Source organism: Megachile rotundata, chromosome 9 (assembly GCF_050947335.1).
Source record: "Megachile rotundata isolate GNS110a chromosome 9, iyMegRotu1, whole genome shotgun sequence".
In the NCBI taxonomy this organism is placed as follows: Eukaryota; Metazoa; Arthropoda; class Insecta; order Hymenoptera; family Megachilidae; genus Megachile; species Megachile rotundata.
Window position 1 is genome coordinate 4,462,967 of NC_134991.1, and position 134,462 is coordinate 4,597,428.

The 134,462-nt window shown below is 34.6% G+C and overlaps 2 protein-coding genes across 6 annotated transcripts; one reads left to right on the top strand and one right to left on the bottom strand.

The window, feature by feature from the left end:
- Positions 1–3,119: 3,119 nt before the first annotated feature.
- On the bottom strand, positions 3,120–72,720 carry LOC100882597 (glutamyl aminopeptidase). 5 transcript variants are annotated; one of them, XM_012290853.2, is made up of 15 exons: positions 72,321–72,720; positions 61,117–61,857; positions 32,665–32,811; positions 28,472–28,557; positions 21,932–22,028; positions 20,742–20,824; positions 20,013–20,233; positions 19,732–19,912; positions 18,408–18,633; positions 16,339–16,901; positions 14,738–14,969; positions 13,969–14,374; positions 12,689–12,831; positions 12,018–12,370; positions 3,120–10,394 (listed from the first exon to the last, which is right to left on the bottom strand). In XM_012290853.2, the coding sequence occupies exons 2-15, from the start codon at positions 61,244–61,246 to the stop codon at positions 10,239–10,241; spliced, it is 3,024 nt and encodes a 1,007-aa protein (XP_012146243.1). In that variant the 5' UTR covers positions 61,247–61,857; positions 72,321–72,720; the 3' UTR covers positions 3,120–10,238. The 5 variants fall into 5 exon arrangements, with proteins under 5 accessions (XP_012146243.1, XP_076391756.1, XP_076391755.1 ...); XM_076535641.1 differs by having other exon boundaries at positions 20,013–20,218; positions 32,665–32,814; XM_076535640.1 differs by having other exon boundaries at positions 32,665–32,814.
- A 6,023-nt stretch (positions 72,721–78,743) lies between these two features.
- LOC105663227 (high affinity copper uptake protein 1) lies at positions 78,744–85,865 on the top strand. Its single transcript, XM_076535639.1, has 4 exons — positions 78,744–78,938; positions 79,015–79,148; positions 84,492–84,551; positions 85,110–85,865. The coding sequence occupies exons 1-4, from the start codon at positions 78,918–78,920 to the stop codon at positions 85,306–85,308; spliced, it is 414 nt and encodes a 137-aa protein (XP_076391754.1). The 5' UTR covers positions 78,744–78,917; the 3' UTR covers positions 85,309–85,865.
- Positions 85,866–134,462: the final 48,597 nt, after the last annotated feature.

Genomic DNA, 134,462 nt, shown 5'->3' on the forward strand with positions numbered 1-134,462 from the left:
ATCGATTTGTTTTGTTCCTAAATAATTACTAAAATATTTTAGATAATTCAATAGCTACTTTTCTCTTACACAATTTGACTCAAACCTTGCAAAGAACTTTCTTTTACTTATTCATTAAAGCCGTTTTAACAAGTAGAGCGGAGAAAATTCAGAAGGAGAAAATAAATAACGCAGGGATATGCTCATGCACCAATTTTCATACATTTCAAAGTCCAAATTTGGACATTGTCCAAAAATTTGCAAAAAGTTTCTCATAAAATTTGAAAAGAATGCAACGTAGTAGGATCGTGTTTTTGTAAACTGATTGGGCGATTTTGATTTTTGATTTAACCTATAAACGTGTTCCCCTCTTTCCAGTGTCAATTCTGAAATACTTTTTGTTGAAAATAGCAAAAATAAATATACAAGTATGTCGGTAATTTGTCAATATGTCGGTAATAAAGTTTGTATATTTATCTACTAGCTATACGATACCGCTTGTTTAAACGAGACCCTCAAATGTTAAAATAAAATAATATCTAAAATATTAATTCTTCTCTGTTCTTATATCGATTACAAGATTGCATTCGCATATTAAGAGTTCTTGCATAAAGCTTCCTTCCTAGTTACAGTTTCATATTTATAAAATAAATTTGTTCAAAGTTTCAATGGTGTTAGTTGTGTTATATTTATATTAAATAGTTTTTCAATATCATATTTTAAAAACTATACTCCCATTTCCATTACTTTTTATGTATACACATAAAAATAATAGTGAATTAAAGAAAATATATTTACAATTATTTATTTTTAATAACTTATTATTTGATTTGAAAAGCATCAGAAAATTTATCGTTTCCGAACAACTCCTGTTTTTAAATGAAGATTTCATTAAAAGGTGCAACATTTTTCTAATTAATTGCTCCGTTATCGATTTACGTTTTCTGTGAACATTCTTGCTATTTCTGATAAGAAATAACAGCCATAAATCATTATTCTTCACTATGTATTTTGTGTGCTACGTTTTTATCTACCATCGCATTGCCCTTGAAAAATAACGTAATAGTAATGATGGTGTTAATACGATTTACTGTTTCTTTTTATATAGATATATGAAAAGAAGTATTACAATATGCCTATAGCTATATTTTTGTAGTAGTTTTCGTAATAACTATGTATTAATTACATGTGTAATAATCTTTTTTGCGCTGGGAAGCATAAAATTACTTGATAGTCTTGAAACTTTTGTGACATGGATTGACACTGATGTACTTTTCATTGTCATACTTAATAAAGTTAGACGCATTAGTGCTAACTATGATAGGCCTAAGTGCATCAATTTTACATATGATGAAATAACTTGCGTGTACTATAGTCGGATGTAACAACACGTGGATACCATTTGAAACGCAATAAGCTTTTTAAAATTGCATTAACTAATTTAAGCCTTGTTGGGGAAACTAAAAAATGGACAAAAAATTAAAATTGAAAAATAATATAATTATAGCAAAATTAAAATATAAAAATTTCAAACGTACTTTTTATAGATTTGAGTACATGATTCGGTTAAGAAGTGACTTACGGATGTTGGAATTTTTGAACTTCTGGACGTTGGTATTTTCGAACTTTGGAACCTTGAGCTTTTACAATTTCTTATTTTTGGCGCTTTGAAATTCTTTAACTTTTTGACTTGAGTTGACTTCAACTTTTAACTTGAGACTTTTGGACTTGTTAAACTGTAGAATTTTAGAAGTTTAGAATTTTAGAATTTTAGAATTTTAGAATTTTAGAATTTTAGAATTTTAGGAGTTTAGAAGTTTAGAATTTTAGAATTTTAGAATTTTAGAATTTTAGAATTTTAGAATTTTAGAATTTTAGAATTTTAGAATTTTAGAATTTTAGAATTTTAGAATTTTAGAATTTTAGAATTTTAGAATTTTAGAATTTTAGAAGTTTAGAATTTTAGAATTTTAGAATTTTAGAATTTTAGAATTTTAGAATTTTAGAATTTTAGAAGTTTAGAATTTTAGAATTTTAGAATTTTAGAATTTTAGAATTTTAGAATTTTAGAATTTTAGAATTTTAGAATTTTAGAATTTTAGAATTTTAGAATTTTAGAATTTTAGAATTTTAGAATTTTAGAATTTTAGAATTTTAGAATTTTAGAATTTTAGAATTTTAGAATTTTAGAATTTTAGAAGTTTAGAATTTTAGAATTTTAGAATGTAGAGACTTGCGTCGCGCTTTATATTATTCGTGCCATTTATATTCTATTGTTTTATGTACGAAATAATATTGAAATTGGCAGCGGTGGAAGACAAAAGAAAAACGGGGAGTCTTGATCGTGGTGTGGTGCGTGTTGCAATGCACACGTGCATTTATAATACGTTAATATTAAAATTATATTAAAAGTAAAAGATACACATATTATTAATTAAAACCCAACATAGAATTTTAGAATTTTGAGACTTTGGGATTTCAGAGTTTTTAGAAAAGTATAGAAGTTTTAAATTGAAATACTTTGAAATCATATAATTTTGAAATTTTCAGAGTATCTTGAAATTGAAAATTTTGAATATAGGGAATGTGGAATATGAGCATGTTTATTTCTTAAACTTTGAAACTTTAGAATCATGAAAAATGATCATTTTCGAAAATGTCTCAACAAAGCTTTCACTTCTCAATGTTCAAGTTTTTCAAAAATTTTAGAAGCCTCAATCTAAATCATGAAACTGACAATTTAAAAACTATAAATTACAATTTACAGTTACAGAACAGTACAAAGTTAAAAGAAATATTAGTTTATAAAATCGTAATTAAAATAACTTCTTTTCAATCCATATTTTGATATTTGACTTTTGATAATGACATTCCTCGGAATATGGGATAACACGAGTGCCACGTCAGTCATCTGCGATTGATACTAACTTTTCGTTCAGACCGTGACAGTCGTCGGTGACGAACAGAGTAAAATAAAATTAAACAATTTACATTTACATAATCACATCATCGATGCATTTAAATATTTCTTTTCAACAAAATTTTAAAGCAACACGTGTCACGGGGATTTCCTTACGAATTCGTGTGGCACTCAATGTGTTAAAAATCACTGAATTTTAAAAAAAAAGGGATGTACAAAATTATTTTAAACATATAATATATTCATTTGTATGCTTGTACATATCTCGCATTCTTTTATACAACAAAATATCTATGACAACAGTATAATAGAGAACGGTATACAATATATAGTTATATCGGTAATTCATTCATAAATATGAGATGCAAAACAGCCTCGTTCTCTTAAGACATAACGGTATCGGGTCGTGATTGCATAAAATACATAAATAATTATGTACTTTTCGTGATTACTCTGATGTACAGTCTTTTGGTAAGAACTTTTGCATCGGTTTTATTCCGCGTCTACAGCTTTATTTATACTAAAGTTACATTAGATTCGAAATCAAACAATTTGTTACTGTTCGATAGAAATGTTTTCTTTCTTTGTTAATACCTCAATAAAGAATGGGCTCCCCTTTTAATACTGTTAGACTTTGGTGTATAGTAATCAAAGAAAATAATTACCGATCGATTCTGGTGAAACAATTATTATCGGTGCGTGATTTTTTCGTAATAATTACGCTTACGGTTAGACATATACATAAATCCGTTGATAGAAGGAACATGACAATCTGTGCGATCTTTTTTTCCATTTTTACAAACGAAAGCGACAAGAGAATTGCATACATACTTCTTAAACAAGTACTTTCGGGTATAATATGAACGTTTGTAAAGTAGGCCAAATCGGTTCGTGCTCCATTAACACTGAAATCTACGAACCGTGTATCTTCGCAAATATCATGGAGCGATTTTGTTCGTTTAAATCTTTAACAAGAGAGAATATCCGTTAGTGAAAAAATATGCTATTTACAAGTAAGGTATCTAGTTGTGCGTCGATTCGTTAATTCGCCGTTAGGGGTGTATCAAAATCTACTTAAAGGGATGAACGATTTATGCAGCCGTTACTCTTACGCAGCCTAATTCATGCAACTAAAATAAATTTCCTGACTGCGGCAGAACTATAGTAAAATAAATTCTTCATCTTTTGATGAGTCTTTTGATCAATAAACTTTTTTGATCACCGATGACAAGATTTTTATTTTGATTAAGAATAACCAAATTAATGATGAATAACTGACTTCATTTATTAATAATTAATATAAATAACTGGAACTTTTCTTAGTTGCAAATAATTGTTAATAATGACTCGATATTTATTTTGATTATCGATGGTGAACAATATTTTTGATTAGTAAAATAATAAAAAATATTATTCACCATTATTAGTTCTGTCTACTTTTATATTGTGCTCTGTTTCATGAAATATAAAAGTTTCATAATTGTTACATTATTAATGAATATTAATTAATATTGATAATGGTTTATCGTAATCAAAGAAAATTTGTGTCCCCAGTATTTGCTGGAGTTAATCAAAAAGTTTTTTCGATGTCGATAACGGTTATCGGTAATCAAACTAAAATTCTGGTCATCGATAGTGATTATTGGTAATGAAACAAAATTCTGGCCATCGATAATAATTGATAACCAAGCAAAATTCTAGTTATTGATAATAATCGCTAATAACTAATTCCATATATTTATACTGACTGCTGACAATCAAAATTAAATTTTAATCAGTCATAATACTGATTCATAATCAGAATAATTAAAAATCCGAGTTTCTTAATTATTTCATTTTTTTTTAATTTCGTTGAGATTTAATAACTTTTGAGATTTTTATTCCTTCTTTACGAATAAGTTATCTTTACGAATTTTTACACAACCACATTTCCAAGATAAATGTTTATATGTTCATTCAATATGTACATTCTTTGGAGTATAATTAGAAAAAATATGGTCTGTAAGTGTACTCACTTTATGTAATCAACAAATATCTTCGGTATCCAATATTTGACATAAAAGTAATTTCCGAGGTGAACGTAATTTGACAAGTTCTGTATATGCTTTCATAATAAAAAATTAATCTTACAATTGTAAAACACACATATGTAGCACTTATAAAGAAAGTGACCCCGAAGAAATATCAACTATTTTTTCTTTTTCAACTGTTTTTCCTTCAAACTGTCCATTTAAAGAGAAATAATTTACTTTAGTCGCATGAACCACACTGTAGATCCTTTTTGCTTTTTAGATACAAATATGCGTACATAATTCCGACCGAAGAAATCTAATTTTTTAAAAATCGACGAACTTACGAAGAAACATTATCCCTTGGGGTTAGAAGTAATTGTACTTTGATTGAAAATATATAAAACATGTCGAAAGAAAGGATGCATTTTCTCTCAGGGATTTTCGAATTGCAAGCATTGTCGGCAGTTTTCTTGATAGATTAAAGATTAAGATCGATCGTGTTCTAAGTATCCTAGCGTGAGAACTAATTACAATATAAATGTTTCTCTGTTAGATAACGAGTGCAATAACCAGAATGATGAGAACACATCAAATCCAATATTTGTAATTTTCGATCGACTATTGGATTCGACCAAGTGGAAGGTAAGAGAGGCATAGAAAATAGTTTTCGAGGAATGAAGTACGAACGTATACAGTGTGTCACAACACTTTCTGATAGTGATAGAAATTCGTTTCGTGTATGGCCTTATTTTTTTCTTTTTTTCATAATTATGTACGATAGAGTACATGTCATCAATTTCAATAATCTTGATGTAAACTCGACAGTCACTAAATTCTCTTTTTTTAATCTCTTGTAATTTCTTAGCTATGGATCAATTTAAAGGTGTAGTTTATGTTTTACACGATTAAACAGAATTTTCTGGAATATTTTTTTAGATGAGCACTTTCAGCTCTAACTGAAACACGTTACAGAAACGTGGAGATTTTTGGGAGGTTATAAAATCGTTCAAAAGAAAATATACATAAAATTTGTATCGATACGAGAATTATTAATAGATCGACTTAAGTCTAGACCAAACATGCAATGACTTCATCTGAAAGCCAACTTGAATAGAAATAAATATTTAAGCATTCTGAACACAAATAACGATTGATGGTGGTTCTTAAAAATAGTGGTTTTTACTTCCCCAATTCTGCTAGAGCCAAACACTGTTCTGAATACATATGTACTATTCAAAATACATATATACTATCGTTTCACATGATAATGCTACCTCTTAACCTTGCAATGTTTCAATTTAATATCTTTTTCACCAGTTGCTTGGCTATTGATTGACATTTTGAACACTGTACATTTACCGAATTAACACTTTTGTTGTAGCATACACCTACTGGTCAATTTTAGATTCAAGAATATACTCAAACATATTAATAATATTTTAAATATATTGCTTCAGAATGCTTGTGGTCACATATGTGTTAGACATTGTAACGTTTCTGAAAAGTGCTTAATTGAAGAAAAACCAGGGCATAATGCTGACCATAGTTAAATTTTTGTTTCATTATATCTTTAATACTCAGGTAATTGACTTTTTTGTATAGTGTTAGAAATATGTTACATTTTGAAAGATAATAATGTATTATAAAATGTAATGCGAATTGCAATAGCGATTTTCAAAAGATACTGTATATGATAAACCTACTTTCGTGTAGATATGTCTTTTAACTGTAATTCAATAAAAATCATATGGACACATAAAATTGTTCAAGATTAGAACGTATGTCGAGATCATTGAAATTGATGAAGTGTATCCTATTTCGCATAATAGACTTTTTTCCTACTATACATACTGTACATAGGGTACCATCGTATTCAAGCATTCTCGGTAATTCATTTTGTTTTTGTTTTCCTCTCATATTTGTAGGGTCGGTTCCGTTTAGTTATTTCTCCGTTTTAACCTTCAAATGCTAAATCCCATTGTCACTTAGTATAAACAGTTGTTAAAATGTGATGAGTATCGATTTCTCAAAATAACGTAATACGTTATAACATTACCTTAAATCGCTATTACACTCTCTGATTTTGAACAGGTATATACCATTTTGTTTTTTTGTATATTATGTATATCTATATTTATGTGTTGTATAAATTATCGCAATTATGTAGAATTTTTTCAAAATTTATGTATCTTTCATTTTTGTTAATATTTTAATAACATAAATTAATATTAATGTTAATTAACATAATATTAATTTCATTATAATAATATTCTTCAAATTTGTCACTCACATTTCAGTGATACTTTACATCGATAATTGACTATTGATCAAATTATTGCGTTAAAAAAATATTCATTTGTTCAAGCACATACGTTCAGTATGACTGTTACGCACGATAATATTAAAAAAATATTCTAACTATACAGAATTAAATATTTCTAAAAGTATCAAGTGTGGAAGCGGCTTAATGCATTACAACGTATTACGTTGTTTCAAGGGTCCGTCCCGATGGCCATTGCTATAATAAACGAATAAAACATTTCTCTACTATATTACTACATGCTTATTGTCAATGAGTAACCAAAATAACGAAGTAAATAAACACTGTAATCCTAAAGCCGGCTACACGACTACAGTTTAAACTCTGCCTCTCTAGTTGACTTAATCCAACATTAACTGATGCGAATTTAACTTTGTTAGTTAGCATTTCAAGGTTATGAACAACACCAGAATGACAGAAATATTCTGTTAGAAAGGCCAGCACAAATTTGGCATAACATATACTGTATACATCTAGATACCTTTTTTAACACCTCCGATCACACAGGGCACGCAACACTCTTACGTTTAATATATACACACCATACAAAGCATCACAAGATTACATACATTAATTTTATACATTTTCTCAATAATAAAATATCCGATTCTCTATTATGCTACTTCACACGGAGAATGATCAGCTCCACGCGAGACGTACATCCCGCGCATCCAGCAATCAGCAACGACATTGATACATAACACACACGGTACATCAACTTGTTCGCAATTACTTCGGAGAACATAGAGAATCCTCGCGAATCGTTCATTTTGTTCGAGGCCAAACTTTCTTTGTCCGATTAACCTTCTCGTGAAACTAAAATTCTGACGAACAAAGACTCGGCCCAATTTAACCCGTCCAATTTCTCTAATGATGATATGCTACTTATACTTAATCGATCGTTTGCACAATCATTTCGGGCATTTCTTGTAATAACTTGATTAATACTAACGCAATTTATCCACGTCCTTTCGTTTTATTTACAGCAAATCACACCATACGTGTCACAGGAGCAGCCAGCTTTCTTCACTTTTACAGATTCGTGTATCGAAAATTTGTAATAGTTTATGAAAATTGTTATACCACGGCTAAATAATTAAGAAATAAATGTTATGATCATATAATCGTATCAACGTTTTGTTTTTGCATGCGTTTATGCGTGATGAATGTTAAATGAACGGAAACCTTGAGTGTTCTACTGCAGGTGGAAATATTAGGTATGTAAATTACTTGGAGACGCCATTTACGATCACAAAGCATCATGTGATTTAGAAAAGGACATTATAGCTCTATAGAGTGATTCAAAACAAGAGTAACGGTATACCTCATTAGTACTTAATTACTCTATCAATATCTAACTTTAAACTTAAATTCATATAATGTTAATATAAATGTAAGTCCAACTCAAATGCAAAATTCATCATGTAATTCCTAAAGTACGACAGACTCTTCTCTATTATACTTTAACAGTTATGTACAAACAATGGAAGTATCCATTTTGGTTTGAGATTAAATTACATATTTTTGAATACTAATTGATAATGAATAAGGCACATCGTTATTCTTGCCTCGGATCACATACGCACAATCAACCTTGAAGATAAAGATGTTGCAATACGGTAATATACACTAGACAATATAGTAATACAATTACAGTCATAATCAAATTATTACTATTAATTCACAGATACCCCACTATGTAGATATTGCCCCAAAGTAATATCTATGTCTAATTATTATCAGTGATTATCAACGCAAAAAAGGATATTTTATTATTATATCAGAAGAGTGAAGTAAAATAATGAAGTTTAGTTTCAAGTTAATATAAACCTCAAAATTGTGTCACTCACGTTGGTAAATAAAAGTTTGCAGTGTTCCTTTGTTAGCTGTACGTTTATCACCTCCACAATCAGTTGTGCCTACAACAATTACTAATAAAATGCATACTAGTCATTACTGCTCTTTAAAATTCAGTTAAAGAGAGAAAACAGTATTGTAGCCAAAGAATTCTTCATTTCTGAAGTGATTCTAAAATCCTCTGAAAGTATATTTTAATACGACTGATCTGGATCTTTGAGAAGATTGCTTTTACAAGATTTATCTAATGATCTGAAGATTTATAAAACGGAAAACCAATTTACTTACAGGAAAAACTCAAGAAGTTGTAAACCTATATTTAAAATAAACAAAGAAGATTAAAACATGGTTAAGTATTAATTTGCTAAATTATAATACTTAATGAAGTTGAAATTTCATGAAAGTAACGAATTAATTTGCTGTGTAATATGAAGGTAGCTGCTCCTTTTATACAGCATACGGCTGTGAAATGTAAAGTGTATAAGTGTATAGTAATTTTCGACAAATTTATAGCAAGCTCACTGCACTCTGTTGAATTACTGTACTGGATGGATCAGGAATGGGGTTTGGGTATCACGTGGAGGTGACTACACTGTCACTTCTTGTAATAAATTACAGCGCATCTGGGAGACTAAAGTATCAACGTTAATAGGCGTAGGTCGTTAGCCCTATTTTTCGGAAAATACCGGGTTACCGACTACCCTAGGAACAACGTTGCCTCTTTCGTCGCTATAGTTTCTTTTTTTTTCTCTTTTTTTATACATAGTAAAATCCAATCTATACGCGCCGCGTGTATAATAAATAAATACTTTCGAAAGTGCGTATAAATCGGTGTATAATGTGTTACATACAAACAATTCGGCTCTGTTACAATTTCGTCAAAAGATTCTTTTCAACAGGCATTGTGAGACATTTTTTCTTTGTTGTTCGCTCAGGTGAAAATAATCTTTTGACTCGTGTGATGGACATGGGTCTTTTTTGATCTGCGAATTATATCTCGAATGGTGAACAAATTCGGTTGCTTGGTGAATTAGTAACGAAGATATCGATGACAAATATCGATGACGACCATAAAAATAATCAGCACTGTCACAGAATGAATGAATGAGAACTTCGCATCGTTCTTGTCCCATTCCTGACGAGCAAAAGGTTAACTCGTGTTATCGTTTAAATAATCTGCAAGCCATCGATCGACGACATCTGCATTCTCTTTCACCCAATGTATATTAAACTTGATTGTTTCTAGGCTCTGTTCTAATGCTTGTCGGCCACTTCCGACATCCACCTTCTTAAAGAATTCTGATACCTAAAACAAAACATTCAATATATCATATTATTATATCATACACAATGTTCTATATGTTGTCATGAAGGCTTTAGTTTTTTTTTTAAATATAGCTTCAATGGAAGTATGTAAAAATGTATTTTCTATGAAGTTTTCAAAAGCAAATTGCAAAATCGGTTTTTGTAGCAGCGACTATCATTATATGAAGATTAATTTAAAAAAGAAAGCATGCGAAAAACATTGCTTCTTTATCTGAAATTCTTCTAAATGCTAACATGTTTAGTGTCTTTGTTTTATCTATACAGAACTACATGATAAATAGGATTGTTGGAGTTTCTCATTCTTGCCGCAAGAGGTCCGCAAAACCAAGTTAGTTTGTCAGTAAAATATTTTTTATTACGGTTAAGTATAGTAAATTAAATAATTGCATGGAATATTCATTATCTGACTGAGCCTTTAATATATGTATATGGAAATTTATTTTTAGAAATTTCAAAATATTTCATTATTTTTTATTTTAAAGTTCCCAGATTTTCAGATTTCTAAATCTTCCGATTTTTACATTATAAAAGTTTCAAATTTTTTAAATTGTATATTAAAGATATCCAGATGTGTTAACTTTCAAACTTCTAAATTACTAACCTACAAATTTTCAGACTTTAGGTGATCCAAATTTTCTAAATTCTAAATTATTACATTTTTATATTACCAATTTCCAAATTTAGAAATTCAGAAATTCAGAAATTCAGAAATTTAGAAGTAGGGAAATTTCATATTTTATAAACTTCATATTTTTTGAAGTATTTTTGAATTATCGGTAATCATACCAATTACTGGTGATGTGCAAGCATTCGTATGTAAGATATTTCGGAAAACGTAGTACATACTGTAGAAAACGACGGTAATATTATTTTCCGTAAAAATTATTATATATACCTATCTGACTGTCCATATATGTGGAACAGCAACCAGAAATTGGTAAAAAACGAAGTTTACAAAATAAACGCAAGACAGGAAATAATTGTTGGGAATATAAATAGGTTTGCTTTTACAAAAGGACGCAAAAACGACTCCAGAGGAGTATATGCCTTTTGCAACGCGGAAAGTGCATTAAAAATTGAAAAATGTATTGAAGTTGAAAACTGCATTGAAGTTAATGGTGCAATGTTAGAACAGTTATTTTGAACTCTTGTTAATTAGCCTTGTGTTTTACATTATTTCAGTTTTTTACACTATTATTGTTTTCCATTTTGTAGGATTTTTTAACCAGTTAACTGCGTTAAACTATTTTTTAAAACTTTATCTCTGTGCGATCAACGTGCTCATGTAAAATAAAAAATTATTTTACTATAAAAATTTTTTTCTTAAAATTTGTAATAGGGTCATTTACCTTACGACCAATGCGTATAGTCACTGCTTGATTTTAATTACTCATTCCGTATAGGATTTTTAAAATTAAATTTTACAGATAATTCGAACGTTTATATTTCCACGTATGTTGATTATCAGATATACACATGTTTGCATGTGAACTTTCATTTGAAATTATCATTTCTTACATATTGACTATTCCTGCTACAGACTGAGATATCAGTCCGTTATTTCATACTAAACGAAACAATATAAGTGCTTTCGATTACTGACCTCGTAATAATCATATTCCGTAAAGAAATTAGACACTACGACAGATATCAGTCCTCCCACTGTGAGCGATCCATTTCCAAATAAAGCATGTATCTGTGGCCAGTATGCTTTAAGATGACGCCACGCAAGGAATTGACCCTCAGAATTGGAAGCGACAGAGGCTATAACAGTCTCAACGTCTTGTGACCTCACCATGTCTCGATCCAATGAACGTAAAAGGTAACGTTGTAGTAACCAATGATCTGTCGTCGTTCCTAGGGCTTGCAACATTATTCCTTTTTCACTGGGTACTTGAGTTTTTTGATAATTTTGCCAACAATGATTCCATTCCTTTTCACCGCCAAATTTTATCCCTGCACATGTACACACATTGATCATGATACATTTCGATTTCGACTATAAAACAGATTTATTTTAGATCACAGATTTAAAACAGATTTAGTTAACTTCTGTCGGATATGGGTGTAGTCAAGTTGTCAGTTACAGGGGGAAAAATTAATTTTAAAGAAATGTTTATTATATTTTTTTAAGGATAAGTATTAATTTCAATATTTTTATTCGTGGAGGTAACATGTAATTTGCTCCAATTAGGGCAAGGACAGTGGAGGAATAAGCGGCCCTCCCTAGAGATACACCTGCTTGTACCTATATGTATTGAAAGATTATATTACCTGCAACGTATACGACATCTCGTATATTTGGTGCAATTCGCTTGCCTCTTAACATCCAATCTTCGAAAAGAGTTTTTGCTGGTTTTACTACGTCATCCAATTTTATGGACACAGCTGATTGAAGTACTGCAATTCTTAATAATCTGTAAGAGCAAGGGTGCAATACAAAATTTAATGCTATTATATAGTACAATGTTTATAAATTTATTAGAAATTTGATATATCGTATTATTTTCAATTTCTGTTAGAAAGTGAAAAATTAGCAAAAAATTTGAAAACTGATTTAGAGGGACTAATATTTAATAGTTGATATTTGATATAAATATCTTTATACGTTAATGAAAACATAATTATTATTTATTTATCAAATATACGTTATTATTAATTAATCGTTCGAATCGTTTAATAGTTTAAAGTAATTTATTAAAAATAGTCATCTTGTACTAACATACGCAAAATTTTTCATAAAATAACGATAATTCAAAGTTAATCCCTTTAAATATTTAAGTACGTCAGCTTTTAAGCGTAACATTGAATATTTCCCAAAAATTATTAATAAAAATCAATAATGGGTCTAATGTCTCCATTGACAAGAACGATACTTTATAATTATATAAATAAAAATTAATGAGTTTCTGTCACCATGTTATTAATTACATGTTCTTCGTTAATTTTAACAAATTACTATACAGATCCAAACATTTCTCTTTTAGCATCATTAAAATTAATGGCGCTACAAATACATGTGTATTATCAAGAAATTATTAATAAAAATTACATTTGGCTCGATCTCTCCTTTATGTATAATGACATAAATGGAAATAAATGAGTTACTGCTACTACATTATTAATTACATGTTCTTTGCTCATTTTAAGAAATAATTTTATAAAATCATATATTTCTTTTTACAAAATTGATATCTTACTAATTAACTTATAAAAACTTATGAAAACCTATGAATGAAAACTTAAAAATTAGGTGATTTTTTAAAATTTTTAACTATACTTGCTAATAAATATTTTAACAGCAGAATAGTCTTTAAAATAACAAATAAAATAGTTACAACTATAATGTTATAAAGTTTGTACTAATATATCATTTTAAACCGTAGTTGCTAATATGGACGTGATCGCTAATATTTATATTAATACTACAAAAAACAAAATATTGTAACTACGGAAGGGCCAGATTATTTTGTTCGAAGTTTTAAAATAATTTGTTGAGTATATATCCTAAAGTTAAATATATTATCACATTATTTGAGCATGTTTATACTCACTTTTTTAAGTGAGGTCCTTCGTCTGCCCAACCAACATATTTCGTCACGGGTGTTAACAGTTTTTTCAAAAATGTAATGTATTTTTTATATCCAGGGCTTTCATTTAATCTTCCCTTCCAAGAGTGTAAGTATCCAAGCGCTGTTGCCCATGGTACATAGTCTCTTTCGACTAAAAGATACAAAGATAATTTGAGTGGTATCGTGGCGTTTAATTCACCAGCTTCGCAAAGAGTAAACGCATCGTCAATAAGATTAGCACGATCAGCTGGGCTAAATTTGGTATGGTCGTTTAATAAAGTAGAAATGATCGACATCCACATTTCCTCCGGATAAGTCACACGATAAAATCCACTCTGATTCACGTTACATTTTATGTATTCGACGTCGCTGGGTATTTCAAAGGTTACTGAAAAATAGATAATATTTGGTTCATATATAACGTAAATAAAATTTCCGTATTGATTAGGCAATAAACTCATTCGTCTTATAAAATATTTTTATATGAACTTTATCATAACTTTGTGTTAACAATTGTTTGAACAATTTCCTATCAAACATTAATCTAGTTTATTTTTAAATATAAATTACAGGAGAATTCAATCATTCCTTTATATTATATTACGCGAATTGGTGTAAGGGAGCAACATTAATGAAACGAATGAGATTATTGCATAGTAGTAATCATGCTAAATTATATCAACGATTAATCGCTTAACGTTAACAAAGAATACTACAAGAAAATTTTCGTTATAACTGTCCTATGTGTTACCATCAGTTAAATTCATCCATACGTTGTGAAGCTTGCGCGGTTCTTTGTCTGTGAAGTAGCTCAACGGGACGTACCACTTGTAGTCATACGGTGATTTTGGTTGTGATAATTCAGTATCATTTTCTTTTGGAGAAATCAGAAATCTCTTCTGGGTTGCCGTGATAGTGTTCTTATCACGAGTAATTGTGATCAATGGGAAACCCATCTGTTGGGTCCATGTGTCCATAATAGCCTATCAACATATTTCATTTGAAAAATTATTAGATTTTGTATATTACTTATATATTAATACAAAAAACTATCAATTTTCTGTTCCGTCAGTTTTTCTCACTTTTTCTCCTTCCGCACACGGTCTTTTTTTGTTTTGGTATATAGTTTTAAAACAAAAATTGGACGTTCATTTCAATAGCTTACACCGTGTATTTTGCTGAACATAATTTTTGTCCGACTTTTGTATTGTTGCAAAACCGTTTCTGGATAATAGTTTCCTTAATTTGGTAGAAACAATGTTTTATTTATTCACATTTATCATTTATTTACTTATTACTGTCATTACCATGTACTTCAATTTTTTTAACAAAATTATGTAAAAATAATCATGTTTGAACATTTATTAGCTTGTAGAAAAAAAACGCATTTTATTGTTGATGATTGTTTTTAAACATTTTTAATTTTATTATATATGTGTCATAATACCATTGTGATGAAAATATGAGGAACCACTATGTATGATTCAAATCTACGTGAAACGTGATTATAAAATCAGAATTGCTATAATTCTAATAATATTTTAGTAAAATGGGTATAACTTCATTATAGTTAAAAACTATATTTGGTAATCAATAAAATTGAATGAAAAGTGGAAAAATATAATTTTTAAAAAGTTATGGGAAATCAGTAGCTCACTCAATTCGATTACGATGTTCCATTTATTTCTGTTCCGCATTTAATTTATTAAACTCAAATTGAAAAATAACATTTTTGCATTCAATTTTTACTGTATTTTATATTTTTTAATATTTATATTTTTACTCATTAAAATATAAAAAATGTAATTAATCATTTAAAAAAAAGGATTCAAGCTAATTGTGATCCAGATCTTTGGAATTTGTAATACCACTACGATTTCATTGTTACATGCTCAAATTTTTAAACAAATATCCTATATTACACAAAGAACCAATATAAAATATAAAAAGTGATTGCGACGTTAAAATTAAATTTAAATTCTGAAATATATGGTGAAATAAATAAAAGTATTTCCATTATAATTATATTAAAGGAGTGACATATTATTGCAAATGATAATATAATATAATGTAATATATAACAAATTAAATCAAATGTGATTACAAAATAACAGAGTATTATTTGAATGGTCTGTGTATTAGGTTATCAAACACTAAGTTGCACCATTGAAGGTTTAACTGCTTTTTAATATGTCTTTATCGCTTGTGTATTAATACTAATCCACTGATAAAAATTATTCTTTAATGTTATTTATCTGATATTTTGATAGTAGCAGTTCGATATCATTCACAAGATATGAATATCTAAAATCATATCTTATGATAAATTATATTTATCTTATTGATACGTACTTTCACGTCAAATGTGTTATTAGCATGTTTCGTGAAGACTGCCCAAAGGTCGTTCGTGTCTGCATTTCCGTACGAGTGGGAATTCAAGTAATCATTTAATCCGCTTTTAAGAACATCCTCACACAGAAAGCCCTCGAGCATGTTGAGAATGGAAGCACCCTTATTGTAACTGATATCATCGAATATAGCTTGTATCTCGTTGGGGTCTTTAACTGGCACGCTTACAGGATGACTGCTAGCTAAGGCATCGAGATCGAGTGCCGGTTGTGTTTTGTCTAAAATAAACTGATCCATCATACTCCATTCAGGCGAAATGTGATTCACTCCTTTATATTCGAAAAAACTGGCTGCCCCTTCATTTAACCATAAATCGTTCCACCATTTCATGGTGACAAGATTGCCGAACCATTGGTGGGCTAATTCGTGGGCCACAACCACAGCTACCCATTCATGAGCCTTAGTCGATGTTTCTTGCGGGTCGTAAAGTATAGACGTTTCCCGGTATGTTATTAGGCCCCAGTTCTCCATTGCTCCGGCAGCAAAATCAGGTATAGCTATCAAATCTGACAAAAAAATTAATACATGATTATTAATATTAACTCAATGATTAATTTAATAGTATAGTTATGCTTAGAGTCGAATTATATGGAATGTGTGGATTATCTACACTTGAGATTGTGTATCAAATATTTAAGGATTTCAATTTGCAAGTATTTTAATTTACAAATTTTCAAGACAATGAATTCATAAATTTGTAAGTTTGATAACATTACTGTGCTACATTTTTAAATTTCTAAATTTTAAATTAATAAATTCACAAACTGCTATATTTGAAATTGAAAGATATTTCAATTATTAAATTCTTGTATTTGCGCGATTTAAAATTTGTAATTTTCTATATTTCCTGATTATTTAATCTTCAAATTCTCAAATCCTTTATTTACCTAATCCTCAAATTTTCAAACTTATAATTTTTCTAATTGCCTAATAGTTAAACTATCAAATTTCCAAGCACTGAAATTTAACAATCTCTAAATGTCTACATCCCCAAAATCTAGAACATCAAAATCCCTTAATTCTCAACTCTTAAAATTCTAAAACTCCCGATCCTCAATTTCTAAAATTTTGTCGATGTTAGTTAACCAAAGTGAATGAGTTAATAATTAATATCAGTTTATACATGTACTTTCTGTAATATTAATATATCGTAATTAACGTTACACATAAGTTTATATTTTTTATTTGTTTATAACACGTACTAAGATGAAATATTTTACGCGTTATTAAGTAATATTATGGTATATAATATTAATTTATATCGGGAAAGGCTAGTCCAAAAATAAGTATCTCTAACTATAATAGCTACGTGTCCATATATTTCCCAGAAATGAATGACTATGTTCAAAACTTGTATATGTATTAAATTGGTTCAAAAGTTTTATCGTTTTTTGAAGAAACTTTCTAATTACAGATCTAACAAATGTAACTACAATCTTATTTTATAACATGTTAATTATTATTTTAATGTATGAAGAAAGTTATTACTAATCAAGATTCTTCATTTAATCATTACTGACTATTTATAATTATGTTCTTTTAGAACTTGAATTATTATTCATAAAAATATTCTCAACACAAAATTTCTCAAACGGATATTGGCACATGCAATCAGATTACAATCTTATTGTTTCCAAGTCTAAACAACATTCATACTTTTATGAAAATGCGATATAACATTCCAAATTTATGTGTTTCATTTTTAATCATTAGTAACAGATAAAAACTCCATACATTTATTGAAGAAAAAGAAAGTTGACACATATTTACTTTGCCATTTATTAAAATACCATAAAACGTAAATTTCAAGGCTATATATTTGTTGAAACAGAAAGTACAGATACATGAGTTAAATAAATAGTGTCTACTGATATAACTTTTTGTGCAACTTAATACATTGTACAGAAATATTCGTAACAACGTAATCTGCCAATTTGTATAAATTCACTAAAATGGGACTTATAAACAACATTTTTGTGGGTACGAGTAAACGAAATTCTTCGTTTATTTACCTTGTTTGGGCAATGGATAGTGTACTCCAAAAAAAGATTCGAAATAGTCCATTGTACGAGCGGCTGTAGTTACGGCATACTTTGCTTGTGGCAGCATCGCTTCTGCCGCATAAACGCTCACTGATATATTTCTTTTGGTTAACTCGGAAACTCGTTTAAAGTCACATACCACGAATGCCACTAAATATGTTGACATTTCTACAGATTCTTGGAAATCATCGCGGAGCTGCAACAGACACAAAAAAATTATATCACAAAGGGTGTTCGCCATTAGCGTAAACAAGATTTTTATTTAGGTGACCTAGATTGCCGAGTTTTAATGCTAATATGAAGTATAATAGTGCCGTTTAATTTTAACATACGTTTAACTCATAATTTTATGAAATACCAAAATTTATTAAAAATTTATGTATTATAGTGCGTTACATAAATATACCACCCCCTTTGATTTTATTAACTTGAGGTTTTAGGTAAAAATCATAACCAATATTCTATAAATGAAAATTCGTAGTGTGAATACAATATATATAAGCTCAATTTAGTGTATTAATCAATAACATAAAGAGCAACAGTAATATTAAAAGTAGTTTAATGAATCTACATAATTATGTCCTATTAGGGCTAACCTAAACAGAATATATCAGATTAGTATATTTATGAAACGCGCAAAAATCAGGTTTTGTGAAACTCAACTTAATATTTACGTTATTATGCAAATTTTCCTTTATACAATTTATTGTTTAAACATTATAAATTTGTATTTAAGGAATATTATCCATACTTTTGTACCAGAAGCTCAAATCATTGAAAATATGAGGGACTGATATATTTATGCCACGCATTATATTATAAATATAGTACATTGTGCTGCAAATTATTTATATCAGTATATTTATGCTCATATACTATTATAAATATACATTCTGTTATACATTTATTTGGTACATATTTACAGTAAAGTATACACTCAGTTATAAAATTTATATATTAAATATAAACATATACAAATAACAATTCAGCGCAAATATTCATTTCTCGTAAAATAAAGTTTTTATGAATTTCTACTTATTTAACTTTCTTAGACAAGTGAGATATTTTTCCTCCGAAAGATTTTTGAGTTATACGACCTTTAAAATTGTGTGAAACGTTCATTTAACTAATCGAAGAAAAAAAATTGAAAAATTTGTCTAAAGTTTACTATACTTCACAAAAATACAATTGCGAAAATTTTGTTGGTAAAATATTTCATTTGTGTCTTTTGTCCATCATTATCTTCTCCATCCATGTATTATTAGTGATTCTAATGTATAATTATTATACCTACCAGTCCTGTTCCCATATAAAATCCCGCATCTTCCGTATTCATTACAGGCATATTGCACAATGCGATATGAAACCTGTCCCTGAATATCGAAACTTTGAATTTTGCTTTGAATTGTGGCTCGTCGAAACATGGAAACGCTGAGCGTGCATACGTCGGTTCAAAGTGAGTCGTAGCAAGATACCTAAGTTGAAATAATAAAAATTCAGTTACGATCTTATTCGAAAACAAAGTACGCCTTGATCATTCTTGCAAACAGAAAATTATTACAGTTTCAGAGTGACCTCTTTTCTCCTTCTGGCGTAACATAGCTGCTAAGATAGAATCCCTCGAGTTCACTTGTGAGTTTCGAAATGAATCTCAAGTGTACCGTATAGTTCCCTCTTTTTCGAAATTTGCTCTCCTCCAATTCTAGATATAGCTGCTGATGTTTCGGATACTCCAGCAATTTTGCGATTTTTAACCTGTGACCTTTACGATCTTGAACCATCTGTAAAACAATAACCTATTGGAAGTTGATTATTTTCATAACATGATCCCTGGAAGCTGGAATGTTTTCTATGTTTATTGGTAAATAATGATTTTACATGTTCAAGTTCTATAGAATTAAAACTGTATTCATTTTCCGGAAAATTATTAATTACTTTAACATGCAATTGTGAAACATAATAGAAGAATTATAAAACGTACAGTACGAAAGAACTCAATTTTGATACAAAATATTATGAATGAAGTTCAGTGAAAATTACATGTATAATTATGTATAAAATTATACTAAAATTATGTATAAAATTAAAGATATAAGTATGTTTGTAATATTGTTTTATTAATACTTTATATTGATACTATTTATTTACAAATTATTTACTGCACTAACTAAGTTATTTAATTAAGTCATGTGTTTTGAATGTGTATTGAACGACGCACCAGGTGTGTCATCTCGATTAATTGAAACAAATGTGTAACTAATAAACTGTTCGTTTCTTGCATGCATAACTTTCAAAAGAACTTACTTTTTCATTTATTGTCAAATTTTTGCTATGGAAGACGATATAGTTGGTCTCTTTATCGACGTAGAATTCGATTGTGACCTGTCCTGAAAATGCAAATTATTTTTATTTTTATGCGGCTTCACTAATGTATGCAAATACATTTGAAACGCTCGGTAAGCGATGGTAGTTACTATAACCTCGTCAAGTGCAGAGTAATCTTGATTCTCTTTACTAAATATAACATGCAAAATGGAAAAAAACTATTAGTGTAGTTCGTGCAAAATAAAAAATTGTTCCTTGGATGCAATGTCATATACTAGGTGTCCATTAGGTGATTGCCAATCTGTGGATGACACGGAAAAAATAACACCGTTTTTTCATTTCTTTATGGAGAATATGGAGAGTGCCTTAATAAAAAGAATGTACACTTTATCATTATATAATTTAATAAATAAAAAGTATATCTTAGTTTGGGTAGATCTTAATTTGATATTCTATTGATTATTTTAAAGTTAGAAATTTTATAGATACACATGTCATTTAATATTTTGCTATCATTTGTTATTGTTGATATTAATATACAAACATGTACAAAATGTATAATAATATTAAATATTACATTTTCTATTTATTTGTTATTTTTGATATTAATATTTTATTGAAACACCGTATACGTTGACATTAATAGCTGGATATTCTTTTTATGAAGCATAATGAGCTGAATTGATTAATGCGTTAAAAAATATGATTCCGTATAAACAAGCGAGTTTGATCTTCACACGTGTGTATAAAAAATGTTTAATTACGTTAATGATCAACATAATTAATTATATCAGATTATCTGGAAAATTATTCAATATTGATTTAAAATATTTTTCATTATCATTAACAATTTCGCTATTTGTTATTTAAAATAGTATATCCTGTTATATGAATCATAAAAATGCTTGTAGAAAATAATTTTTAATTATACATAACGCTGAAATGTACATGGAAGCTATAAACTTATTACCAGTTAATTTATAATAATCTATTACTAATATATTAAATTATTATTAATTAATTAATTCTTAATTATTATCTTAATTATTATCTTTGAACTCTATAACCATTTAAATGAGAATCAAAATGACTCTGCATCTATTAACATCAGTTGTTCGAAAATATTCGTTTGTTGAGGAATAATATTAAACCAATACTAAGTTATTTACCTTTTACATCTAAAGTGGTAAGATTTGGATGGATGGTAATGTTGTACCTAGTAGGATGCGCAAATGTGGGTAGTCTTACGTTGTTCCAAGGAAATATCTGTAACAATTACATTTAATAATTATATGTACTGTCAATTAAATAAATATCAATCAGTGCATTGGTAATATATGTACTATCCCGTAGTCCTTTCCATTCATATGTATAGTAAAAATCATTTAGTATGTCTGTGATAACTATTGTAAGTCGATAACTCAAATTTTCTAAATAAGTTACTTACTTATTATTTTTCTGTTTATGTTATTATAAATAATTAATATTTTTGATATAATGGTAATTCAGATTTACGTTTTTATATTAAAGTACGTGAAATATTTTGCACTTGCAAGTTGACTGCGTGTCGAATTTCGTAGTTCGAAAATTGAAGGACACTTTAATTACCAAATTTCTAGTATATCAAATTTCTACATTTCTGAATCTACAAATTTTTAGATATATGATATTTCCAAATTTCCAAATGTCCAAGCTTCCAAATTTTCAAGTTTCCAAGTTTCCAAGTTTCCAAGTTTCCAAGTTTCCAAGTTTCCAAGTTTCCAAGTTTCCAAGTTTCTAAATTTCCAAGTTTTCAAATTTCTTAATTCTCAAATTTAAAAAATCCCCAATTTCCAAATTTCCGAATATCTGCGTTACTAAATTTCCAAATTTCCAAATTTCTAAATTTTCAGATTCTCAAATTTCTGTAATTTCAAATTCATTTACGCCTACATATAAAATTACAAAATCCTTGAATTCTAAAGTTCTCAAATTTCTATATCCTCAAATTTTGAAGTTCAAAATTCCTAAATTCTGAAATTTCCAGATTTTCAAGTTCAAAATACCCAAATTATTAAATTATCAAATTGTCAAATTCATATATTTATAAATCTCCAAACATCCAAATACCAAAATTCTCAAATTTTTAAATGACCAAATATGTAAATTCCAAAAGTCTCATATACGTATAGGCTGCCATATTTAAAATGACAAGTCTGAATTCACAGGAGCTATCGATCCTCTTTCTTCTTGTAATTAAACGCGCCAGTGAGGCTGATCATGTGTGAACTCAGATTACTTAGAATAAGTGCTAGTAGGTCGAATTTGACATACGTCATTTTTTCTGAAAATAATACGAAATAATATGAAAAAATCAATACTTCAGCCACTCCGCCCCATTTAATTACTGAAAAAATGAAATCGATAGCTGTCACGGTTTCGGAGAAAACGGCTCATAAGACTTTATGTAGGCCACCCTATACACACAGGGTAAACTTGACCAACATATTCTACATGCAAAAATAAAAAAGAAAATTGACATTAACATAGGATTTGAAACATTTTATTGGAAAGTTATAACCGAAGCACAAAATGACTTCGGACTGCTTTGTGTTTCGATGCCATATACAATGTGTCCTACTTTCGAATATAAAACTTTGTCAGCATGTTCTATAAATAAAAATTATAAAAAAATATTATATATACGGAGGCTCTTAACCAGTTAAATGTGTTTGACAACTATATCCGTCATGGAGATGTGGCAGAATTTTATGTCATGACGACTACATCCGTCATGCGTAAAATTTTATTACAATTTGATATTTAAATTGTAATTTTGACGAAAACTAAATTATATTCGTAAATTGTAATATGTTTAAAATGTTTAGAGGTCAACACGAAATGAAATAAACAAATAAAAAGTGTAAATGATTTGAGATGGATTCATAAATTCTTGAGAGCTAACTCGTCATCGCTTGATTATCGCGACACACACTGGTGCGCGCTTTGCAAAAAGATCGCCACAGTAAACTGGTTAACTGTTTTGTTGAAAGACTATGAGAAACGTACGCAATAATAATGAACGATTTTCTTCCTCGGTACTACGCACGGATAATTGTCAAATTTTATATTTTGTTTTAGTAACCTTTAATAAAACATTCAATACAAGATGAATAGTTTTACGTATTTTTATTTATAAAATTGGACAGTAAACTGGAGCACCTGGTACATCGAATGTTTTCGACATAGTGTATGATCGAAAAAGGGTGAATTTACATGAAAGTATTAGGCAAAAATATAGAATACAATTTTTGCATATGTCACTTCATTTTTGAAAAAGAAATCGAATTTGGACAGATTTGAAGTATTTATATAAAAAATTTGTTCACAGCACATAAAATGATAAATGCAACTTTTCATTACTTTAAGATTTAATGAATGTTAATAAACAAATAAATCTGATCATTAATACTACTATTGTTTGTTATCAGTCATACTTCATGGAATTTAGTCGATGATAAGGACACACATAAGTAAGAAACCTAATAAAGTAATAAATCTATTTTAGCGATATTAATAATTATATTTGAGGATTAATATTTATTTACTGTGAAATTGAAGAACAATTTGTTGATTTTATCATTCTTGCTCTATGAACAAGCTTTTTCACAAGCATGTAGAAAATACTAAAATTCACTTTTTGTTTTAAATAAAGTCATATACGAAAAAAATTTATTGCATAGCTTTTCCTGTTTTTCCATGTTGATTCGTCGATTTTTCGATTGTACCACCATTTCAAAAACACCCTGTATAACAAAGCAATCCGTTGTCATTTCATATATTTGTTACAACTCCTTAATAAAATGTTTAGTAACCTACGTTGATTTCATTTTTTTTTTTATTTTTATGAATAGAATATGTTAATAAAGTTTAGCAGTAAAAAACTGGGTCACTCTGTATGTATAGGATGTTCAGTGAAACAATGTGCATGACTTTTCAAGGATTTCCAATAATTCAACGAAAAAATATTTTAAGTAAAAATTAGTCAATTTTAAAATAACTATAAGTTGCGATATTTGAAGTTGTACAGAAGCTGAACTACAATATTTTGTGATCTTGACTTTTTAAATGGTAATATATTTTCATTGAATTGATCTCATGAATTGTCCTTATATTGATTTTATTGAATTGATCTCATAAATTGTTCTTATATTGATTTTATTGAATTGATCTCATGAAATGTTCTTATACTGATTTTTTTTAATTGCACCTAAAGTGGGAACTGCAAGTGATGGACACATCGAATGCTCAACAAAGAGTTCTTGGCACTAATGTCCGTGATGATCTTCAAATTATAAAAGTTTACAAGTTTAAAAGATGGACAATTTCAAACTTTGTGAATTTGTGAATTTGTGAATTTGACAATTTGAGAATTTGGGAATTTGGAAATTTGGGAATTTGGAAGTTTGGGAATTTAGGAATTTGGGAATTTGGGAATTTAGGAATTTGGAAATTTGGGAATTTAGGAATTTGGGCACTTTGGGAATTTGGGAATTTGGGAATTTGGGAATTTGGGAGTTTGGGCACTTTGGGAATTTGGGAATTTGGCAATTTGGTAAATTGTTCAATTTGGGTAATTTGGGAATTTGGAAATTTGGAAATTTGAAAATTTGCAAAATCGAAAATTTGAAATTTTAGAAGTTTAGAAAAGCAGAAATTTGGAAATGTAGCAATTTAAAAAGGTAAAAAGTTTAGGAATTTCGAATATTACAAAGTTGAAAAAATAGGAAATTGAAAATGCAGAAATGTAGAAATATTGAAATCCAAAGTTTCCAAATTTAAGAAATTATCTACTCATCAATGTGAGTGCATATCATTTGCCCATTCGTGCACCGCACCCTCGTGGGTGCAGTTACCGATCACTAGCACATACTATGCCCTATACGTTTCTTTCTGAAAATAGTTTCCTATACAGCACTAGTACATACGTTACAATCCTCAAGTCCTTGAATGAAATAACTAGAGTTCAACAGATTGCTAATTCTACTTTCAGTTATACAATTGTTATTTAAGTCTGCATTTTGTACGATTTTTTCATGATTATATGTATATTACTATTTCAGATATAATTATGCAAAACAATAAAGATAAAATTGGTCTTTGAAAAATTTTTTTGAAAAGAATCAGGAATGTTAATTAACAAATTCGTTTTTCTTCCTTACAATTTGTTTTATATTGTAAAACTTTGTACAATTTTTGTAGTTCTTTCAAAAATACATATTGTTCCTTTTCTATTTTATTTTACTTTCCCATTTCCATTCATTTTTAATTGATTTTCCTTTGTTTTTAGAGTTAATAATACAAATTATGCCTTATTAAAAATAATGTATAACACTTCAATTTGAGCATCAAATTTGGCTGTTTAAATATTTCGAGTACACTAGCGACCAAAAATTTAGATGTACACGAAAAATAGATATATATCTATGTCTAAGATACAAAGAAATATATAACTTTATAATAGAACGATCATACGAAAAGTGTGAGAGAATTAAAGATACGATAAAATACTAGGCCCTAAATACTGAATTCAATACGTTTAGTTAGACATACCAATTTTTGTAAGTAATTATAGCAAGTCTAATTTTATTTAATAACACTGCTATTCTATTTAAATATTTCATTATTATATTTAGTAATATTATAATTCTAAGTACTACAAAACTTATAAGTAATTTAACTAAATATATATTTCAAACCTTATTCAGTTCATAAAACTAACAAGTATCAGAAGATATATACATATATTAAATTTATTAGGAATAAAATTGTCAATTGAATAAATTGTTTATCACTCATATTTTGTAAAACTAATTAACTACTTTGGATTTGAAAACTTGGGAATTTAGGTATTAAAGAGTTTTTGGAGTTTGAGATTTAAATATTTAAAAATTTGGGAATTTGATTATTGAGAAGTTTGGGAACTTGGGGATTTGGAGATTTGGAAATTTAGAAATTTAGGAATTCGAAGATTTGGAAGTTTGAGGTTTTCAGAATTTAGTAATTAGAGAATTTCAGAATTTGGCGTTTAAGAATTGATGAGTTTAACAATGTGGAAAGTTAGGAATTTGCAAATTTTGTTGGTAATGTAGTATTTCCAGTGGTGAAATAACGTTGCAAAAGTTGGCAATCCAGGCCGATCTTATTTTGATTTTCTACGGGACGACGCACCGCCAATTTCCGAGCTCGTCCATTCCATTACGACTCGTGCATGCGATCAGTATGTAGTCAATATATATTATGCGTTAATGAGAGTACAAGTGTGTCTAGAATTATTTGTCTATCCTACCAATAAATTTAAGATGTTAAAACATCGAAAATTTATAAATCGTGATATTAGAAAATTCTAATAAAGTTGTAGCCAAAGTTCTAAGTGTCAAAGTACATTTAGAATCTATTTTTAAAACATTCATAGAGATCTATAGTCATCCTACATCCGTCTGTATGCAAATTTGCAGAGCTTCAAGACCTAAGGGATAAAGTATAAACGGTTAACAGTCAAGTCTTGTCTATGGATTATAGTGACGCCTTGGGATTGATTTCCCGCCAAGACGTTTTGTGTCTACATTTATCTTCAAAGGAAGACTTTCAGGCGCAAACTTGAAATAAAATGTGACAGATACGCATCTATAGGGTGTCCCAACCACCCCTTCACTCTGAATTATTTTTATTACCCTTAATATACCCGTCAAAACACAACCAATTGCTCTAGGAGAAAGTTATACTTTATTGATACCGAAAAATTAGGTTAGGGACGTGAAGGCCAGTGCAAGGTTACATCTTCCAAGATTTTACAATAATCCTTGCTCCTTTGAATGACATTTCATATTTAGTCTTTAGATAGATGGATCTTTTGTAGCGATACAAAAGACAATAAAAATTATATAACGAAAACAGCACTATATTAACGAAATTGATAGTTTATGATACTTCCCATTTTTGCATAAAACAGTCTTAAATTTAGAATAGACGAATTATTTTCTTCTATAGTACACCGTTACTTTTTTCTACACAAAATGTCCCAAAAACTGACTCGTGTTAAAACATATGCAATTTCATTAAAAGAGACAAAAGAGTCTCTACAAAGTTTTTGAAAATCTTAAGATATCCTGTGTGTTCACCTCCTTTTTATTAAAATACTGACTTTTCTCTCAAACATTTTTTGTATTTTTACCAATAACAAATTGATGTCATTCCTGACCTGAACAATTGCCTTTGATTATTAACAATTCTGATTACAAATATAACAATTTCGATTATATTCGCAAATTATAACTTGAGTTTAATGTTTAAATAAGTAAAGTTACTAATTACATAAGTAATCTTAATTTTATTTTCAAATTCTTATTAATTTGAACCCAGCAAGTTTTCGTCTTATGTATATTCATACACAAAACACTTTCAGACGTGAAATATTGTTCAATTTTCAAGAAGTTGGTACACTTTCGAAATATGCTATAGGTACTTGGTTATTGTTTGATGTCACAGATTATATTTCGAGGATATAAGCCGGCGTGCATTATTCATTGCGCTATTTGAGATTTTCTACGAGTATACACGTTCTCAATTACTCGCGTATTATGTCTGGAATATAAGTCATGGAATACATGTTTTGCTCTACTTCGACATTACGATCATATAGACAGTAAGGCAAACATAAGCGACCATACCTCTCCGTTAGTTGCTAGAGGTTCGCTGCTTTTTTCATCGTCCTCGATTTCCAGGTTCGCTGGCTTCTCTCCAGCACAAGGGCAGTCTACAAAAATTAGACAGGAAATGTTATAACCAGATGAAATGAAAAACGAATAACAAACAATCGAATAGTATTAGATTGTTGCATGTTTGATGACCGATTAGGCTGATAACACAAAAGTGTCGCAATTTATCCTATATTGTTTCAAATATGCTTTGATATTGCTGCATGAATTTTTCATTGTATAGTATGAACTTTTTATGTTTCTCATACGAAATCATTGATTATTACTTATAGTAAATAGAGGTTCGAAGTGCAATTCATACACTATATTTAATTTGTTTAAAATTCGCACAATTAATTCAAACTTTAATTTAGACATTTCTTTATAAATGTAACACGAAAATGTAGTATTTAGAAATCAGCTATTTTGTCAATCGACGATGTTTGTAATAGATATAAATTTTATTTAATTCTATTATTTTCTAATGATAGAAAATACTATTGTATTTTAATCTTATTTATTGTGTAAACACTGCCAAATTATTCTTCTTTATGATATAATTAGGATCAAATGTAATAAACAAAAGAAAGTTAATAAAATCTTGAGAAAAAATATAGCTAACACTAAATACGACGTTAATGTAAAAATTTTGAATAGAAGAAGTTTTAAAATGAACCCCAAACTTAAATAAATATTTGCAATAAAAGTTTAAATTTTAAGTAATTCTGAAAGGTTCTAATTTTAAGCAGTACATTAATAAGATTTTCTAGTGTTATTAATGCAATTATTGTTAAAAATTTTATAACTAAATCGGTCATTTTGCTTGCAACAATCTAACAGGAAAATAAAAGACACTGTGAAAAATAGAGGAATTCTAGTGCTCATCAAAGACGGGAAATTATTTCACAGGGTTTCATACGTTCTAAAGCAGTGCTCGGATTTAGATGCCCTTTTCGAGCCGATTTCGGAGTCGACGCCTACCGTGCTCCTACTACCGCGCTCGACTGCCCACGTGACGCCGTGCGCCAGGGACGTCGCACGATAGATTTGTCGGGCCATGGGGCCCGTGATTAGAAATTTTCCTTACACTGTTAATAATTATTATTTTTACAGATTATTAAAATTGTTAATACTATGTTAAAAGACTATTAAAATATTTTCGATTTCGATTTTCCTGCCAAGTTCTTATTTAATGGAATAAGCCTACAGGGGAAACCACTTAAAAAAAACGCATCAACAATAGTACCTCCTGGGTGATGTGGAAAGCTATTGACAAAATTGTAATTATTATAACTTGTGTTATTGTTATTATATGTATATATGGAAGATGTTTATAAATGCAAACATAGTATTAACAATTTTAATAATCTGTAAAAATAATAATTATTAACAGTGTAAGGAAAATTTCTAATCACGGGCCCCATGGCCCGACAAATCTATCGTGCGACGTCCCTGGCGCACGGCGTCACGTGGGCAGTCGAGCGCGGTAGTAGGAGCACGGTAGGCGTCGACTCCGAAATCGGCTCGAAAAGGGCATCTAAATCCGAGCACTGTTCTAAAGAACCGAAAATATTGTGGTGCTTTTTGTTGAAAATAATGACAGTTATAAAAAGTATGGTAAAATGCGACAGTATAATTACGGTTATAACTTTTACGCATACTAAAGGGTGTGCTACCGCCATTGTAGAGTAGCAAATTTTATGGCTAACATAATAGCAACAGCAGTACCATAAGAATAATATTATTGTAAATTTTTTGTTTCACTACGTTCATGTAACGGCATGTTCACGAATAATTATTTAAGAAATCATACAAACGGTTGCAACATCTTGGTTTACAATAACAATTGAAAATAGTGACAATTATAAAATATCGTAAATATAATAGAAAAAACGTAATTACAAAATTGTTGCTTTGATATTCAGATGCAGTTTTTGTAATTAAAAATGTAGCCACGTATGATTACAAAGAAAATGGAGGCGTTTCAACTTTATATAAAAAATAATAACACATTAAAATTTATTGAAGAAAAAATAATAATAAAAAATTATTTAAAAGAAATAATAACAAAAAATAACAGATATTAATAGTGATTTGTTTATAATAGATTGTTTATAATGTATAATACAAGGTTGAGTTTGATCTCAGTTTTAAGTTTTTGTTCTCATATTCTAATTTTTCTACTTTTTTTCAGATATCATTTTTATGAAAGATGAGAGTCTTTTGATTAGAAATTTTAGTGCCTAATTTTAAGTTACGTACCGTTGTATGCTTTTCGTAAAAGTGGGTCACGCCTGACTCAGCTATCATGGTTCGAGAGTTAAAAACCAATAGTTGTTTACTTTATAAGCAATGCAATTTATAATAAAGTATTATAAATATAATTGACTAATCGTCATTACAACTTCATTTGTGCTTACGTAAAGTAATATTATTAAGTAAGGAATGATTCTACGTGCAAAAACGAAATCGAAAATCATGGATCGAAAGAAAATTCATAATTTGCGGCTTTATTAATAAAAATTGAGTTTTAAAATTGACGAATATTATTATTCTTAACGCTGAAATGTACATTTCATAATAATTATTTAGAATATATGTATTGAATATAAACAAATTTTTTATTTTGATTCAAACTTAATAATCATTAAGTATCCTTTGTTTTCATTAAATGTTAATATACAGTAATATTGCATATAATTTTTTAAATGTCTTTTAGAATATGATATAAAGAAAGTTACACTGAAAATTTATTATCATATTTGTAATTACGAATACTTGTGGGAAAAATGATTGTTTAAACTTTTTATATCTTAGATCGCATAGAAATATGCTGTGAAAAATTTTTCGTTCTCCACATGTACTGATATTTGCATATTTTTAACATTGTTTCTTTAAAAATACATGTTTCAATACCAGTACACCATTCAATTTATATTAATCCATAATGGAAATCCAATCTTTAATGATTTGTTGATGAAACATTATATTTATGGGACACTTATTAATTTTGTCTAAATTCACATTACTATATGAACATTGTAATAAGATTGTATTCGTGTTCAAAGTTATAAAATTGTGCATATCAGGCACTGAAACAATATTTTCAAATTTTATAATACTTAGGGCGGAAAATTGTCCTTATTTTTTTTTTTTTCAGTTATATTCCGGGGTATAGTACGAAGTATGTACAGTTCAAGAACATAACTATGTGCAATAAATATGTACAGTTCAAGTATATAAGTTTTCTCTTGTACATACAAGTAATCCACTAATTTAATATCAAATTAAATCAATAATATTTTGATTATGGCGTGATAGTGTAAACGTAATGGATTTACCAATATCTATAAGTTTATCTGATAATATTTATTTTTCAGTAATAAAATGTTAGTGACAAAAGTAATTAGTGTAACGCATAACAAAAGAAACCTGGTTTGTCCTTATTTTTCACTTAAAAATAATGAAACAATATTATTAGTTCATAAAGTGTCACTCAGAATTAGTGATAGCTTGCATTCTGTCAGATATACATTTCAAAAATTCCATATTTTCATAAATGTAATACATTGTCACTTTTTGGGAAGCATTTGAAGCTATTACAGGTTCAGAATTCCTCTATTTTTCATTCTCATATTTTCATACTTTCATTCCTATATTTGCATTCTTTACGTTCTTTCAGATACAGTTTTTATAATAAGCAATTATATGACGAATTTCACACACACGAAATAAAACAAAATATTCTAAATTGATTTGCTCTGTACGACATATACGAGTAAAATAATACAACCAATAAAGATTTGAATGATGTATAAGTTTTAAGGTTTGTTTAATCCTTCGCACTCGAAAGTCACACCATTCGGTTCAATACAATTTGAAGTAAGCACTTTTTAACCAAATCTGTAGTGCTATACATGTATTGTATACATATGTATACACAGCAAAGCAGACAATAATAGTAATTAATGACACAGAAATAATGCAAAAGACTTCACAAAATATTTTATTTAAAGATTTCAAAATTACCATTTACCAACTGCAGAATTATCTTCGAGTGTGAAGAATTCACTTAAAAAGTGAATTAAACTTTTAATTTCAACTTCACTTAAAAAGTGAAGTCAAGTTTATTTTAATTTTAGGTTTATTGAAATTATTCAACTCACCATTCTGTGGTCCCGCGAAGGCAATGATGAGTGATATGGCGAAAAGGATCGCAAAAATGACGGTGGCTACGCAGAGAGCCCTTTTTTGAGAACACACAATTCCATTGTGCTCGTAAACACTACGTTTGTGCAATCCAGTGTTGCTGTCTCCTGGAACAAAGGATCGTCTAAAGAATGATTTCACAATACGTGTGCATTGATGAATAAAGTTATACAATATCCATCCAATATTCGTTAACGTATATATAGGGCGAGTCAATCAGAACTAACATATAACATGTATTACTTATTGATTATATATCAGAACGCTTCAAATGAAATATCATCCTAAACTATAGGAATAGATATACTTTTTTATCGTAAAGTTTAATAAACAATTTAATTTCGTATCTCATTTTTCTTTGAAATATCAATGTCACTATAAGTTTTTCAAGGTTCATGTTTGTTTAAAGTTATAATTGATGACAAAGCAAAAGTAATCTGTAATTAGTTAATTTTTAGAGGAGTTTGAACCTCACACTGAGTCACAATACTTAGTTTCGTCATGTTTGAGAAAAATGAAGTACAAAGAAATTAAATTGCATTTCGCTGATAAGTCCTTTAACCAGTTAAGTGTGGCGATCTTTTTGAAAAGCGCGCACCAGTGTGTGTCGCGATAATCAAGCGATGACGAGTTAGCTCTCAAGAATTTATGAATCCATCTCAAATCATTTACAATTTTTATTTGTTTATTTTATTTCGTGTTGACCTCTATTTTAAACATATTACAATTTACGAATATAATTTAGTTTTCGCCAAAATTACAATTTAAACATCAAATTGTAACAAAACTTCACGCATGACGGATATAGTCGTCAAACACACTTAACTGGTTAAAATGCTACATATTTAATTTCAAACATTTTTTGTTGTACGATGGTTTCAGAGAAACGGAACGTTTTTATATTCTTGTTGTTTGTAGAAATATGATAATAATTTGCTTATAAAAACTATATGACATCGATCGGAGCCATAAAATAATGACATTGTTCTTTCATAGGTGTTATACGGATCGATTCGTTTAATCATTTTGCGCAATAAAGAATTACAGTTATAATATTTGAGGAATTTGAAAATAAATTGTATTAGATATCTTAGGATGAATTGTATGAGATACTTTAAATAGAATATATATATAATGTTTTAAGATAAATTGAAGATATTGTAGTTTCGAAATCTGCACATTTGATACAAAAATTTGAAATATCTCAGAAATTGTTAATTTACTGATATTGGGCCACTTTTATATATAGGTACTTTTTTATATGTATAGCATATTTAGGAAAAAAGATACGTGCAGAAACGAATACATATACAGTTTTATGTATTAACAGAAATCTATAGTGTTGAAAATTCATGGAGATATTAAATTTTTATCTTCTGAATTTTAGAACGTTAGTAATTTCATAAACGAACTTCTGGGTTTGTAAATTTTAGCATTGAAAATATTAAGGATTTAAAAGTTTGAAAATTTTCGAATTTAGAAAAGAATTTTGGAGATTTGGAAAGTTGGCAATTTGAGAGATTGAAGATTTGAAAATTTAAGGATTTGTGTATTTGGAGATTTAGGGATTTAAGAATTTAAGGATTTCGCAATTTAGGGATTTAGATGTTAAGCGATTTTGCGACTTGGGAATTAAATGGTTTAGGGATTTGAAGATTTGGGGAATTCTGGATTTGAAAACCTTGAAATTTAGGTATTAAAGTATTTGTGGAGTTTGAAATTTAAAAATTTGAAGATTTGAAGAATTTGGGGAATCGGAGATTTGGGAATTTGGGAATTTGGGGACTTGGCGATTTGAGGATTTAGAAATTTAGAAATTTAGACATTTGAGAATTGGTAGTTAGAGGATTTCAAAATTTAGTAACTAGAAAATTTTAGAATTTGGTATTTAAGAATTTATGAGTTTAAAAATTTGAAAAGTTAGGAATTCGCAAATATGAGAAGTTGGAACATCGAAAATTTAGAAATCGTGATATTAGAAAATTCAAAGATTTAAAAATTTTGCAAATTGAGGATTCAAGGATGGGAAAATTTAGAAATGTATATTAGCTATAATGTTTTAATATTTTAATACTTTTAAATATTTTAACAAAAATCATAAAAATATACGAATTTCAGTATTTATTGAGAAAGAAAAATATTTTCTTAGCATAATTTAGCATTTTCTAAGGAATAAAACGTGTAACGGTCGTTCTTTCCGAAAATAATAACGAAATCATACAAAAATTTTATTATAATTATATCTCACTTAACTGCAAATTTTTAATATCATTTCTATTAAATAATCTTAGTGCTTACATAAACATTTAGAGAATCATACGAAAATTGATTGTTAAACAAGTACGTAAAATAAGGATGTATTTAAATAAGGACATAAAAATATGATTCCGAAAATTATAAAATATTTAGAAAGTAAACATTTAAGAAATTTTTAGAAAATCATACAAAAAATGACAGGAATAATGTGTTCAAATGCGAACACAAAAATATAAAAAATATATAAAATATAGCTGATTTAAATCGACGAGTTATTATTGAAATTAAATTGCTAGAAATTCTTGTATAATGCAATGTTCATTTTCTAAACAATTAGAGATTAAAGGACGAAGGCCTTTTTTACCCCAATATAGTAACACAGAGATTGAACTTGTTTTCATTCCTATTTTCTAAATTTTATGTAATTAATACCATATTATATTTTGTTTAGTAGTTGTGCAATCAATTCACGACGCAACTCAGTTAAAAACTTATAAATCAATTATTATGTATATAAGCAACAAAAATTATATATTCCAAAATAATTGTCGATATAATAGAATTACAAGTTCATTGTTTACGTATGTAAGTAATTTTAAAATTTAGGCAAATAATGAAACTGTTATCTGATATGCATTTTTTAATATTTATCACAATTATATATGTTAATTATGAAATACAATGAAAAGGACCGAAACTCTGTGTTTTATGCTTAAGCAGGAAGGCAAAATGTAATTATTATAATTGTCAAAAAATGCAAATTTTGGAATAATTTTTCTGTCTAAATGAATTCTGAAATTACTTTCAACTATCATACACAATATCCCACATAATATATTAATTGTAATTTTACGTGCAAAAGTAGATAAAAATTGTAAAATGAAACTTTTTATGTACACTTTTTCGCTTTGGAGAAAAATGGGTCCGAGAATCTCGTAATATTTACGAAAAAATTTGTTTCCAGCAAAGTAGATCATTTTTACGACTTTTTCGTTAATTCAACAACGAATAAATGTAATTTATTATATTACTATTACAATGTATTATTATATATCTCTAGGATATTCATATAATTTCTATCTGACTTTTTTTTACGTTTTCCTTTACTCATAAAATTGAATCTTTTCACTAAATTATATAATATCAATTTCCTACATAAAATTAATTAATATTAATTCGTTGCACAGAATTAATATTTTAAGAATCTTGCGAAAGGTATTTAATGATTCATTTCAGCGGTAAACATAATTATATTTATTAATTTACAACATTCTTCAATTAAGTTGTTTGTAATGAGTGTAAAGTAATTACATTTTTCGAAAAAGTAGAATTTGCTATATTTTTTGAACTGTTAGATGAAACAAATTAACAAATACGATAAAAATACCATTTTTATTATAAATGTCACAATTCTGAAAGTTGGGTACAAATAATTTTTCTTATAAGAATTGTTACAATTTCTATTCTTTCAAAAACGTAACTAAAGATAATATAATTTTCTATGATATTTTTGGACCATTTTTTCATATGTAATCATCCCTTAATTAATAGAACATTATGCGAAATACAGATCTCACTAAAATAAATTCATAATTGGTTTCATAATGATAATTATTTTGCAACATTTATGAAACATTATTGTAACTTTCATCGCACGTAAAATAAAGTAAAATAAAAGGTTATTGGTTTTTTAACCTTCGAACGACGGTGGCCGGGTTAATCGTGACCTAGTTCTACGAAAAGTCTTCATATTTCAAAGTAAATAGTGCAAATCTTAGGAAATAAGGACGAATAAACAAATTTAAATCATATTTCAACAAAGACTTGGTATAATTATTTAAACTTTAATTGCTTAAAATAGAACATAAATTTTGCGTTAGCAAAAAATTACTTGTTTTGATGATTTGACATACAATTTGTCTGCTGTTTTCTATTCTCCATAATTTTTTATTGTTATTAAACTCGAATGTATCATCTTTTAATTCTTTCCCATTATGATTCTATAACTATGTATTTTTAAATTTGAAATAAAATATCAGTATCATGTATTTTTCCATATCAGCGAACATGTGTATAACTTTTAATTTGCAATGAGTGAAATAAATATAATTTTTATTGCATATGTGTAAAAACTTATTTAAAAATAGGATATTATTGTTTCTGTTTCCATTTCGTGCAGCAACAAGAAAAATAGTTTTATATGGAAGGAGTGTGAGAATGATCCTTTGTGAATACAAAATATAATATCGATTTTATAAATATATTGGCGGGTATTATACGTTAAAACAAAAATGGGTCAAATACATTAAATACAGATGTATTGTTTGTTAATAATAATGTACAAGTCATTATACGCTTTCAAAGTGTTACAAATATTTTTATAAATTATTTACATATTATATATCAAGTATGAAAGTAGAAAACAATTTCTGTTACAACACTAAACAGTAACGAACGTTAACAGATAAGTAACAAGAGAATTAAAAGGTTATTTTACCAACACACTATCATTCGAAAAGAAGGAATAAGAAATTTAGAAGTTCAAATCTCTACAAAAATTCATGAATTTAATCTCTCTTTTTATCATTTCCAAGAAATTGAATATCACATTTCTGATTCGTTAGAAGGCCATGAAATATAATCACGTCACAAAACAATTTGTTGTTCTCCGATAAGTATCTGAAATACGCCTATTTTTAACATTGCCCCTGCATCAATCTCACGAAATATACAGCCGATAATAAAATTTTCAGACACGAAAGTCTTGTGTGTCTAACGGCATGAGAAACACGTCCAGTTTCGTGTCCTCGGGTACACACTTGACCCAGATTTTTCACTGTTGAGCGACAGTCCAGAGCGACGTTAATGCAGTTACTTGAAAACACGTGGAACACTCATTGCTGAATCATCATAATTTTATAACATTCAAACGAATATCAATTGCTTGATGATAAATTGTTAAACCGCCGGAAATATAAGGTGTTACGTCGTACATACTCATAGCCCCAACAGATGTACGCAAGGTATCATTGAGCATAAGTGAAACAATGGAGTTCGACGTAAACATTGCTTTAGAATGGAGTATTTTAAGAACGATAGAACACTGTTCTACAGCAGACGTCCATTTGCATAAAAACGTTATCAACGCGGTGTAACATACTTATGTATAGCCGTACATTATTCTTACAATACAGTTAAAATAGATACTAACCTTCGTATGAATCTTCTTTATTATCATATCGACATTTTTTGAAATATACGTTCCATATATTTTATATTTAAATTAAATTATACTGAATGTTTGTCATAATGAAATAATGCTATACTATACTTCATGATGTTTAAAATGTTTACAAATGTTTTGGTTCTAACTTAATTGATTCAATTACTTCTTGTTTATTTTATTATCGATTATCGTTTTACTACTGATTATTGCTTTATTCTTGACTACTGTTTTATTACTGATTACTTCATTTTTATTCGATTTAATACAGGATTTTTGGAAGGATAAAATACAATTGTTTACATTCCATTTATCCTGAACCAAATCATAAATGTCGAACAATTAATTTTTATTGTAGATATTGTTTTATCGTAGCTATGTAATAACGTTTCATCGGTCGGAAAAAGAAAAAGGACACATTTGGATAATTGCTGACCATAGTCGTTCGTACGATTGTAAGCAAATGTCTACTTATTTCGGAAATAGAAAAATTCTGAAGATTCGAGTAGAATGAGATAACCCGCGATCAGAGAACAGGCGGGTTTTGTGTTTCAATTTGAAAGATCAGAAGCTTCCCTTTTATTGATCGCACGCACGTGCTTCTCGTATAGTCTATTCGCAGGCCGCAGGGTCGTAAGTGGGCCATCTGGTCGAACGATTTCAAAGAGAAACGAGTGGAATCGCGCGCGTACGACAAGAAAGAAACGTAATCGAAGGATGTCCGCGTAGGTGTTTTCGGGTACACCTTACCTGTCAGGAAGGCAACGTCATCCACATCCTGCTCGCTCATCGTGAACCGATTCGGCGGCGGTCTCCGACGAACGATTTCTTTTACCTGACCGTCGTTCGTAGCATATAAGATTTTGATCAAGGGCTCTCTCTGTTCAGCCAGAATTTGGGCGGTCGTACTCGTGGCTATCTGGTGCGCCTACCAGTTACTTGGTGGTTGGCTCGTGTGCCAAGGTCAAGGGATCTTTTCAGGAAGACTGACAGATTTCGACTCCTCGTGGATTTTTAGGTTTAGGCCTCCGTCAGCGTAGTTCAAAATTTCTGGTTCGTCGAGCTCGTTCGAAGCACGATCCCTTCGGTAGCCACGAGCACGAGCACCAACACGAACACGAACACCAGCACAGGCACTAGCACAAGAAGCAGAAGGCCGAGTACGAGTACGAGCGAGTACGAGAAGGTCCCGAGGATGACCCGCGACAACGTGACGATCCACGAGCTTACGAAGTCACCGAACGGCACGACAACGTCGGCGAGTCTATGACGTGCGACGTGCCTTGACATTTCATTGGCATTAAAGCTTGAATATAGCGACTGCGGTGTTGGGCAGAAATGGCGACTTTCCAAACCCCTTTGGTGGTGGTCCGCTTCACGGGGGTGGATTTGCAGCCCTCGACGCACACCGCGCTTCCTCTTGCCTTACTACACGGCGGGGGTGGTTGCATTCACAGTGGCGCCATCCGTGACCCACCCTTTAGAATAATTTCGACGCGACTTGCCGCTCCGTCTACACATTATGTTGATAACATGATTCTCTACCATCTACACTCGGATGCTACGCGATTTTCTTTTCAATAGCGACAAATACTTTTTCAATCTTTCATTTTTACACTTTCAAGATTTTCAGATTAGAAGTCTTGAATTTTCGAATTTTTCAAATTTGAGATTCTTAGATTCTCAAATTTGTGAAAGTTCTAAGTTTTCGAGTTTTCAAATTTCTTCTGACGATTTTTAAATTTTAGAATTGGTGAACCTTAAAATTCTACATTTTCAAATCTCGAATTCCTGGATTATCCAAACTCACGAATTTTTAAACTCATAAATATTTATAGTTTTAAATTTCTAGACCCAACAATTTTTAGATTTTCAAATATATACAATTTCAGATTCTTGAAACCTTCAACTTTCCAAAATTTTAATACCAAGTTTCTATATTTTCAAATTTTCAATTACGACATTTCCTTCATAACTCAAATTTATAAGTTTTTAATTTCTGAATTTTCAGAATTCCCAAACTTGTTAATTTTCCAATTTACACATTTTTATATTTTCAAATTCCCAATTTCTACATTTATAAATTTTTAAGTTCTTAAATTTGCAATCTTTATAAATTTCCTTACATTTAAAAAATTTTAAAACGTAAGTACTAGGGAATTTTTATTTTTTAACAATTTTTCATTTCTAAACTTCTAAACTTCAGCTTTCTTAAGCTCCTAAATTTTTGAATTCTTAAATTAAAAAGTGTTCATATCATCGAATTTATTAAGGTACAAAATTTTTGAATTTGCAAATCTCTGTAGGAATTTTAGTATTCTCAAATTTTCAATTTCTTCATTTGCAAATCTGGAATCATCTAAAATTATTAAATTTTCAAATCCTTACATTTTTTACTATCTCAGATTATCAAATTCTCTAATTTCCAAATCCTCACATTTCTACATATTTAAATTTTTAACTTTTATACTTTGAGCTCCTAAATTCGGAAATTCTTAACTTACAAAATTTCTAAGAATTCAAATTTATAAATTCACTCCAAATGAAAGTTAAATAGTAGGAAGCGTCTACTTTGGTTGGCACATTTTCCCTAAGAAAGTCAGTTGTACTGTTCCTGTATTTTACCTCTCGTTTCCTTTCTATTTATAATAAATTACATTAGCATTAAACTTGCTATTTATAATCCAATTTAATGTGAGATTTCAAATCAACATCTCGATCAGTACATTCAAAATTTCATAAAGAAAAATTTTCTGTATTAGATCACGTAAGAATCTCCATAAATCGAAAACGTGTTCATAATCTTTAACAGAGAAATTTGAAAACAATATACAAAGATAATAAGACAAGATGAAATGTGATGACTGATTACAAAAAAACAGTCTAAAAATAATGTCATTATTAAAGTAGTGGTACTAATAGATGGCCAGTTATCTTTAAATCGTCCACATGAACAATGGTCGCCGTTTGTTCTCTCATTAAATAACAAGATTCGATGCTTGGATACATTTTTTAAACCTTTTAAATTATGTCAACACCGCTTTTTAAAAAAGATTAAGCTATACAAATTTTAGAAGAATATTTAAAAATTCAGTAAATTCTTCAGAAGGTGATCTACTTAAAAGTTAAAGAACTAGTAATGAACTCCCTGTTCGTTAGTAGCTGAACTTTTTTACCTGGATTGTACAACTATTCTTAACAGAAACATTAAAGAAATAAAAATATAATGGCATATCATTTACATGCATGAATTTAGATATTCGTTATTAGTGAGCATACTTCGCTTCACTTGTGATTGTTTTAAAATTTGGCTGGCAGATGTCGTGACATCTTAAATTCACTTTTATGGAAAGTATCAGTAAGAACCTTCAACAACAACCAGTAACAACCTTCTTTTTTTATGTTTTCTAAAAACTGATCAATTACTGATAGCTTTACTTTAATAGTCACGTACTGGATTGGACGATGTCTACTTTTTGTAAAATTTTTTCTATAAAAATATAAAAATACAACATACGAGGACCATGAAGGGTGGTGAAAAATATAGAACATAACTCTGAAAAATATTTCAAAATATACCGAGAAGAAATAAATATGCATTTGACAAAATAATTAATCCTTGATTAAGGTTAACGATTTATTGAGTAAGAATATTAAGAAGTTATAACATCGATAATTTATTCAATCGCAACAATATTTATTATTGCTCAAATGAATTCATTTCTAACAACATAGATATTTTAAAAATGTACCCAACTCCATGAATGTATTTGTTTTCTATAAATATATATGCTGGGTATCCTAAAAATCGTGGCACAAACAATTGAAAGCTGATTCTAAATGCAGGAATGAATAAAAAAAGATTAATATGTTTCCATATTTGATTTGATTTTCATCAAAATCGAATTAAAAAATTTTTGTAAATATTTACAGTTATAACCATTTCAATTACTTCAATTACCATTTTTCCTTTATCACTTTGATTAATTTAACAATTAGTGAATGTCACACATTAACAAATGCAGTTACTAATATGATTATGAGTCATTATCCAACTAAATCAGCATTACACATGGCACAACAACAAAGGATAATAATTGATCATTTTAACAGCATCAATATTTCCATTTGTTCAAAAACGATTTCTTATTCAAAATCTTGAAACATCAAAGTTACAAATATTTTATTTGCTATTTTAAATAACGTATTTTTACTATAGTGTTTAATTAATGATTTCTATAAATGTGCTACTAAATACATATTTCTAAATTATTCGATTTCATGAATAAAAAAGTATGACCGTATACAATAATTTGTTCACGTAAACCAGAAATGTGTAAATGACTGTCAAATAATTACAAAACATTAATTTTCATTCATATAATCATTTTTTCATAAGTATTCAATTTTACACTACAGAATTGCTTTAGTTAGAAATGTAAAAAGGCCGAAATTCCGTTATAAGCATCTTATAAAAAAATTTTTAATTATTAACTAAAAATAACGGTTTTTATTTGTCTCATTATTTTTGCTGTTTCATGCATAAAACGGATTATTTAGTATTGCGCAATTTGTGCTCTGAACATATAAACCGTTAATTGTAATTTGCAAGTAAATGAGATCGATGCGAAAGTAATTGTGGTTTTTATCCGTCAGCTTTAAAATAATTGGGGAGAGTCGCGCAGTTCAAAACATTTTAAGCTTTTTTGCTGCAACTTATATTGACCCGAGTGAAAATTAAATTTCAGCGGAGTAATTTGTGGTATAAAGAAAACTTCATAAAACGAGCAAAATTATTTTTGCAATTTAATTTGGAATTTGGGACCGATAATTGGGAAAAATAGAAAATTTTTTGATATTATTGATTATTAAATTTTTGGAATTGAATTATACACTTATACACTTCTCTAGCACACAATTATATTTTAAATATAAATATATTTAAATTCAATTTAATATTACTCTAACATATAATTGATGAAAATAAAATTATTTAATATAATTATAATTATTAACTCGATATCATTAATAATATATTGTACTTTAGAAGAATCTGCCACGCATGTTAATATTCGAGTTAAACAATTTTAATTATAAATTTATATTAATAAATATATAATAACCTCTGATCCCCCCCTAAATATTTAAATAAGTATATACAACATTAAAAATTAAGTACTTTCACAAAAATGGAATTACGTTTCTAGTTATTAAGAATGATATATATTTATTTATATTTCATTTTTACTACTTGTATTTGTATTCTTAAGCCAATAGATTAGTGTTGTAAATAGTATTGAAATTATTTTGCTTAACTAGTATTGCAATTAGTTTGTTTAAATAGTATTTAAATTATTTTGTATAAATACTATTAGAATTTAAAAGTATAAAGTTACTTCTGTTACGGTACAATGTAATTTTACTTCACACTTCATTTTAACCTACCCTTGAGACAATTAGTTTACGAAGCCATCGAGCGATATGAAGTATGGGCACTTTAATACCCGATATAAGAGGGAAACGTGTACGCGATAAAGTCAAGAACCCTCTTTTTACATACGATGAAAAGTACAACAATACAGGGTAGTTCAAAAACAGCTCCACACAAACTACCTTGTATTCTATAGAACTTATCGAACGAATGCTTATTAATTTTTTTATTCATCTTCTATTATTTTGGAGCTGCAACTGGTATTATAGAATAACTTGTATATAATTATCAATTTTTTTTTTTACAACAAAAACAAAAAAATCCCAAAATTTATTATACACATCATTAATCAAATTATTGCTTTTTTGTTTAATCATATTTTGATCGTGTTCGGATATTAATTACTAGACAAAAACCCGCTTTGTTGTACTTTATAATAAATTCTATATTTGTACAAAATGTCTTTAATGTCTCCCGTCCAAATCAATAAAACAACAACAAACGTAAATCACGAAAAACAGTTCGCACGCTACAAAATATTGAACATGCCGTTCCGACCGATTCGTACACATTATATGATGGAGACATGCAAGGTTCCTTTTTAACAAATCGTTTTGTAATTTATTCCACCACGACGAAAATGAAAAAAATGGTTAGTTAGTTATCAGTTCGTATTCGAAAATCAATGTCTGTCAATTTCATGTTGTGAAATATTTATTAACATATATTAATTGTGAACGAAAAATTAGGTTATGTAGGTTACAAAGATAAACTTAGATCTCATTTGAAATTCATCTCTATTAAATCTCGTTTATACATATAGATTTATAAATAAATAAATAAATAAATTTATAAATAAATCTATATAAATAGATCATATTAACAGTGTATTTTTTAAATCATGTAATATTTATTAATTTTGAGTAATGAATTAAATTATGTAGATTATAGATATGTTATATTTATCTTTTAGGATATGTAAGTTATAAAGGTAAATCATTTTAATAATATATTTTTTTTTCCAGTATGGCTCTTTCATTTCCAGTTTTTTCACGTATTTGCGCTTTTCCGCTTTTTCCTTTGAAAATATAATGAAAGTAAAATTGTTGCATTCGTATGTTTACTTTTACCTGGTGACATTTTTAGTTCAAAGCGTTTGCTTTATGACGCGGTCGTCGGAGATGAGAGGCTCATTTATTTTTCATTTGTAAAAGGCAAAATCATTGGAAACATAGCGCACATGCGAGAAAAAAGCTCTTGATACAGGAAATGAAAAAATAGATACGGACCACGGTAATATGCCATTATTGTTATGGCATATGCTTGTATATTCTCGTTCCAACTTTGAACAATTCGGTTGCAAATAATTTTTAACAGTTGCTATTACAATTTATAAAAGTTATCTAGTAAAAACATTTAAAATTCTTTATTCCTTTATTTTCCGTAAAAATACAATAGATTTTTTAAATTTTTTAGTTTGAATTTATTTATTTCAATTTTTCATTCTTAATTTCGATACTCGAGTTTATGTGTATTCTGCATATATATTCTTTTTTTTTAAATATATGTATATAAAGTTCGTGTATATAAATTAATTAAAATTTGAATAATTACTAGATTAATTACAAATGCATGATATAAAACATAATTTGGACACAAAAGATCAAGTACAGCACTTTGAATATGTCGCAAATAAATTTTTAATAATTAGTATCTTGAAAATAGCAACCTAAATTACAAAGTGGTGAACAATTCTTCGATTTCGTTTCCCTTTCAGACGGAAATCTATAGTTTCTAGTTCCTTTGCCTAGTTTTATAGTTTCTTTGCCTATAGAAGAAAGATGTGATGCACATTTTTGTCATCATAATGGTATTTTTTCTAACTGAATTTTTTAAACATTTTTGTTTTGCAACTTTGCTGCACGAATATGTTAATAGTAATATTAATTCAAATATTTGCGTTAGAGAATATTAATATTAATATTCTGATTCATATTCTAATTAATATTAGAATATTAGAATATTAATAAATATAAATATTAACTAGAATATTAGTACTGTAGATGTTAACTTCAATTAGAATGTTAATATTAATTTCTTTTTTTGCATTTAAAGAATTATAGATATAGATAAGACAAGATAAGGAATTATTTTTATTAAAATTTAAAAAGGAAACAAATTTAATTGTTTCAATACTATTTCGATATTTCGATATTTGTTATAAATACATGTATCGAAGTATTGGCTTAAACATATATAAAATTAATAAGTCTAAAAATAAATTTAACTAGAATGCTCCAAGTATTAACCTGGTGAATTTATGTGCAGCCATCTTATTTATTGTACGTGTTACAAGATGGCAGTTTAGGTTAAGATTTAGCGAAAGCGATTTTTTTTATTTCCAACTATAAAGCAGTGACTTTCATCTGACGTATTGAATTAGGTCTACCGATGTGTCCAAGTTTCCTTTAATACAGAGGGTTGCATTTTAAACATTTCATCTGCTGTGCAATTCCATTGTAGTTCTCTTTGTTTAATAAATAGATATTACTTAAAATTAATATTCAATTATTAGAAGAAAGCACTCTCTTCCTTGCTCTAGCTTTTATTCGAATAATTCAGCTTTTCGGGAATGAATAATATAAAGAATAAAAATAGGTTACTGCATGGAATCTTAAAAGGAAATTTGGAAATTAGTCTTTCTACAATCCGACATATCATAAAAGATGCAGTAAAATAATACCGGGCACAGATACCTCGTGAAATGTACTTATATGGTACATCAAAAGAAATAATAATAAGTTAAAATAATACAAGTGATAAATAAATTGTAAGTTTAGATAAAACTATTTTTCTAGAGTTTCAAAAAATTCTTTTCTCATATAACACTGTTCAACACGAATTTTGTTTTCTAATACCCATTGGGTGATCGTTGTAGAGTTTCTCGTCCTGAACAAGAATCCGAAAACCGAATTGCTCTGTTACCCTCAGTTTTTGAAAAACACGAGCTTTTGCAAAAACACGTGTTTTGGGTAGAAAATGCGATATTGCGAGAAAACTAAAAAAGCTAGGACATTCAAATTAGTTTTAAAAGATAGAGGAGAGTGTCCCGATTAAATTGGTATATATCATTGTTATATCGCATAATTCTAAGTGGGTGTAAATATTGATGAAAGTTTAAAAAACGGCCGTGGTACGCATTTCCTACGTATTATTTTCTATTGTATACATTGTGTTTTTTCTATATTATAAACAGATTTGAAAACTGTCCTTAATCATTTGATTTTTAAATTTTGAATTATAATATTTTATAATTGTATCGTTGGTAGCTAAAAATAATAACGAATAATAACAAAATATGAATAATAATAATTATGAAATAATAATATTAAAAAAAATTAAACATTGTAATTGTAAAAAGTGGATGTATATTAAGCCCCATCATTGATGTTGATTGCGCGTAGCTACGGCACTGACTTGGCGAGGAGAGCGAGCTATGGCCGCCTGGCGGCAAAACGCCGCGTCCGTGCTCCCGGCAGATATTTTTTCGATTTACTGGAATTGCATACAGCTACAACACTTACCCCGCATAGTTTCTTCATCAGAAATGTCTATAGAATTCGATACTGTATAGCAAATTCGCGCTAGACAAATAACTTTTTCTAAAAATGCAAAAATAATACGTAGGAAATGCGTACCGCGGCCGTTTTTTAAACTTCATCAATATTTACACCCACTTAGAATTATGCAATATAACAATGATATATACCAATTTAATCGGGATGCTCTCCTCTATCTTTTAAAACTCATTTGAATGTCCTAGCTTTTTTAGTTTTCTCGCAATATCGCATTTTCTACCCAAAACACGTGTTTTTGCAAAAGTTCGTGTTTTTCAAAAACCGAGGGTAACAGAGAAATTCGGTTTTCGGATTCTTGTTCAGGACGAGAAACTCTACAACGATCACCCAATGGGTATTGCAAAACATAAAAAAAGTTTAAATTTGTTGGACAGTGTAATTAATCGCATAATGGGAAAAAAATTCTTTTATTATTATTTTGAAGCAGGATTTGCAATAAAATACTTTATTCTGTAAATTAATAAAAAAATGTGTAGAATTTGATCAGATCGCCGAAATATAACATATTTTTTAACATGCAGCAGAATTTTCATTATCTATCTACTTTGAAATAAAATAGAGCTATAAATCATTACTATAAACCTTACCTTATGGTTTTAATTTTGGATTTCAATATTTTTGCAGATAGCTATGTGCACATAAAAGAGTGATTTAAAACTTTTTGGTAATGTAGAAATCATTTCAAAACTGTATGGTGCTAATATTTTTTAAGTTATTTCAGTTTTGTAAGTGAACCTTCATTTTATAAAATTGGAATATTTATATTTAAATTCATAATAATACACAGTATCTTATTTTATCAATTTACCATAATTTCATACAAATCTTCTGTCTTTTGAATTTGCTAATTTCATGTGTTTGTCTTTATTGATACTTCATTTTACTTCGGGAATAAATATTAAATTTTATTATAGTATTACTTTTACCAGACAGATGTTCTTTGTATGCTCAGTTTTACAACCATTTAGAACAAATAAAACATTTAACTTAAATTAACTTAAAGTTAAAGAAGACACATTTATAGTTTAAATAAAAACAAAATAAAGAGGAAAACATAACATAAAATATAATTATAATTCTTTCAGCAAATGTTTAAATAACTTCTTCGTATCAAAGAATATGATGAAAAATGAAATTTTTTAATTTAATGTATGCATATTCACTATGATCATTATAAACTAGTGTTATTACTTAACGGTTACACTGAGCTATGAAACGACCCCAACCAATTTAGCTTCAATTTTAGCCACTTCATATCCTGAAAATTTGAATAAATACTTTTTTCGAAACCCCAGTATTTTTACTATGTTTTTCCTCAATTTGTTATATTTCAAGAGCGTTCACTAAAATTTTAGCTTTTTATATTAAAACCGACAAAAATTTTTAATTTTTCTGTGAAAGTTGTCATTTTTTCAATATTTTCATATTTTAACTTTTTTCATGTCCAACGTTTAAATTTACTGAAATTAACCGTAAAATATGCTAAAACAACTTTCAAAGATTATTTATAATTTTTTTCAAGTTATAATAATGAGTAGCTTCTTTGAAACATTTTTAGTGACTGGGGTTTTTTGAACATCTCACTGTGCCAGGTATATTATTCTGATGAAATGTGACCGAATTAACATTATCATTCCACTTTTATACAAAATCAAATGTGTTGTTATTATAGAAACATGAGCTTTCAAATTTTTCATGTTTTTTGCACAGTACACATTAGTTCAATAACCAAGTACTTTCAATTTATGTTATCATTTCTTTCTATCCCAATATTAATACAAATTGATTCTTTCATCGTGGCTGTACAATACATATCTTTTTTAACAAAGAGTTTGAATAGAAAGGAATGAATGAAAATTTTGTGCCAGTCCATGTTCACTGCGAGTGTACCATATCGACTTTTCTTTTTTTTCGCACGACTTCACAACGACCAGATTAATTCGCTTAATTAACTCGTTGACTGCCACTGGGGTCACCAGTGGTTCCGCTAACGCTACTCAGTTAATTTAGTCGAATAATTCGAAAATGAAGATAAAAGGACACTTCTGTGTATTATTAAAATTGCATTAATAATTGGGAAATGACATGCGCGAGGTACGGAATTAAGTTACTTGTTGCAATAAGCTTTGGGGATATAAACATTTAACACAATAACGAACTGCGGATTAAAAGAGTGATTCGTTTTCTTTTTTAATCCGTAAATATTTAATATTACTTATTATAAACTCTGTAGCACATATTTTTGGAAGTAATATACAGGGTGTTACTCTCAACACTATGCATTTCTCAGCCACTTTCAGCTGTTTAACAAACACAAATTTAGACCAAAAGTTGCAGGATATACATTAGGGTGGCCCTTAACAACAGTGCTCGATTTTTTTTTTCAACTTTTTTTATAATCGCACCGTCCAAAACTTTGAAACTTCGTTAAAAAATGATAATGTCAAAATTTCAGCAAAATATTTATTTAATAACGAATACAAAATGAACAATTCGATAACGTGAAGGAAAGGCAAAAAACAAAATTCAATGGAAACATGCGAACGCGAGAAGAAATGTTTCTGGTGATGTAATAAACAATAAATTCCGTTAGATGGAGGTAAATGTTAATTCGTGTATCGTTTCGTTTTATCACCAATAAATAAATAAACACTGCATGCAATTTGTTCAAAACTTGATAAATTTTCTAATAATCTTTAATGTATTAGAAATTAGACATTAATTTTTTTAGGTAGTTGTAAATAAAATATTATTCATTGAAATTTAAATAATATCTTATATACTGAATAAATAAGCATATTATTTAGTGGTACCATAGTTTTTAAGTATAAATTTACTATAAAATGAAACTAGTATTTCATTGTTTTACTTTTTCTGCATTGTAAATGATTTAAGGTTCCTAATTATGGAGTTTCAAAATAGCACAGTTAAAAAATTCCAAAATCCTAACATGTTGAAGTCTCTAGCGTTAAAAAAAATAAAATTTTAAAGTCCAAATATTTCAGAAGTCCTAAAACTAAAAAATTCTAAAATCCAAAAAATCTAAATTAAAAAATTCGAAATTTCAAAAAACCCGTAACTTCGAAATTCTAAAATCTCAAGATCCGAATTCAATGAGTCTCACTATTCGAAAATTTCAAAAGTTTACGCATTCAAAATTCAAAAGATACGAAATCTCAACTTCCTATAGTCTCAAAATTCCTAAATTTCAAAGTTTCATCGTTTGAAAATTAAAAATGTTTAATATCGCAAAGTCTTAAAGTAAAATTAAAAAGTTTCAAAGTTCACGCAATTTATTTACAAATCATTTCAAAAAATTCGTTTCAGTAAAGTATGGAATAAAAACAGAAATGTTCAGAATAAGATTGAAATCGTTCCAAACTGAAGTAAAATAATAAATTAAAGTATGATACTAAAAATGTTTTGTTTAAACACTTCAACAAACTATTACCTCATGTTTTACTAAATATGCCTATCTCTACTGTGATGGCAAGTGTGCTAATGCGTTAAGGAAACATGCGCAAAGCAACTGAAAAGTATTTGATGTTTCCATTTATGCATATTCTTCATATGTAATTTTAAAAATGCGTTTCCAAATTTTCAAGTCGATTTAAAGAATATTAACAGTGGTATTACATATGCTAATTTGTTTTTTTTAATCGTCATTTTAAAACACGTATCAGGAATATGTAAAACCTCTTAAAATAAACATGTACATTTATGTTTTACCTGTTTGCTATGTTTAGATCTCCAAGTATTACAGGTAATTCGCGATTTAAGTAGTAAGCTACCTGTTTCCGTCTAACATGCCATCAATAATTCTTAACCAGTTAAGTGTGTTTGACGACTATATCCGTCATGGAGATGTGGCAGAATTTTGTGTCACGACGACTATATTCGTCATGCGTAAAATTTTATTACAATTTGATATTTAAATTGTAATTTTGACGAAAACTAAATTATATTCGTAAATTGCAATATGTTTAAAATGCTTAGAGATCAATACGAAATGAAATAAACAAATGAAAAGTATAAATGATTTGAGATGGATTCATAGATTCTTGAGAGCTAACTCGTCATCGCTTGATTATCGCGACACACAATGGTGCGCGCTTTGCAAAAAGATCGCCATAGTTAACTGGTTAAGGTTAAGGTATTAATAATGCTCGAAAATGTAGGGCTATCAGATATAATATTGAACTTACAACAAAATATATCAAACAGAAGTAGTGCATCTTTTCACGTAGAATATGATTCCGAAATAAAAAATATGGGTTTATGATAAAAAAAGACAAGTTGACCTTAAAATAACCTTGAAGACGCTCATGCATTAAAAAATTAGTAATGCAATTTGATTCCCCACTTGAAATACTAAAGGACACGTGTCAGTTTATTTTTCTTAAAACACGCGTCTTCGACATTTTTACAATGTCAACTTAAATGGGACACTCTGTATACATTCCTACTTTTCCTATTTAAGAAGGAGCTACTCAGAACTCATCACGAAGAGGTGGATGCACTTTGAGTTCCTACTCACGTACTTCCAACCACTCTGCCTCCATTGAGACACGAGACAAACAAGATCTAGTATCTAAGAATTATATTTTCAGTAACCTTATTCTTTGTCTGTTATGTACGAAATTTGTTTAAATAATCGAAATATTACGGTTACAAAGATGTGCAATTGAATTTTTTAAGTGTACTAATGTACTTGTTAAAAGAAGCATACTCTTTGATAATAGATTGCTTAAAATAAAATTTTTCTCTACCATTTTTTTCTACCAACATTTGGACCTGAGCTGTAATTTGACTCGATTACTATAATTATTGTATACAAGCTTAACTCTGCTGCTCTCCTTGGGATTATACATATAATAGCTCGAATGAAGATTATGTATGATATGATCATATAAGATAATACTATTCTTACATATTTCTTTTTAGCACTTAATATATCCAAATTTTTTGTCTAACCCTTAAGACACTTCGTCAGAAAGGTATACCTAGCACACTCCGACATATAAGATCCCAGTCACTGAAAATATTCCTTACAATTCCATTACTTTAACTTAAAAAATTATAAATTATCTTTGAAAGTTGATTTAACATATCTCATAGCTGATCTCAGTAAATATAAACGGTAAATATGAACAAAAATTCAGTAACGTGAAAAAATTGAAGAAATTACGGTTTTCACAGAAAAAATTCATAATTCTATTCGGTTTTAAAGAACTAGAATTTTAGCTGAACACTCTTGAGATATAGCAATTTGAGGAAAAAGACAACAAAAATATCGGGGTTTCAAAAAAGTTATTTATTCAGATTTTTCTGATATGAAATAGTTAAAATTGAAGTTAAATTGGCTGGGGTCGTTTCGTATCCCAGTGTTCGTAAAGAGTTAATTCTGTAATACCTTATAGTTTTTGAAAACGTTTTGAAATGATTTCGATATTTCGAAGTATGTAGCATGTTAAGTGTTGATTGCTGATGACCATGATACACATGTATAAGTATACCGAAAGCAATTTGTGCAAGCATAGTCGATATACTCGTCATTTGGCTATTTTCTTAATCTACCTCAGTGGTTCTTAATCCTCGTAAAGTTGCAGACCGTTTAGAATTGTGAAATAGATTTGCAATGTAAGTTATTTTATTATTATTCTATTATTTTCCAAATATTAATTATTGTGTTATTTTGCAAATAGTAGTAGTTTAAAAAATGAGGAATTATAAAGTATTATACATTTGAAAAAAAAGAAATCATAAATATACAAACCATAATCGCAATATTTGTAAATGAAACCATATTTTAACGAAAATGCACCTTTTTTAAAATGAACTTTAATATTATATTTGAGTACTAATTTTATAATAACAGGGAACGCTAATTGATTTGGCCATTGGTATTTTGAAATGAATAATTTTAATAAAAAATATGATACTTCAAATCAAAGATGCTAAAAACACAGACGAAAGAATTTTTCGTTGGAAATTGTAAAAATTAAATTATGATCTTATCTGAATTATAGGTTTAGTAAATAATGAAATGCTATACATATAATAAATAAGCATTTAAATATATAGAAAGCAAATCTTAAAGAAAAGCAAACCCAAAGATTTAAACCTTTAAATTTAAAATAACATAGCAATTTTCTTCGAATTATGACCTGATATCAAAACTCTTTCGTACAATCCGTGTTTTACTCAACATTTTTTTAATCTATTTTTAAAATGGACTAAAGTCACAGTTTAATATTTGGCTAATCTATTAATAAATGATCTTTCATTAAGAAAAATAAAAATAGAAATTTTGTTAAAATATCAACATCGTTTCTTGCAAAACACAAATACATGTTTCTGTAATATTATCACATATGGTCATTGTTTTTGTAATGTTATCTATTGTGACGTATATATACTCAGTAAATGAACAATGACATGATGCATCTATCTCTATTTCTGGAACAAAACATCTTATTATTAATCATTTATTCAATCTTCGAGTGACAGTGTTCAGAAATATTTCAAAGTACTCTTTCGATACTTTTAACATATTTTTATAAACTTTTTCCATATATTATTCTCACATACATACACAACTTTCAATATTCAAATAAACATAGTATAATTTATATTTGACATTTTTTAAAAAACTTCGTACATCTGTAAGGATGCAATCAAAGTATTATCACTGACAGATAGCTAATGCATTCAGATTGTATAGATAGAAAATACTTTAAAAATGTTAGAATACGCACAAGAAAACTATACAAAGATATTTGTGCATTGTTGGACAAACTTGACAAAATCTGAAAAGTAAAAACATAATTGAAAAATATACATAGGAATTGACGTCATCAAAAAAGGAAATTGAAATCGTTATACATGGTGTTTCAGTTCTTTACTAGCAAACTTTAACATGCATACGCAAAATGGAGAAAAGGATGTTATATTAATATACAGTTTCTTTATTAAAAAATCATAAAGTTATAAGTAACTTTAATAAAAGTGTAAAGTAACTTTCGATACTTTGTTTTTCGATGCCGGAGTGTGTCCCAGTTTTGTACGTAAAACTTTACCAGCATCTCCATGCATAAACATGATAAGAATATATAATCATAGGTTCTTAAATGTTTTATTGAAAAATTGCGAGGAATATAAGAAATAGAAACGATTTTCTCTGTTGAACTACATAGGTACGAATAATTGTTGATTTTCATATTTTTTTAGACAGCTTTAATAATGCATTCAACCTAAGTTCGTATTTCTTTATTTATATAATATACTAGTAAAGTTTTACGAACTAAACTGGAACACCCTGTATGTAATATGGAACAACAAAGCAGTCCATTGTCGTTTCGTATTTCTTTCATAAAATTTTAATAGAGTGCTTGAAACCCTATGTTGATATATTCCGTCCTTATTCTTACGAATAGAATATGTTAATAACGTTTAGCGGTAAAAAACTGGGGCACTCTACCTGAATCTAGAACATGAAATTGGAACGGATTAGTTCGATGCAAATAGAGATTAAAATTTTGTTCTCGAATTAACGATTACAGTTCAATCGAGAACCCCTTGAAAGCTTTCAGTGCACAGTATGAAGAAGTGTATTGGAAGTCTTGGGATTGTCTGAAGTTCAATATCCTCGCCGAACAAAGTCTCTATTGAACTCTGATAATGGCATTCAAACGGGAAAAGTAAGGAACATTTCCGTTTCTTGTCTCGTTTCTGACCTGTGAACGCAGCCTCGAGGGATACAGTGAATATCTTTTAGAAATATCTCGAACTATCGTTTATGTTTTAATAGAACGCTAATGGGCGGATTAAATGCCCGCCGAAAGGATTATGGACTCGACTGTGCGCGACACATGCGCGGACAAGGTATTGGGGAGGAACAGAAAATTGTTAATTTGCATTTAGGAATCTAAGGATTTGGAGATTTGGAGATTTGGAAATTTGAAGATTTGGAGATTTGGAGAATTGGAGATTTGGAGAATTGGAGATTTGGAGATTTGGAGATTTGGAGATTTAGAGACTTGGAAATTTGGAGATTTGGAAATTTGGAGATTTGGGATTTGGAAATTTGAAGACTTAGAAATTTGGAGATTTGGAAATTTGGAGATTTGGAGATTTGGAGATTTGGAGATTTGGGGATTTGGGGATTTGGGGATTTGCAAAATTTGGAAATTTGGAGATTTGGAAATTTGAAGATTTGGGATTTGGAAATTTGGAGATTTGGGGATTTGCAAAATTTAGAAATTTGGAGACTTGGAGATTTAGAAATTTGAAGATTTGGAGATTTGGAAATTTGAAAATTTGGAGGTTTGGAAAATTGAGAAATGTGTAATATAGGGATTTATTAATGTACAGATTCAGAAATTTGAAAATTTAGTAATTTAACAATTTTTGAATTTGGCCATTTGGGGATTTTGAAATTTGGGAATGTGGGAATTCATTAATTTGTGTAATTTTGGAAAATTGAGAAATTAAGTACTTCACATATTTAACTTGGAACTTTAATAATTTGGTAATTTGAAAATCTGGAAATGTGTTGATTTAGAAACTGAAAAATTGAAGAATTAAGAAATTAAAACTGTGCTCATCTCAAAACTAGAATTTTATGTATAATATCCAACTGTTCATAAGCTTGAATAAAATTTCATAAATAATTTTATGAAACAGAATAAATCATAAATCAAAATTATGTTTTAAATAAATACTAGATCATTCCTCAAAATATGGTTACATTCGAGTAGTATAAGATATTTCCATGAGTATATCACAAAATTTAAGGAGTTTACTTTGATTACCATTGTCTCTGAAAGTAGGGTAAGCTACTGCTTAATTCTTTTTATTCTTAATAAAGGAAGATAAGACCCACTTCATTCTTTCTATTTAGAAGAGTGGTTCATTCTCTCATACGTTATCATTTATACCCATTGCAACAGTTTACAACCTTTCCTTAGAAAGGTTGTACGAACACTTTAGTTAACGAACACTTTTAATCAAACAAATAAACATTACTAAAGATTCAAATAAAAATTTCTCTTGTATTTTGAAAAAATGCATTATATAAATTTGCAGAGTTATCTTTAGTGTCATTTGCGTGTGCGCAAAATTTGCACAAAATTGGTGTTTCAAAGATCGTGTTATTGTATCTATACTTTTGCTTTATCTAATAAGTAAAATACAAGCATATATATTTGACTTTTATTTTATGTTCTATGTCATTTCATTATAAACTGTATAAAATGTTATTTTATAACATCCAGTATCATATAAATGTTTATTTAACATTTATATTTGTATTATCAACAATCCGAAAATATTCGAAATAGAAGTAAGCTTCAGTTTCATGCAAAGCGTTAATTAGGAATAATCAATAGTAGCTCATAGTCAGTAAATGACTTTTCACACGCAATCGTACAACCATACATTAGCAAAAATTTTTGAAATTAAATAGAGTAACCATGAAAGTATTTTTAGATGGGTCGAATTTATATAATATGTGCTCTAATAGATTTGACTAATTTCAAATCTGATCAATATCAATAGTATGAAGACATTTATAGACGCCTGAACTTTTGAACTTGTGACCTTCTTCGTTTCAGTATAAGCTTTGCTTCCGTTTTAGAAAACTATCCAGTTTCCGATACAAATTATTTCAATATTGATGAGCTTCCTGTTGTGTGCCAAGAAGGGGAAGCATTCTTTCTCTCAGACATGTGACAAGACTGTCATGCGGTAGTCTTATTTAAAGTTATTTTTAGCAAATATTGTTTCGATGTTGTTATGTAAACTATGGATGTACTGTTTAAACTTTTTACTAAAATATGCAAAGTATAGATTGCAGATATGTGTGAAATATATAAAAAATGTGTGAAAATGATGTTTTAATCTTTTAAAAAACGAAAACATATTTTGTGAAGATGTACTGATAAATTTTTAAATATACAACAGAAATACTTTCTGAGTCATATTTGTTAATTAAATAACGAATTTTGTTCAAACAGTTTATTCATTATATTTATTATATATTATTGTAACAATTGGAAAATAATTCTATCTTGTAATTTGAAGAGTTTAAAAAATTGTTACAGGTCATTCAATTGTATTTTGATTGAATTTTACTGATTAATTTTACTGATCCTATTTACTATTAATTTTATTGATTCCATTTCATAACAATTTCAGTGATTTAAAAATTCATAACTTCTAGGACATTACTTACGTGTAGTCAATTTATTTAAATATTGGTCTACGTGAAATTATTTGCATAAAAATATTAAAGTTTGCCAGCATAATCCATGACAAATGTGTCGTAAAAGCAACGTGACATTTTTTGTCATGATAGTAAGAGTTGCGAATTACTGCCACGTGAAAACTTATCTTTAATGTCATACAAAAAACGTAGTATTAAACGCAATTTCTGAATAGCTAAACGCAAAATGAAACTTTTGTTATAACAGTAAAATTTATTTTTACGTGAGAACATACTTTATGTTAGTTGATAGCATAACATTAAACTGCATATTCAAAGAATATCACAATAGGAACAAAAACCATAACTTTTAATATCACGTGAGAATAATATAGTTATAGTTTCATAATAATGGAAGTTACAATTTATTGTAACGTGCAAATGTATTCTTTATAGCACCTAAAGTATTCCAAGAAATTGTCTGAAATAATCCAGGTGAAATTGAGATGTTTGATATAACCTGAAGTTGATATTTAGTGGAGTAATACTGCACAGGTGTATTGGTGAAATTATGTACGCAAGAGGACATTAGATGCAGGTAAATTTTGTAATGTAAGTAACTGTTTTTGCGATAACAATAAAATAGTAGTTTATTGTCATATGAAAATGTGTATTTAATACTATAACATTAAATATATCAATTTCTCGTGATATTCGGCGCTGTAATAATCGTCGTGATATTTTTACAAAAATATTTTCGCAGGTTTTATGGTACAGTTAAGATTTAATGATAGATTATCTGTACTGTCATGACACTTTCCACACTTAAAAAATGCGGGTTTTAATTGTTCCATTCACAATAAGACGAATTTATACAAAAAATATGAAATAAATTCGTAGTAATAGTATTAACTGTATGTATTCGCTCAAAAAATGTAGAATACAGAATTTTCATTGTAGAAGACTGACAAAAATTTTATGTTTTATATGCTTAATTATGTATCATCAATTTGCGACAGACTTTCTATTCTGAAATTGGGCATTGTTTTCTATAATTGGCAATTAGTTATTTTGTACGAAAAATGTTATCGAAACGTCTATATAGTTCTTTTTACTATACTTTAAGTTTCAAACTGATATGACATACGTCCTATTTTACGATATTTCTGTGTCATCAAATCTGCTGGCTTGCCATTCTCGAAACCGGTCATTTTATATAGAATAACCTAATAAAATAGTTCGTTTAAAGGGACTTTGGCTCAATCTTAATAATTTCACTTTGATCAAATTACGATGACTATATTTTGATTCAATTATAACTATATTCCTATTAAAATTTAATGACTATATTTTGATTATATCATAATAATTATATACAAGAATAATTACATGTTAAATCAATTATTCTTTAACGTTAACGTCTGCGATTTTATTCCAAGTAAAATATGCCCCAATGTATGTAAAATTGAAGGAACTTTTATTATTATATTTTTGACTTCGAATTTATTCAAAATCTAAATACACAACATTGTTTGCAATACCTAATAATAAAACTATTCTGTAAGTAAAATTTCAAGGCATATATTATATACTTTTTTAACTTAAAAAGAACCTGACCTTCATTAAAATATTTGAAGAATAAAAATAAAAATTCCATTTATTAAACAAGAAAAATTCAATTTTTCAAACAAAGAAGACATTCCTGCAGCAGTTTATTACCCAATGAAACTGTAACACATTTGCAGTAAAAAATCCTTTTCGACAATTTTCGTATATTACAAATAATTATGGTTTATTTTAAAAAAATATGAAAAATATGATTAAATAGCACGGAAAAACAATCCAATGCCAATGTAGCTCACAGTACACAGGTCCTCAACTCTCAAAAGTCAACGTAATTTTCTCCCGCATTCCCAAAAAGCACCCTTATTAATGCTTTAGTCCCACCACCATACACTCATCATCTACGCATTGCACGAAAAAAATCCAGCCTTTTGGGCCTGGTTTTCGTCAGTGCTTTTCATTTTTATGGCCTTTTTCTGCCTTTGAAAACAGACTTTACCCTCCGTCCTAAACTATAGTCCTACAATTTTTACTCAAAAATAGGAATTTCTTATCTTAAGTACAGTACTTACAAAATTTTCCTCGATATAACAATTACACGAATATAAATTGTGCTGTGATCTCGATTTCCTCAAAAATGTACGGTTTTCAATGTTCGAGGCTGAGATTGATTTCAGGTTAAGAGGTTGATAGGTATGTTATCTCGGTTCATTGTTGGGTCAAGTTGCCGACTTACAAGGGACATCACTCAACTGATACACGCCGATTTTGATGAAATTTTTATACGTTATAGAACTCGAAAAAATATTTGACACGTACTTTTTTTATTGGCAAACATCCATTCTGAAGTGGTGAAAATAACCCTTAAAGTTGGGGTTGAAAAAATTATTTTCGCAAATATCTCGGGAACTATTAGGCCTAGACAAAAAATTCAAACTGCAAATTTTTCTGTTTTTAAAGGCCAATAATATGGCGTAAGTGGAGTTTTGAAAAATTTATTTATTTAAAAAATATGTTAAAAATTAACATTATTTTGCAAATTTTTTTAATAAAACGTTGTACCATTTTGATCAAATTTCACATACATAAACTATGGGTCCAAAGAAAAAATACGGATAAATTGGAATTTTTAATTTCGCTTGCGGAAAAAATATTAGTGTCCTTGAAGTTATACGTACATTTTATACCTTCCGTTCGGTTCACGACTGACTTCTATACATAGTATTCTGGCAATTGTCTTATATTATATTTTTTATTCTAATTCATTTAAAAAAAAAAATTTAAGGGTCCATAAGTGCCTCTATAAAAATATAGGGGCCGAGTCAGGTATCCTATATGTTCCGCGTTACGGGCGCGTACTGGTGGCAGTGTTCGACGCACGGAAGATCTAAACGCGTAAAGTGTATTTCTGTGAAGCGATAATTTAGAGCACATGCAATTAAGGGAATTGCATCTGCTGATTAAGAAAGTTAGTTGATTCAACGTTATACTTGATCGGAAATGTTATTAATCTCTCGAATCCTTTCTAATTAATTTTACATAGATATATTTTACAGATTCGGTGATTATGTTTGTCGGTTATTATATATAATCATCATTAACTTTGCTGGTTATTACATATAATCTTAGTGGTGATTGTAGTCATGATTATACTATAACAACCGCCAAACTTAATGATGGCTATTTATAGTAACCGGCAATTATACACAATTATTAATCACATATACCGTGTATACATATTTTACGTTTTCAAAGTTGTGGAGTAATAAATGTCGCCAATCCACAGTTAGTTTTCGAGTTGAAGGGCTGTGCTAACATTTCGCTCAAGTCCGAGAATTTCGTTTCAAAGACAACTTCACGAGAGCGTAATATTAATCATGTCTGAATCACGTTGAAGCACTAAATAGACATAGTCTTTTCCGTCACAGGACGTTACATAAGTTTCAACGATGTTTAATACAGAAAAAAATGTGACAGCGTGATGACAGCAGACGCCACGACTTTCAGCGTGACGTGAAAAGTTATCCTACAAAGACGTGTCTGTGTCGAGAAGTGGTAGGCGTGTTATCGTGTTACAAGTGGATTTTTACTCACCTGAGTTTATCGGCACCTCGGTGGTGTTGGCAGTCCCGTTTTGTCCAGGGCTCCGAGAACTCGAGGTTCTACCTAAAGGCTCCATCCGGATCGCCTCGCTGCTTTCTCGCGTCGAAGTACCCCCTGGCATTTTGCTTTTTCCCTCTGGCCAGCTTTTTATCCGGTAAGCTCGTACTGCGTAGAGCTTCGAGCGGAAGATGCACGCTTCCTTGACTCTCTATTCCTCGCGACTCGATGCGAATTACATTCTTCAACGTTGATGCTTGCGAAGAACGATGTACTCCCGCGTTTTTCTTTCTCATTCGATCCAACAGCGCGGCAAATTCTCCCTAACCGTGGAATTTTACTACGAACTTCCACCACCTGTTTATCGCGATACTTTCCGTTATTTAATTTTAATCTAGACGGACATTACTCGAAATTGCAGTCTGTGCAGCATTGGTCCCCGTCACGTTGCGTCGATAAAAAATTTCGTCAAAAAATGTTCGTTGCTGGTATAAAACGACATTTCTATATATAGAGTACGTATTTTATATTTATGGGGTTAACGTTTAATCGAGCATCCTGTATAATAACTTTATGTACTTAGCTAAATTTTCATCTTAATGAGATATCGTGGTGGTGAATTGCATATAGTAGAAAGTGTACAATAGAGACAAAATACTTGGTGCGTTGTGTGTATATTCTACTGTAATAAACAATCAGCTGCTTCGTCTTATCTTGTTCCAACAGGTGTGGTATCTGAAACAAAATATCAATTAATACGTATGCAATGAATTACTTCCGTTTTCACGTCTGGTAAGTTTGCAGCTGAAACACGAATCCTATTGGTTCGCGTGTCAACTTACCAGACATGCATTTATTCTACATAAAAATACCTATAAGTTTATAACAAGAAAGCAATAATATTTGCTATTATTTCCACTCCAAAATGTATTCATTTCATATTCAAATTTTGCAAATGAAAATTGTAATTACAATTTAAATAATGCAATTAAATTAGTTATAATCATATTTTCGTCCTTTAATTGAAACTATATAAATATACAGTTTGTTCCATTAAAATGTTTACATATTTTTGCAAATACTTGCTTGTACACTAGTTTTCTCTTGCATAGTTTAATTTGCATTTTGCATTTTTATATATTATTTATTTTACAGTTTGACAATATTTTGACAAGAATTCTAATGTTTTTAGCATGTGTTATAAGTAATCGTCCAAATGTGATGGGTTAATGTTTCCAGCTTCATAATGCGTTTTCCCCCGAGCTTTTGCTTCATTATAGACCACTCGTTTTCAATAGGATTCGCGTTTAGAGGTTGTGAGAGCTAATTCAACGTAATGATGTTGTTTTTAGCGAACTCAAGCGGGACGATTTTCAATGTACCGCTTGGAGAGAAGCGGTTTTACTTTTGTGCCACGACAAACAATGACATGTTGTTTTAAACAAAGTTTTATTATCATTATGCCCGCGTTTGTACTCTTTTGAGCGAGGTGAGTTCGTGTTTTACGCAAGAACGATGATGACTTTTGGGATAATTGACTGACACGATTAACAGCAAATCTGACTTCCACAGGGAAAATGTGAAAAAGGAGAGGGAAGAGATTTTTAATTCACTGATATTTAGGAAGTTTGGAAAATTTGAAGATTTGAGGATAGGTCAGAAATTTAGGAACAGAAGCATGTGGTAATAGATCAAAACTAAACAACATAGATATGTGAAGATAATAAGAATAATAGATGCAAGTATATTCGGACAGTTAATAATAAAGGACATAAGCATTTGGGAACACAAGAATTAGAAGATTTTGAGATTTGAGAACAAGGAGGTTTAGGGATCAACGGAAATGGGAATCTAGGGATTTAACTCCATCGAAATTTGGAGATTTAGGAGTTTGGCAGCTTAGGAATTTCTGAACATAGGAAACTAAGGACCTTAGAACTTAAGGATTTATGGATATGGTAATTTAATGATTTAAGCCTTGAATTTTAAGGATTCAGAAATTTGTGTATCTGGAAATTTGAGGATTTAAAGAATTTGAGAGACTGAAATTTAGGAATTTAAGAATTCGAGGATTTTAAAATGTGATTTTTAATGTTTCGTTTAAAGTAAGTTTGGAAATCTATGAATTTGGGGATTCACGGATTTATGAAAAAATTTGGCAATTTGAATATTCGAAACTTTAGAAATGCAGGAATTTTAATACTTAGGAATTTAAGAAACTGGGAACCTTGAAATTTGGGAATTTGAATATTTAGAAATCTAAGAATTCGGATGTTTTGAAACTTGGGAAAAGACTAAGAATCTTGAAAACTGAGAATTAGAATATTCAGAAATCCAGAAATTCAGGGGGTTTGAAATATAGAAATATCAAAAACTAGGGATTTTGAAATTGGGGAATTTGAGAAGTTGAAAAATTTTGAACTTATTAATTTGAATATATAAAAATCTAGAAATTCGGGAATTTTTAAATTTGGGAATTAGAGAAACTGGCAATTTGAAAGCAGATTCATTAGTTAGTCGGAAATAAATGTGGATAACTATAAATGTAAATCTAAATATATGTTATCTTATTTATTTTAATTCAAAATAATAATTGCAATACAACGTTTAATTTCAAGCTGGTAATTTAATAACGCCTATAAACTTTAATTAAATTTATCAGGTTCATTATTTATAAACATCATGTTCGAGTAGGTCAGCATAATAGCACGTTGCTTACCCTGGACATGTTCTAGAAAGTTATTTTTATAACAACAGTGAAGATGTTAATTATACGCATCTATATTTTGCTGCTTTTTATATCATCCTCTACAGATATTCCCTGAAGCATGTGTACTAAACTACGTAAAATTGTTTATGCTATAAATATTCCTTCATTTTATACTGATATTTTTTTTTGCAATAAAATTATAATAAAAATCATCGTATAGTAATTATAATACGTAATAAAGTATCTGATAATATTTATTTGATATCTAATACGTGTTGATTTAAAATTGCAGGATAATCATTTTTTAACCCTTAATTCCATTTTATCCGTATTTTATACTTACTAGTATACTTTTCACATAAAAAATTACGAGAAGATACAACAACTTTTGAATAGAAAAATTAATTTTTTAATATATTATTTAAACAAATACGATTTTTTAAAATCCATTTTCACAGTTGGATTCCGCGTTAAAAAATACACAACTTTGCAATTTAAACCATCCCTCTAGCTCTACTGGTTCCCGAGATATTCCACAAAACGTGATTCTCACTTTGAGGGCTATTTTCACCCCGTTAACATGAATGGTGGCAGCTAAAAAAAAATACGTGTCGAATATTTTTTCGAGAACTACATTATATCCAAGTTTCATCAAAATCGGAAATTATCACTTCGGGATGGTCCCTTGTCAGTGAACTTGGAAGAGCTTTCCATATAAGTAATTAAATAACTAATACATTCTACATCTGTGAAGTGAAAAACGAAAGTCAACGAAAGAAATACAAAGTATTAGTATCACTGGTTATTATTTATGTATAATTACGATATACTTCTTCCAATTCCATTTGTAAATAACGTTATATTCCCTTATAATTCCTTTATTAATAAATATTCTACTATTTCCAAAAATAAATATTCTAAATCTGTTATGTTTTACAAAACATTGTAAAGAAAATGTTAAAACGTCGCCATTGTAAGAACAGTCACTAGTAGTTTTACTTTTTATTACAGATCCAGACACTTTTATAATTAGTCAACTCTCCATATAATAGGAACATTAAGATTTTACCTGTTGGACATTAGTTTAATTTTTAATCAGTGATCATTTTTACTATCACTAATTGTTTGTTTGTTTATTTATTTTACTATTACTAATTGTGATGTGACGTCATTTGAACATATTACGAAATAGATACCTGCTTATATAATTATTTTAACATATTTATTTACGTTTCACTTTGTAGCAATCGACAGAATATTGAATTCTGGGCAGGTATCGTGTAGCATGAAGAATTCGACTGGAAATGGAAGGAGTGTTGATCGTTACCATGGATACACATGGAGTCATTTTGACGTCACCTCACCGGTTGAAGGTTGAATAAAATTGCCAAAGACTGCTGCTACTTCTTATTGCAACTATTTCACGCAAATTTTAACATTGATGACTACAATGTTCACAAGTAATACTACAAATTTAATTAAACTAATAATCCAATTCAAGATATAAATGAAATTTTTTTTAATGATGTCCCCTCTGAGGGCATATTTTAAATGGCAAAATAAACTTTCAAAGTGCAAAAGGTTATAAAAGTGAGTGTTAATGTTATTAATAATTAAAATTAAAAATTAAAATGTTAAACTTAACCTGCTGAATTTTGAATAATAACAACCTGCATTTTAACTATTACTTAACTACCTACATTTTTAACAATAAAAAAGTCAACAATCTGTACTCTTAATAGTCAGATAGTTCGATCACATATATCAATTTTAACTGTGACAATTTGGTAATAAAGTTGTATAACATAAAATGTGTACAATTTTTCTGTATCATTCTGTTGCATTATTGATACAAATTAACAACTTGTATTTTCAATAATTAGTATAATAGACACATACCTTAATTTTCACTGTAAAATTCAACTTGATAATAAAGTTATAAAACATTGAAATTGTATAATTGTTTCGAAGTATTCTATCGGTGATACAACAAATTAACTACCTGTATTTTCAATAATTAGTACAATATTATGTTTAGCCATATACGTTAATTTTTACCATAAAATTTAACTCATAAATAAAATTATAAGTCTTTGAATTCGCTCAATTTTCCAATAGTAATTCCAAATTTTGTGTCTAAAATTTTTCCATGTGTCCACACATGAAAGTAATTGATCTTTTATCTTCTCGAATCCAAGGAACGTTGAAATAGCTGCCAATTATCGGAGTTGAATTACGACGTTAGGATACGTAGCAATTTCAGTCATAATAAGAATAAACACAAACTAGTGTTTCTTATCAGTTAGGTTTGTGTATGAGCACTTAATATCGCTTTATATGCAATATTACGCAATGAGTTGTATGCATCTGGTAGATGAGTGAAGGTTACGAGAAAATTATCTTTAACTATCATATGTTTCCCACATCTACAGTGACAATATGAGTAATGTTATGATGATGTGACATACCTAACGATAGGTAGTCACTAACTTGGAAATCTGCAGGCTATAATTGAATTCATGTTATAACTTCTATTCGATCTTGAAGATTATAACTTCCTGATTACTGTTCGTTATGTAATTATTACTAATTATAAAATTGTGGAAATAACGAATAAATATTACTAATGTTATATAAATAAAGGAGCTAACAAAATTAAAGATTTTCAAGTTTATAATCACGTAATAGATATTCATTAACTTGAAAGGTATACTGGAATTATAATTGCTATGGATGAGAATAACTATTCAATTTAAAAATTGATTCAAAATAGAATATTTAGAAATTTAGAAATATTTTAACATGTAGCGTGATCTTTGAATTTTTTCAGTTTGAGTAATTAGAAATTAATTTATGGGATTTGAGGGAATCTTAAATCAAAATTAGAAACAAATTTTTAAATTCCTGTACTTTCATATTTTCAAACGTCCGAACTTCAGAACTTAAAAGTTTCGGTCACCAAATTTACAAACTTTCAAGCTCCCAAGGTAATTTTCCGCAGTTCTGCGTTTTTAAATTTCGAAGCACCCAAATTTATATACTTTCATATATCCAAATTCCTAAATTCCTAAATTTCTACATTCCTAAATTCTCAAATTCGCAATTTCCCAAATTTCCAAATTTCCAAATTTCCAAATTTCCAAATTTCCAAATTCCCAAATTCCCAAATTCCCAAATTCCCAAATTCCCAAATATCCAAATTCCCAAATATCCAAATTCCCAAATTCCCAAATTCCCAAATTCCCAAATTCCCAAATTCCCAAATTCCCAAATTCCCAAATTCCCAAATTCCTAAATTCCCAAATTCCCACACTCATAAATTCCTAAATTCCTAGATTTATAAATTCGTACATTCAAAAATTTATAAATTTCTATGTTTTGAACTTTATATCCTCTTCTTATACATTACGCTCACAAAAAGGAACAAATCTCATCACATATTTATAATATTGTCTAAATTAATATATTCTTATATACAAATAATAAACAATATAAAATTAAAAGTGATACTGAATATAACATTATACTGTCGGAACTTTTATAATTGAAAAGCGAGATTTTCACAGCCATTTTTATATTTATCTTACTTAATATAAATTTCAAGTTATAACAATTTATAAATATTACAACATTTAATTAACTACTAGTTTTCAAATAAACGGCTTAAACGAAATGATCTGTGCTATTAGTATGCCGTACTAGTAATGGCTGTATCTACTGTGGCGGTCAACGTGTTAAGATTCAACATGAATGATGGCACATGTCTGAACTGATTTTGAGGACCTCATGCGGGGAAACTCAGAAATTCCGGGCAAGAATTGGCGATCTTGTACAAGGAGAGCACTCATTTTCGCACAGAAGCATGCTACTTCCGAAATTTTTACATATTCAACACATGCTTCTGTTCAACAACTTTGATGAACATTTTCTGATGCTTCCATTTTAAGCCTGATTTTGTAACTGATCTTTAGAAACTTTATGAACAAAATAGATTTTTGTGTACTTCCATTTTTGACTGTAAGAAAATTTTTATTCATACGTGTATTACAAAATCCTCCTCGTGTATTATATGTACTATAACATCCTTATTTGTATTGCATGTATTGTAAGGTTCTTATGTGTATTGCATTTATTATGAGGTCCTTAAGGTAATGTATGCATAAAATCTTTCATTTTTAATGATCTATAATATTCTACATATTCTAGGTAGATCTATACACATAATATTTGATATTATAATATTGATAGTATAATATTTGATCTTAAATCAAAATAATTGATTACTACTTGTAACTTACTGTATAAAATTAAAAAAAAGACTTAATAAAATATAGAAAAACAATCTTTCGTCTGCGCAACTTACTCTTTAATTAAAATGTGCAGCAACGAATATTGTATTTTAATTAGCAGAACAATATCGACATATTCGTGAAGTTTTGTATTTTAGTTATTCTTTAATTCTGTTTGCATAAAGATCAGTTTTATACTCTGTCATTTTTTGAAGCATATAATGATGGATTGAAAATTGTGAAAATTAAAATTGTACTTTTACTATTACAATAAAAATTATATCGTAAATTAATCAGTAAAATTAATTTTAATTATAGTCTTTTTAATTTATTGAACAGAATGAAGAAATATTGAAAAGAATGTTACTTATTTGATTAATATTTATAGAATATTATTTATTTCTTCATTTTATTTTGTTGGTTCGAAATAAATTTATATTTGTGTTACCAAACCGGCTAAAATTACTGGATTCAAATTTTTTATTTTAACTTACAGAAATATCTAGGTATCAGAATATTTGTTAATTTGCATCTTGATTTATTTATTTTTGTATTATATATTGTTCTCGATTTAAAAATAACACCAAGCTGGTAATTCCTGTTAATTGTGTAATTGTGTTAATCAGTCATGTGTACGCATTAAAATGAACTTGCGGAAATATATATAAAGTCAATATCGTGTTTTCAAAGAAGGAAAACAATTATTACACGTGCTAATTTATTTCTTTTTACCAGCAATTCTAATTTACAGATTTATACGTAATATACTTAAATGTTTGAAAGATCGTCAGAATAATGGAATCCCTAAGAATTATATTACTTCATAATGTTACATAACATCAAATAATATAAAATAATAATTTATACTTCGTTGTAACGTGTTTATAAAAAATATACGTATTTATGTTGTGTTTAGTTTAAAAATTCAGTCTCCTGTTCTAAAAGAAAATAAATTTTGATTTGTCACGTTTCGTGTTTTTCATACTAACGACGGCACGCTATCATTTTTCCGAGTAAGCTAAATCGATATTGTATCACGTTATGACAGTTAATTAGATTTCTACAAGAAATTAAATAAACATTAAACATTATAAATTTTTGTAATTGAAAATCATTTTCTAAATTACATTCAACTATTCAATCAATGTAATAATTAAATGCACTATTTTACTATTTTATTATTTTCTTATTTCACTATTTCATGATTTTCCTATTTTACTATTTTACTATTTTACAATGTTACTATTTCACTATTTTACTGTTTAACTATTTTACCACTTTGTCATTTCTCTATTTTACCATTTTACTATTCTACAACTTTACCATTTTTCACAATTATTAATATACTATTGCAGTGTTTCTATTTTATATTCTAACACTGTACTACCATTCTGTTATCTTATTATTCCACTCTCTTACTAATCCACAATGATAATATTCTACTATTCCAATACGTGACTATCCTACTTAAGCAAATAGCTTTTTGCACTTTTAAATTATAGAAATTGTTAACATCGTCTGTTAATCGATTAACATCGTTAACATTGTCTAGTTGCACAAATGTATTATGATTCACCTTTTATTTCGAAGTACGTAATGATTTTATTGTATTTTCTATGTTTCAAGATCTTACATAATCGATTTCCCGAGTAGGATGTGCAACAGGGCGAATGAGTGTTATTGCCAGACTGATTCTATTATACCTGAAGAATTAAAAAATAGTTTGCAGACTTTCCATGACATACTGTGAATATTATACTGTTATATTTTCTATGAATTATACAGGTATACAATTTCAAACACGAATTTTTTATTTATATTATACTTACGATATACAATGACATCGTTGTATATTGCACGATATGTGGAGTACAGATACACATTACTTCATGTTGTTATACATGGCCTCGTATAGTCTCTTTTTATTTTATAACACAAAATAAATAAGCCCATAAATAAATAAATACGTCCTATTAATAATAGCTTAACTGCGTAACGTTAAAGTCTTTACAAATTTTTCGAAAGATATGGTAGCTCCTTTTACACCCAACAGTACAATTACTTATAGTATAAGTCATTCTAAATAGATAAAACCACGAAATAAAATATTTTTTGTATTCAAGCTAAGAAAGAATTACGAAGCAAACTGAAATTTTCAGGTGCGTCTGACAAATTTTTCACCTTTCTACTTTCTCCTACAGTCCGCAGACACTGCTACCAACTGTATAATTTAGTTTTAGTTCAAATGATATTAAAAACTTTTAAAATCACCGAAGCCACTCTCACAGATGGATTATCATGCTTTTCTTGAACAAAAGAAACAAAAAAATAACTCAGGAACACAAAAAAAAATTACGAAAATTGATAATTCGTTAGGTATAGAATATTTGATCTAAAACTTCTTTTCAGATCTAAATTTTTACTCTAACATACAATTATTCTTAATGTTATATACTAAAAAAGCTGTCTTACTGACATAAACATGAAACGTATGCTGTTAAACTAATTTATTCAAATAATGGATTAGAATACAAATTATTAACAAATAATTAATAATCTTTCAGGTAACAACCCTAAATTCACATTTACATTCCTAAGAAGTTGTGCAAAAATAATTGTCCCTTTATTGCAACAATTACGACCTGATATAATTATCATAATTGCAATAAAAGTGATTCGTTATTAATGAAATTAATGAACAGTATTTATGACAGCTTGGATTATTCAACATGCATTCAAAAATATATACATGACACAGCTTTTTGATATTTCATAATTTTCGTATAATTGCATTTCTCATTTCGCTAATTGACGGATCCCGTTAATTAAAACGAGCAGATTTTGTTAAATATCCATAAATACTTTAGGTAGATAACTGAACAATTCCAGAATAATTCTACTAATGAATTATATAAATACTTGCAATATACTTGGTGTCCCATATAACAGAATCAAGCTACAGCTTTAAAATGGTCAGATAAACAAATATTTTATCAGAGAAGATTAAACGGTGCAGGATACAATATCATATGATGCATGTATTACCTCCAAGAGTGAAGGTGTTTCAAGGATTTCAAGGTCATTTCTATATTTTAAATAAAATTACATTAATCGATTTTTCGAAGTATTCCCTACAACGAATTATTAAAACATTTGTGTTTATCCACACTTATTACTAAATCAACAAAAATATAATTCATATAAGATAGTAAATAATTTATACAAGAAAAAACAAATTATTTCTAACTTAGAAATTTATACAAGATTTATATATAATTTGTACAAGACTTTTTAAACACAAATATCTTAGTGTCTCAACGAACAGAAAAATATTTATATTTAATTTTGAGCAGCAAAAACTGTTCTGGCTTATGAAAGTCTGAACGTTTTAAAGTTCGTATTTTAAAGCCTGTACCAGTTGCGTGAGACAGCCTGTACAACATAAAAGAAAATTGCTCAGCACAATAAAATACACTTTATCATCAAAAATATCGAGGTTTCTGGTTTCATTCGCGTTTTAAATTTCATTTTAATCAGTGCTGTATGCATATATCCAACGTTTATGTAATATTAGAATTTTTTAATTTCTTCAAAGATGAGTTATGTATACTATTTTAAATAGAAATATTTCACAGTCGTATTAACGCGTGATTATCCCGGCGTAATTAAGGGTAACAACCAAAATATTTATTAAAAAAGTGGTATCTTGTTTTTTTGCCACATTTTTTAGATATTTCAACGCGAATAAATTTCCAGTAGAATCGTGCAGAAAGGGAAACAGTATACTTCCATTCCATTTTCGCAAGCTATACAGATATCAGTATATTTGTATGCGCGTGTGATACCCCCGGTACAGTGCCTCGTGATAGAACATTGACCCTGCCCAGTCTCGCGGCCGAGAAATCCCTCTAAACAAACGAAACTAGTGAAATTACAAGGTCTCCCTCGTAAACGAACACAAATTCATCGAAACGCAATTCGTTCTTAACCATCGCTTCAATTAATTGAAACCTAATTGATATCCGAGATGAAATGAAAGTTATACAAAGTTCCATATCAACTCGTAACCGGCATGCTGGTAATTTTGCTATGTAGAAAATATGGTGGTCCCACAGAATCACTCAGAAACTTGCAAGGATTATGCTTGTTATTAAAAAATCAGCGAATAGTACAAAGTATGGGGATTATTCGGTACTAACCTTCTCCGAAACACAGAAAGTGTTCACACTGAATGAAACGAATTAAAATGATTTCTTCAATCAAGACAGAAATCCAACTTGTCGATTCCCATGGAGGTCGATCATTTTTCCATATCCGTGAGTTGGTGCACAGCATGAACTGGATGAACCGGCACCTCACCACAGGCTATTTAAACATCCTACCGAAAGGAAATATTTACACACGCGGATGATTTATCGAATCGAGCGGGAACCGTTCGAGATGGTAGTTGGAAAATGAATCGCGCTCGCATCGTCGACGGTGATTAAAGCGTACACGGGCGCGATTCGGAAGGAGATATGGGGCTTCCCCTTTGTGAAAAGTGAAATACACCGTCGTCCATGCAAACAGTCGAACGGTGAGAATGGCACTGAAGGGAGTTTGAGAATCGAGCGTGGCTAAATTTCCGGACGCAGGGAGGCGCGGCAGTCAGGATAGCCACAGGTTGCGCCCGCCTCGTTCACGCAGGCCGGGCATCTTGGTTGATCGGGAAGCGGGGAGGATACCCTCTTTGCCGAAGCGACAGAAGGAGAAATCGATTAACATCCAGTACTACACGTTCTTTCTCGACGTTCACGGATGGAGCCTCACGATTTCGATCGCTTTGCAACAAGCTTGCTCTTCTAACGCTTGCTAATCGATATTGCACTCGCATCTTCCCTTTCCTGAATGTAGGTCCCTGAATCTTGGGCTGGTTATTCTAATAACTTAGACAAGTTTGAACTTTCATTTCCATAGCTTCATATACAATTATAAATAGTCTAGCTAATATTATTGTGGACTAATCGATGTTGTGGTTATATCTTCCCTTTTCTGAATGTAGGCCTGCGAGTCTTGGGATAGTACTATTCCAATTATTTAGACAAGATTACTGACAAACTTTTGTTTCGATAACTCATATTTCATTTCGACATCTGAATGTTACAGTCGCATTCTCCGTTTGTGTGTATATAATTCCATGAATCTCGAGTTGATTGAGCCATTCAAATGATTTTGAACAAGTTTAAAAACAAGTTTTATTTCGATAAGTTTTCGAAACAGTAATTAACGATTTCATAAGAATGATAGATGTTACAGTTACGATCCCTATTTTTTTGAATGCATACCTGTGAATGTTGAGGAAAGTAAGCGGCTGGAATGATTTGTGTAAGTTTTAAAATGAATTTCTTAATTGGGTAACCCGGATATGTGATTTCAAAAAGGTTAGCTACATCATTCAGTGCAGTGCGTTTGAGATGTGTTCAGATATGGTAGATATTCTAAGCTGTAACAGTGTTAGTGTTGGACAAATGGGGTACTTGCCCCAGTGCCCGCATTTAGGGGTTTCCAGTAATTAGACGTTCACATTTGGAAGTATAACAATTTTTAGACATGAAAACTTCGGGATTTGGACATATAGGATTTGAGAATCTGAAATGTGAAAGACTTGGGAATTTCAGAATTTTTAAAGTTAGAAGTAATGACATTTGAGACGATAGAATTTAGAAAATTAGAAAATCTTAGAATTTTTAAAAATAAAAACGAAAAAATTGGAGAATCGGGAATTTATAAAATTTAGTAATTTGTGGATTTGAAAAGTTGGAAACGTAATAATTTGACGATTTCAGAAATTGAGTATTCGATCATTTGGACATTTGTATTTTAAGAAATTTGAAAACATAAATTTAGAGATATTAACTTGATCTTGATTTGAAATTTTTCATAACACCAAAACAAATTTAAGAAATGACAAATTCTTAAAAAACGTATAGAAATTCTGAATATCCTAATTTCTTTTTACACATACCTTAAGTTTTGACATTATAATATTTTCTGATGGATTCAAATTTCAATTTACATGTTTTCTTTTGAAATGTTGAGAAACACAAGCGTTAAAAATCAACCCTCTTATGTACAATGGAGGACAAAAGTATTCGTACTCTTGAAATATAGAAATAAAAAGAACAATATTTTCTATATTGTTAAGTATATTTAATCATATGTAGCTGTATATTAAACATTACACTTACAGTAACAAGTGACCCAAAATTGAAGGCAATAACATCATGTAGTAACTTAAAATGACTTGAAATTCAGAAGACTGTAAGAAATCGCTGAGACTAAAGTATTCGTACAATTAATTATTGTTACAATTATTTTAGCAGGAATTTTGTAAATTAATATTTTGTATGATGATTCTTCCGGCAATCACTTCATGTAATATATTGGGCGTTGACGACACCAAATTTTTAACGAAATCAGGTTCTATATTACACCATTATCGTTTCAATATTTCTTTCAAGTATTATATCATGTTTTCGCACATTTTTTTCTAGTTTCGCCCATACATGTTCGATAGGATTAAACTTAAGAAATTGTGGAGGAGTTTCTAACCTGTGGGGAGTATTGGTATTAACAATTACTGACGTACTATACACATGGGCTGTATGTTTTGCGTCACAGTCTTTCTGAAAATAAAATTCATCTAATGCATAAATCTAATTAATCCTAATTCATCTGCACTGTTTTGTAAAATTTTTTTAAAAATATTTAAATATAAATGTTTATCCATTATTTTATCTGTTATTACTAAATTACCACCTCCAGAATCAGCAATACATTGCATTTCCTCTGTGTTTCGTCGTCGGTTACATATTTCTGAAATCCAATTCAGTATTAGCTTTCCACCACACTTTTTTACTACTGTCCGACTCAAAAATATCAAATTTTAACTCTTCGGAAAATGCTATGTTTTTCTAGAAGTCGTCGCTAGCATTTAAGTATTGTTCTGCAAATTCTAATCTCTTTTTTGTCTACGTTGCTTATGAGTGGTTTCCTCCTCGCAACTTTACCGTTATATCCGGCTCGATATCGATCACTTTTTAACCGACTTCGAAAAAGGAGGAGGTTACTTAATTCTATCAGTATATATATTTTTTTTTTTTTTTTTTATGTATGTTCACCGATTACACCTAGCTGGGTGGACCGATCGGAACGAAATCTTTTGCATCTAGTAGGTTCTGACTCCCCATTGGTACCATTATCAAAAAATTTTTCATTTTTTAATTGCAAAGTATTGTTATTGCAAGACAACCGGCAACTTTTGAAATAAACTTTTCTCGATTTTAGTGCGCTTTTAATATCTTATCACGGACATGACTCTGAACAATTTTGTTCCTATACAAATTTCGCGGAAAGCTTTAGTTTTCGAGATACATATTAGCGAAGAATTGTTGAAAAGTTTTGAAATCAACTTTGGACAATTTTAATATCCTTTTAATATGTTGTCAGGGGCATGGTTCTGGACAACCTTTTCCTTATGCATAATTGACAGAAAGCTTTGGTTTTCTAGATATTAGCGAAAAAAAAAATTGAAAAACGAATATCCATGTTGTCTTTTACTTAATTATGTTCATGGCATTTACGCAGACAAAAAAAAAAGCCCGGAAGAACCGTCTCACAGTATCCTATACAATTCTCCCCATTCCACTAAAAAGCGTGAAATAAAATAATTAAAAAAAAAAAAATACGCCGACTTCGAAATGCACTAAAAAGTATAAAATAATTTCTATTTCCTAATGAAGTAATTTCTATTTCATTCAATCATACAATTACGTAACAGATATGAATGAAACCTATTTACTCGTTAGGTAGTATATTAAATACATGTCAACCTTTTCGGAGGCGGCGCAAAATTAAAAGATTTTCTTGAACATGTCAACCTTTGGACAGCCGAACATAGGGAAAGCTTGTATAGCTATTTTTTTTTCTATACATATAACTCGACAGCACGCCGCGAAGTAGGTGTTAGTGCGTATAGAATGTAACTATGGTCTATCTAGATTCATAGAGTATGCGACGGAAAGACTCGATCGCCGCATATTCTATAAAGATAGAGCCCATCTGCCGCAAATTTGGTAATTCCCGCGTCGTGGACTCCGTTTATAGGTTCTTAGATCCATGGCTTCCACACGCGAACGAAGTCGATTCAATTTCATTTATATCAGAAACGTTGCGAAATGAACATGCAGTCGTTACATTTACGTATATTATCAGATATATCTGTAATGGTTAGTATTCTTTCTCAGGATTTATTAATTTCCAATACGCCATACCACAATCAACTGGTTATTGGCAGCAACGTTTACTGAGGTATTTTTAATTTTGCGGCGCCTCTGAAAAAGTTGAAATATATTTAATAAACTACCTAACGAGTAAATAGGTTTCATTCATATCTGTTACGTAGTTGTATGATTGAATGAAATAGAAATTACTTCATTAGGAAATTGAAATTATTTTATACCTTTTAGTGCATTTCGAAGTCGGCGTATTTTTTTTCTTAAAATTATTTTATGGTATTTAGGGTGAATTTCCTTCAGAATACATTCTTCAAGGCGCGATGCAATTTCAGATGCACTGGTACTTGTTTTTGTTTAATAATTCAATTTTACGCTTTTCTCTCGTAGTTAATTTTCCGGGTCCACCGGTTTTTATTATTCCGCAATATTCCTTCTTTTTTATACTTGTTTATAATACTTTGTACAGTCGATCGATTTCTTTTTAGTACTTCTCATATATTTCTACATGATTTACCTTCTTAATGTAATCATATAACAATTTTTTCTGCTAATGTTGTTTGTCATTGCAAATACAAGTGTTAAAGTGTACTTGCCATGATTACTAGAGAACATCATCTAATGTAATGATGTATGTGATGACATACTTTCTTCGATGAAAATTTACATTTGTTTATAGTAAATAACTACAGTTAACAATGTAGTAAATATAAGTTTATCATCTTAAATTACTTGGTAATCATTTTTTCTCGTTATAAAATTTTTCTCGCAGTTCTTTTAAAATAAGGAAATGTATATAAGATATTACTAGGACAATATTTATATTTCATTTTTTTGTTAATAATTATATGTTAATTTAATAAAGAGGCATATATGCAAGCGCAAACTTAGAACCACTGCTGTATACAGGGTGGCACACCACATTTTGCCATCTAGATTTGCGTCATTATTATTACTCATAGCAAACACTGTTTCAGATGAAGTTGAATGGTTTTAAGAAGGGCATATGCTGGTGGTATATTTTTTTTGTAAATGGACGTGTAAAGGACATATGAAGGTCATTAATGTTTTTTAAATGGAATCATATATTTTTTATTGCATCAGCTGATACTCCTTCATATTCTTTACAAAAAAGTATTAATCTATTTATGTGACAAAATCATTAATTTAGGAAATATTTTAATTCTAACTTGTTAGGAAATCATTACTTTCTGATTAATATTGTGAATTGCCCTAATTGAACAGCAAATGTTTTTTTACATGCTTTGAGAAATCACATGTCACCAAACGAATTGTGAGTTTTTGTTTTTTTTTGTTATGCAGTAACAGTGAAATTTAGTCTCCGTTACGTCTCTAATGCGGCGAATGCGATGATACTTCATAATGAAGCATTCTAAAGAAGAAAAGATAGACACGTTATCAGTTTATTTTGAAGCTGGGAAAAGTGCTACACATGCAGAAATGTTATACACTACGGAATGCTAGTAAGTCATTAATTTTTTGATTCAGGAAGTGTTCTGATGCAAATGGTCGCCACATTGAACCTTTTCTGTAAATAGACATTAAAACTAAAATATCTCCTAAACTAATGATTTTTTTACATAAATAGATTAATACTTTTTTGTAAAGGATATGAAGAAGTACCAGCTGATGCAATAAAAAATATATTATTTCATTTAAAAAACATTAATGCCCTTCATATGTCCTTTACACGTCCACCTACAAAAATTATACTACCAGCATATGCCCCTCTCAAAACCATTCAACTTCATCTGAAACAGTGTTGCTATGAGTAACAGTAATGACGCAAATCTAGATGGCGAAATGTGGTGATGTATATTATTATACGTAAAGCAGGAAATGCTGATATAGTAAAACAATGAATGTTATTTCTTGTTTATTTTACTTATACATACGGATTTTATTATTACATCATTCCCGTATATGAATCCATAAATTAAATTTTATTATAATAAAATAGACATTAACAAAAACCATAGAAAATTAAAATGTAATTTGTAACATTTTCATATCAAATGCTGATAAACTGAAACTTCAATAAAAACAGTATCCATAAGAAGTAAAATTTGTTTAGAAGAGAGTAAAATTATAATTCATACAGTAATTAAAAAAGATTTTGATATTTAATCATCAGTTTGATATCATCTATTTACAGAACCAGAGGAAGTAAAATAGCAAGATGGCGCAATCATCATCTTTTAAGATAATCCATTAGTTTTATAATAATTAATGTATATCGGAATCATCAGAATGATCACAACATAGAAAAATTATACTAAGGATTAAACAGAGGAGTTTGATCGTCACGTGTATTTCACATATTTACATGTATTTATTACATATTATTTTCCTTACTTGCAGATGATTGTGTACGTGTTAATTCAACGCCAATATAATCGATGATACACCGATATGTTATCTATATTCCGATAAAAACAGAGTTCAGTACTCATTTGCTTCATATGCTTGTATGTATCGTTCGCTACCACGTACAAAGTTGAAATGGATCACTCCGGGATGATGGTAAGTAATAAAACATTTTTATTACAGTATAACACATTTTATTATTTTATTTCACACCGTTTCATATTTGTATTAGATGTATTTTCATGTCGGTTTACACGAAACGGTTTTATTTAAACAATGGCATATACATACAGCTGGAGATCTTGCACTTTCAATTGTTGGGATTATTGCTATAGGTGTTATATATGAAGGAATAAAAAGCTATCGGTGAGTAGCCGTTTTTATAAATAAAACTATAGTTATTTAGAGTTTACAACGTAGCGTGTACTACTACATGAGTGATTAAGCATATCTACACAACTTTTTAAACACGTCCACAAATAAATATGACATTCTAAAAATTATTCTTTGATTGAAAATTATTTATTATTTCGAATAACCATGAACTTTTTCTATGTGCAAATTGTTTCGTTTAGCAAACTATAATTTCACTACAATTTTCACTGTCATGATCCCCATAAGTATCACATTTTATGTAAAAATCTATTCGGAAATAATAAAAAAATCACTCGACTTTAACCAGTTAAGTGTGTTTGACGACTATATCCGTCATGGAGATGTGGCAGAATTTTGTGTCATGACGATTATACCCGTCATGCGCAAAAATTTTGTTACAATTTGATATTTAAATTGTAATTTTGGCGAAAACTAAATTATATTCGTAAATTGTTTAAAATGTTTAAACAACACGAAATGAAATAAACAAATAAAAAGTGTGAACGATTTGAGATGGATTCATAAATTCTTGAGAGCTAACTCGTCATATGAACAAAATCAATAATTCGAGATATTTCAAACTCTGAAATTTTAGTGAGAAATAAGTATATGTATTATCAAATTTAAAGTACCTTACAAACTGTTTCTTTATTTTATCATCACCTTGCATAGTGTTCCTTATTATCGATCTACAAATATGAATATGCCATTCTATTTAAAAATACCATGTAATTATTTAATACACATATCACTGTACATGCAAAAAGCATTTACGTGATCTTGTGAATCTATGTTCTCAGTAAATCATTCATCTACTACTGTAGTATTTATGTGAAAGTAAACTAGTTTTTCAGGGCGTGCGAATAATGCCCTTTCATGGATTATAAATACGTTAATAAATCACATTACTCGTATATTTATAATTGAATTGTTCGTCACAAATATTTCATACATAAATATGACACGATTGTAAAAATATCCGAATAACAAAAATTGAGAGCAATACCGATTTACGACAACCGAAATAAAATAAAACCTTTTACGTCACATACAAAAATGGTTATCTGTATAGTCATTTATTAATAGAGAGGATAAGAAGAAATATACTGTTGTCCCAAAATTTAGAAATATATTTGAAAAAGTTATAATCTTGAGTAGATAAATGTTTTATTTGAAATATTCTTTTGTGATTTTGAGATTTAAATTTTTTCTTTGAAATATTCTTTTGTGGCATTGAGGTTTTAATGAAATTTAAATAAGTCTCAGGTAAATTATTGTTTTGTACTAAACAAATTTTTGTATTTGAAATATTTTAATATTTCAAATTCTCAAGTTTAGTTCTATATTTTCAAATGTTAAAATTTGTAAATTAAGAAAGTTTTATATTGTAGGTTTTAAAAATGAGTAAATCTAGGAATTAGATTTTAAAATATATGCAGCAGAAAATTTAGGAGATTGAAAATTTGAAACTCTGGGAATTGAAAATTTGAAGAATTGACGATCTGAGAATTTGGAAATTTAACTAGTTTGTAATTTATGTGTTTACGGATGTAGGGATTTGTGGCTTTTGGGATTTTTGGATTTAGGGATTTAGGGATTTAGGGATTTAGAGATTTAGGAATGTATGGATTTATGGATTTATGGATTTATGGATTTATGGATTTATGGATTTATGGATTTATGGATTTATGGATTTATGGATTTATGGATTTATGGATTTAGGGATTTAGGGATTTAGGGATTTAGAGATTTAGGGATTTAGGGATTTAGGGATTTAAGGATTTAGGGTTTAGGGATTTAGGGATTTAGGGATTTAGGGATTTAGGGATATAGGGATTTAGGGATTTAGGGATTTAGGGATTTAGGGATTTAGAGATTTAGGGATTTAGAGATTTAGGGATTTAGGGATTTAGGGATTTAGGGATTTATGGATTTAGGGATTTAGGGATTTAGGGATTTAGGAATTTATGGATTTATGGATTTAGGGATTTAGGCATTTAGGGATTTAGGGATTTAGAGATTTAGAGATTTAGAGATTTAGGGATTTAAGGATTTAAGGATTTGAAAATTTGGAGATGTAGAGATTTGGGGATTTAGAGATTAGAAGACTTTGAGGTGTAGAGATTAAAACATTTGAACATTTGAGTGTTATGGATTTGAGGATTTGGGTATTTTGAGATTTAGAGATATAGAGATTTGAGGGTTTAGAAATTTAAGAGTTCCAAATATTTGGGAATGAAAAAACATTCGAATACTTAGAGACACGGAAATGTAGGAATTTGGAAATTTGAAATTTAAGAATTTAGTGATGTAGAGACTCGAAAATCACAAAAAGTTTGCAAATTGTAAAACATAGGATATCTGGAAATGGTCATTGAAATTTGTGAGTTAAGAAATTAGAAAATTTTGGAATTTGGAATTTTAAATATTTAGAAATTTGAAAATTCAGAAATTTGAGGTTTTTGAAAATTTAAGAATTTAAGAATTTGGTAATTTGAATATTTAAGAATTTAGCATATTGTAAATTAAGAATTCTTAAATATAACAATTTTCAATTTTTATCACTGCCTCTTGCTAAATAATATTTGATCGTGAACATTAAATTGCAGAATTAAATTGCAATTCTTTTTCTTACATGAAAAGACAAGTTGTATATGAACCGTACTTTTTTGAAGAATATTCGTTACATTATATATAATTTGTTTAGATAGTATTATTTATATACATTAGTGCAATGTTTTTAATAAAATTGCAGTATATGTATTATGAAACTTGTTTGTATTAAAAAAGCAAGGAATATTCGAAATATTTTGGTCGACAGAATTCTTTTAGAAATATCCTGTTAAAATTTTAACAAAGAATTTCGAAAATTACCGAGGTTAATTCTGTGAGCCTGCATACCAACCAAACAATAATGATCGGTGAATAAGGATAAGTGAATAAGCACTTATATTATCTAATTAGTAATTTAACTAATACAATAATTTCTGAAACATTCAATATGGATTTATTAATAAAGAAAACTCTCTTACAAATTTTTAAAAGCAAGAAGTAGATTACATGAAACTTTAAACGTGTGTTAGATACCGTTTCCTGAATAACTGTTTCAATTTTTAATCAGATTTTTCCATGACATTTTGTATACATATGGTACATTGAACTATTCATTTAACCGCTTTCCGTGCCATTTATTTAACAGATGCGGTAGTCAAGTCTATAACATTCGGGGCTATAACGTTAAAACGAACAAAAAAAATTAAAATGTTGTAACTATTTTATATTCAAGGATCCTTGATAATGTAACTTATAGCTGAACCTAAATTTCAAGTTGAAGAATATGAAAAATTTGAATAAGGTTTGTCACATTTGAGCTGTGTGTCACAAGTGAGACTCGTCAAAGCACGGGAAAGGATTAAATAAGCCGTTTATTTTGAAAGTGGTGTAAATACACTTTTTAAAAAAATGAAGATAATGACAATAGATTAATATGATATTTTTACGTATAAGCAATCTGTGATACAAATAATTCTTCTTAATATTTGAAGAAGTTTGAGAGATTAACGGTTTAGAAAGATGTCTATTTTGAAAGTGGTACAAATCCACCTTAGTTTAACATTATATTTAGCGGAATATATTACGGTACAATTTAATTCCAATAAATTTCAGGAATACTGACATACTGTGAAAAACTACAAATTGTATAATATTGGTGACCTAACCTCAAAATGGGCGAGCATCTGTAGGTCTGTCAATCATTGTTGATTTCTATTATCAACTTGTAAATTCAAATACAGATTCTAATAAATATGCAAAAAAGTCGGCACGGCTCTTGTTTTGTATCGATGCACAATTTCACTGTTATTTGAAAGGTAAGTACGAATCGTGGTTTATTTTATTAAAAAAATATGCCTCAGAATGATTTCAACGACAATTATAACTGCGATGAATCAGAAAGTGGAGCTAGTAGATAATGATAAAAAAATGAAAACACTTTTCTGGATAACGCCACTCAAAGGAAATCCTCATTTCCAAGGAACTTTATTATTATTATTTTATTTATGAAAATATAATCCATGAGAGTTGAGCGTAAAAAGAGAATCTTGGAGTGAGAATCAGAATATGCAAGAACATGAGACAATTCGGACCAAATAATTTAAAGAAATTAAAAAAAGAATAACCGAACAACTGTAATATTATTAAATTTAATTAAAGACTGCTATTCATTAATTAATTAATAAATTAATTTTGAAAATCAACTTATTTTTAAAAATTTAATAATTTTGAGGCAAGTTTATTTCAATAAAATAAAACCTCTATCATTTTTAGCCTGCATTTTAAACTCTATTGAATAATAAATATTATCTAACACCACGGGACTACAAAATTGTCTACTACTCTTTATCAACATTTTTAAATTTATTGAAATACAAACCGTTAAATATCTCGCAATAACAAAAGATGCATTTGCCCTACTTCCAAAGTAAACGTCTCACATATTTAATTTTGAGAATTTTCGTTCGTTAATAAAACAGCAAATTTTTATGTAAAAGTCATTCTTTTAATTGTTTTAAAAATTCGACCTCGGTGCATCGTAATCGATACGATAAAACTGGAATCTGTTCCATTTATCATTTTTAAATCGGACCATTGAGAATGTGAATCATGCAGACAGTACAGCTACAGTCATGCTGTATCCATGTATAAAGATTAAATTGCTGGCAACGTTTATTCACACATAATTTCAACATTTTTTAAATAATGTATTTAATTTAGAAAAAGTTAAATCAATTCAATGAGCTGACATTTAAGTAAATTTTTTTCATGGTATCGAATGTTCATACATACTCCGTTAACATTATGACTGTCACGTCACCCACGTATGGGTGACGCTTAATCTTCCATACGAATATGTCGTCTACATTATTAAAAATTTGACCACTAACCTAATTGGAAATATTCGTATTAATTATTTAAAACTATGAATAATAAATGTAACTAAATAATGTCAGAATATTTGGTAAGATTTTTTAGAAACAAAAATACTATCTAACATAATTTTCAATTTCTTCTATGTGGAAGTCAACGTGTTAAAAAAAATTGATACACTATTCATTTTGTTAGCGAAGCTATTATTGCGTTCAGTGAATAAAGAAGATAAAAAACTACACCAGTACAATAAATGCACAATAAATAATAGAAATCGCGTAACACAGTAACTTGTGCAATATGATAAAATCGCCATTAAATAACAACTGAACGTTAACGATCCCCTTTCCCATATAAATATTAGAATTACAATTCTGATACATTTATCTATTTTCTTTTTTTATTTAGCGACCATCTTTATGCTGCTACAGCAAAAGCTCGGAAAGTGGGGGAACAGAGATCTAAAAAGTACGTATTTTTGTTCTTTTTTCAATTCTAAATTAGTATTTAATCCGCATGTAAATTCATTTTAAAATGGTTTAAGGAATTCATTCGAATCATTATTTACCTATACAATTTTCAGTGTCTAATATTTTATTCAATATACAATAAAAATAATATAAATAACGTCAGTTATAAAATTTTGTTCATATTTTTATTTTTAAAATATATCTCTGGTATTAAATATACAAATGTTTCATTCAAACAAACACAAATATATTAAATTTTGTTTGCTAGCATTGATATTTCTTAATTGTGTTGTACTTATTTTTTACATAAGTATTCTGCGAAAAAATTATAATAATAAATAATAATGTAATTATATCTCTCTGAAGCTCATATTGTACAAAATGTTTACTTTGTACTTAAGTTATTGAATTTTGGTTTTGGCAGGTGCGTTCTTTAAAAAGGTGAGAATCATTGACTCTACTGACTTCGAATCTGTACCCTGAAAATTTTAATATATGTATCATATGTTAAATGTGTAAACATTTTCGATATATTAATAAAAGTGCTTTGTTTCAGAGCATTGCTGTTTTCTTCTACTCACACCATGCACACAATTCTCCACGCATGTCAATTATTCATAGGATACGTTCTTATGTTAATTTTTATGACATACAATGTTTATCTGTGTATCGCAGTAATTATCGGCGCAACTTTAGGTTATTGGCTGTTTTCTTATAATAAGTCGAACAGTGAGAATACCGAGTGCTGTTTGTAAATTCTGAAATGTTATTCTGACAAAATTGTGTTTGTGAAAACAGCTTTAAATTCCACTTAGAAAAGTATGGATTTATGTAGCTTATGATTAGAGTAAGGGACTTTGTGTGCAACAGTATATTCGAATATATACAAAGTATATTCGAAATATATCTGGAGTAAATGCAAGATAGTATATACTTACCTTTATGAAAATTATAAACTTGATATTATTTTATTTTGTCAATATTCACGGAACACTAAATGTCTCATGTAACCTGAAAACTACAGGTTGTTCTATAATGCTAATCATTTGTTACACCTTACTATTAAAGTATTACAACAAGTATATCATCATTAAACCTTTAACACACGCAACAAATAAACCATTTAACTTTTTAACGTATATTTAATTATTATACCATGCTATGTACTGTGATTATTTTATTAAATTTATTATTATGCGATAGCTAATCCAAGTGAATATACATATTGATACATTATGTATTCACATATGTAAAATCACATGTAGTTAAAATAAGTGTATATCTTTGCACTAGATGATTAATAATAATTTCATGAAACGTCTTTGTAATATATAAATACATTTTTATTATATTGTATATATTTAATAAATATTTTTGTTACCATAAGTAAGTCATTTGCACAATTCATTTGAGGATTACGATTAGACTTAATAGCAATTATTAATTCAGATTATTACTGTGAAGATTTGCTAAGATTATTTAAAGAAGTCTTTCGATGAATAAACTGAGGACCCCTGATATGAACAACATTGTAACTGTATTAAATATATTATACATTAAAGCTACAATGTTGTTCATATGAAGTATTCTTATAATGAAGCATTTGTAGATATTATCTAATCAAGTCTTCTTATCGTCACATGCAGCTTAATCATTTCTAAGAAGTAACGTAAACAAGTATATTTTTTGACTATATTCTTGAATTTTATTATAAAAAATCTGTAATACAAAAATTGCATTGGTTTTGAAATTTTATAGAATGTTTGTATATTTTTACGTTACCCAAATTAAATACTGATTCATTTTCTTTTCATAAATTCGGAACATATTGAAGTTAAAAAAAATGATACAATTTTAACTATTGTCAGAATGTTGTGTTATAGAGTGAGTGATACGTCAATTTAATACTCTATTTGAAAAGGTAAAATTTATTTAACAAGTAAATAGGTTAAATTAACAATGCTTATGTTAACAAGTTTCTATTAACAAATTGTGAAAATTCACAAAGATAGCGGAATAAAGTAGAACAAATATTTCAGTTAAAAATCTTTAATTGTGAAATATGTTCTCAAAATAATAAAAAGTAGTGACAGCAGTTCTGCAAGTATCAATATTAACTTTACAAATTATAAAATTTTTAACAAATATCGAAAATCGCAAACCATAACATTTTTATTCATTTTTATCAATTGAAGAAATTGACCAAACGATTGAATTTATAATCACACTTTGATTGAATTAAAATTTTCTGACATTTTATAACAAATTGACAAAGTTAAAAACAATATTTTAAAATAGCCCAATTCTTCATGAATAAAACAAAAAAAGTTGAGCTAAATCGGTTGAGTAGTTTCTGAGAAAAAAATTCCTAAGTGAACCCTATTTTCGCCAAAATGGACAAAAATTGCAAACTTTGAAGGGTTATCATTCTTTAACAAATTCGAAACTGGCAAAGTGATGACTTAAACCCCCTTAATTTCACATGGACTACAACATATTTCGATTAGAGCAAAATTAGAGATGGTAACTTCCAAAAGTGGTCGATTTGGCGTGGAATGATCCAATAGAAAAATAGACGCCTATACTTCACACGTATTTTCAGTGATAGAAATTATTAGTCCGAGCGGTCACGTACGCCAATTAGGCCAAAAGTAATGACAGTCGACAAATGACTTGAGAGTGAGTGAGGTAGTGCGAATTGCGTGATGCAGTTGTTATCATTATTATTTTTATTTGTCGAAATGTAACACTGGATGTATTTACAATAGGGATAAGCGTAATTTTTTTCGCTTTGGATCGACCTCATCACGCGCCAACTCGTGGATTGACATTTACACATTTTGTAATATTAACACTAAACCTACCGATATATAATGTACACTTTGAAACTAAAAATGAAGTTAAAGAATAAATATACAAATGACGAAACATAAATTAGCACACACATTTATTCTTTATCTTGATGAAAATAAATGCTGATTTCAAGAAATGTACTTTAACAAAATGTGTATCTTATAATAAGAAACTTGTGGAGCGGTCATTTGACCGGTTTCGTAGTTTTAGTGTTGAAAACAGCAGCTTGGTAATTATTATATTTATTGTGCAATCTATTTAGCATACACTTTACAGATCGCTACCAAAACTTGCATAATCTTGAGTAGTAGGAATTCTTATAATAGTGTAATTAAGAGTGCCATTACCTTTTCAATTTACAGTTATTTACTTTCCAATTAAGATGCATGCCCCTTTTATAGTTATAATAAGGTAAATACAAATTGTTAGAAATATTGTTTATATTTTAGAAAATTTAGCAAACGTTATACTACATTCACTTATGTTAAATTAGAAAGTAATAATGTATAAGGTGTTTCGTACTAGTTCGGTAAAACTCTTAGAGTACATCTGCAAGTAAAAATAAGAAGAATGTTATATAGATTCTATTTGTAAATAGAATCAGTTCGTTGTTACAAAATTATAGATAGCTGGAAATGTTCACGGTGGGATAGGCTTAACTGCTTTTATTCTGAGTTGCTCTCCACTCGCAACTTGTGGTTGACATCGCTAAATGGCCATGCCATGTGAAACAAGATGGGGATACGATATCGACGCGGTATTCCTACAAGGCAATGTACCAATGTACAACTATAGCGTCCTGCAAAGAATGATTTACATGTAATTTATTTGTAACTTATTTATAAAAAATATTTTATTATTTATTAATAATCTGCAATAAATACGTGTTTTGTCTCATCCCGGTAACACATTCACCGGTAATTTATTTGTAATACATATTTTGTTTCATCCTTATAACATTAATCCGTACAATCTTGTAATAGTTCGGCATTATTTATAAGCTATTTGTAGCAACCATTTCTGTAATATTTATTCTTCAAATATATTTTACGGAGTAGTTTTATATTCCGTATTTTTTCAACTTCTTAATGTTGTAAAATGGATCAAAAAGTCAAAAGTAAATGGTCAAAATGTAAAATGTAAAATGGTCAAAAGACAATATTAATATTGTATAGAAAATTGATAACAAATAGATTTCAAGTCATCAGAGGTTAACAATTGTCTAACCAAGTTAAGTGGACAGGCTTTGCCAAATATAAAAGATACCTCTTTGCAGTGTCACTTCTTGTACCTATTTACTCTTTGTTAACACCATAACTGCCACAGTGTAATCTGATGCATGTGGTTAGATACACCATAATACAAATTATTAAGAAGAACAGTACTTACTCATTTAATTGCATTTTTGGCTGAACTTTACTTTCAGTTGCACAACATTAACATTTTTTAAAATCATTTAACAGCTTCTATTTCCTGCAATACAAAAGTGCAAGTTTTAATATTAATAATCCAGGCTTAAAATGTTGCTCGTACGTCATTTTGAGCGCTTTTGGTATATTTGACTGGTTACTGCGTCACCATGTTGGTTTTTACCCATACTCCATTCATCGACTAAGGAAAGAAAGTTCTATGAAAATAGTCATACATGTTTTTCCAATTACCAGTTCGAAACAGATGTTAGTTTATTTTTTTTTAATGAGCGACATTATACATGTACATAGAATCATAAACGTAGCACAATGACGTTATAGATAGAAGTCAATGTAGTGTCACACCTACATGTCAAATAAACTAAAAATGCTCATACACACGCATGTACGTATTTATACATACATACGCATAACTTTTTAACTAGATTCCTATAATGAAAACTTGCATTTTTGTATTCTAAGCATCAAAAATTATTACATAATAAAACATAGTCAACAATTTTGTGTACCACAAAGTAAAGTTTCACCTCATTTTTTAGTCCATTAGTGCATCATTTTCTTAGCATTAAGAGCTCTCACTTTGCTTTTCTGTTATTTTTTCAGTTTCTTTTATCTTTAATTTATGTAACTAAATGTTCAACACTAAATGGTCATCGATGATCACCGTGACTTAAACTCTACCTGATTTGGAATCGGAAGTTCTGTTCTACTCAAGTGTACCCCTCTGACATCAGATAACTTTGTTACTGTCAGTTTCGAATAATTTATCATGGCTTCTTCAATATATGTTTTCAGAATGAAGACGATGTTCGAAAACGGGTCACTAACTTTATCGACTTCGTTCTTCACAATGAATAGCTCTTGTCACAGTGGCATCCACTGCTTGAATGATGACAGATGCTAATAGAATTCAAAAGACAAATACAATAATTTAATAAGTTTAATTGAAATAATGGTATTGTTCCTATTAGGTAATATATCAGAAATTGACACTTTTATTTTCAGTCACGCTTCCTTTTAAGAAATAGTAGGATTTTTTTTAATAGTGTATTGTTCAAAAAATTATTCACTTTAGTACTAGAGTTTATAATTATTTTCGTATTCTCCTTCTGAGTCTTCAATCTTCAAACTTCATCACTTATCACTTTATGCATACTCTTGTTTTGTCTAGATTGAAAAATATCAGTTACTTTCGTAAAGTATTAGTAATAAATAAACAAATAAATAACTATATTAGAATAAGTAATAAATACATGAATAAATAACAATATTGCTGATAAGTATAAGTAATAAATAAAGAGATAGTATCGATACACAGAAATAACAAATATATGAATAGCGTATTTTCAGTAAATATAAATAATAAATAGCTAAAAAGCAATATTACAGAGAAGTATAAGAAATAAACTATAATAAGAAATGACCCATATTTTCTTTATAAAGGCTCGCTCATAGAGCTTGTTGTTTTTGCTATCGATTATTCTAAGCTTGGTACAGGAAATCCTGTCTTTAGCAAACATTTTATATCGGCATAACAAGCATATCCGAAGGTGTAGGAGATTGGACGACGTCCTCGTTAAAATTCTTAACGAGGTGACTTAATCGTTTGTTCAAGGCACAGCCACCTTCTCGACTTGAACGACATTTGTTCTACAGAAACTTGGTATCGTTACTTGTGGAGAAAAGAAATCATTATGCATGTATCTATACACGCTGAGTGATCAAATTTTTATCACCGCTGTGGAAGTCTCGCTTAGTTGAACCCGAATAAAATTATAAATATATTATACTTATTTAAAATGACATTTTATTATTGCAACAAAATATTATATTTCTAAGAATATGTAGGATATTCCAATAACACGTACATCCATTTTAGTATGACATAATTTATTCATAATTTAATGAATAAAATGCATGGGTCAAGTTTTTCATATGGTAAGTAATGCATAGTTATTGTATAGTTGTATACATATGTGTAATGTATGTTATTGTAGGTTTTTATAGGTTAACTTAATGTTATTGTATGTATTTATAGATTAAGATAATATTAGTATACGATTTTGGTCATAACCATAGTTTTATGTAAAGAAAAATAAAGGTCCCTCAAGGGATATGGATCTGTGAAAGGTAGAATTTATTTCAAAGATTCGGAGTGCTACATTTTTTTCTTTACATGACTATTTAATCAGGCGTCCAGGAGTAACCCTGTTCTCTCCCGTTCGATTGGCATCCAGGTATTGTCTTCGAAGCTTCTATTCCGAACAGGCGACCAGGAATATCATAGGTTATTTTAATCTAAGGATACAATATCCCAGAAATATTTTAACATGAATATCCAGGACATGATCTGTCCTTTTTCAACCGATAGTCATCCATTAAACGTGAAATATTAAGCAATTCTCCCTTAAAAATATTAAATATTTCTGCCTTAACACTAGAACTACCAACGAGTCAAAATGACTGGTTTCAAATTTCTCATTTTATATTACAAAATTTTATTGTCGTTACTTTATAGAAATATCTGTCATATTTTGTTGAGGTAAGAACTAGTTCTATATGTTACTTGATGCTTTAGTATTTATTTATTTCCCTTTTCATTTTATTTTTCATTCTTCGATAAACGAGCATTTAATGTCGATAGTTCTAGTGTTAACAACTTATACAATTATCTATAATACTTATGTAATATAAAGTTTGAACGAAATGTTAAATTCGGTTAGGTAATGAATCGGTTAATAGGTAATTTTTCCTAAGATGCTAGAAACTTGGCAGAATGCAGACATTATGAAAGACAATTTCCTATATTAAACACATTAACCGTCGATCGATTGCTGGTTAAATACTATACTGGATTCTTATTGTTTCCGAGATAATGTCACATATTCATTTCGGTCGTTCTGCCCACTGTTCGAAACCAGAGTCGACGAGGGATCAACAGTTATCGCGCGCCCCTTTCGTTTCAGCCCTATTCATCCACTTTTTTCTTGAAACACACCCTCTCAACTTCACCACATCCACCTACTGTGGGCGGCTTTTGTGCATTAAATCTTTTGAACCCGATAGTCCATAGAGATTGCAATTCAACGGTTCGCGGTCGTTCGCCTTTTTATTTTTTATCTTCTGCTTATTGTTACAACTTCTTTCCTTTCTTCTTTTTGGAACAGAGCCATGGGAGAGTTGTGGCGCAACACATAATCTGTCGATTTCCTCGAATGCTGTGTAACTTACTCGCGATGTACAGGCAAGCTGGGTGGAGAAAATGTTTCTCGAGTGCAGAGTACAGGAATTTTTTAATTCAGGGGTGGGAAATTTGAAAATTTACAATTCGGAAATTTGGCTTAGGTATTTAGAAAATTTAACGTCTGAGAGTTTCGAAATTTGTGAATTTGAAGATTGAAAATTGGGGATTTAGTATTTGGGAAATTGGAGCTTGAAAATTTGAAAATTTAAGAATTGGAAATTTGTTATTTGAATACTTAGAAATTTGTCATGTGAAACTTTAACATGTGGGGAATTTTAATATTCTCTATTTTATGATAAATTCTTAAATTCTTAAATTTTTAAATCCAAAATACACTTGACATGTCGACATTCTTTATTTATCTTAACGTACAGTAATAATTAGGTAGCTGTGATTGACGCATCTGCCGAAAAACTTGTAGTTTAAGGGCTTAACCGAACTCTAAACGTTACGTTTAATATTTTCACACCATATACAAGCTCTCGCCCTGCTCTGAAACTGTGCAGTTTGCACGTCGATCAAAGGAAAGTTTCGTACGGGAAAGAGAATGGTAAGCCGATGGATCGAATAAACAGAGAGAAATCATCCCCATCCATCCAGACGACTCATAGATGTACGCGTGTGTAACTGGTCGATACTGGCGTCGGCTGCTAGTAAGCTTTATATTCCCCTTTTACGCACCGTCCCCTGAAACGCCCTTCGCTTTCCCTGTCTGATTCAACCTCCCCTAGCCCCGAACCACCCTTAATAATATCGTGTAACTGCACAAGTAATCTGCACCGTGTTGCTTAACCGGCAGTGCCCTCCTTGTCGTTAATGTAATCAGACAGATAACGAGGTATTCCACTAACCAGATTACGACAGCGTGTATCCGATCGAGTTCGTCTTTACGACTCAATCAGTTTGTAACTTCGTTTTCAACTACGATTGCGTATGTACATTGTACGACTGCCTACTTTATGTCGGTACTGGCTATATTGGGTCGTTCGGAAAGTTCGTACCGCTGCGGCGATGTGGAGGAAGGATCTATCACTCGCGTCCATATGCTTATTCGAGAAAGTTTTATTGGACACATATTCTATTTATGTATTTCGTGATTAAAAACGTATTTTACCGGCTTAAACGAACCTTAATCTCAAATTAACAATGTAAGACTAGCAGTATGCTTGAACTGACATAAACTCAAAGTGTAAATATTGATACACTTTGTATACGAAAGGTTTTTAAATTTTTACAAATTTTTTGAAACTTTTAAAGGTATACGTAGTATTTTCTAACTGAAGGCAGCTACCAGAATTTTTGTGTATGCTGTACAGTAGGAAAATGTTATTTACAACATAATACATACTTCAGTGCAACGTAGTCGTCTTTGAATGAGTCTTTGAATGAGGACGAGAACATATGTATTTCTCCAAGGTCTTATATTTTTATAGCACCAACTTCTTAACTTTTTAGACTTTCAAATTTTATAGCCTACAAATTTTTAAATTTCCAAGCTTATAAATTTCTTAAATTTTCAAATTTCCAAACTTATAAATTCTCAAATTTCCAAATCCATAAATTCGCATTTCTAAATTTTCCAGATCACAAATTCTAAAATTCCCAAATTCTTAAATCTTCCAAATTCACTAATTTCGTAAATTCTCCAACTCGCAAAATCTTACACGCTTTAAATATTCAGATACTGACTGTCTAAATAGCTAGATGTTTAAGTCCCAAATTCCAAGATTCCGACAGCCCTAGATTTTAATATCTATAGACTCCAAAATCTTAATACATATATCTTAGGTTTTCACTTTATATCACTAAACTGAAATTTTATATCACTAAATGCCTACGTCCCCAAATTCTCGAATTCCTATATCAGAAAATTCTCAAATCTGAAAGTCCCTAAATCGCACTGCTAAAAATTTTTGAAATTGCATTCAAATGCTAAAATCCTTAAAAATCCTTAAAAATCAAAAGTGTGGGGAATTTAAACTCTCCAATATCTTTCTCCTTCGGCGCCATATTTTCTCTAGCGAAGCTGGATACGCTTTGGACCGTACAATTAAGTGTAAATCTGATTTCTCTATAAAAAAGTGACTTCTTAAAATCAGTAAATTTGATTTGGCGTTTTGCCTAGCTAATAGAAGAGAGCTAGGGAAAAATGAAAAAGAGGGAGAGAGCGTTTCGTCCGGGACTAGCTAGTGGACTCACCAGTAAGACATCCTGGCATGCCCTTAGACGCGGGAATGAATGGAAAAGATGGATAGGAATTACTTTTATGAATAGATACTAGCGAGAAAGTTAAGTCTCGGCCTTATGCGCCGTCTAGTGACGATGGGCGTAGGAGTGAAACCGTCATAATAAATAATAAAATTTTCGCATATACATCCTCACTTCCAAAAGTAAGCTGTTTTAACATATATTTTACGCTTAACTTAACGTATTTGGATAATTGAGTTTTACATTTAAACTTGCAGTTACAAAAGTATTGCGATTTAGTATGTTAAAAAGATATAAGGGACAGTAATTTATTGTAAAATAGATAATTTAAAAAGTTGGTAGCATTTGAAAGCCTCATTCTTAGATGTACTTCAAAATTTATATTTTCGAACGCGCTAACTGAAAATCTGACTGATATCGCCATCTAATAAGAAGATGTAGAACTACCGGAATAAAAAATAGTGTTTTTTTCATTAAATAAATTATTTTTACATTCTATTGACGATGAATAACCAAAAAATGTGCATTTCAATCAAAAATTTTTTTTTAAAATATTGCTTTTCCTGACTGAAAATTAATTGGCTATATTTCCAAAAACCTCCACGCTCTAAATTGGCTGAAATTTTTAGAATGGGTTTCTTTCTAATTAAAATGATGGTTTTTTTTTTGGTGACAAGACAAAATTTTGTATTATTTGGATGTCACTCCCTACTTTACCGATGCAATTATTACCGGCAGGGATACTTGAAGCAGATATGAAAGCGATTTTGATGCTACGAAATTTGCTATTTTCAATTGTTTTTTAAAGGGTATGAATGTATCAAGAATACTACATTTAACACATGATTAGCTTAGGGAAAATGAATATAAAAAAATTATAAACATCCGTTAAATCTAATTTCTATGGCTTTGAACTATTTGGTGATCTTTAAAACGTAGATAACAGTAGATGCAAATACTTCACCAATAATATAGGGAATGACAACCAAATGATAACAAATTTTTTTTCGAGTCGCCAAAAATCCTTCACGGAATCACCATTTCTATTAAAAAGAATCCCATTCCCCAAATTTCAGTCAATTTGGCACATGGAGGTTTTTAAGAGTTTAGCCAATTAAAGAATTTTGGTGAAAAATTGGAAAACCATTATGCTCCGATTCCAGCCAAATGTTGTGAATAAAATTATTTTTGTAATAGGAAATATTTATGAAAATGGTTTTTGTTTACTTGAAAGAAAATTTTCTGCAGTTCCTTATGTCATTCCTTATATTAGTGCTTGGAATTACTTGCACATTTAGAACGATTTCTAAGTAATCAGTTTCTGTACCCGCACTATTGCTCTAGACTCGACGCGGCACGGCGGTGGCTCGAAGTGTGCAACTAACTACGAGCAGTGAACTAGAATTTGAGTGGCATACTGGCATAACTGGCGTACATGACGACTACACACTGCCGTCCGATGGCGCTTTAACACGTTCAACCCGGCGTGAACCACCAGTGGTCCATACGTAGTTTGCTCCGTCTGGCGGCGTGAACTACCGGTATATATATATATATATATGTATAGCTTCCTGTTATACCGACGAAATACCAACGATATACCGACGTTATACCGACGTTATACTGACGTTATACCAACGGTATCGTTGCGTTTATTCACGACGACGATCGGCCGTCATATTCGAAGCTTTCGCTCACGCTGTCGCGCGCCCGGTCTATGCGCGCTCTCATTGGTCAGTGTTTTTTGCTAATAACTCGAAAATGGAGCTTCAATTAATATTTTGGCAAAGGAAAAAGTTATTCAGAATCGCCCCACCTACCACCCCTTTTCGGTTCTTACAGTAATTGTGGGACACCCTGTATACCACTCTTGTCCCTCATCATTCTTTTTGGAGACTATCTCCAGAGAATAGTTTTCTACCTTACTGACGGTTTCTGATAATCTGTTCAGTTTCAGTTTTGAGGGAAACTTTGGAATATACCCAATAGTATCGAAAGACAGCGTAGCGGTTCAACTGTTCCGAGCACATAATCCACAACTTCGGACCGCGGAATACACATTACAAACAGCACTTCTATGTTGACAGTATATAAATTAACAATATTCAATAAAACTACATGAATTATATGTGTGCATATTTGTTTGATTACTTTAGTGAATATACATATTTGAAATCGTTTAATAATTGGTAAATGGAATCTACCCTGTTTTTTTTTTAGTTGATACCGCCACAGATACTCACACATATGATCAGCGAGCATATGTTCTTTAATACCACCTCTAGTTAAACGTGCTCGGAAAACACGACATGATGATTCAATATTTTGAGTATAAACTCCACTTTTAGGATCTAGAAAATTTGTGAAATGATTTACTGTTAAATGAACGTAGCCATATTCGGATAAATTTGTGTAACCCTTCCAGAAGTCGGTATGAATTTATGTACCTACTGCTACATGTTTTAATATTAATGCGACCAGAGTATGTTCATCTCGCTTATTGTCGGAAAAAATGTCCAAACGGAATTTACATCCTCCACACTCTATCATACCTATTGAAAATTTTTAATAAAGAATAGAAATCAAGTACAAATATAATGGAAATTTACAAATGAGATTTATAAAGAAAGAACCATACAAAGAACCCATGATCCTTCACGCAAACGTCCTCTCTCAAATTTTCGACTACCAATTTTGCATTCATCGATCTCTACAACTGTCCCTAGACCACCGAGTAGTCCATCCATTTCGTGTTGCTTACCAAGAGCTATTGTACATATTTCCCGGCATAATATAAATTTGTTCGCAATTGTTTCGAAAGAAATTTTCTGATTCTCAACAATGCTACATTCATGCCTTGTTTGTTCATAAGAGAATTGCCATGCGAATGCATACGTTAGTAGGACACAACTTTGGAGACTTAGATAAGAGTGATCAAACCTATTAAACAATTTTCACATAAAGAAAAAATTTAACTATTGGAATAAATATAATTCAAATTTATTAGAGAAATGATATATTAAAAATGGCAATAATAACCAAGTGCTATGCAATATGGAAATTTGGTGATCGTATTTTCCAGATTTGTAACACCGAAAAGAACCAAATTTTCCCGTTGTTGCAACGTAAATCACCTTCTTCTTATGTTTTGAACACCATTTTTCACGTGGAATCAATTCTATTTCTTTCAACCACGCGATTGTTGATTGCGGATCACATAATATCTTCGCAAGAGAAAATATATTTAATTGCTGCGACATTCGAAACAAACAGCTTCATAAACAAGAAACGAAAGTCAAGTTTACGACACTTTGTTAGTCAGCTATGTAGGCAAACGTTTAGGTTAATAAGTCGATATAATTTTCCTGATGCTAAATTCCGATCCGCGATCATTGACCTGGCTCCAAAAATTGTCAAAGTCCCGGAAAGCCCATTCAAACGGGTGTCTGCGGGCAAGAATCCCGGGAAACAAATCTTAATCATTGGATAGTACACAGGTATAAATCTTTGGATGCACTGCAGACTTCTCGTTGTAACGGCGTAGATTACAACAAACTGAAAAATGCAAGTATTGGAAGGCCACATAACAGCGTCGAAGACTCCACACTCTCGCGAGCTAAGCGATTGCTGTGCAATTTATCGTCAATACGATATTGCATTAACAAAGTTTCTTCGAAGACGTAGATGTATATAAGAGTATTCACTATTCAATATTGCCGCCTCCACCATAACTACACCTAACATATTCAAACATTGATGCGACTGTTCTTAATAAATTGATTAAGCATTTAAAATAAAAGATCCTTCACTTCTAGCCTTCTGGATTTTCGTACTGGTACACGCAGCCCATTAACTCACTCTGCTACGCATGAAAATGTTTCGGTTAATAGGACGAAGATATTTCGCTTTGACGATGTGGAACTTCAATTCGCGATCCATGACTTGGTAACGCCAAACTGTCAAAGGCTCCAAGACCCCGCTCAAGCTGGTGTCTGAGGTCAAGGCATTCCGAAAGCAAATTGTACAGGATTTTTGTGGCCTAAATAATTAATACAAAAATTGTAGAAATGCAACCAGTTTTATTCTGAGGTATAATATAAACTAAGCGTCTTATAAATTACATGCTCGGTCGCTGAGGAAAGAACGAACACCTGTTCCGCAGTCGCGAACCCGACGGAGCGAAATCGCGATACCGGAGCTTCGATTGGTGACGAACATTATTGGTATCGTCCCAGAATGCTTCGTGATACACAGAACCGGAACCTCGCTACTTACGCGTATTTATCGCGTATTAAAAAATCAACTCTACCGGGTTCGCCGGTAGCTTAGCGGCCCGGGACAACTTCGTTTTCCCGTGCACGCTGGACGTTCATAGCAGGAGATGCCTACCCAATTGAGATCTATAGCGGCCTCGGAACGATTTCTATCTTTTCGAGCACGCTGCAGCGCTGCGCACGCTGAGCTACACCGTTGAGAGTTGACACAATCAGACTGCTACGATTATAATGGCAAAATTGATTGCTATAGATTCCACAGAATCAACAACTGCAGGTTCCGTAAAATTGATAGCAAGAAAATAAGTTAATACTATAATTTACTCGTAATATACCCGAAGCATCATAGCACATTCAAATAATACTTGTTAGGTGTGCAGGATATTTGTGGCGTAAATAATTAATACAAAAATTGTAGAAATGTAACCAGTTTTATTCTGAGGTGTAATGTATACTAAGCGTCTTATAAATTACTTGCTCAGTCGCTGAGGAAAGAACGAACACCTGTTCCGCAGTCGCGAACCCGACGGAGCGAAATCGCGATACCGTAGCTTCGATTGGTGACGAACATTATTGGTATCGTCCGAGAATGCTTCATGGTTCGCAGACGCGGAACCTCGCTACTTACGCGTATTTATCGCGTATTAAAAAATCAACTCTACCGGGTTCGCCGGTAGCTTAGCGGCCCGGGGCAACTTCGTTTTCCCGTGCACGCTGGACATTCATAGCAGGAGATGCCTACCCAATTGAGAGCTATAGCGGCCTCGGAACGATTTCTATCTTTTCGAGCACGCTGCAGCTCTGCGCACGCTGAGCTACACCGTTGAGAGTTGACACAATCAGACTGTTACGATTATAATGGCAAAATTGATTGCTATAGATTTCACAGAATCAACAACTGCAGGTTCCGCAAAATTGATAGCAAGAAAATAAGTTAATACTATACTTTACTCGTAATATACCCGAAGCATCATAGCATGTTCAAATAATACTTGTTAGGTGTGCAGGATTTTTGAGGCGTAAATAATTAATACAAAAATTGTAGAAATGTAACCAGTTTTATTCTGAGGTGTAATGTAAACTAAGCGTCTTATAAATCACTTGCTCGGTCGCTGAGGAAAGAAAGAGCACCTGTCCACACTCGCAGACCCGACGGAGCGATATCGTGATACCGGAGCTTCGATTGGTGACGAACATTACTGATAAGGTTCAGAATGCTTCGTCATTCACAGTCGCGGAACCTCGCTACTTACGCGTATTTATCGCGTATTAAAAAATCAACTCTACCGGGTTCGCCGGTAGCTTAGCGGCCCGGGACAACTTCGTTTTCCCGTGCACGCTGGACATTCATAGCAGGAGATGCCTACCCAATTGAGATCTATAGCGGCCTCGGAACGATTTCTATCTTTTCGAGCACGCTGCAGCTCTGCGCACGCTGAGCTACACCGTTGAGAGTTGACACAATCAGACTGTTACGATTATAATGGCAAAATTGATTGCTATAGATTTCACAGAATCGACAACTGCAGGTTCCGTAAAATTGACAGGAAGAAAATAAGTTAATACTATACTTTACTCGTAATATACCCGAGGCATCATAGCACATTCAAATAATACTTGTTAGGTGTGCAGGATGTTTTGGGCGTAAATGATTAATACAAAAATTGTAGAAATTTAGTCAGTTTTATTCGGAGGTATAATGTATACTAAGCGTCTTATAAATTACTTGCTCAGTCGCTGTGGAAAGAACGAACACCTGTTCCGTAGTCGCGGACCCGACGGAGCGATATCGCGATACCGTAGCTTCGATTGGTGACGAACATTATTGGTATCGTCCGAGAATGCTTCATGGTTCGCAGACGCGGAACCTCGCTACTTACGCGTATTTATCGCGTATTAAAAAATCAACTCTGGCGGGTTCGCCGGTAGCTTAGCGGTCCCGGGTCAACTGCGTCTTCCCGTGCACGCGTAGACTTTCATAGTAGTAGATGCCTACCCAATTGATCTGAAGCTTTAATTAAAAAAAAAAGAGCATACCGCAATGATGTTTCAGGGAGTTAGGATCAGTCAAATTTGGCATAAAGTGTTTCTATGCCATAGTTCTTTTGAGCTGTGTAATATTGCTTTAATTAAATTTTTTTCGTTATATGGAACATATAAGAGGTATATTATACATGTAATTAAAGTAACCATGCAGCAAAGTCAGTTACGGGTAGCACTATGGAACTGCAGAAGTATAAAGTCCCAACGAACGGCAAGCGGCAAAAAAAAGCTGGATACTTTTATAAAATTCAGTCGTGACTATGACATAGTAATTTTAACAGAAACATGGTTGAAACCTGACTGCGAATTCGAAATTGAAGGTTTCAGAATAGTCAGAAATGATCGGGAAAATAAAAAAAAAGGCGGCGGTGTTGCTATTTTGATACGCAACGGACTGCAATACGAAAGAATATCAGAAATTACTTGCGAAGATCGTCATTCACAATTCATTGTAATAAAAGTGATTGGAGAAATGAATGATATTCTCATAGTTGGTTGTTACAGACCGCCTAATAATTCCATTGATCCACAAGAGTGGAACGACTTCTTTGAACAACTGAATAGTAGTGGTAATTTTGTATTGGCAGGAGATTTTAATGCACACCACCGATCGTGGAAGTGCGAAAAAACGACAGCCAGTGGTAATAAACTTCGGCAGCTTATTACGGATTTCAGCTGCGAGGTACATAATACAAAGCACAAGTCACATATCGAAAATCGGAAATACCCAGCAAGCAACATCGATTTAATTATTACGAACTCAGCTCTAAATGGTAGTGTAAAAACTGATCAGGGACTCGATACAATGGGATCTGACCATTATCCTGTGCAATGTATCATAGATTTCGATTTCCTCGTACGAGCCTAATGTTTAGTGCAAATTTAGTTTATGTTGTTTAATGTACTGTAATGAGAAGTTTATTTATAATGTTTAATGTATAATGTTTGTTAATGTTAAGTTTGTTTAACGCTAAGCGAAGGAGCGCATTCGTTTCCGCTCTTATGTGTTTATTTTATAAGCGTTGATGCACCGATTCGCAAAACATTGTAATCATAGACGCAGGAATATTACCTATGAAAGGCAATTATTTTACCATTATAATCGTAACAGTCTGATTGTGTCAACTCTGAACGGTGTAGCCCAGCGTGCGAAGAGCAGCAGCGTGCTTGGAAAGATGGAAATCGTTCCGAGGCCGCTATAGATCTCAATTGGGTAGGCATCTACTGCTATGAAGGTTCACGCGTGTAAAGGAAGACGAAGTCGACCCGGGCCCGCTAAGCAACCGGCGAAACCGGCAGAGTTGATTTTTTAATAAGTGACTGTTCGATTCTATGCAAAAATTCGCTAGGAATACGTGTAAGTAGCGAGGCTCCTCGTCTATGAACGGCGAAGCATTTTCGGACGTTATTAGTAATGTTGGTGAACAGTTGAAGCTCCGTTATCGCGTTATCGCTCCGTCGCGTCGGGTCCGCGACCGCGGAGCAGGTGTTCGTTCTTTCCTCAGCGACCGAGCGAGTAACTTATAAGACACTTATTTTTCCTTATACCTCAGAATAAAATTGGTTACATTTCTACAATTTTTGTATTAATTATTTACTCCTCCAAAATCCTGTACACCTAACAAGTTTTATTTGAATATGCTATGATGCTTTGGATATATTACGAATAAATTATAGTATTAACTTACTTTTTTGCTGTCAGTTTTACGGAATCTGCACTTGTTGATTCCGTAAAATTTATAACAAACAAAGAAGTGAATACTATAATTTACTCGTAATGTACCCGAAATACCATGGCATATTCAAATAATACTTAACACATTAAAGGCGGGGGATCTTGACGAAAGCATGCTAGGTAGTACGGCAATAACAAAACATACTAAATACAAATGTGAAGTGGCACATGATTGCGCAATGTGGTTGCAAACCGTACTAATACGACTCCCGCCTTTAAGTTACAGTCGAGGTAAATCGTAATACTACGACTCCCGCCTTTAATGTGTTAAGTTCTCACTGGTCAGATGACGTAAACAAGATAAGCCAAAAGAGTAGGGCAGTTTAGAGATAAGTAGGAGTATCAAAAGAGAAGCAGGTAGGCGTGCGAGAGTTAGAACTAGATCAAAATCAGATCATATTGCGAGCCAGATCAAAAACAGAGCCAGTCAACACGGTCGGATCATCGATTATTCTGTTACGAGTCAGATATCGTGATTCATTCATTCGAGAGCGTTCGACTAACATTTCTGTAACAATAACCAATAACATTGTAATATTGTGCCGAATAAGAAATAAAGTTTTTTCTCACCAATTTTGTTATGCACGAAATCGCTCCATTTACATTTTTAAAAAAAAACCTTATTTCTTATCCCGGACAATATTACAATGTTATTGGTTATTGTTACAGAAATGTTAGTCGAACGATTTCGAATAATCGATCTTATTTTGAAGCGCGCGGCAAAAGTTCATCAACGTCTCACAGTAGCAGTCCGAGCCGCAATATCGCAAATTTGAACACACATAACTGGATAGCGACTTAACGCATTTACATTTTAACACCCGGCCTATGTTTGATTTTATAATCATATTCTTGAAGTAATAACGGCCATCTCACTATTTTCGTTGTAATGTCCCTTTTACTCATCGTTTCTTCAAATGCCTGACAAATAGCTATAATTTTAAATTTAATACCTAAAAGGTAAACACGCAGTCTTTCTAATGCTTTTATCACCGCTAATACTTCTAATTCATAACAGGAATATTTCTTTGCAATTTCGGTTGTCTTTTTACTACGAAGGTTGTCCGTAAAATAAGGTTCTCAAGGTGCTGCAGTTGCGTGGAACGCTGTTATGCGGGATCCGGCAACACTGACGTGTAACTTGGTTCTCGTTCTTCTAATCCCCGTCGCGACGAACTGTCTGCGACGCTCGATTTCGGCATGGCAGCCGCTAGAGATGGAGCTCCCACTCGCTTCTCCAGCTAGGTGGGAATTACGCGCTGCGATTCGTTTTTCGTGTGCAAAGAACACTGCAGCGGTGGACATTAATCGCCAATTATACGAAGTCAACGGAGAAAAGTGAATGAGCGTACAACATGTGCGAAAATGGTGCAGAGAATTCAAAGACGGACGTACAGGCGTCCATGACGAACAGCGCTCTGCACGGCCATAGGTTTCGAACGAAACAATTGCAAGAATGGAAGAAACAATGCCGAAAGATCGAAGGGTGACGGTTCGGGAACTCTGCGAGATGTCAGCAAGACCTGCATTGACAAAATTTTGGCAGACCACTTAGAGTATGCCAAGGTTTGTGCTAAGTGGGTCCCGAGAATGCTTACAGAAGACCACAAACGGCAAAGTGTTAAAGCGGCCAGCGAATTTCTTCAGGTGTATGAAATCGACAGTAAAAAATTCTTGGACTCTATTATCATTGGGGGCGAGACCTGGCTCTACTTCACGACAACGGAAACGAAACAACAATCCTATCAGTGGAAACATCCAAAGTCGCCAAAGACGCGAAAGTTCAGACAAACACAGCCTGCCGGCAAAGTAATGGCGAGCGTCTTTTGGGATAGGAAAGGGTTATGATTGTGCGAATTCATGACTACCAGTACAACAATCAATGCGGACCGCTACTGTGAGACGTTGAAGAACCTTTGCCGCGCGATTCAAAACAAGAGGAGAAGCATGCTCACGAAGGGTGTGCGTTTCCATCAGAGCAACACTCGTCCGCACATCGCCCGTATATCAATCGACCTCATCAAAAAATTTGGATGGGATACTGTAACACAACCAACCTACAGCCCAGACATAGCCCCAAGTGACTATCATCTCTTCCCTGAATTGAAGAAACACCTGGGTGGGGCGCATTTCAGAACCAGAGAGGAGCTGGAAGAAGAGGTTTTAAGCTGCCTTCGCGGCGCAGCTCCGCATCACGCGTACATGAAGTACTCAAGTCCTACCGCCTGAGCGGAAAGTATAGCAACATAGGCGCAATGTAACCAATGTAGCTGCAATGTATGCCGTATGCCACATTGCCACTGAAATCCTAATTCTTCTTTCTGAACACACAATTCAAATCTTCGGACCCGCGTAATACACATTGCAAACAGCATTTCCATGTTCAATATTGTCGCCACTATTAAAAACTACACTGAACATACTCAGACAGTATTTCAACAGTTCTAAATAAATTAAGTGAGATTTTAAAATAAAAGATTCTTCACCCCCAGCTTTCTGTATATTCATACTGGCGCGCGGAGCTGATTCGCACACTCAGTCGTGCATGAAAATGTTACCGTTAATAAGTCGCAGATATAACTTTAGCGATGGGTAATTACAACCTACTGAACCTAGTCAGATCATATTGCGAGTCAGATTAAAAACAGAGCCAGTCAACGCAAACGGACCATCGATTATTGTGCGGACTCAGATAAACTGATTCATTAATTCGTGATCGTTTGACTAACATTACTGTGTAACGCGATAACTGAGGCGCGAACTACTCGCGCCGCCGATAGGTGGCGAGAACCGCGAGTCGCGGTTTCTCGCGGCATAACCGGTTACCAATCGCGTATATAAGTCGGCGCGAGATACCGAACTACCGGAGAGCGTCCGGTACCGTCTTAGCGAGCGCACCGATCCGAGCGAGCAAACCGACGCCGAACATAGCTCTCCGACGATTTTTGGCTGTAACCCTAATTCCTCCGACAGGGGGTGGACGTACGGAGTGTGTTATCCGCAGCCTACAGTCCGCCGGTATCCCCTGTATCTCCCGGTCCTGTCGTCGTGGCAACGCTACGAAACGGGGACGTCCCGACCGCCAAGAAGACACCCGTGCGTTATCGGCAGAGTGTCCTTGGGCTCACGGTCTCCTGCCAGGGGAGGACGGCGTGTGGTATCGGCAGCCGTTCCGACCTATAACCGGCAACGTGTGGAACTCCGCTCCTACTCTTCCTACCCTACCCAGCGACAGTTGTATAGCGGAAACCGACCCGGACCTAGCGACTGTGCGATTCCCGGCGACCGCGGGCTCACCGCGAGCCCACCGGTGTTATAATTTGGCGCCCGAACAGGGACTCTCAACCGCGAGAGAGAGCATAGGACATACAGTGTATGTCATCGGTGGGGTGGGTCTACCGCCGGACGAAGGCAGAGTTAATTCTGTTTGCAGGAGAGAACCAGCTAGACTCCACAGGCACCCTCGACACTCTACGGGCCAGGATCGTCCACCATCTACGGAGTATGGCGACCAAGCGCGGGGACCCCGAGGAAGCTGGACCGTCCGCCCGGACTGGACCACCAGTAGACTTCGCCTTCTGGGACCTGCTCCGCAAAAGTGGTATCTTCTTCGATGGCGGCAAGGGGGCCGAGGACTTCGTCGACCGGCTCGAGCATCTGCGGGCCACCTTTAGCCTCCAGGAGGACAGCCTCCTCAAATGCCTGGCAGTGGCGATGCGAGGACCAGCCCTAGCCTGGTACCACAACCACCAACACAAGTGGAGGACATGGGCCGACTTTCTAGGAGCCTTCCGGCGAGAATACCGCCCGCAGCACCTCACGGACCAGTTGGACAGCCGGATCTTCCGGCGACAGCAGCAGCCCGGCGAGACGGGCCAGGCCTACCTGACAGACCTGGAGACCATGATGCGGCGTCATGGAAACCTGACCGACGAAGAGCAGTTGACCCACGCCTACCGCAACCTGCTACCGGAGTACCGGCGGTACATCCGCCGCACGGACCTTCACACCCGGGACGATCTACTCCGTATGATTACGGAATTCGAGGAGTTGGAGCAGGAGGTCTTGGCCGCACGTCCGCCACGTGCCGCCCCGAGGAGCCAGGCGGCCGAGATCAGGGGAGCCCGCTACAACAGGGAGACCTGCTGCTGGCGTTGCGGCCAGCGAGGCCATCTCAGGAGCGAGTGCCGCCAGCCAGGAAGGTTGTTCTGCAGCCATTGCGGGACCGAAGGCCGCCAAACCCGGAATTGCCCCTGCCACAGCCAGCAGGGAAACGCCGCGCGGGGCGACGTTCAAGGCGTCGCCCGACCCGCGCCTCCACCCACCCGCCCGTCCACCCGGTAGAAGAGGACAGACGAATCTACATCCCCTTTGAGGTGTGGGGATACAAAGGCGAAGCCCTCGTCGACACCGGGGCCACCCGGTCATATTTCCGAAAGGACTTGGCGGCGTACTGCGAATGGCACGGCGACCACTGGGATAAGGAGCCCCAGGAAGTTCGAGTCGCCGATGGTAGCCCAGCTGTCACCGCCGGCCAGATCCACAGCATCGTCACCATCGACGGCCGGCAGTTCGAACGTCGCTACCCCGTGCTGCCTGACATGAACTATGTCATGATCGTCGGGGTAGACCTCCTGGGACAGCTGGGGACTACCGTCCAAATCGGCACCCACCGCTGGACCCTTCCCGAGTCTCCAGAGCTTCTGGAGATCACCGGACCGACGGGATGTACGCCGGAGCAGAGCCGAAGGTTGCAGGAGCTGTTAGCCGAAGAACTGCCTCGCTTCGCCCAGCTGCAACCCACGACCACCTGGATCGAGCACCGACTACGGCTCAAGGAGGGAGCCGAACCGGTCAAGCACCGGTACACGCCGCGGAACCCCGCCATGCAGGCCATCATCGACGAAGAGGTGGACAGGATGTTGGCAGCCGGAATCATCCAGCCGTCGCAGAGCCCGTGGAGTTCCCCAGTAGTGCTGGTCCGCAAGCCGAGTGGGAAGTACCGGTTCTGCATAGACTTCCGCCAAGTCAACCGCCGGACGGAGAAGGATGCGTACCCGCTGCCCCAGGTCCAGGCTACCCTGGAGAAGCTGCGGGAGGCCAAATTCATCTCCACCATCGACCTCGCAGATGGGTATTGGCAGGTACCCTTGGAGCCAACAAGCCGTCCACTCACCGCCTTCACCGTACCGGGACGGGGCCTGTACGAGTTCAAGGTGATGCCGTTTGGCCTCCACTCCGCTCCAGCGACGTTTCAGCGGCTACTCGACCAAGTAATCGGGCCTAAGTTGGCCCCCTGGAGTTTCGCCTACCTCGACGACATCATCGTCCTGGGCAAGACATTCGAGGAGCATCTGGCGAATCTCCGAGAGGTCTTCAAGCGCCTCCGCGCGGCTAACCTCCGGCCAAACCCCGAAAAGTGCCACTTCGGGAAAACCCAGCTGACCTATCTGGGACACGTAGTCACTGGCCAGGGGATTCACACCGACCCGGGGAAGGTAAAGGCCATCCGGGAGATTCCAGCCCCCGCCAATGTCAAAGAACTACGGCGATTCCTGGGAGCGGTCTCCTGGTATCGAAGATTCATTTCTCGGTTTGCCGATCTGACGGCACCGCTCAACCGACTGCTGAAGAAACGTCAACGGTGGACCTGGACAGCCGAGGAGGAGGCAGCATTCCAGGAACTTCGGCACCAACTCGCCACGGCGCCAGTATTGGCGTGTCCTGACTTCGAGCGCCCGTTCGTGCTACAGACCGACGCGAGCAACCAAGGGCTAGGAGCAGTCTTGACCCAGGACCATGATGGCGAGGAACGAGTCATCGCTTTCGCAAGCCGCACGCTGAATAAGGCTGAGCGAAACTACTCGGTCACCGAGAAGGAGTGTTTGGCAGTAGTCTGGGGAATCCGGAAAATGCGGCCCTACCTGGAGGGCTACCGGTTTACTGTACTCACCGACCACCAGGCGCTGAAGTGGCTACAGGCGATCGAGAGTCCTTCTGGACGACTGGCGCGGTGGAGTTTGGAGCTACAACATTTCGACTTCGAAATACAGTACCGGCGAGGAGAAAGCAATATCGTGGCCGACGCTCTGTCACGTCAACCTGAGGAACAGACCACCGACCAACCCGAAGAAGTGGACGCTGTCGAGGGCACTCCTCCCGACTCCTGGTACAACCGAACCAGCCAAGCCGTACGAGACGACCCGGAACAGCACCCGGAGTACCGATGGCAGGACGAGCACCTATATCGATACTTCCCGGAGCACACCGGTCTTCACCCGGACCAGGATTGGAAGCTGTGCGTCCCCAAGACCAACCGAGAAGCCGTCCTCAGGGCTAACCATGACGCACCCACGGCCGGACACCTGGGGATAAGCAAAACCATCGCTCGCTTGGCCCAGAGATACTACTGGCCGGGTATGTTCCGGGACGCCGCCCGCTACGTACGAAACTGCAAAAGCTGCCAAGAATACAAGGCGCTGCAGAAGGCTCCAGCGGGAAAGATGAAGACCACTCCAGCCGAGAATCCATGGGCAGTAGTCTCGATTGATCTAGTGGGACCACTTCCCCGCTCCAAAAAGGGTCACACCGTGCTGCTCGTGATGCAAGACAAATTCTCGAAGTGGGTGGAACTCCACCCCCTCCGCCAGGCCACCGCACCAGCCGTCACCCGAGCGGTACGGGAAAAGGTCTTGCTGCGACATGGCTGCCCACGCTGTATAATCACCGACAATGGCCGTCAGTTTGAGAGCCGGGAGTTCGCGACTCTGCTGCAGGCGAGTGGCATCCAGCACCGGAAAACACCGCCCTACACTCCCCAGTGTAACCCCGTGGAGAGGACCAACCGTGTGATCAAAACCATGATCTCACAATACGCGAGAGAAGATCACCGCACATGGGACCAATGGATCGCCGAAATAGGCTTTGCCTACAACACGGCCCGGCATGACTCTACGGGATACACTCCCGCATTTCTAAACTACGGGAGAGAGCTCCGTGCCCCAGAAGACCCGGCCACCTATCCGGCAACTGCAGTCCAGTCCCGGCAAGAAGGTCTCGATCAGCTAAAACACGCAAGGACGCTAGCACGGAGAGCTTTGGCGGAGTCTTACGTCCGCCAAAGTAAGTACTACAACCGTCATCGAAGAGACTCCGTGCCCAGCGTCGGGGACATGGTCATGCAGCGGATCTACCCGCTCTCCTCGGCCGAGAAGGGGTTCAACGCCAAACTCGCCCCTAAATACGCTGGACCATACCGGGTTACGAAATTTCTTGGGCCTACGGTAGTCCTGCTCCAGGGGCCGCGCGGCCGCCCGAGGCGCGCGCATATACAAGACCTCAAACCTTGCCCCACCGCCGCGCACGACGCTATAAAAGACGGGCCGACAAGCGATCAGGGATCAGTCTTCAACGAGCTACTGGAGCACGATGAAGCGCCATCAACCAGCCGACGACCCAGTGCCTCTGGGAAAGAACACCCAGGACCATCGCCCTCCCGAAGCGAAGCCCAGGATTCGAGATGTCCAGGTCGGACTATGGCCGATCCGGGTTACGACCGCGACACCAACCCGCAGGGGGCCGCCGCCCAAGATACGGCCACCCGCCCGCAAGCCGGCAATCGGGGCAGATTTGTCAGTGGTAACCACCACGGCCGGGCCGTTGAGACCAGCAACCGGGTGTCCGGCACCTGCGCCACCACCACCGCCGCCGAGCACGGCGACAAGGCAACCCCCAGTAGGGTTACCAGACCTTGGTCCAGGAGAAGCCCCCGGCACAGCACAGGTACTGTGTCACCCTCCACGAGCTCCCCGCACAGGTCAGACCGGGGAAAAACCACCAACCCGGAAGCGGTCAGCGGCAACAACCGAACAGCCCAGCGGAAAGCGGCAACCTGCCGGAAGACGACAGCCCACCCCGACCGCCCAGGTCAGGGCAGAGGCGACTCACCGTCCTACGCACCTCAGCCGAGGCGTACAAACAGACCCGCAGCCACCGACGGAACAACGGACCAGGAAAGCCGGGAAACCTGCTCCCGGGGACATCGGAGCAACGCATCGGCCCCTTCGCATCAACCGGGGAATCCAAACGGAGAGACAACGACTGACTACCCAGGATACACAGACGAGAAGCCGAACGGTAGAAGAACGAGCCGTGCAAACCGAGGCAGTACGACAAGCACCCCGACCAACGGCAGTGGTCACCACCGAAGAGGGCCACGGAGCCGAGGGAGAAATTTTTTTGGACCTGCCTCGCCTGACAGAGCGCAGGCCCGTAAAACAAACACTCCCGAACGGCGTGACCCTTTCTATAAAAAGGGTCAATGCCCGAAGGATCCGCATTCGAACTACGGCCCCGGAACCAGCACCGGCACCCGCACCGGAACGGACACCAGCACCAGGACCAGCCCCCGCCGCAGTTGGAGGATCGCCGCCCAGGCTCATCCATCCTGAGGAGGACCCGGTCGACTTACGGGTATTTCACCGCACGCTGGACCTAAGTGACTCGAGCGATAGTGTGTGAGAATAAGTGCGCGAAAAGACGCAATAATAGTATAATTGATGGACGGCCACCATACCGCATTAAGTATTAAGTGTTAGGATAAGGACGGCAACCAAACCGCGTTAAAATAAGTGCACGAAAGGACGGCAACCAAACCGCGTTAAAATAAGTGCACGAAAGGACGGCAACCAAACCGCGTTAAAATAAGTGCGCGAAAAGACGGCAACCAAACCGCGATAAAATAAGTGCATATTGCGACACGTTGCGTAAAACGCGTCACGTTTCCAGAACATTGCGTGCGCGTTAGGTTAAGAACACATCCACCGTAAAAACATTGCCCTCCCGGTCGGAAGCCCACCGTATCAAAAACATTTTTTCGCGTTAGTAAGTCCGCACCGTGCTGAAAACATTACACCGCGTAAAGACATTGCGTTAGTTTATAAGACCCCGCCGTATTGCGTTAGTATGTAAGTTCCCACCGAGGTAAAACAATACATTAGTATGCTCTCACCGCGTTAGCATGTAAGGTCACCCCGCGTTAGTTTGTAAGATCCCACCGTGTTAGTTTGTAAGACCCCACCGTGCTAAAAACATTGTCCAACGGATTAAAAACACTACCCACCGTGTTAGTTTGTAAGATCCCACCGTGTTAGTTTGTATGATCCCACCGTGTTAATAGGTAGGGACCCACCGTGAACCTGCGAAGCCGCGTCGGGTTCTGATTCGCAGCTTGTGTTTTCCCTACCCACGTGGCCGGAATTTGCTGTCCATCTGACAGACCGTATAGAGTCTAACAACTAAAGACTGTAGATTCTCCCCCCAACCGACCGTCCATAGTAACTAGCCCTCTCGTTACCGCGTAGTTCGCGCCTGATAAGGGGAGGGGGTGATGTAACGCGATAACTGAGGCGCGAACTACTCGCGCCGCCGATAGGTGGCGAGAACCGCGAGTCGCGGTTTCTCGCGGCATAACCGGTTACCAATCGCGTATATAAGTCGGCGCGAGATACCGAACTACCGGAGAGCGTCCGGTACCGTCTTAGCGAGCGCACCGATCCGAGCGAGCAAACCGACGCCGAACATAGCTCTCCGACGATTTTTGGCTGTAACCCTAATTCCTCCGACAGGGGGTGGACGTACGGAGTGTGTTATCCGCAGCCTACAGTCCGCCGGTATCCCCTGTATCTCCCGGTCCTGTCGTCGTGGCAACGCTACGAAACGGGGACGTCCCGACCGCCAAGAAGACACCCGTGCGTTATCGGCAGAGTGTCCTTGGGCTCACGGTCTCCTGCCAGGGGAGGACGGCGTGTGGTATCGGCAGCCGTTCCGACCTATAACCGGCAACGTGTGGAACTCCGCTCCTACTCTTCCTACCCTACCCAGCGACAGTTGTATAGCGGAAACCGACCCGGACCTAGCGACTGTGCGATTCCCGGCGACCGCGGGCTCACCGCGAGCCCACCGGTGTTATAACTGTAACAATAACCTGTAATATTATAATATTGTGTGAGATGATAAATAAAGCTTTTTTCTAAAAATGTAAACGAAGCGATTTCGTGCGTAACAAAATTGTTGAAAAAAAACTTTCTAATTTAACGAACTCCCACGCGCCTATTTGCTCCTGTTTTGATACCCCTACTTATGACTAAACTGCGCTATTCTTTAGGCTCATCTTGTTTACGTCATCTGACCGGTGAGAACTTAAGTATTATTTGAATATGCCATGGTACTTCGGGTACATTACAAGTAAATTATAGTATTCACTTCTTTGTTTGCCATAAATTTTACAGAATCAACAACTGCAGATTCCGTAAAATTGGCAGCAAAAAAATAAGTTAATACTATAATTTACTCGCAATATACTCAAAGCATCATAGCATATTCAAATAATACTTGTTAGGTGTGCAGGATTTTTGAGGCGTAAATAATTAATACAAAAATTGTAGAAATGTAACCAGTTTTATTCTGAGGTGTAATGTAAACTAAGCGTCTTATAAATCACTTGCTCGGTCGCTGAGGAAAGAAAGAGCACCTGTCCGCAGTCGCAGACCCGACGGAGCGATATCGTGATACCGGAGCTTCGATTGGTGACGAACATTACTGATAAGGTTCAGAATGCTTCGTCATTCACAGACGCGGAACCTCGCTACTTACGCGTATTTATCGCGTATTAAAAAATCAACTCTGCCGGGTTCGCCGGTAGCTTAGCGGCCTGGGGCAACTTCGTTTTCCCGTGCACGCTGGACATTCATAGCAGGAGATGCCTACCCAATTGAGATCTATAGCGGCCTCGGAACGGTTTCTATCTTTTCGAGAACGCTGCAGCTCTGCGCACGCTGAGCTACACCGTTGAGAGTTGACACAATCAGACTGTTACGATTATAATGGCAAAATTGATTGCTATAGATTCCACAGAATCAACAACTGCAGGTTCCGTAAAATTGACAGGAAGAAAATAAGTTAATACTATACTTTACTCGTAATATACTCGAGGCATCATAGCACATTCAAATAATACTTGTGAGGTGTGCAGGATGTTTTGGGCGTAAATGATTAATACAAAAATTGTAGAAATGTAACCAGTTTTATTCTGAGGTGTAATGTAAACTAAGCGTCTTATAAATCACTTGCTCGGTCGCTGAGGAAAGAAAGAGCACCTGTCCGCAGTCACGGACCCGACGGAGCGATATCGCGATACCGTAGCTTTTATTGGTGACGAACATTATTGGTATCGCCCGAGTATGCTTCATGGTTCGCAGACGCGGAACCTCGCTACTTACGCGTATTTATCGCGTATTAAAAAATCAACTCTACCGGGTTCGCCGGTAGCTTAGCGGCCCGGGACAACTTCGTTTTCCCGTGCACGCTGGACGTTCATAGCAGGAGATGCCTACCCAATTGAGATCTATAGCGGCCTCGGAACGATTTCTATCTTTTCGAGCACGCTGCAGCGCTGCGCACGCTGAGCTACACCGTTGAGAGTTGACACAATCGGACTGCTACGATTATAATGGCAAAATTGATTGCTATAGATTCCACAGAATCAACAACTGCAGGTTCCGTAAAATTGATAGCAAGAAAATAAGTTAATACTATAATTTACTCGTAATATACCCGAAGCATCATAGCACATTCAAATAATACTTGTTAGGTGTGCAGGATATTTGTGGCGTAAATAATTAATACAAAAATTGTAGAAATGTAACCAGTTTTATTCTGAGGTGTAATGTATACTAAGCGTCTTATAAATTACTTGCTCAGTCGCTGAGGAAAGAACGAACACCTGTTCCGCAGTCGCGAACCCGACGGAGCGAAATCGCGATACCGGAGCTTCGATTGGTGACGAACATTATTGGTATCGTCCCAGAATGCTTCGTGATACACAGAACCGGAACCTCGCTACTTACGCGTATTTATCGCGTATTAAAAAATCAACTCTACCGGGTTCGCCGGTAGCTTAGCGGCCCGGGACAACTTCGTTTTCCCGTGCACGCTGGACGTTCATAGCAGGAGATGCCTACCCAATTGAGATCTATAGCGGCCTCGGAACGATTTCTATCTTTTCGAGCACGCTGCAGCGCTGCGCACGCTGAGCTACACCGTTGAGAGTTGACACAATCAGACTGCTACGATTATAATGGCAAAATTGATTGCTATAGATTCCACAGAATCAACAACTGCAGGTTCCGTAAAATTGATAGCAAGAAAATAAGTTAATACTATAATTTACTCGTAATATACCCGAAGCATCATAGCACATTCAAATAATACTTGTTAGGTGTGCAGGATATTTGTGGCGTAAATAATTAATACAAAAATTGTAGAAATGTAACCAGTTTTATTCTGAGGTGTAATGTATACTAAGCGTCTTATAAATTACTTGCTCAGTCGCTGAGGAAAGAACGAACACCTGTTCCGCAGTCGCACACCCGACGGAGCGATATCGCGATACCGGAGCTTCGATTGGTGACGAACATTATTGGTATCGTCCCAGAATGCTTCGTGATTCACAGACGCGGAACCTCGCTACTTACGCGTATTTATCGCGTATTAAAAAATCAACTGTGCCGGGTTCGCCGGTAGCTTAGCGGCCCGGGACATCTTCCTTTTCCCGTGCACGCGGGACATTCATAGCAGGAGATGCCTACCCAATTGAGATCTATAGCGGCCTCGGAACGATTTCTATCTTTTCGAGCACGCTGCAGCGCTGCGCACGCTGAGCTACACCGTTGAGAGTTGACACAATCAGACTGTTACGATTATAATGGCAAAATTGATTGTTATAGATTCCACAGAATCAACAACTGCAGGTTCCGTAAAATTGACAGGAAGAAAATAAGTTAATACTATACTTTACTCGTAATATACCCGAGGCATCATAGCACATTCAAATAATACTTGTTAGGTGTGCAGGATGTTTTGGGCGTAAATGATTAATACAAAAATTGTAGAAATTTAGTCAGTTTTATTCGGAGGTATAATGTATACTAAGCGTCTTATAAATTACTTGCTCAGTCGCTGTGGAAAGAACGAACACCTGTTCCGTAGTCGCGGACCCGACGGAGCGATATCGCGATACCGTAGCTTCGATTGGTGACGAACATTATTGGTATCGTCCGAGAATGCTTCATGGTTCGCAGACGCGGAACCTCGCTACTTACGCGTATTTATCGCGTATTAAAAAATCAACTCTGGCGGGTTCGCCGGTAGCTTAGCGGTCCCGGGTCAACTGCGTCTTCCCGTGCACGCGTAGACTTTCATAGTAGTAGATGCCTACCCAATTGATCTGAAGCTTTAATTAAAAAAAAAAGAGCATACCGCAATGATGTTTCAGGGAGTTAGGATCAGTCAAATTTGGCATAAAGTGTTTCTATGCCATAGTTCTTTTGAGCTGTGTAATATTGCTTTAATTAAATTTTTTTCGTTATATGGAACATATAAGAGGTATATTATACATGTAATTAAAGTAACCATGCAGCAAAGTCAGTTACGGGTAGCACTATGGAACTGCAGAAGTATAAAGTCCCAACGAACGGCAAGCGGCAAAAAAAAGCTGGATACTTTTATAAAATTCAGTCGTGACTATGACATAGTAATTTTAACAGAAACATGGTTGAAACCTGACTGCGAATTCGAAATTGAAGGTTTCAGAATAGTCAGAAATGATCGGGAAAATAAAAAAAAAGGCGGCGGTGTTGCTATTTTGATACGCAACGGACTGCAATACGAAAGAATATCAGAAATTACTTGCGAAGATCGTCATTCACAATTCATTGTAATAAAAGTGATTGGAGAAATGAATGATATTCTCATAGTTGGTTGTTACAGACCGCCTAATAATTCCATTGATCCACAAGAGTGGAACGACTTCTTTGAACAACTGAATAGTAGTGGTAATTTTGTATTGGCAGGAGATTTTAATGCACACCACCGATCGTGGAAGTGCGAAAAAACGACAGCCAGTGGTAATAAACTTCGGCAGCTTATTACGGATTTCAGCTGCGAGGTACATAATACAAAGCACAAGTCACATATCGAAAATCGGAAATACCCAGCAAGCAACATCGATTTAATTATTACGAACTCAGCTCTAAATGGTAGTGTAAAAACTGATCAGGGACTCGATACAATGGGATCTGACCATTATCCTGTGCAATGTATCATAGATTTCGATTTCCTCGTACGAGCCTAATGTTTAGTGCAAATTTAGTTTATGTTGTTTAATGTACTGTAATGAGAAGTTTATTTATAATGTTTAATGTATAATGTTTGTTAATGTTAAGTTTGTTTAACGCTAAGCGAAGGAGCGCATTCGTTTCCGCTCTTATGTGTTTATTTTATAAGCGTTGATGCACCGATTCGCAAAACATTGTAATCATAGACGCAGGAATATTACCTATGAAAGGCAATTATTTTACCATTATAATCGTAACAGTCTGATTGTGTCAACTCTGAACGGTGTAGCCCAGCGTGCGAAGAGCAGCAGCGTGCTTGGAAAGATGGAAATCGTTCCGAGGCCGCTATAGATCTCAATTGGGTAGGCATCTACTGCTATGAAGGTTCACGCGTGTAAAGGAAGACGAAGTCGACCCGGGCCCGCTAAGCAACCGGCGAAACCGGCAGAGTTGATTTTTTAATAAGTGACTGTTCGATTCTATGCAAAAATTCGCTAGGAATACGTGTAAGTAGCGAGGCTCCTCGTCTATGAACGGCGAAGCATTTTCGGACGTTATTAGTAATGTTGGTGAACAGTTGAAGCTCCGTTATCGCGTTATCGCTCCGTCGCGTCGGGTCCGCGACCGCGGAGCAGGTGTTCGTTCTTTCCTCAGCGACCGAGCGAGTAACTTATAAGACACTTATTTTTCCTTATACCTCAGAATAAAATTGGTTACATTTCTACAATTTTTGTATTAATTATTTACTCCTCCAAAATCCTGTACACCTAACAAGTTTTATTTGAATATGCTATGATGCTTTGGATATATTACGAATAAATTATAGTATTAACTTACTTTTTTGCTGTCAGTTTTACGGAATCTGCACTTGTTGATTCCGTAAAATTTATAACAAACAAAGAAGTGAATACTATAATTTACTCGTAATGTACCCGAAATACCATGGCATATTCAAATAATACTTAACACATTAAAGGCGGGGGATCTTGACGAAAGCATGCTAGGTAGTACGGCAATAACAAAACATACTAAATACAAATGTGAAGTGGCACATGATTGCGCAATGTGGTTGCAAACCGTACTAATACGACTCCCGCCTTTAAGTTACAGTCGAGGTAAATCGTAATACTACGACTCCCGCCTTTAATGTGTTAAGTTCTCACTGGTCAGATGACGTAAACAAGATAAGCCAAAAGAGTAGGGCAGTTTAGAGATAAGTAGGAGTATCAAAAGAGAAGCAGGTAGGCGTGCGAGAGTTAGAACTAGATCAAAATCAGATCATATTGCGAGCCAGATCAAAAACAGAGCCAGTCAACACGGTCGGATCATCGATTATTCTGTTACGAGTCAGATATCGTGATTCATTCATTCGAGAGCGTTCGACTAACATTTCTGTAACAATAACCAATAACATTGTAATATTGTGCCGAATAAGAAATAAAGTTTTTTCTCACCAATTTTGTTATGCACGAAATCGCTCCATTTACATTTTTAAAAAAAAACCTTATTTCTTATCCCGGACAATATTACAATGTTATTGGTTATTGTTACAGAAATGTTAGTCGAACGATTTCGAATAATCGATCTTATTTTGAAGCGCGCGGCAAAAGTTCATCAACGTCTCACAGTAGCAGTCCGAGCCGCAATATCGCAAATTTGAACACACATAACTGGATAGCGACTTAACGCATTTACATTTTAACACCCGGCCTATGTTTGATTTTATAATCATATTCTTGAAGTAATAACGGCCATCTCACTATTTTCGTTGTAATGTCCCTTTTACTCATCGTTTCTTCAAATGCCTGACAAATAGCTATAATTTTAAATTTAATACCTAAAAGGTAAACACGCAGTCTTTCTAATGCTTTTATCACCGCTAATACTTCTAATTCATAACAGGAATATTTCTTTGCAATTTCGGTTGTCTTTTTACTACGAAGGTTGTCCGTAAAATAAGGTTCTCAAGGTGCTGCAGTTGCGTGGAACGCTGTTATGCGGGATCCGGCAACACTGACGTGTAACTTGGTTCTCGTTCTTCTAATCCCCGTCGCGACGAACTGTCTGCGACGCTCGATTTCGGCATGGCAGCCGCTAGAGATGGAGCTCCCACTCGCTTCTCCAGCTAGGTGGGAATTACGCGCTGCGATTCGTTTTTCGTGTGCAAAGAACACTGCAGCGGTGGACATTAATCGCCAATTATACGAAGTCAACGGAGAAAAGTGAATGAGCGTACAACATGTGCGAAAATGGTGCAGAGAATTCAAAGACGGACGTACAGGCGTCCATGACGAACAGCGCTCTGCACGGCCATAGGTTTCGAACGAAACAATTGCAAGAATGGAAGAAACAATGCCGAAAGATCGAAGGGTGACGGTTCGGGAACTCTGCGAGATGTCAGCAAGACCTGCATTGACAAAATTTTGGCAGACCACTTAGAGTATGCCAAGGTTTGTGCTAAGTGGGTCCCGAGAATGCTTACAGAAGACCACAAACGGCAAAGTGTTAAAGCGGCCAGCGAATTTCTTCAGGTGTATGAAATCGACAGTAAAAAATTCTTGGACTCTATTATCATTGGGGGCGAGACCTGGCTCTACTTCACGACAACGGAAACGAAACAACAATCCTATCAGTGGAAACATCCAAAGTCGCCAAAGACGCGAAAGTTCAGACAAACACAGCCTGCCGGCAAAGTAATGGCGAGCGTCTTTTGGGATAGGAAAGGGTTATGATTGTGCGAATTCATGACTACCAGTACAACAATCAATGCGGACCGCTACTGTGAGACGTTGAAGAACCTTTGCCGCGCGATTCAAAACAAGAGGAGAAGCATGCTCACGAAGGGTGTGCGTTTCCATCAGAGCAACACTCGTCCGCACATCGCCCGTATATCAATCGACCTCATCAAAAAATTTGGATGGGATACTGTAACACAACCAACCTACAGCCCAGACATAGCCCCAAGTGACTATCATCTCTTCCCTGAATTGAAGAAACACCTGGGTGGGGCGCATTTCAGAACCAGAGAGGAGCTGGAAGAAGAGGTTTTAAGCTGCCTTCGCGGCGCAGCTCCGCATCACGCGTACATGAAGTACTCAAGTCCTACCGCCTGAGCGGAAAGTATAGCAACATAGGCGCAATGTAACCAATGTAGCTGCAATGTATGCCGTATGCCACATTGCCACTGAAATCCTAATTCTTCTTTCTGAACACACAATTCAAATCTTCGGACCCGCGTAATACACATTGCAAACAGCATTTCCATGTTCAATATTGTCGCCACTATTAAAAACTACACTGAACATACTCAGACAGTATTTCAACAGTTCTAAATAAATTAAGTGAGATTTTAAAATAAAAGATTCTTCACCCCCAGCTTTCTGTATATTCATACTGGCGCGCGGAGCTGATTCGCACACTCAGTCGTGCATGAAAATGTTACCGTTAATAAGTCGCAGATATAACTTTAGCGATGGGTAATTACAACCTACTGAACCTAGTCAGATCATATTGCGAGTCAGATTAAAAACAGAGCCAGTCAACGCAAACGGACCATCGATTATTGTGCGGACTCAGATAAACTGATTCATTAATTCGTGATCGTTTGACTAACATTACTGTGTAACGCGATAACTGAGGCGCGAACTACTCGCGCCGCCGATAGGTGGCGAGAACCGCGAGTCGCGGTTTCTCGCGGCATAACCGGTTACCAATCGCGTATATAAGTCGGCGCGAGATACCGAACTACCGGAGAGCGTCCGGTACCGTCTTAGCGAGCGCACCGATCCGAGCGAGCAAACCGACGCCGAACATAGCTCTCCGACGATTTTTGGCTGTAACCCTAATTCCTCCGACAGGGGGTGGACGTACGGAGTGTGTTATCCGCAGCCTACAGTCCGCCGGTATCCCCTGTATCTCCCGGTCCTGTCGTCGTGGCAACGCTACGAAACGGGGACGTCCCGACCGCCAAGAAGACACCCGTGCGTTATCGGCAGAGTGTCCTTGGGCTCACGGTCTCCTGCCAGGGGAGGACGGCGTGTGGTATCGGCAGCCGTTCCGACCTATAACCGGCAACGTGTGGAACTCCGCTCCTACTCTTCCTACCCTACCCAGCGACAGTTGTATAGCGGAAACCGACCCGGACCTAGCGACTGTGCGATTCCCGGCGACCGCGGGCTCACCGCGAGCCCACCGGTGTTATAATTTGGCGCCCGAACAGGGACTCTCAACCGCGAGAGAGAGCATAGGACATACAGTGTATGTCATCGGTGGGGTGGGTCTACCGCCGGACGAAGGCAGAGTTAATTCTGTTTGCAGGAGAGAACCAGCTAGACTCCACAGGCACCCTCGACACTCTACGGGCCAGGATCGTCCACCATCTACGGAGTATGGCGACCAAGCGCGGGGACCCCGAGGAAGCTGGACCGTCCGCCCGGACTGGACCACCAGTAGACTTCGCCTTCTGGGACCTGCTCCGCAAAAGTGGTATCTTCTTCGATGGCGGCAAGGGGGCCGAGGACTTCGTCGACCGGCTCGAGCATCTGCGGGCCACCTTTAGCCTCCAGGAGGACAGCCTCCTCAAATGCCTGGCAGTGGCGATGCGAGGACCAGCCCTAGCCTGGGACCACAACCACCAACACAAGTGGAGGACATGGGCCGACTTTCTAGGAGCCTTCCGGCGAGAATACCGCCCGCAGCACCTCACGGACCAGTTGGACAGCCGGATCTTCCGGCGACAGCAGCAGCCCGGCGAGACGGGCCAGGCCTACCTGACAGACCTGGAGACCATGATGCGGCGTCATGGAAACCTGACCGACGAAGAGCAGTTGACCCACGCCTACCGCAACCTGCTACCGGAGTACCGGCGGTACATCCGCCGCACGGACCTTCACACCCGGGACGATCTACTCCGTATGATTACGGAATTCGAGGAGTTGGAGCAGGAGGTCTTGGCCGCACGTCCGCCACGTGCCGCCCCGAGGAGCCAGGCGGCCGAGATCAGGGGAGCCCGCTACAACAGGGAGACCTGCTGCTGGCGTTGCGGCCAGCGAGGCCATCTCAGGAGCGAGTGCCGCCAGCCAGGAAGGTTGTTCTGCAGCCATTGCGGGACCGAAGGCCGCCAAACCCGGAATTGCCCCTGCCACAGCCAGCAGGGAAACGCCGCGCGGGGCGACGTTCAAGGCGTCGCCCGACCCGCGCCTCCACCCACCCGCCCGTCCACCCGGTAGAAGAGGACAGACGAATCTACATCCCCTTTGAGGTGTGGGGATACAAAGGCGAAGCCCTCGTCGACACCGGGGCCACCCGGTCATATTTCCGAAAGGACTTGGCGGCGTACTGCGAATGGCACGGCGACCACTGGGATAAGGAGCCCCAGGAAGTTCGAGTCGCCGATGGTAGCCCAGCTGTCACCGCCGGCCAGATCCACAGCATCGTCACCATCGACGGCCGGCAGTTCGAACGTCGCTACCCCGTGCTGCCTGACATGAACTATGTCATGATCGTCGGGGTAGACCTCCTGGGACAGCTGGGGACTACCGTCCAAATCGGCACCCACCGCTGGACCCTTCCCGAGTCTCCAGAGCTTCTGGAGATCACCGGACCGACGGGATGTACGCCGGAGCAGAGCCGAAGGTTGCAGGAGCTGTTAGCCGAAGAACTGCCTCGCTTCGCCCAGCTGCAACCCACGACCACCTGGATCGAGCACCGACTACGGCTCAAGGAGGGAGCCGAACCGGTCAAGCACCGGTACACGCCGCGGAACCCCGCCATGCAGGCCATCATCGACGAAGAGGTGGACAGGATGTTGGCAGCCGGAATCATCCAGCCGTCGCAGAGCCCGTGGAGTTCCCCAGTAGTGCTGGTCCGCAAGCCGAGTGGGAAGTACCGGTTCTGCATAGACTTCCGCCAAGTCAACCGCCGGACGGAGAAGGATGCGTACCCGCTGCCCCAGGTCCAGGCTACCCTGGAGAAGCTGCGGGAGGCCAAATTCATCTCCACCATCGACCTCGCAGATGGGTATTGGCAGGTACCCTTGGAGCCAACAAGCCGTCCACTCACCGCCTTCACCGTACCGGGACGGGGCCTGTACGAGTTCAAGGTGATGCCGTTTGGCCTCCACTCCGCTCCAGCGACGTTTCAGCGGCTACTCGACCAAGTAATCGGGCCTAAGTTGGCCCCCTGGAGTTTCGCCTACCTCGACGACATCATCGTCCTGGGCAAGACATTCGAGGAGCATCTGGCGAATCTCCGAGAGGTCTTCAAGCGCCTCCGCGCGGCTAACCTCCGGCCAAACCCCGAAAAGTGCCACTTCGGGAAAACCCAGCTGACCTATCTGGGACACGTAGTCACTGGCCAGGGGATTCACACCGACCCGGGGAAGGTAAAGGCCATCCGGGAGATTCCAGCCCCCGCCAATGTCAAAGAACTACGGCGATTCCTGGGAGCGGTCTCCTGGTATCGAAGATTCATTTCTCGGTTTGCCGATCTGACGGCACCGCTCAACCGACTGCTGAAGAAACGTCAACGGTGGACCTGGACAGCCGAGGAGGAGGCAGCATTCCAGGAACTTCGGCACCAACTCGCCACGGCGCCAGTATTGGCGTGTCCTGACTTCGAGCGCCCGTTCGTGCTACAGACCGACGCGAGCAACCAAGGGCTAGGAGCAGTCTTGACCCAGGACCATGATGGCGAGGAACGAGTCATCGCTTTCGCAAGCCGCACGCTGAATAAGGCTGAGCGAAACTACTCGGTCACCGAGAAGGAGTGTTTGGCAGTAGTCTGGGGAATCCGGAAAATGCGGCCCTACCTGGAGGGCTACCGGTTTACTGTACTCACCGACCACCAGGCGCTGAAGTGGCTACAGGCGATCGAGAGTCCTTCTGGACGACTGGCGCGGTGGAGTTTGGAGCTACAACATTTCGACTTCGAAATACAGTACCGGCGAGGAGAAAGCAATATCGTGGCCGACGCTCTGTCACGTCAACCTGAGGAACAGACCACCGACCAACCCGAAGAAGTGGACGCTGTCGAGGGCACTCCTCCCGACTCCTGGTACAACCGAACCAGCCAAGCCGTACGAGACGACCCGGAACAGCACCCGGAGTACCGATGGCAGGACGAGCACCTATATCGATACTTCCCGGAGCACACCGGTCTTCACCCGGACCAGGATTGGAAGCTGTGCGTCCCCAAGACCAACCGAGAAGCCGTCCTCAGGGCTAACCATGACGCACCCACGGCCGGACACCTGGGGATAAGCAAAACCATCGCTCGCTTGGCCCAGAGATACTACTGGCCGGGTATGTTCCGGGACGCCGCCCGCTACGTACGAAACTGCAAAAGCTGCCAAGAATACAAGGCGCTGCAGAAGGCTCCAGCGGGAAAGATGAAGACCACTCCAGCCGAGAATCCATGGGCAGTAGTCTCGATTGATCTAGTGGGACCACTTCCCCGCTCCAAAAAGGGTCACACCGTGCTGCTCGTGATGCAAGACAAATTCTCGAAGTGGGTGGAACTCCACCCCCTCCGCCAGGCCACCGCACCAGCCGTCACCCGAGCGGTACGGGAAAAGGTCTTGCTGCGACATGGCTGCCCACGCTGTATAATCACCGACAATGGCCGTCAGTTTGAGAGCCGGGAGTTCGCGACTCTGCTGCAGGCGAGTGGCATCCAGCACCGGAAAACACCGCCCTACACTCCCCAGTGTAACCCCGTGGAGAGGACCAACCGTGTGATCAAAACCATGATCTCACAATACGCGAGAGAAGATCACCGCACATGGGACCAATGGATCGCCGAAATAGGCTTTGCCTACAACACGGCCCGGCATGACTCTACGGGATACACTCCCGCATTTCTAAACTACGGGAGAGAGCTCCGTGCCCCAGAAGACCCGGCCACCTATCCGGCAACTGCAGTCCAGTCCCGGCAAGAAGGTCTCGATCAGCTAAAACACGCAAGGACGCTAGCACGGAGAGCTTTGGCGGAGTCTTACGTCCGCCAAAGTAAGTACTACAACCGTCATCGAAGAGACTCCGTGCCCAGCGTCGGGGACATGGTCATGCAGCGGATCTACCCGCTCTCCTCGGCCGAGAAGGGGTTCAACGCCAAACTCGCCCCTAAATACGCTGGACCATACCGGGTTACGAAATTTCTTGGGCCTACGGTAGTCCTGCTCCAGGGGCCGCGCGGCCGCCCGAGGCGCGCGCATATACAAGACCTCAAACCTTGCCCCACCGCCGCGCACGACGCTATAAAAGACGGGCCGACAAGCGATCAGGGATCAGTCTTCAACGAGCTACTGGAGCACGATGAAGCGCCATCAACCAGCCGACGACCCAGTGCCTCTGGGAAAGAACACCCAGGACCATCGCCCTCCCGAAGCGAAGCCCAGGATTCGAGATGTCCAGGTCGGACTATGGCCGATCCGGGTTACGACCGCGACACCAACCCGCAGGGGGCCGCCGCCCAAGATACGGCCACCCGCCCGCAAGCCGGCAATCGGGGCAGATTTGTCAGTGGTAACCACCACGGCCGGGCCGTTGAGACCAGCAACCGGGTGTCCGGCACCTGCGCCACCACCACCGCCGCCGAGCACGGCGACAAGGCAACCCCCAGTAGGGTTACCAGACCTTGGTCCAGGAGAAGCCCCCGGCACAGCACAGGTACTGTGCCACCCTCCACGAGCTCCCCGCACAGGTCAGACCGGGGAAAAACCACCAACCCGGAAGCGGTCAGCGGCAACAACCGAACAGCCCAGCGGAAAGCGGCAACCTGCCGGAAGACGACAGCCCACCCCGACCGCCCAGGTCAGGGCAGAGGCGACTCACCGTCCTACGCACCTCAGCCGAGGCGTACAAACAGACCCGCAGCCACCGACGGAACAACGGACCAGGAAAGCCGGGAAACCTGCTCCCGGGGACATCGGAGCAACGCATCGGCCCCTTCGCATCAACCGGGGAATCCAAACGGAGAGACAACGACTGACTACCCAGGATACACAGACGAGAAGCCGAACGGTAGAAGAACGAGCCGTGCAAACCGAGGCAGTACGACAAGCACCCCGACCAACGGCAGTGGTCACCACCGAAGAGGGCCACGGAGCCGAGGGAGAAATTTTTTTGGACCTGCCTCGCCTGACAGAGCGCAGGCCCGTAAAACAAACACTCCCGAACGGCGTGACCCTTTCTATAAAAAGGGTCAATGCCCGAAGGATCCGCATTCGAACTACGGCCCCGGAACCAGCACCGGCACCCGCACCGGAACGGACACCAGCACCAGGACCAGCCCCCGCCGCAGTTGGAGGATCGCCGCCCAGGCTCATCCATCCTGAGGAGGACCCGGTCGACTTACGGGTATTTCACCGCACGCTGGACCTAAGTGACTCGAGCGATAGTGTGTGAGAATAAGTGCGCGAAAAGACGCAATAATAGTATAATTGATGGACGGCCACCATACCGCATTAAGTATTAAGTGTTAGGATAAGGACGGCAACCAAACCGCGTTAAAATAAGTGCACGAAAGGACGGCAACCAAACCGCGTTAAAATAAGTGCACGAAAGGACGGCAACCAAACCGCGTTAAAATAAGTGCGCGAAAAGACGGCAACCAAACCGCGATAAAATAAGTGCATATTGCGACACGTTGCGTAAAACGCGTCACGTTTCCAGAACATTGCGTGCGCGTTAGGTTAAGAACACATCCACCGTAAAAACATTGCCCTCCCGGTCGGAAGCCCACCGTATCAAAAACATTTTTTCGCGTTAGTAAGTCCGCACCGTGCTGAAAACATTACACCGCGTAAAGACATTGCGTTAGTTTATAAGACCCCGCCGTATTGCGTTAGTATGTAAGTTCCCACCGAGGTAAAACAATACATTAGTATGCTCTCACCGCGTTAGCATGTAAGGTCACCCCGCGTTAGTTTGTAAGATCCCACCGTGTTAGTTTGTAAGACCCCACCGTGCTAAAAACATTGTCCAACGGATTAAAAACACTACCCACCGTGTTAGTTTGTAAGATCCCACCGTGTTAGTTTGTATGATCCCACCGTGTTAATAGGTAGGGACCCACCGTGAACCTGCGAAGCCGCGTCGGGTTCTGATTCGCAGCTTGTGTTTTCCCTACCCACGTGGCCGGAATTTGCTGTCCATCTGACAGACCGTATAGAGTCTAACAACTAAAGACTGTAGATTCTCCCCCCAACCGACCGTCCATAGTAACTAGCCCTCTCGTTACCGCGTAGTTCGCGCCTGATAAGGGGAGGGGGTGATGTAACGCGATAACTGAGGCGCGAACTACTCGCGCCGCCGATAGGTGGCGAGAACCGCGAGTCGCGGTTTCTCGCGGCATAACCGGTTACCAATCGCGTATATAAGTCGGCGCGAGATACCGAACTACCGGAGAGCGTCCGGTACCGTCTTAGCGAGCGCACCGATCCGAGCGAGCAAACCGACGCCGAACATAGCTCTCCGACGATTTTTGGCTGTAACCCTAATTCCTCCGACAGGGGGTGGACGTACGGAGTGTGTTATCCGCAGCCTACAGTCCGCCGGTATCCCCTGTATCTCCCGGTCCTGTCGTCGTGGCAACGCTACGAAACGGGGACGTCCCGACCGCCAAGAAGACACCCGTGCGTTATCGGCAGAGTGTCCTTGGGCTCACGGTCTCCTGCCAGGGGAGGACGGCGTGTGGTATCGGCAGCCGTTCCGACCTATAACCGGCAACGTGTGGAACTCCGCTCCTACTCTTCCTACCCTACCCAGCGACAGTTGTATAGCGGAAACCGACCCGGACCTAGCGACTGTGCGATTCCCGGCGACCGCGGGCTCACCGCGAGCCCACCGGTGTTATAACTGTAACAATAACCTGTAATATTATAATATTGTGTGAGATGATAAATAAAGCTTTTTTCTAAAAATGTAAACGAAGCGATTTCGTGCGTAACAAAATTGTTGAAAAAAAACTTTCTAATTTAACGAACTCCCACGCGCCTATTTGCTCCTGTTTTGATACCCCTACTTATGACTAAACTGCGCTATTCTTTAGGCTCATCTTGTTTACGTCATCTGACCGGTGAGAACTTAAGTATTATTTGAATATGCCATGGTACTTCGGGTACATTACAAGTAAATTATAGTATTCACTTCTTTGTTTGCCATAAATTTTACAGAATCAACAACTGCAGATTCCGTAAAATTGGCAGCAAAAAAATAAGTTAATACTATAATTTACTCGCAATATACTCAAAGCATCATAGCATATTCAAATAATACTTGTTAGGTGTGCAGGATTTTTGAGGCGTAAATAATTAATACAAAAATTGTAGAAATGTAACCAGTTTTATTCTGAGGTGTAATGTAAACTAAGCGTCTTATAAATCACTTGCTCGGTCGCTGAGGAAAGAAAGAGCACCTGTCCGCAGTCGCAGACCCGACGGAGCGATATCGTGATACCGGAGCTTCGATTGGTGACGAACATTACTGATAAGGTTCAGAATGCTTCGTCATTCACAGACGCGGAACCTCGCTACTTACGCGTATTTATCGCGTATTAAAAAATCAACTCTGCCGGGTTCGCCGGTAGCTTAGCGGCCTGGGGCAACTTCGTTTTCCCGTGCACGCTGGACATTCATAGCAGGAGATGCCTACCCAATTGAGATCTATAGCGGCCTCGGAACGGTTTCTATCTTTTCGAGAACGCTGCAGCTCTGCGCACGCTGAGCTACACCGTTGAGAGTTGACACAATCAGACTGTTACGATTATAATGGCAAAATTGATTGCTATAGATTCCACAGAATCAACAACTGCAGGTTCCGTAAAATTGACAGGAAGAAAATAAGTTAATACTATACTTTACTCGTAATATACTCGAGGCATCATAGCACATTCAAATAATACTTGTGAGGTGTGCAGGATGTTTTGGGCGTAAATGATTAATACAAAAATTGTAGAAATGTAACCAGTTTTATTCTGAGGTGTAATGTAAACTAAGCGTCTTATAAATCACTTGCTCGGTCGCTGAGGAAAGAAAGAGCACCTGTCCGCAGTCACGGACCCGACGGAGCGATATCGCGATACCGTAGCTTTTATTGGTGACGAACATTATTGGTATCGCCCGAGTATGCTTCATGGTTCGCAGACGCGGAACCTCGCTACTTACGCGTATTTATCGCGTATTAAAAAATCAACTCTACCGGGTTCGCCGGTAGCTTAGCGGCCCGGGACAACTTCGTTTTCCCGTGCACGCTGGACGTTCATAGCAGGAGATGCCTACCCAATTGAGATCTATAGCGGCCTCGGAACGATTTCTATCTTTTCGAGCACGCTGCAGCGCTGCGCACGCTGAGCTACACCGTTGAGAGTTGACACAATCGGACTGCTACGATTATAATGGCAAAATTGATTGCTATAGATTCCACAGAATCAACAACTGCAGGTTCCGTAAAATTGATAGCAAGAAAATAAGTTAATACTATAATTTACTCGTAATATACCCGAAGCATCATAGCACATTCAAATAATACTTGTTAGGTGTGCAGGATATTTGTGGCGTAAATAATTAATACAAAAATTGTAGAAATGTAACCAGTTTTATTCTGAGGTGTAATGTATACTAAGCGTCTTATAAATTACTTGCTCAGTCGCTGAGGAAAGAACGAACACCTGTTCCGCAGTCGCGAACCCGACGGAGCGAAATCGCGATACCGGAGCTTCGATTGGTGACGAACATTATTGGTATCGTCCCAGAATGCTTCGTGATACACAGAACCGGAACCTCGCTACTTACGCGTATTTATCGCGTATTAAAAAATCAACTCTACCGGGTTCGCCGGTAGCTTAGCGGCCCGGGACAACTTCGTTTTCCCGTGCACGCTGGACGTTCATAGCAGGAGATGCCTACCCAATTGAGATCTATAGCGGCCTCGGAACGATTTCTATCTTTTCGAGCACGCTGCAGCGCTGCGCACGCTGAGCTACACCGTTGAGAGTTGACACAATCAGACTGCTACGATTATAATGGCAAAATTGATTGCTATAGATTCCACAGAATCAACAACTGCAGGTTCCGTAAAATTGATAGCAAGAAAATAAGTTAATACTATAATTTACTCGTAATATACCCGAAGCATCATAGCACATTCAAATAATACTTGTTAGGTGTGCAGGATATTTGTGGCGTAAATAATTAATACAAAAATTGTAGAAATGTAACCAGTTTTATTCTGAGGTGTAATGTATACTAAGCGTCTTATAAATTACTTGCTCAGTCGCTGAGGAAAGAACGAACACCTGTTCCGCAGTCGCACACCCGACGGAGCGATATCGCGATACCGGAGCTTCGATTGGTGACGAACATTATTGGTATCGTCCCAGAATGCTTCGTGATTCACAGACGCGGAACCTCGCTACTTACGCGTATTTATCGCGTATTAAAAAATCAACTGTGCCGGGTTCGCCGGTAGCTTAGCGGCCCGGGACATCTTCCTTTTCCCGTGCACGCGGGACATTCATAGCAGGAGATGCCTACCCAATTGAGATCTATAGCGGCCTCGGAACGATTTCTATCTTTTCGAGCACGCTGCAGCGCTGCGCACGCTGAGCTACACCGTTGAGAGTTGACACAATCAGACTGTTACGATTATAATGGCAAAATTGATTGTTATAGATTCCACAGAATCAACAACTGCAGGTTCCGTAAAATTGACAGGAAGAAAATAAGTTAATACTATACTTTACTCGTAATATACCCGAGGCATCATAGCACATTCAAATAATACTTGTTAGGTGTGCAGGATGTTTTGGGCGTAAATGATTAATACAAAAATTGTAGAAATTTAGTCAGTTTTATTCGGAGGTATAATGTATACTAAGCGTCTTATAAATTACTTGCTCAGTCGCTGTGGAAAGAACGAACACCTGTTCCGTAGTCGCGGACCCGACGGAGCGATATCGCGATACCGTAGCTTCGATTGGTGACGAACATTATTGGTATCGTCCGAGAATGCTTCATGGTTCGCAGACGCGGAACCTCGCTACTTACGCGTATTTATCGCGTATTAAAAAATCAACTCTGGCGGGTTCGCCGGTAGCTTAGCGGTCCCGGGTCAACTGCGTCTTCCCGTGCACGCGTAGACTTTCATAGTAGTAGATGCCTACCCAATTGATCTGAAGCTTTAATTAAAAAAAAAAGAGCATACCGCAATGATGTTTCAGGGAGTTAGGATCAGTCAAATTTGGCATAAAGTGTTTCTATGCCATAGTTCTTTTGAGCTGTGTAATATTGCTTTAATTAAATTTTTTTCGTTATATGGAACATATAAGAGGTATATTATACATGTAATTAAAGTAACCATGCAGCAAAGTCAGTTACGGGTAGCACTATGGAACTGCAGAAGTATAAAGTCCCAACGAACGGCAAGCGGCAAAAAAAAGCTGGATACTTTTATAAAATTCAGTCGTGACTATGACATAGTAATTTTAACAGAAACATGGTTGAAACCTGACTGCGAATTCGAAATTGAAGGTTTCAGAATAGTCAGAAATGATCGGGAAAATAAAAAAAAAGGCGGCGGTGTTGCTATTTTGATACGCAACGGACTGCAATACGAAAGAATATCAGAAATTACTTGCGAAGATCGTCATTCACAATTCATTGTAATAAAAGTGATTGGAGAAATGAATGATATTCTCATAGTTGGTTGTTACAGACCGCCTAATAATTCCATTGATCCACAAGAGTGGAACGACTTCTTTGAACAACTGAATAGTAGTGGTAATTTTGTATTGGCAGGAGATTTTAATGCACACCACCGATCGTGGAAGTGCGAAAAAACGACAGCCAGTGGTAATAAACTTCGGCAGCTTATTACGGATTTCAGCTGCGAGGTACATAATACAAAGCACAAGTCACATATCGAAAATCGGAAATACCCAGCAAGCAACATCGATTTAATTATTACGAACTCAGCTCTAAATGGTAGTGTAAAAACTGATCAGGGACTCGATACAATGGGATCTGACCATTATCCTGTGCAATGTATCATAGATTTCGATTTCCTCGTACGAGCCTAATGTTTAGTGCAAATTTAGTTTATGTTGTTTAATGTACTGTAATGAGAAGTTTATTTATAATGTTTAATGTATAATGTTTGTTAATGTTAAGTTTGTTTAACGCTAAGCGAAGGAGCGCATTCGTTTCCGCTCTTATGTGTTTATTTTATAAGCGTTGATGCACCGATTCGCAAAACATTGTAATCATAGACGCAGGAATATTACCTATGAAAGGCAATTATTTTACCATTATAATCGTAACAGTCTGATTGTGTCAACTCTGAACGGTGTAGCCCAGCGTGCGAAGAGCAGCAGCGTGCTTGGAAAGATGGAAATCGTTCCGAGGCCGCTATAGATCTCAATTGGGTAGGCATCTACTGCTATGAAGGTTCACGCGTGTAAAGGAAGACGAAGTCGACCCGGGCCCGCTAAGCAACCGGCGAAACCGGCAGAGTTGATTTTTTAATAAGTGACTGTTCGATTCTATGCAAAAATTCGCTAGGAATACGTGTAAGTAGCGAGGCTCCTCGTCTATGAACGGCGAAGCATTTTCGGACGTTATTAGTAATGTTGGTGAACAGTTGAAGCTCCGTTATCGCGTTATCGCTCCGTCGCGTCGGGTCCGCGACCGCGGAGCAGGTGTTCGTTCTTTCCTCAGCGACCGAGCGAGTAACTTATAAGACACTTATTTTTCCTTATACCTCAGAATAAAATTGGTTACATTTCTACAATTTTTGTATTAATTATTTACTCCTCCAAAATCCTGTACACCTAACAAGTTTTATTTGAATATGCTATGATGCTTTGGATATATTACGAATAAATTATAGTATTAACTTACTTTTTTGCTGTCAGTTTTACGGAATCTGCACTTGTTGATTCCGTAAAATTTATAACAAACAAAGAAGTGAATACTATAATTTACTCGTAATGTACCCGAAATACCATGGCATATTCAAATAATACTTAACACATTAAAGGCGGGGGATCTTGACGAAAGCATGCTAGGTAGTACGGCAATAACAAAACATACTAAATACAAATGTGAAGTGGCACATGATTGCGCAATGTGGTTGCAAACCGTACTAATACGACTCCCGCCTTTAAGTTACAGTCGAGGTAAATCGTAATACTACGACTCCCGCCTTTAATGTGTTAAGTTCTCACTGGTCAGATGACGTAAACAAGATAAGCCAAAAGAGTAGGGCAGTTTAGAGATAAGTAGGAGTATCAAAAGAGAAGCAGGTAGGCGTGCGAGAGTTAGAACTAGATCAAAATCAGATCATATTGCGAGCCAGATCAAAAACAGAGCCAGTCAACACGGTCGGATCATCGATTATTCTGTTACGAGTCAGATATCGTGATTCATTCATTCGAGAGCGTTCGACTAACATTTCTGTAACAATAACCAATAACATTGTAATATTGTGCCGAATAAGAAATAAAGTTTTTTCTCACCAATTTTGTTATGCACGAAATCGCTCCATTTACATTTTTAAAAAAAAACCTTATTTCTTATCCCGGACAATATTACAATGTTATTGGTTATTGTTACAGAAATGTTAGTCGAACGATTTCGAATAATCGATCTTATTTTGAAGCGCGCGGCAAAAGTTCATCAACGTCTCACAGTAGCAGTCCGAGCCGCAATATCGCAAATTTGAACACACATAACTGGATAGCGACTTAACGCATTTACATTTTAACACCCGGCCTATGTTTGATTTTATAATCATATTCTTGAAGTAATAACGGCCATCTCACTATTTTCGTTGTAATGTCCCTTTTACTCATCGTTTCTTCAAATGCCTGACAAATAGCTATAATTTTAAATTTAATACCTAAAAGGTAAACACGCAGTCTTTCTAATGCTTTTATCACCGCTAATACTTCTAATTCATAACAGGAATATTTCTTTGCAATTTCGGTTGTCTTTTTACTACGAAGGTTGTCCGTAAAATAAGGTTCTCAAGGTGCTGCAGTTGCGTGGAACGCTGTTATGCGGGATCCGGCAACACTGACGTGTAACTTGGTTCTCGTTCTTCTAATCCCCGTCGCGACGAACTGTCTGCGACGCTCGATTTCGGCATGGCAGCCGCTAGAGATGGAGCTCCCACTCGCTTCTCCAGCTAGGTGGGAATTACGCGCTGCGATTCGTTTTTCGTGTGCAAAGAACACTGCAGCGGTGGACATTAATCGCCAATTATACGAAGTCAACGGAGAAAAGTGAATGAGCGTACAACATGTGCGAAAATGGTGCAGAGAATTCAAAGACGGACGTACAGGCGTCCATGACGAACAGCGCTCTGCACGGCCATAGGTTTCGAACGAAACAATTGCAAGAATGGAAGAAACAATGCCGAAAGATCGAAGGGTGACGGTTCGGGAACTCTGCGAGATGTCAGCAAGACCTGCATTGACAAAATTTTGGCAGACCACTTAGAGTATGCCAAGGTTTGTGCTAAGTGGGTCCCGAGAATGCTTACAGAAGACCACAAACGGCAAAGTGTTAAAGCGGCCAGCGAATTTCTTCAGGTGTATGAAATCGACAGTAAAAAATTCTTGGACTCTATTATCATTGGGGGCGAGACCTGGCTCTACTTCACGACAACGGAAACGAAACAACAATCCTATCAGTGGAAACATCCAAAGTCGCCAAAGACGCGAAAGTTCAGACAAACACAGCCTGCCGGCAAAGTAATGGCGAGCGTCTTTTGGGATAGGAAAGGGTTATGATTGTGCGAATTCATGACTACCAGTACAACAATCAATGCGGACCGCTACTGTGAGACGTTGAAGAACCTTTGCCGCGCGATTCAAAACAAGAGGAGAAGCATGCTCACGAAGGGTGTGCGTTTCCATCAGAGCAACACTCGTCCGCACATCGCCCGTAT

Excerpts from the sequence above, each read along its gene's own strand:
- LOC100882597 (XM_076535640.1), bottom strand. The coding sequence starts at position 61,246 with ATGCCAGGGGGTACTTCGACGCGAGAAAGCAGCGAGGCGATCCGGATG. Across the intron at positions 22,029-28,471 it reads CTCTAGCAACTAACGGAGAG|ATATTTCCTTGGAACAACGT; the intron begins GTATGGTCGCTT and ends TAATTGTTACAG. Across the intron at positions 20,234-20,741 it reads ATTTGACAATAAATGAAAAA|GTTATTGTTTTACAGATGGT; the intron begins GTAAGTTCTTTT and ends AACTTCCAATAG.
- LOC105663227 (XM_076535639.1), top strand. The coding sequence starts at position 78,918 with ATGGATCACTCCGGGATGATG. Across the intron at positions 79,149-84,491 it reads GAAGGAATAAAAAGCTATCG|CGACCATCTTTATGCTGCTA; the intron begins GTGAGTAGCCGT and ends TTTTTTATTTAG. Across the intron at positions 84,552-85,109 it reads GGGGAACAGAGATCTAAAAA|AGCATTGCTGTTTTCTTCTA; the intron begins GTACGTATTTTT and ends GCTTTGTTTCAG.